Source organism: Bos taurus, chromosome 11 (genome assembly GCF_002263795.3).
Source record: "Bos taurus isolate L1 Dominette 01449 registration number 42190680 breed Hereford chromosome 11, ARS-UCD2.0, whole genome shotgun sequence".
NCBI classification, from domain to species: domain Eukaryota; kingdom Metazoa; phylum Chordata; class Mammalia; order Artiodactyla; family Bovidae; genus Bos; species Bos taurus.
In genome coordinates this window covers 98815948-98943861 of record NC_037338.1, presented here as the reverse complement: position 1 = coordinate 98943861, position 127914 = coordinate 98815948, and the positions used below count along the sequence as shown (strand labels likewise).

The 127914-nt window shown below is 52.2% G+C and overlaps 5 protein-coding genes, 2 long non-coding RNA genes and 4 other non-coding genes across 47 annotated transcripts; 5 read left to right on the top strand and 6 right to left on the bottom strand.

Moving 5' to 3' along the window:
- Window positions 1–3377: 3377 nt before the first annotated feature.
- TRNAW-CCA (transfer RNA tryptophan (anticodon CCA)) lies at window positions 3378–3450 on the bottom strand. Its single transcript has one exon. It is a non-coding gene; the product is annotated as a tRNA-Trp (tRNA).
- Window positions 3451–10736: 7286 nt separating this feature from the next.
- COQ4 (coenzyme Q4) lies at window positions 10737–25059 on the bottom strand. Of its 8 annotated transcripts, XM_005213245.5 has the most exons (9): window positions 24990–25058; window positions 24646–24738; window positions 24429–24560; window positions 23017–23113; window positions 22389–22491; window positions 14289–14312; window positions 12523–12652; window positions 11830–11923; window positions 10737–11269 (listed from the first exon to the last, which is right to left on the bottom strand). In XM_005213245.5, the coding sequence occupies exons 2-9, from the start codon at window positions 24713–24715 to the stop codon at window positions 11098–11100; spliced, it is 822 nt and encodes a 273-aa protein (XP_005213302.1). In that variant the 5' UTR covers window positions 24716–24738; window positions 24990–25058; the 3' UTR covers window positions 10737–11097.
- A 97-nt stretch (window positions 25060–25156) lies between these two features.
- Window positions 25157–46832, top strand: TRUB2 (TruB pseudouridine synthase family member 2). 7 transcript variants are annotated; one of them, XM_059891172.1, is made up of 9 exons: window positions 25157–25325; window positions 26056–26187; window positions 29894–29968; window positions 31110–31171; window positions 32578–32659; window positions 34457–34529; window positions 35386–35522; window positions 44541–44665; window positions 46087–46832. In XM_059891172.1, the coding sequence occupies exons 1-9, from the start codon at window positions 25217–25219 to the stop codon at window positions 46420–46422; spliced, it is 1131 nt and encodes a 376-aa protein (XP_059747155.1). In that variant the 5' UTR covers window positions 25157–25216; the 3' UTR covers window positions 46423–46832. The 7 variants fall into 7 exon arrangements, 4 of the variants coding, with proteins under 4 accessions (XP_059747155.1, XP_059747156.1, NP_001421680.1 ...); NR_197959.1 differs by lacking the exons at window positions 44541–44665; window positions 46087–46832 and adding exons at window positions 33196–33393; window positions 36324–41308 and having other exon boundaries at window positions 25170–25325; NR_197960.1 differs by lacking the exons at window positions 44541–44665; window positions 46087–46832 and adding exons at window positions 31729–31882; window positions 36324–41308 and having other exon boundaries at window positions 25170–25325.
- Window positions 46833–54062: 7230 nt separating this feature from the next.
- Window positions 54063–60521, bottom strand: SWI5 (SWI5 homologous recombination repair protein). The gene is made up of 6 exons (XM_059891612.1): window positions 60516–60521; window positions 60176–60297; window positions 59797–59845; window positions 57557–57678; window positions 56415–56509; window positions 54063–54362 (listed from the first exon to the last, which is right to left on the bottom strand). The coding sequence occupies exons 1-6, from the start codon at window positions 60519–60521 to the stop codon at window positions 54298–54300; spliced, it is 459 nt and encodes a 152-aa protein (XP_059747595.1). The 3' UTR covers window positions 54063–54297.
- A 46-nt stretch (window positions 60522–60567) lies between these two features.
- GOLGA2 (golgin A2) lies at window positions 60568–77197 on the top strand. 9 transcript variants are annotated; one of them, NM_001192195.1, is given in 27 exon segments: window positions 60568–60711; window positions 62240–62362; window positions 63337–63417; window positions 66419–66535; window positions 66804–66847; window positions 66950–67013; window positions 67417–67476; window positions 67667–67747; window positions 68537–68575; window positions 69073–69135; window positions 69224–69317; window positions 69408–69514; window positions 70593–70651; window positions 70942–71083; window positions 71941–72027; window positions 72131–72238; window positions 72441–72528; window positions 72881–73218; window positions 73549–73662; window positions 74296–74541; window positions 74622–74697; window positions 74950–75038; window positions 75300–75518; window positions 75612–75714; window positions 75811–75917; window positions 75991–76144; window positions 76230–77197. In NM_001192195.1, coding segments are annotated over 27 exon segments (3099 nt in total). In that variant the 5' UTR covers window positions 60568–60630; the 3' UTR covers window positions 76445–77197.
- Window positions 70130–72886, bottom strand: LOC132346638 (uncharacterized). Its single transcript, XR_009496557.1, has 2 exons — window positions 72645–72886; window positions 70130–71543 (listed from the first exon to the last, which is right to left on the bottom strand). It is a non-coding gene; the product is annotated as an uncharacterized lncRNA (long non-coding RNA).
- A 596-nt stretch (window positions 77198–77793) lies between the features above and the next one.
- DNM1 (dynamin 1) lies at window positions 77794–121275 on the bottom strand. Of its 16 annotated transcripts, none has more exons than XM_059891135.1 (23): window positions 121022–121275; window positions 106963–107036; window positions 106582–106731; window positions 106041–106244; window positions 105651–105749; window positions 105385–105545; window positions 104280–104422; window positions 104010–104145; window positions 103746–103813; window positions 100754–100892; window positions 95279–95365; window positions 93248–93318; window positions 93015–93066; window positions 92798–92809; window positions 90410–90523; window positions 86342–86451; window positions 85324–85435; window positions 84852–84863; window positions 84302–84472; window positions 82767–83008; window positions 82179–82394; window positions 80006–80042; window positions 77794–78396 (listed from the first exon to the last, which is right to left on the bottom strand). In XM_059891135.1, exons 1-22 carry the CDS (start codon window positions 121180–121182, stop codon window positions 80021–80023), a joined length of 2556 nt encoding a protein of 851 aa, XP_059747118.1. In that variant the 5' UTR covers window positions 121183–121275; the 3' UTR covers window positions 77794–78396; window positions 80006–80020. The 16 variants fall into 16 exon arrangements, 14 of the variants coding, with proteins under 14 accessions (XP_059747118.1, XP_005213277.1, XP_010808706.1 ...); XM_015473616.3 differs by lacking the exon at window positions 77794–78396 and adding an exon at window positions 78969–79056; XM_010810406.4 differs by lacking the exons at window positions 77794–78396; window positions 100754–100892 and adding exons at window positions 78971–79059; window positions 102487–102625.
- On the top strand, window positions 87839–87923 carry MIR3154 (microRNA mir-3154). The gene has a single exon (NR_107745.1). It is a non-coding gene; the product is annotated as a microRNA mir-3154 (primary transcript).
- On the top strand, window positions 88026–88125 carry MIR199B (microRNA mir-199b). Its single transcript, NR_031342.1, has one exon. It is a non-coding gene; the product is annotated as a microRNA mir-199b (primary transcript).
- Window positions 88034–88106, bottom strand: MIR3604-2 (microRNA mir-3604-2). Its single transcript, NR_036383.1, has one exon. It is a non-coding gene; the product is annotated as a microRNA mir-3604-2 (primary transcript).
- On the top strand, window positions 120224–124954 carry LOC104973485 (uncharacterized). Its single transcript, XR_810009.4, has 2 exons — window positions 120224–120467; window positions 122507–124954. It is a non-coding gene; the product is annotated as an uncharacterized lncRNA (long non-coding RNA).
- The last annotated feature ends 2960 nt before the right edge of the window (window positions 124955–127914 follow it).

Genomic DNA, 127914 nt, shown 5'->3' with positions numbered 1-127914 from the left:
TGGAAGGAATGATGCTAAAGCTGAAACTCCAGTACTTTGGCCACCTCATGTGAAGAGTTGACTCATTGGAAAAGACTCTGATGCTGGGAGGGATTGTGGGCAGGAGGAGAAGGGGACGACAGAGGATGAGATGGCTGGATGCCATCACTGACTCGATGGACGTGAGTCTGCATGGACTCCGGGAGTTGGTGATGGACAGGGAGGCCTGGTGTGCTGAGATTCATGGGGTGGCAAAGAGTTGGACACGACTGAGTGACTGAACTGACTGAACTAACTACCTTGAAAGCAACCTGGCATACTTGGTAGTAAGTACAAAGGGCACGGACCTGGAGACCTCTATAAATCTTTGGCCCCTGAAGAGTATGACCACATTTGTCGTGGCACCTGCCCAGCCCTGGGCCCCCTGCCAAGTTCCCTGCCCTGTGTCACTCTGGACCTCTCAAAACTGGGCTCCTTGATAATGAAACATGTTGGGCATCCACAATTGCCACTTGTCGTTAAATAGATCCCTTAATCCAGAGCGAGGTTCCAGAGGAAGGGGACACATGTATACCTATGGCTGATTCATGGTGATGTTTGTCAGAAATCAACACAATACTGTAAAGCAATTATCCTTCAATTAAAAATAACTAAAGTTTTTTTTTTTTTTAACTTAAAAAAGATAGATCCCTCCTTAATCCCTTAATTCAGTCCAAGTCCTTAAAAGTGAGGAGGGACAATTTTCAGAGCCTGTTTATAGAAACTAGAAATGAAATTTGGAAATGCAGTACTTGGATGCAATCTCAAAAATAACAGAATGATCTCTGTTCGTTTCTAAGGCAAACCATTCAATATCACAGTAATCCAAGTCTATGCCCCAATCAGTAAAGCTGAAGAAGCTGAAGTTGAACGGTTCTATGAAGACCTACAAGACCTTTTAGAACTAACACCCAAAAAAGATGTCCTTTTCATTATAAGGAACTGGAATGCAAAAGTAGGAAGTCAAGAAACACTTGGAGTAACAGGCAAATTTGGCCTTGGAATATGGAATGAAGCAGGGCAAAGACTAATAGAGTTTTGCCAAGAAAATGCACTGGTCATAACAAACACCCTCTTCCAACAACACAAGAGAAGACTCTACACATGGACATCACCAGATGGTCAACACCGACATCAGATTGATTATATTCTTTGCAGCCAAAGATGGAGAAGCTCTTATACAGTCAGCAAAAATAAGACCAGGAGCTGACTGTGGCTCAGATCATGAACTCCTTATTGCCAAATTCAGGCTTAAATTGAGGCCTGGCGTGCTGCGATTCATGGGGTCGCAAAGAGTTGGACACGACTGAGCGACTGAACTGAACTGAACTTCCTGGTAGGTTAGTGGCTAAGACTCCAAGCGCCTGATGTAGAGGGCCTGAGTTCGATTACTTGTCAGGGAACTAAAACCTGCATGCTAAAAGATCTTGCATGTTGCAAGGAATATCCTGCATGCTGTAACTGAGACCCAGCATAGCCAAGGTTTTTTTTTTTTTTTTATGAAATTTTGGTCTGATAAGTACTTGGATCTATTTCTTTCAGAGTATAGGGTGCATCCTTTTGGGGGACCAAGGTATATAAAAGCACCACTTCCCCCTTGCGTATGACATTCGGGAGGCAGTGTGGTGCAGTGGTTATGGCCCTAGGCTTTGGCATCCAGCAGACCCGGGTCAGCTTCTCAGTTGAACGTTCAAAGTTTCCTTTTCTTATATGTAAAAATCAAGACATGCTAATAGTGTTCACTGCAGAGGGTTGGTTTGGAGCATCATGGGGGGCATCTGAATTAGCAGTTGACATTTTTATTATTGTAACTTACAGGCTTGTTGACCACAAAGCACATACAAAACCTATACCTGAAGATTACCTCTAATTGTATCCACAGGTCTTAGCGAATAACAGAAGCTCAAATAAATGCTTCTTGAATGAATGACACAGAGACTGAATTGGAGGCCCTGGCCCAGGGGCACTAGTGGTAAAGAACCAGCCTCCCAGCGCAGGTAGGCATGAGACAAGGCTGTCCCTCACCATGTGCTCACTGCACTTCAGTCAACACCCACCACACACACGTTACTGTGATGTAGCTTCTTTGCTTTCTGGTCAGACACACCTGAGTTGCCCTCCGGACCAGCTATTCCGCACGTGGTGAGGGACAACCTATTCAGAGAAGAAATAATCTCCACGTACCCACCTCGGTGTGTCCAGCTAGGCTATAAGCCACTTTAGGGCAGACTGTCTTGTTCCTCTAGGTCCCCTGGCATCACCCCGCTCAGGCCAGGTACGGCTCTGGCTTCACCAATGTGTCCAGGGTGGAGGAGAGCAGGGGTGTTGGTCACCACCACCACCTCTTCCTCCAAATTCTCACTCGCCCACTTTGCATAGGACCTCAGGGGTTGATGTGGCAGTGATCATTTTTACACCTGTGGATCTGGGTGTGGATAAGGTTGTGGATAAGTCGCCTCTCACCCTGGAGCCTCCCGTGTGTCCTTGTCAGTAGGATGGCACTAGAGTCCTCACGGTCTCTACCTATTTCCTGCCTTGGGCTGAGTGTGAATCCTGTGAGATGATGCATGCCAAACTCTCAGAACAGGCCTGGCATGTCCAAGGCCCTCAGCTGCCACCGCTGCTCAATTCCATGAGGCTGGGGTGTGGCTGTCTCAGTGACTAGGGAGCCCTGGTGTTAGGGGAGTGTAATTTCCTCGGTTCTGTCTTGTCACAACAAAAACTTGAAGCGACAGACGTTAAAGCCCTCGGCGCGTCACAGCTCTCGGACAGTGTTACAGCGCAGTTTTATTTAGAAAATGAAAATATATCCTTGAGGCATGAGGGCATGCTGACCCAAAAGACCCAAAGAGAAGAGAGAGAGAGCGTGTGCTGGAGAGAGACCCTCGGCCCTTTGGCTCCTCTTTTTATATGTTTTTTCCTCTCCCTGGTCCTGCCCTATGTAAATTGGCGAGCCAGAAGTGCTGTTTATTCTACTTGAGGTCCTCACCCTGGTCCTCAGACCTTCCTTAGTTCAATTTTCGCGGGCTCTTCCCTTTCTTGTCTTTTAGCCACCGCCATTCTGGACTCCTTTTTCCTAGTCTAACTACCTAATGCTGGCATTTGGCAAACACTTAGAAGGCCTTGATGACATGATTGAAGACTAGTGGGATTGTACACCAGGCTACATGAGGAGAAGAGGGCCACGTAGTGGGAGAAGTAACTGGAAAAACCCTGGTGTGCTAGGCTGAGGTGGTTATACTGGGGCAGTGAAGAGCCACTCATGGTTTTTATTTTTTTAATATTTATTTATCTATTTAGACTGTGCCAGGACTTAGTGGCGACACACAGGATCTTTAGTTGTGGCATGTGGGATCTCGTTCCCTGACTGGGAATCGAATCCAGGTCCCCTGCATTTGGAGCACAGAGTCTTAACCAATGGACCACCAGGGAAGTTCTGGGGGGTTCTTAAGAAGGGCAAGCTGGATGCTGTGGTTTGAAAGACCTGCTGAACTGAGGCTGATCTCACAGCGGGCTCCTTTTCACTGACATGGCCCCCCATCTGCCCTGCGCTGGGGAACTAACATCAGCACTTAAATCTCCAGACTTAACAGAGATGGACATCAGAACTCATGTGAAGGAATTAAACCTCCCATGGGGGCTGGAGTCCGAGGTCAGGAGCGGTGCCGAGAGGAGCAACCCCATGTCGAAGGAGCAGCGGGTGCACGGGCGCAGGAGGGCCAAGAGGAGCTACTCCATGTTGAAGGTCAGGAGGGATGGCCGTGAGGAGATACCCCTCGTCCAAGGTAAGGAGCAGCGGCTGCACATTGCTGGAGCAGCCGTGAAGAGATACCCCACGTCCAAGGTAAGAGAAACCCAGGTAAGATGGTAGGTGTTGCGAGAGGGCATCAGAGGGCAGACACACTGAAACCATAATCACAGAAAACTAGTTAATCTGATCACATGGACCACAGTCTTGTCTAACTCAATGAAACTAAGCCATGCCCTGTGGGGCCACCCAAGACGGGCGGGTCATGGTGGAGAGGTCTGACAGAATGTCATCCACTGGAGAAGGGAATGGCAAACCACTTCAGTATTCTTGCCTTGAGAACCCCATGAAGAGTATGAAAAGGCAAAATGATAGGACACTGGGAGAGGAACTCCTCGGGTCAGTAGGTGCCCAATATACTACAGATCAGTGGAGAAATAACTCCAGAAAGAATGAAGGGATGGAGCCAAAGCAAAAACAATACTGGCTTGTGGATGTGACTGGTGATAGAAGCAAGGTCCGATGCTGTGAAGAGCAATATTGCATAGGAACCTGGAATGTCAGGTCCATGAATCAAGGCAAATTGGAAGTGGTCAAACAGGAGATGGCAAGAGTGAATGTCGACATTCTAGGAATCAGCAAACTAAAATGGACTGGAATGGGTGAATTTAACTCAGATGACCATTATATTTACGACTGTGGGCAGGAATCCCTTAGAAGAAATGGAGTAGCCATCATGGTCAACAGAAGAGTCTGAAATGCAGTTCAGTTCAGTTCAGTCACTCAGTCGTGTCTGACTCTTTGTGACCCCATGAATCGCAGCACGCCAGGCCTCCCTGTCCATCACCAACTCCCGGATTTCACTCAAACTCATGTCCAACAAGTCGGTGATGCCATCCAGCCATCTCACCCTCTGTTGTCCCCTTCTCCTCCTGCCCCCAATCCCTCCCAGCATCAGAGTCTTTTCCAATGAGTCAACTCTTCACATGAGGTGGCCAAAGTACTGGAGTTTCAGCTTCAGCATCATTCCTTCCAAAGAACACCCAGGGCTGATCTCCTTTAGAATGAACTGGTTGGATCTCCTTTCAGTCCAAGGGACTCTCAAGAGTCTTCTCCAACACCACAGTTCAAAAGCATCAATTCTTTGGCACTCAGCTTTCTTCACAGTCCAACTCTCACATCCATACATGACTACTGGAAAAACCATAGCCTTGACTAGACGGACCTTTGCTGGCAAAGTAATGTCTCTGCTTTTCAATATGCTATCTAGGTTGGTCATAACTTTTCTTCCAAGGAGTAAGCGTCTTTTAATTTCATGGCTGCAGTCACCATCTGCAGTGATTTTGGAGCCCCAAAATATAAAGTGTGACACTGTTTCCACTGTTTCTCCATCTATTTCCTATGAAGTAATGGGACCAGATGCCATGATCTTAGTTTTCTGAATGTTGAGCGTTAAGCCAACTTTTTCACTCTCCTCTTTCACTTGGATGCAATCTCAAAAACGACAGAATGATCTCTGTTTGTTTCCAAGGCAAACCATTCAATATCACGGTAATCCAAGCTTATGCCCCAACCAGTAATGCTGAAGAAGCTGAAGTTGAATGGTTCTATGAAGACCTACAGGACCTTTTAGAACTAACACCCCCAAAAGATGTCCTTTTCATTATAGGGGACTGGTAGGCAAAAGTAGGAAGTCAAGAAACACCTGGGGTAACAGGCAAATTTGGCCTTGGAATACGGAATGAAGCAGGGCAAAGGCTAATAGATTTTTACCAAGAAAATGCACTGGTCATAGCAAACACCCTCTTCCAACAACACAAGAGAAGACTCTACACATGGATATCACCAGATGGTCAACACCGAAATCAGATTGATTATATTCTTTGCAGCCAAAGATGGAGAAGCTCTATACAGTCAGCAAAAACAAGACCGGAAGCTGATTGTGGCTCAAATCACGAACTCCTTATTGCCAAATTCAGACTTAAATTGTAGAAACAAATTTGGAAAACTCAGCAGTGGCCACAGGACTGGAAAAGGTCAGTTTTCATTCCAATCCCAAAGAAAGGCAATGCCAAAGAATGCTCAAACTACCGCACAATTGCACTCATCTCACACGCTAGTAAAGTAATGCTCAAAATTCTCCAAGCCACGCTTCAGCAATACGTGAACCGTGAACTTCCTGATGTTCAAGCTGGTTTTAGAAAAGCCAGAGGAACCAGAGATCAAATTGCCAACATCCGCTGGATCATGGAAAAAGCAAGAGAGTTCCAGAAAAGCATCTATTTCTGCTTTATTGACTATGCCAAAGCCTTTGACTGTGTGGATCACAATAAACTGTGGAAAATTCTGAAAGAGATGGGCATACCAGACCATCTGACCTGCCTCTTGAGAAATTTGTATGCAGGTCCAGAAGCAGCAGTTAGAACTGGACATGGAACACAGACTGGTTCCAAATAGGAAAAGGAGTTCGTCAAGGCTGCATATTGTCACCCTGCTTATTTAACTTATATGCAGAGTATATCATGAGAAACGCTGAGCTGGAAGAAGCACAAGCTGGAATCAAGATAGCCGGGAGAAATATCAATAACCTCAGATATGCAGATGACACCACCCTTATGGCAGAAAGTGAAGAGGAACTCAAAAGCCTCTTGATGAAAATGAAAGTGGAGAGTGAAAAAGTTGTCTTAAAGCTCAACATTCAGAAAATGAAGATCATGGCATCTGGTCCCATCACTTCATGGGAAATAGATGGGGAAATAGTGGAAACAGTGTCAGACTTTATTTTTTGGGGCTCCAAAATCACTGCAGATGGTGACTGCAGCCATGAAATTAAAAGACGCTTACTCCTTGGAAGAAAAGTTATGACCAACCTAGATAGCATATTCAAAAGCAGAGACATTACTTTGCCAACAAAGGTCCGTCTAGTCAAGGCTATGGTTTTTCCTGTGGTCATGTATGGATGTGAGAGTTGGACTGTGAAGAAGGCTGAGCGCCAAAGAATTGATGCTTTTGAACTGTGGTATTGGAGAAGACCCTTCAGAGTCCCTTGGACTGCAAGGAGATCCAACCAGTCCATTCTGAAGGAGATCAGCCCTGGGTGTTCTTTGGAAGGAATGATGCTAAAGCTGAAACTCCAATACTTTGGCCACCTCATGGGAAGAGTTCACTCGTTGGAAAAGACTCTGATGCTCAAGTGATTGGGGGCAGGAGGAGAAGGGGACAACAGAGGATGAGGTGGCTTCATGGTATCACCGACTTGATGGACATGAGTTTCAGTGAACTCTGGGAATTGGTGATGGCCATGGAGGCCTGGAGTGCTACGATTCATGGGGTCACAAAGAGTCGGACACGACTCAGCGACTGAACTGAACTGAACTGGGGACTGGAGTAGTTTGGCCTCTGCACAGCAGAGGTGCTTACCCCATAGATGTTCAGCTGTATTGGCATTAGGGCCTTGTAGCTGTGTTAAGTCCTTCTACTCGGAGTGTGTGCAAAATACCTGTGGCTGGACTGTGGACACAGTGACTTTAGAGGAGGCATCGAAGAGCCTTCATGGGAAATAACAGCTTCCACATGCTAAATTCTTACTCTGTGCTAAAGCATTACCCTTGCACGATGGTCCTGTTGTGGGATAAGTCTGTATTCTCCCCATTTTACAGATGAGATAAACAGAGGCTCGAAGGGTGATGTGATTACTACAAGGGTGCAGGGCTGGTTGGTGACAGGGCCAGATCTGTCTTAAGAGCCTGTGCCCCCCAAACACAGATGGAGGGAAAGGGAGCTTCCCCCTTGGCTATTGGGAGAGGACGCAGGGCCTGCCCATCCCAGGACAGGCTCCATCACACCCCAGCTGTGTGACCCTAGTGCTCAGTCGCGTCCAGCTCTGTAGCCTGCCAGGCTCCTATGTCCATGGGATTTTCCAGGCAAGAATAGTGGAGTGGGTTGCCATTTCTTCCTCTAGGAGATCTTCCCAAGCCAGGGAGCAAACCTGGGTTTCTTAAGTCTCCTGCATTGGCAAGTGGATTCTTTACCACTGAGCCACCTGGGAAGCTTCAAATTTGAGAACAGTAAAACGTATACTTCTGCTTCATTTACTAACAAGGCTGTATATTGTCCTCCTGTTTATTTAACTTATATGCAGAGTACATCATTCAAAATGCTGGGCTGGATGAATCAGAAGCTGGAATCAAGATTGCTGGAAGAAATATAAACAACTTCAGATATGCAGATAACACCATCCTTATGGCAGAAAACGAAGAGGAACTAGAGCCTGTTGATGAGGGTCAAAGAGAAGAGTGAAAAAAGCTGGCTTAAAACTCAACATTCAAAAAACTAGGATCATGGCATCTGGTCCCATCACTTCTTAGCAAACAGTTGGGGGAAAAGTGGAAGCAATGAGATTTTATTTTCTGGGACTCACAAACCACTGTGGACAGTGACTAGAGCCATGAAATTAAAAGACACTTGCTCCTTGGAAGGAAAGGTTTGTCTGTGACAAACCTAGACAGCATATTAAAAAGCAAAGATATCACTCTGCCAACAGAAGTCCTTATAGTCAAAACTATGGTTTTTCCAGTAGTCATGTATGGATGTGAGAGTTGGACCATAAAGAAGGCTGAGCGCCAAAGAGCAGATGCTTTTGAATTATGGTGCTGGCAAAGACTGTTGAGAGTCCCTTGGACAGAAAGGAGATCAAACCGGTCAATCCTAAGGGAAATCAACCCTGAATATTCATTGGAAGGACTGGTGCTAAAGCTGAAGCTCCAATACTTTGGCCACCTGATGCAAAGAGCCGACTCATTAGAAAAAGACCCTGATGCTGGGAAAGACTAATGGCAAAAGGAGAAGGGGGAAGTGGAGGATGAAACAGTTAGATAGCATCACTGACTCAATAGACATGAATTTGAGCAAACTCCTGGCCACAGTGAAGGACAGGGAAGCCTGGTGTGCTGCAGTCCATGGGGTCCCAAAGTGCTGGACACAACTTAGCAACTGAACAAGAGGTAAAATCCCATTGGCAAGTTATATCATTTCAAAAGCTTTACATACTCAAAATTTTGATAGTTACTGCCAAACTGCTGCTCAAAAAAGATAACACTGATTATACTTCTAAGAAATTTCCATTATTTTACATTATAGGCAACTGAGAACATTTTTCACATTGGTTACTAATAAAAACATACAAATGAACCACTTAGCAGAAAATCTTCAAATCTCTCAGAAAAATAAAACACTCATAATCATGGAAAGTCTGTTGTGTGTGACCTTAGGGTACTCCCCAGACCTGAGACCCTCACTGCAAAATGCGGTTGTTGTGGGGACTGAATGAGATCTTGCCGGCGGGGTGCTCAGCACCATTACTCCAACCACGAAGCAGCAAGCCCCAACTGCCAGCCAGGCAGTGGTTCCCAACAGTGAAGAGAAAGGTCACTGCTCTCTGGGAGCACCCAGCTCTAACAAACGAGGTTATCCCCGGGTGTGGTGAGCACCATAAAGAAAATCCTTGATGAGAGGGCATGAGGGCGAAGAGACGGTTTCAGACAGGGTGGTCTGGGAAGCCCCCTTGGAGGTGACGTTTGAGTACTGGTGTGAATGACAAGGAGCTGACCACGTTACGACCTAGGACGTGGTGTTCTCAAAGGTAGGAAGACCACCACCGTGGTTTATTCGGACGAAGGAGGGAAGATTCCGGGTCTCCAGGGCTGCGGGAAGAGCTTAGGATGTTGCAGCTATTCCACTGTCATTTTCTTCCCACCGTGAGCTGGAGACCAGGCCCCCTCGCCAGCTCACCCTGGTACCTGGGGGCCCAATCTCTTGAGGGTCGTGAAGGCCCGGGGTCACCAGGCACCAAGTGGCCAGAGCAGGTGAGCTCGCTAGCTGGGCAGAGACCATCTGAGGGTCTGCCCTTCCCTCACAACCATCAACTTTTCCAGACCTCAGGGTGGAGGTGCTCGGGGCCCGGGGAAGCAGCTGGCAGGTCTGGAAAGGTGGCCTGTACTGCGAAGATGGATGAGGTACAGGGAGCTCGCCCCGACCTGCTCCTCTGTGGATATTCAAAGCGCTCAGGACAAGGCTTCCCTCTTGAAAAGGCCATGGTTTCAATGTAGGCCTCCAGCCTCCCAAACCCTCCCTCCACCTCTGGGAGCGCTGGACTGGGTACATGATGGGTGTGAGGAAGGCTGAGGCACTGGGGTGGCTGTGCCAGCCAGGTCTCCGGACAGTCCCTGACTCCAGCCCTATCTCCACTCCTACTGCCTCGATGCAATACAGGTGATGGTACCACCTCTGTCCTTGCGTTGCTGGAGGTGTCGATGTGGTAACGCACTGAGGTACGGCCGTAAACCGCAGTCCTTCTTATCCACAGGGAGGCTGCGGCACGGAACCAGCCAGGCTGTGTGGCCTGTGTTCTGCCTTCTCCGGACACCTCCTTGCTTACATCTGGGCCTGCCATCGCCCTACCCACACAATGAGGAGCTGGCCTCCAAAACTTCTAAAGACTCTGGGAGTCCTTCTGGCTGTAAATCCCAAGACAGGGCCGCCTACCCTTTTGACAATGCTCTTCACCCTGCCTGTCCACACTTCTTGGCTCTGACTCGAGGAAAATGCCTGGCTGCTACTCCAAAGGGAGCCTGCAGTCTCACAGCTGCCTCCTCCCACTGCGAACACAGCAAGAACAGCTCCTGCTTGGGCCCCTTCTCTGGGCATCCCCTCATGAACCCCCAGAGCAGCCCTGGGAGGTGAGGGCCACTTCAATCTCTTCTACTGATGATGCAACAGGTCCACAGAGCGGAAGGGATTGGCCCTAAGTCCCTCTGCTAGAAGGTGGAGGAGGAGTGGGGAATTTGAATCCCAGAGGAGCGGGGAAAAGCAGCAGAAGCTCTGGCTGGAGGGAGTGTCTGCCCTCAGTGCTCAAAGTTCCAAGCCTGCCAGGGTCATGGGCAGCACCAGGAAGAGACGGTAGAAGCAGACATGGGACCTGATGGGAGCCTTTATTCAGACAGCAGAGACCCGCCTCCCCCTCTGCCTCCCTCTTCCTCAGGCCTTGGGAATAAAGGGTAGCCCTTCCCCCTGTGAAGACTCCCCCAGGCTGGCACCCAGAGAACGCTGGCAGGCAGGGAGGGGTCAGGCACATGGGTTGTGGACTTGAGCAATCCCTGAGCACTCGAGGTTCACTTCTGGCTCCCCAGGAGCTCCACTGGCTGCTCCCTCTGATAAATTATGATGAGTGACGTCCAAGGGTCAGAGTTCACAGAGGAACCTGGGTGCTGGCACAGATGTGCTCCACCCCCGGAGGAAGCGGGGGGTGGGGCGGGGCCTCAGGCGCTCAGGGTCTACACCAGGCCCTCCACACGCAGGGGTGGTTCCGTGATGCCCAGCTCCTGCCGCAGAGCCTGCAGAGGCTGTTCCCAGCGCCGCTCGTAGTACACGTTGAGGACACACGGGGCTCTGCGGCCATTCTCAACTGCCCATGGGATCAGCTCCGAGATCAGCAATTGTAGGCTCCTGTGGGGCCGCAGAGGAGAGAGAAGACAGAGCACCCGGGGTCCTGAGCGCGGGGCACGCCACCTGCCCTGAGCCGACGGGCGTGTCCTCAGTTAATCCGCACAGACAAGAGGAGGCAGTTCCCAGCCCCACTTTTCAGATGAGGAAGCAGAAGCTCAGTGAGGTAAAAGCCCTGTGCTCAAAGCCACACATTTTGAACACACCAAAGCCCAGCTTTAAATCGAGGGCTCCCCCACCTTCAGAAACTAATGCCAGACTGCATCCCCAGGAACCCACACCCCCCACGCACCGCCCCCCACCCCTGGCCCCAGGTTTCCTGACCCGGCTGTTCTCACTTGATAACTGGGGCCTGGCCCGAGAAACCCTCAAGTTCTATGAAGCGTCCAAGCTTCACGAAGCCTCATCCTGGAGCCCCTGCACCGGGCCACGTTCACACTCTGCCCCAGCCCTCCCATCCTGGCTTCCTGAGATCCACTGGGGCTGCTCAGAAAGGCTGTGGGCTCTTCCCATTTCCTGGAGCCCTGCACCTTCCCCCGACCCCTCAGCACTTGAGAACTTACTGGGCGCTGAGTCGGATCGGTCCAAAGAGTGCACTCAGGACGCACATGGGCAGGCCGGTCTGGACAGCCTCAAACCATTTCACCACGATCTCCCCTGGCAGGCAGGGTGGGGGAGTGAGTGAGAAGTGAGGACGGGCCGGGGGAGGAGAGGCCAGTGATGCTCAGGACATGGTGAGGCGTCTGCTCCACTCCGATCTCTACCGAGGGGGTCAGCAGTGCCCAGTCCCGGCCTGTGCTGGTCCTTGGGGCACTTGGCTTGGGGTAGGGGGAAGAGGGTACAAGAAAGAGCAGGAGGAGGCAAGGGCTAGAAAGGAAGCTTGGGGTCAGGGTGCGGGACTCCAAAAGCCAGGCTGAGGAGTCCAGGCCTCTGGGAATAGCTGAGGGTTTCAGAGCGTGGGGAGCCCAGGTGTCTGGACACTGCCACGTCAGTGTAGGAGCTGTCAGAGGCACTGGGGCAGAGGATGGGGATGTGTGGCCCAGATACACCATGATGTTTGGGTAAAGTGAAAAATGAGGCACCAGGTCAGCTAACTGGTGAGCAGCTGAAACAGGTGTGCCCTGACCTGGCCTTGTGGATAGACCGGGAGACAGGCTGAATGGAGGGCCCGGCCCCACCCAGGCCCCTCACTGGGTATGCTCCGCCCCACCCCCACTCTGGAAGCATCCAGGGGCTGCCGGTTGGCCAGCACTCACCCAGGATGTTGGTGGGCATGCCCAGCAGGGCGTGGAGCATGTCATGGATCTCCCGGTACCGCTGGATCACGTATGCTAGCTCCTCATCGTCCACGAAGCGGGTGGGTGCGCGGGTGTCTGGGGAGACCCTCTGATGATCATGAAAGTGAAATTGCTCAGTCGTGTCCGACTCTTTACGACCCCATGGCCTGTAGCCTGCCAGGCTTCTTCATCCATGGGATTTTCCAGGCCAAGAATACTGGAGTGGGTTGCCATTTCCTTCTCCAGGGGAATCTTTCAGACCTAGGGATCGAACCCGGGTCTCCTGCATTGCAGGCAGATTCTTTACATTCTGAGCCACTGGGGAAGCCCCCTGACAACCATGAGCCCTCCCTAGACCCCTTCCTCGTGGTTCCCGGGGTCCAATTTTCCAGCCTCTCCTCGACTCTCAACCACGCCACCAAATTCACACCCCACCAGAACTATCTCCAGAGTTGAGGTCTGTCTGCACCTGCTGACAGGGGAGTCTGCAGGCAGGGAATATAGGGGGCGCCCCCTTGGTCTACCTCAACTCACACAGGATGTACAGCCCCTGCTGGATCTCAGAAACCCCTGGTGGGGAGAGGGAAGCAGGAGGTGTTTACTGATATACAGAGTTTCAGTTTTTACAAGATGAAAAAGCTCCGGTGATTGGTTTCACAACAGTGTGACTATACTTAACACACTACTGAACTGCCCATTGAGAGATGATTAAGGTAGTAAATCTTATGGTGGTGGTGTTTTTTTTGAACCACAACTGGAAATAAAATGAAGGGGGGAAGCAAAGAAGCACCCAAGGCCCCCACTTCTTCAGATGAGCTGCTCCCAGCCTAGGGTGCTCTTTCACCTTGACAATTCCTACCTGTCCTTTACAACCTGGCTTAAGTGTCCCTTCTGCAGAAGGCTACCCCTGACCTTCAGACAGATCAGGTCCACGTTATGGTCTCTTAGAGCGCCCGGTCCTTTTTTGTGGCGTCTGACATGACTGTGTCGTGCTGTTCGGTGCACGTGATCGTTAATGTCTCTCGTTCACACCAGCACTGTCGGGTACAGCAGCCAATCATGGCAGCCACCAAGGCTTAAGGTGACAAGTGCCAACTGAGATGCGCTGCATGTGTGAAATACACACTGGAGCTCCAAGACTCGGCATGACAAGAATAATGTGAAATCTCATAATTTTATAGTATCGATTACATACAGAAATGGTATTTTAGCACACGAAAACAAGATATGTTATTAAAAGTAATTCTACCTGTTTCTATTTTGTTTATCTGATGGCAGCAGATTCTAAATTCCCTTTATAGTGTGCATGCTATCTCCGTAAACAGTGCTGCAGCAGCTGGTCATCAGCCCAGGACAGGGCTCTCTTGTTCTGTCTCCAAGGCCTGGGAATCAACCTCCTGTAAATGCAGGAGTAAAAGGCCAGCCCCAGGCACTTTCTGACCCCAGGCAGGGATACCAGCTGTCCTTCTGTTTCCGCCCACTGCCTCTCCGAGTTCTCAGCTGCACCATGCAGAGTAGGTCTTCCTAGTTTCAGAGCATGAGCTCAGCCTGTCCAGAGGTCAAGGGATTTGGTGTCTTTATTTTGGGGGCTACTAGCCCAATGCCACGGTCTGTGTTTGTGACTTCATTGGGTCCCTGGTTCTAATTTCTTCTATAGAGTTCTGTCTGCTGTGTGAAGCTGAAGCTGGTCAGTGACGGCTGACACCTACTATGTTTCAGCACTGTATGAAGTCCTCTGTACATACCGTCATGCCACGTCCTGAGGCCACCTGGGAGGAGATATTACTATCAGCCTCAGATACAGATAAGAAAAAAAGGAGAGATAAAGTAACTTTGTCAGAGATCACACAGCTAATCAAGTGGCTGAGTCAGGATTCCGAACACAGCCTGCTGGATTCTAAAGCCTTAACAGCCATTATTAATCAGCCATATAAGTGCCCTGGAAGTTAAACATGAGGTTTCCTCACCTCAGATAAAAGAGTCTGAGGCTCAGAGGTCAAGTGATTTGCCCAGAGCTTTAAAGATGGAAAGAAAGGCTAGCAGTCAGTCTCAGGGAAGGTGGCCTGACCTTGACCTTTGATCTAAACCTCCACTGAGACAAAGGTGTTCCCTTACATTTTGTGGGCTGCCAGGTGTCTATACTCTAGAAGTGTCACAATCTCCAGGGCTGCTACTTAAGGCTGTGGCTGAGCAAGCTGCCCAGGGAGGCCTTGGCAGTCCCATCCCCTCTACAACAGGACAAAAGGCTCTGGGGGACTTCAGAAGGAGAATATCCTTTTCTAGGTGGTACCTGGAGCAGGTCACCCTGGTGGAGTTCCCACTGATGAAATAAACTTGCATCTTGGTGAAATTTCTGGGCGATGGTATAATATGGGGCGTGGGCAACAGGGAGCAGTACAGCAGAGGATAGGAAGATGATTATTTTCTCAGGGACAAAATCTAAAGCAGACTTCTCAACCATCTACCCGGGGATAGCTGCAGTGTCTGGAGCCATTTAAGGTTGTCACAACTTAGTGGGGCCAGTGCTACTGGAATCTAGCACGTAGAGGCCAGGGATGTTTCCTACAATGCACAGCGCTGCCCTACAACAAACAATTCTCCAGCCCCAAAGTCAACAGTGGCAAGGTTGAGAAACCCAGCTCGAGAGCAATCTTTGCTCACTCTTTCACCTCCTCCAGCCTGGTTGGCTCCTGCAGCTGGACTGGATGGCGACCTGACAGAGGTACTGTGATGGGAAGTGGATGTGCTGGGGGCAGGGAAGGGTAGGAACGGGGACTCTGCCCTGCTGTATCCTAAGGTCCTTTTATAAAGCAGATCATGTTACTACCTGGCTCGAAACTTCAATGGCTTCCTATTGCTTCTATTACAAAATACAGACTTTGTCTCTAAGCAGATAGGGTAAGGGGCCCATGGAGAAAGAGAACCAGGCATGACATTCTTGACTTAAAGAGAACTAGGCATGACATACTTCTCACTAGAGAAGCCATTTTGGCCTAAGTCAACTTGGGATCTAAGCCTGGACACAATGCTTGCCCTTCAAAATGTCTCAGTAATTAATGATCTTAAAGGAATAAAGGGATGCAGGAACAGAGGAAAAGCAGTCAAGAAACAATGAAAGAGAAGTGAAAGTGTTAGTTGCTCAGTCATGTCTGACCCTTTTGACCCCACGGACTGTAGCTCCCTAGGCTGGGGAGGCCTTACAAATAGCTGTGAAAAGAAGAGAAGCGAAAAGCAAATAAGAAAAGGAAAGATATAAACATCTGAATGCAGAGTTCCAAAGAATAGCAAGAAGAGATAAGAAAGCCTTCTTCAGCAATTAATGCAAAGAAATAGAGGAAAACAACAGAATGGGAAACACTAGAGATCTCTTCAAGAAAATCAGAGATACCAAAGGAACATTTCATGCAAAGATGGGCTTGATAAAAGGACAGAAATGGTATGGACCTAACAGAAGCAGAAGATATTAAGAAGAGATGGCAAGAATACACAGAAGAACTGTACAAAAGAGATCTTCACGACCAAGACAATCACGATGGTGTGATCACTCACCTAGAGCCAGACATCCTGGAATGTGAAGTCAAGTGGGCCTTAGAAAGCATCACTACGAACAAAGCCAGTGGAGGTGATAGAATTCCAGTTGAGCTATTCCAAATCCTGAAAGATGATGCTGTGAAAGTGCTGCACTCAATATACCAGCAAATTTGGAAAACTCAGCAGTGGCCACAGGACTGGAAAAGGTGAGTTTTCATTCCAATCCCAAAGAAAGACAATGCCAAAGAATGCTCAAAGTACCGCACAGTTGCACTGATCTCACACGCTAGTAAAGTAATGCTCAAAATTCTGCAAGCCAGGCTTCAGCAATATGTGAACCGTGAACTTCCTGATGTTCAAGCTGGTTTTAGAAAAGGCAGAGGAACCAGAGATCAAATTGCCAACATCCGCTGGATCATGGAAAAAGCAAGAGAGTTCCAGAAAAACATCTATTTCTGCTTTATTGACTATGCCAAAGCTTTTGACTGTGGATCACAATAAACTGTGGAAAATTCTGAAAGAGATGGGAATACCAGACCACCTGATCTGCCTCTTGAGAAATTTGTATGCAGGTCAGGAAGCAACAGTTAGAACTGGACATGGAACAACAGACTGGTTCCAAATAGGAAAAGGAGTATGTCAAGGCTGTATATTGTCACCCTGCTTATTTAACTTCTATGCAGAGTACATCATGAGAAACGCTGGACTGGAAGAAACACAAGCTGGAGTCAAGATTGCCGGGAGAAATATCAATAACCTCAGATATACAGATGACACCACCCTTATGGTAGAAAGTGAAGAGGAACTAAAAAGCCTCTTGATGAAAGTGAAAGAGGAGAGTGAAAAAGTTGGCTTAAAGCTCAACATTCAGAAAATGAAGATCATGGCATCTGGTCCCATCACTTCATGGGAAATAGATGGGGAAATAGTGGAAACAGTGTCAGACTTTATTTTTTGGGGCTCCAAAATCACTGCAGATGGTGACTGCAGCCATGAAATTAAGACACTTACTCTTTGGAAGAAAAGTTATGACCAACCTAGACAGCATATTAAAAAGCAGAGACATTACTTTGCTAACAAAGGTTCGTCTAGTCAAGGCTATGGTTTTTCCTGTGGTCATGTATGGATGTGACAGTTGGACTGTGAAGAAAGCTGAGCGCCGAAGGATTGATGCTTTTAAACTGTGGTGTTGGAGAAGACTCTTGAGAGTCCCTTGGACTGCAAGGAGATCCAACCAGTCCATTCTGAAGGAGATCAGCCCTGGGATTTCTTTGGAAGGAATGATGCTAAAGCTGAAACTCCAGTACTTTGGCCACCTCATTCGAAGAGTTGACTCATTGGAAAAGACTCTGATGCTGGAAGGGATTGGGAGCAAGAGGAGAAGGGGACAACAGAGGATGAGAGGGGACAACAGAGTATGAGATGGCTGGATGGCATCCCTGACTCGATGGACGTGAGTCTCAGTGAACTCTGGGAGTTGGTGATGGACAGGGAGGCCTGGCGTGCTGCGATTCATGGGGTTGCAAAGAGTCGGACACGACTGAGAGACTGATCTGATCTGAGGCTCCTCTGTCCATGGGATTCTCCAGGCAAGAATACTGGAGTAGGTTGCCATTTCTTCTCCAGGGGATCTTCCCAACCCAGGGATTGAATCTGGCTTTCCTGCACTGTAGGCAGACTCCTTACTGTCTGAGCCATCAGGAGATAACAGTTCAATGAGAAAAGAGTCCCAGTTCCGCCTCAAAGAATATACATTAACAATCTGATATGTATCTTTACACGTTCTATAGGAACTAAGGCCTCCACCCAGGTGGAGGGTGGTATCTACACGCTAAGATCCCAGACTAGTTAAAACCTAAGATATGATGATGTTGACCTTCTCTGACTCTCCTGATATCAATCAACTAAGACTTGGACCCTGTTGACCTTTGCCCCAATTCTATGCTGAATTCTCTGCTCAAGATCTGATAGAGTGCCTGAAGAACTATGGACACAGGTTCGTGACACTGTACAGGGGACAGTGATCAAAACAATCCCCAAGGAAAAGAAATGCAAAAAGGCAAAATGATTGTCTGAGGAGGCCTTACAAATAACTGAGAAAAGAGAAGTGATAGTCAAAGGGGAAAAGGAGAGATATACACACTTGAATGCAGAGTTCCACCACTTGAATGCAGAGTTCCAAAAAATAACAAGGAGAGAGAATCACTTCCTCAGTGATCAATGCAAAGAAATAGAGGAAACAATAGAATGGGAAAGACTAAAGAGATCTCGTCAAGAAAATTAGAGATACCAAGGGAACATTTCATGCAAAGATGGGCTCGATAAAGGACAGAAACAGTATGGAACTAAAAGAAGTAGAAGATATCAAGAAGAGGTGGCAAGAATACACAGAATTATACAAAAAAATCTTAATGACCCAGATAACTACAATGGTGTGATCACTCACCTAGAGCCAGACTCCTAGAATGCGAAGTCAAGTGGGCCTTAGGAAGCATCACTATGAACAAAGCTAGTGGAGGTGATGGAATTCCAGCTGAGCTATTTCAAATCCTGAAAGATGATGCTGTGAAAGTGCTGCACTCAATATGCCAGCAAATTTGGAAAACTCAGCAGTGGCCACAGGACTAGAAAAGGTCAGTTTTCATTCCAACCCCAAAGAAAGGCAATGCCAAAGGATGTTCAAACTACTGCACAATTGCACTCATTTCACACGCTAGCAAAGTAATGCTCAAAATTCTCCAAGCTAGGCTTCAACAGTACGTGAACTGAAAACTTCCAGATGTTCAAGCTGGATTTAGAAAAAGCAGAGGAACCAGAGATCAAATTGGCAACATCGGTTGGATCACAGAAAAAGCAAAAGAATTCCAGAAAAATATCTACTTCTGCTTCATTGACTGTGCTAAAGCCTTTGACTGTGTAGATCACAACAAACGAAAATTCTTCAAGAGATAGGAATACCAGACCAGCTTACCTGCCTCTTGACCTCTATATGCAGATCAAGAAAGAACAGTTAGAACTAGACATGGAACAACAAAATTGGGAAAGGAGTATGTCAAGGCTGTATATTGTCACCCTGCTTATTTAACTGATATGCAGAGTTCAGTTCAGTTGCTCATTCATGTTCGACTCTGTGACCCCAAGGACTGCAGCATGCCAGTCTTCCCTGTCCATCACCAACTCCCAGAGTTTGCAAGAGTTTACACAGAGTACATCATGCGAAATGCCAGGCTGGATGAAGCAGAAGCTGGAATCAAGATTGCCAGGAGAAATATCAATAACCTCAGATATGCAGATGATATCACCATTATGGCAGAAAGTGAAGAGGAACTAAAGAGCCTCTTGGTGAAGGTGAAAGAGGAGAGTGAAAAAGCTGGCTTAAAATTCGACATTCAGAAAATGAAGATCATGGCATCTGGTCCCATCACCTCAAGGCAAATAGATGGGGAAACAATGGAAAAAGTGAGACTTTTATTTTCTTGGGCTCCAAAATCACTGCAGATGGTGACTGCAGCCATGAAATTAAAAGATGGTTACTCCTTGGAAGAAAAGCTATGACCAACCTAGACAGCATACTTAAAAGCAGAGACATTACTTTGCCAACAAAGGTCCATCTAGTCAAAGCTATGGTTCTTCCAGTGATTATGCATGTGAGAGTTGAACCATAAAGAAAGCTGAGCGCCGAAGAATTTATGATTTTGAACCGTGGTGTTGGAGAAGACTCTTGAGAGTCCCTTAGACTGCAAGGAGATCAAACCAGTCAATCCTCAAAGAAATCTGTCCTAAATATTCATTGGAAGGACTGATGCTGAAGCTGAAGCTCCAATCCTTTGGCCACCTGGTGCAAGGAGCTGACTCATTAGAAAAGACCCTGGTGCTGGGAATGATTGAAGGCAGGAGGAGAAAGGGATGACAGAGGAGGAGATGGTTGGATGGCATCACCAACTCAGTAAACATGAGTTTAAGCAAGCTCTAGGAGTTGGTGATGGACAGGGAAGCCTGGCGTGCTGCAGTCCATGGAGTCGCAAAGAGTCGGACACAACTGAGCGACTGAACTGAACTGGGCTGTAACCCACCAGGCTCCTCTGTCTATGGAATTCTGAACTACAACAAGCCCCTTCATGAATATGAATATACTGTTAGCTTAAAGTTTCCCCAGTTTTGCTGTTAACAGACAATGTTTTGGGAAAGATCCCTGGTCTTCTCCATGCATGCATGCATGCATGCATGCTGAGTCGCTTCAGTCGTGTCCGATTCTGTGTGACCCCATGGACAGCAGCCCACCAGCTCCTCTGTCCAAGGGATTCTTTTTTTTTTTAATCATTTATTTATTTTAATTTGGCTGCACTGGGTCTTAGTTGCTGCATGTGGGATCTAGCTCCTTGTCCAGGGATCGAACCCAGGCCCCCTGCGTTGGGAGCGCAGAGTCTTGGCCACTGGACCACCAGGGAAGTCCCTGTCCAAGGGATTCTCTAGGCAAGAATACTGGAGTGGGTTGCCATTGCCTTCTCCGATACACACTGCAAGTAACAAATCCTTCCTTCTCCTGATCTTTGGTTTGGTTGTATCTTCAGGCTCAACACCCACCAAGAAATGGCTTTGGGGGTAACCCAGTTTCAGGGTAATACTTCCTGTGGTGTGCAGGGCCTGGCTGAGCTAGGCCGACCTCCCAGCTCACTGGGGGCCTCCCCACAACTCATTCCTGTGAAGCTATACTGGCCACGTGGATCAGTTTTCCTTCTCCTAAACACACATAGCCTGGCACTCGCCAGCTCCTCCGCTCAGAATGCTCTTCCCCAGTTCTCCTCAGAACTGACTCCTCCTCAGCCTCCTGGAAATCTCCACCCCTTCTCCAAAATGGTTGCAATAATCCTCCCATTCATTAGCCTATGAAATTACCCAGTCCATGAAAGAACGAAGTCTGCCACATTTAGAGGCCACCACTCTCGCCTTCTGCGGTGGCTCACACTCTGTGAAGTGAGTTTCTCTCTGAATAAATCCACTTCTTACCACTTTGCCTCTCAATTGTCTGTGATGAGACATCAAGAACCTGAGCTTCACAACTGTGGGTTTTGGCTGGGTTCAAGTCCTAGCCTGAGTGCTTCCCTGGTGGCTCAGAGGTTAAAGTGTCCACTTGCAATGCGGGAGACCTGGGTTCGATCCCTGGGTCGGGGAGATCCCCTGGAGAAGGAAATGGCACCCCACTCCAGCATTCTTGCCCGGAGAATCCCATGGACAGAGGAGCCTGGTGGGCTACAGTCCATGGGGTCGTAAAGAGTCAGACACGGCTGAGCAACTTCACTTTCTTTCACTTCCTAGTCTGAGGTACACGGTGTTTCGGCAGGGACTCCTATGACCACCCTGTGGGAAGGGGCCACCAGCCACCCCGACCCCACCTTTGCCCTCTATCGGGTTGACTGGCGTCCTCACAGCAGCACCTACGAGAACAGAAGCCCCAAAGGACAGGTGCTTTCCTGGTTTGATTCACTGTGTCCCAGCTGCTGAGGACACTGGTGTGATTTTTCTTCTTTTGGCTGCACTGAGGCATGCAGGATCTTAGTTCCCTAACCGGGCACTGAACTAGAAGGCAGCCACTGGAAGGCAGCCACTGGACCACGGGAAAAGTCCCATCTGGTATGTTTTAAGTACTAAATAAATATTTTGCCTGAATTTTCATATTAAAGTTTTCTTCTTTTACTGCTTTATAGTCTACCCGTCCCCCACTAGAATATTAGTTCCATGAGGGCAAGACCTTGTCTAAGTTGCCACACTTGGATCAGTGGATGGCGCATGACTGATTCTGAAGAAATGAATGAGTTCCTCAGTAGTTGGGGGTCCTGACGCCCTAGTCCGTGTCCTCTCTGGCTGGGGTTGGAGAGTGTCACAACTTGTCACACCCAAGGGGCACACTGTCTCTACAACAGGGGACACGATGTGATAGTTAAAAGCATAATCCTGATTTGAATATTGCCTCCGTTAATACTGGCCTGTGAAATCAGCAAGTTGCTTAACCTCTCTGAGCCTTAGTTTCCTCATTTTGGCAGAGTTGTTCGGGTGGAATTCAGTGAGATCACATGTGAACCCGCCATGGGGCACTCAGTAGAGGTTAGTAAGTGCAGGGCAGTGTAATTGCTTGGAGCGATGTTCCTGGCCCACGTGCCTGTACCACAGAAAATGCCAATGCCTTGGCACGAGAGACTGCAAGGCAGTGCTGCCCATGGTGGAAGCACAGGCCCCTCGTTCCTCAGGACATTACTCATGTGCCATTCATCTGCCCTCCCTGGTGACTGCCAAACGCACAGAAGCTGGAGACTCACATTCACATCCAGGAAATGGAGATACGCGCGGCCAAAGGAGCCCTCGGGCAGACTCCGGAGCTTGCCCATGTCGAGGGTGGACAGCGAGATCCGGGGACGCTCCCTGTGAAGCAGAAGGCAGGACTCAGATACTGGGAAGGCAGCAGCAAAGGCAGGTGAAAGGTCCAGCTAGATTAAGGGTGTGAGAGGTGAAGGGGCAGAGGGCAGCAACGGGGTCAAGTCCTAATGCAGCCTCTACTACTGGCCAGGCCAGTGGCAGGGACTGAAGAGACTACCACAAGCTAAGGCTGTGGTTCCTGCCTTAGGTAAATAGGCCTCAGACGTGATCTGGGTATTCACACAGGGCACTGCAGGGGTGCGGGTTACAGGCAGCATATGCTACGGGACATTAGTGAACGCACAAGAGCCCTGTTGTTGGAACAGGGCTGAGGCCACCATACTGCACTGTCCAGAGGTCATCAGAGTTGTCTATGTGAATGACATCCATGGAGTTGGGCAGTGCCCAGCCTGTGCAACCATCCATGGCCATGGTATCAAGAAGAGTTCCCTAGAGGAACACCATGTGATTCCAGAGAAATCAGAATCCCCAAAGAATGCCCTCAATCCCCCAGGCAGAGCTGGGACCTACTGCAGGATCTGGGCACCCTCTGGATCCCTCTTCATCTGGTCCCTGAGGACCTTCAGGGTACGGCGTCCTGTGGTCTCTCCCAGAACTGCAACCATGTCTGAAAGGAAAAAAAATGGGGACAAATGGAGGCTATGATCTTAGGTAAATTATCTGACCTGGTCTAAACCTTAATTTCATATATGATAAGAGTATCTAGCTCTTAGTTATGAAGATTCAAGTTAAACAGTGAATCACCTGACACCCAGTAAAGCTCAGTACGGCTACAATTATTACTGTTATCAGTCTAATGGGGTGAGGTGGCTCTGGCTAGCACCATGTTCCAAAGAGTTAATAAATCACTTTCACATCCATCATCAGGACAGAATGTCACGTCTCTGTGGATGGATAGACTCTGGTATCAGACAGTGCTCGGTTCAAGCCCCATTTTGATCACAATGTAGGTGACTGTGTGAAAACTGCTTCACGTTTCCAATCTTCAGGGTCCTAATATGTGAAGTGCACGTAATACCTTTCTCTTACGGTTAATGTTAAAAGTCAAGAAGGTTGCACATATAGAACACTTAACACAGTGAGCAAGTAAAATAAGGACTCAGTGAGCAGTCAGCACTATCATTTTTACTGGAAAGAATAACAGTGCTTTCAGGTCTAAGAATCCTAGAGGGCATGAGAAAACCACTGTAGGATCCCAAAGTGTCCCATTAAAACATCCAGCAAACATTTATCGAGCATTTATTATGTGCCATGCATGATCCCAAATGCTAACAGGATGTTATCATTTGATGGGTGCTCATAAATTATCTAGTCCAGAGGTTCTGTGTGTCTGGGTAACAAAATCTCCCAGGAAGCAGTTTAAAAAGGCAGAAGCTCAGATCCCACTTTCCTTCTATCCTCCCCTACCCACTCCTGGCAGATTCCAATTGTGTAAATTTAGGGTGGGACCCTGGCATCTACATTTTTATGAATGTTTCGGATGATTATAACTTGCAGCCAGGTTTGGGTACCCTGGCCTAGTCTAATCTACAGTTAACCAAGCAAACGCGGAGGCTTTGACAATGGCTGACAATGGCCTGGCTTTCAAGGCAAGGGCACACCGGGCCCCGGACCCCCGCTGTTGTTCAGTCACTCAGTCCTGTCCGACTCTTAGCGACCTCATGGACTGCAACAGGCCAGCCTTCCCTGTCCTTCACTATCTCCTGCAGTTTGCTCAAACTCATGTCCATTGAGTCGGTGATGCCATCCAACGATCTCATCCTCTGTGCCCCGCTTCTCCTCCTGTCTTCAATCTTTCCCAGCATCGGGGTCTTTTCCAATGAGTTGGCTCTTCGCATCAGGTGGCCAAAGCATTGGAGCTTCAGCATCACTCCGGATCCCTAGTTGCCCCAGTAAAGCGCCTGCAGCGCAGGCTGCCTCACCGTGGCGATAGGGATCGTACAGCGCCATCCCGGCAGAGCCGGCGGCCAGCAGCACCTTCTGCAGCACGGAGGTGGGGATGTGTTCGGGGTAGAGCAGGCCGGTGCCATGGCTCACGGCTCTGAAGGGAACACCTGCGGGGCAAGAAAACAGCCGCGCGGTCAAAAGAGCGGAGCGGGGCAAGTCCCCGGCCCTCCTTCCCGCGCCCCTGCCGCTTGCCTGCAGGAGGGCCGGGACCGCCCCGGAAGGCGTAAAGCGGGCGCAGGACCCCGCGCAGCAGTGTCGCCATGGCAGCGGGGACCGTCAGACGTCCTGGGGGTGCGGGTGGGGGAATGAGCGGGGCAAGGCCGACTCCACCCCCACACCCCGCTCTCAAACTTCTCTGGCGACGGCGCGCCGGAGAAGTCAAAAGGACTCGAGCCCTACTGCGCTGAGTGGGGAGGGCCTTTTGGGCGGGAAAAATAGCACGGACAGGAAAAGTCTCTCGCTGAGCATGAGAAAACCTAGGCAACCCCTTTGTCACCTACACCCATGGATATAAAATCCTCCTCATTTCACCTCACCTCCAAGAGAGGTCTCCAAGTAAGCCTCGCCACGTTTGTGGTTCAGCACCGGACCCTACGTCCTTCTCCGTCGCACGTTTTCCCCCCGAGGATAATAAGAATCGAACCTCTTCCGGCCGTGAAACATGGCGGCGCCCATTGGTAATAGTACATTTGGGGGCGGGACCATACAGCACTTCCGTCCGCTTTCAGCTGTTCTGCGAGCTCGAGTCCCGCGGGCTTCAGGTATGGGGTCCGCCGGCCTGGCTCGGCTGCAGGGGCTCTTCGCAGTCTACAAGCCCCCCGGGCTAAAATGGAAGCATCTACGGGATACCGTGGAGCTGCAGCTTCTGAAAGGTGAGTGCCTCGAGCCAGACCCAGGATCCCGCTCCCGTTCCCCAGGAGTCCATCTCAGTTTCTGATCCTTGTTGCAAAGTAAGATCGTGTGACCCAGTCGTCTGGGCAGAGCCATTTCCTAATTGTCTCTTCGGTTCACAGTACCTCGCTTTCTCCCGTGTTCAGATGGGTAAACAGATTCAGTACTGTCCGTGGTCATAAGTAATTAATAAGTGGTAAAGTCGAGAAAGCTGAGCGCCAAAGAATGGATGCTTTTGAACTGTGGTGTTGGAGAAGACTCTTGAGAGTCCCTTGGACTGCAAGGAGATCCAACCAGTCCATTCTGAAGGAGATCAGCCCTGGGATTTCTTTGGAAGGAATGATGCTAAAGCTGAAACTCCAGTACTTTGGCCACCTCATGCAAAGAGTTGACTCATTGGAAAAGACTGATGCTGGGAGGGATTGAGGGCAGGAGGAGAAGGGGACGACAGAGGATGAGATGGCTGGATGGCATCACCGACTCGATGGACGTGAGTTTGAATGAAACCCGGGAGTTGGTGATGGACAGGGAGGCCTGGCGTGCTGCAGTTCATGGGGTCACAAAGAGTCAGACACGACTGAGTGACTGAACTGAACTGAAAGTCAAGATTTGAACCCAAGTCTGTTTCTTAACTTCTGCTCTTCTCTGCACCGTGGGCTTTCAGCTGTCTTCTACAACAGAGTCGATGAGATGTTCTTTATGTGTATTCAGGTCTCAATGCTGGGAAGCCTCCTGCCCCTAAACAGCGTGTTCGCTTCCTGTTGGGACCCGTGGAAGGCAGCGAAGAGAAGGAGCTGACCCTCACAGCCACCTGTGTGCCCACACTCATCGACCATCCGCTGGGTAATGCACATTCGGGAAAGGGGCTGGGTGTCGCTTCCCCGGGAAATCCCTGCCCAAAGTCAGTGTGTCCCAGCCAGACTCCTCCTGTCCCAGACCAATGTAGGACCACAGTGGCAATGAAGTATTTGACCAGAGATTGGCAGAATTTCCTGGAAAGGGCTAGATAGTCAATATTTTAGGCTTTGCAGGTTTCTGTCGTTGTAGTGCAGAAGCAGCTATCGACAGTGTGTAATGAGCCTGGCTGTGTTCCAGTAACACTTTACCTGTGGATTTGTTGTTGTTTAGTCACTAAGTTGTGTTCTCTAAGTTTGATTCATTTGGGACCTTGTGGATTGTAGCCTGCCAGGCTCCTCTGTTCATAGGATTTCCCAGGCAAGAATCCTGGAATGCGTTGCCATATCCTTCTCAAGGGGATTGAACCCGCATCTCCTGCATTGGCCGGATTCTTTACCACTGAGCCACCAGGGAAACCAGGCATCACTGACTGAATGGATATGAGTTAGAGTAAACTCCGGGAGTTGGCGATGGACAGGGAGGCCTGGCGTGCTGGAGTCCATGGGGTCGCAAAGAGTTGGACACGACTGAGCGACTGAACTGAACTGACCGTGGAAGCCCCTTACTTGTGGATACTGACATTTGAATTTCATGTATTTTTCATATATCATGAAATAGTATTCTTTTCATTTTTTTAAAACCACTTATCATTTTAATTTGTGGGCTGTAAAAAAGCAAAACTTGAGGATTTGACCTGTGGACTGTAGTTTGCTGACCCCTTTATTATTCTGGGATTCCAGGTAAAAGTTGAGACCCTAAGGTAGAAGTCTTAAGGACAGAATTTGGAGCTCCTGTGAAAGAGTGACTTAAAAAAAATTTTTTTATTTTATTGAAGTATATTTGATTTACAATATTGTGTCAATTTGTGCTGTACAGCAAAGTGAACCAGTCCATTCTAAAGGAGATCAGCCCTGGGTGTTCTTTGGAAGGAATGATGCTAAAGCTGAAACTCCAGTACTTTGGCCACCTCATGTGAAGAGTTGACTCATTGGAAAAGACTCTGATGCTGGGAGGGATTGGGAGCAAGAGGAGAAGGGGATGACAGAGGATGAGATGGCTGGATGGCATCACTGACTCGATGGACGTGAGTCTCAGTGAACTCCGGGAGTTGGTGATGGACAGGGAGGCCTGGCATGCTGCTATTCATGGGGTTGCAAAGAGTTGGACATGACTGAGCGACTGATCTCATCTGATCTGATGTATACATTCTATTTCACATTCTTTTCCATTATGGTTTATCACAGTATATTTATCCTTTCTACGTGTATGTGTGTGTGCGTGTGTGTGTGTGTGTGTGCACGCGTGCTCAGTCGCTCAGTTGTGTCCCACTCTTTGCAACCCCGTGGACTGTAGCCAGGCTTCTCTGTCCATGGAATTTTCCAGGCAAGAATACTGGACTGGGCTGCCATTTCCTTCTCCAGGGGGTCTTCCGGACGCTGGGATCAAGTGTGAATCTCTTGTGTCTCCTGCATTGGCAGGTGGATTCTTTCCCACTGTGCCACCTGGGAAGCCCATTTTATATAAAATAGTTTGCATCTGCTAATCCCAAACTCGCAATTCATCATTCCCCTACTTCCCTTCCCCTTTGACAACCACAAATCTGTTCTCTATGTCTGTGAAGAGTGACATTTTATAGTCAATGAAGCTAACCAATGGTGAAACTAGTTCCGATAATGAGCCCCCATTATTAGATATAATTAAAGTATATGTTTGGGAGGCTATAGGAAGGCTAAGGAGCTTAGAGGCCAGGAAGCTCTAAAACTGCTTGGACAGAAATATTCAGTGAGTCAACAGTATTCAGTTCAGTTGCTCAGTCGTGCCCAACTCATTGCGACCCCACAGACTGTAGCAGGTCAGGCTTCCCTGTCCATCACCAACTCCCAGAGCTTTTTCAAACTCAGGTCCATCCAGTCGGTGATGCCACCCAACCATCTCATCCTCTGTCATCCCCTTCTCCTCCTGCCTTCAATCTTACCCAGCATCAGGGTCTTTTCTAGTGAGTCAGTCCTTCGCATCAGGTAGCCAAAGTATTGGAGTTTCAGCTTCATCATCAGTCCATCTAATGAATATTCAGGACTGATTTCCTTTAGGACTCATTGGTTTGATCTCCTTGCAGTCCAAAGGACTTTCAAGAGTCTTTTCAAACACCATAGTTCAAAAGCATCAATCTTTGGCACTCAGCTTTCTTTAAAGTCCAACTCTCCCATCCATACATAACTACTGGAAAAACCATAGCTTTGACTAAAGGGACCTTTGTTGGCAAAGTAATGTCTCTGCTTTTTAATATGCTGTCTAGGTTGGTCATAGCTTTTCTTCCAACGAGCAAGCATCTTTTAATTTCATGGCTGCAGTCACCATCTGCAGTGATTTTGGAGCTCAAGAAAATAAAGTCTCTCACCATTTCCGTTGTTTCCCCATCTATTTGCCATGAAATGGTGGGACTAGATGCCATGATCTTAGTGTTCTGAATGTTGAGTTTTAAGCCAACTTTTTCACTCACCTCTTTCACTTTCATCAAGAAGCTCTTTAATTCTTCTCTGCTTTCTGCCATGGGGATGGTGTCATCTGCATATCTGAGGTTGTTGATATTTCTCTTGGCAGTCTTGATTCCAGCTTGTGATTCATCCAGCCCGGCATTTCACATGATGTACTCTGCATATAAATTAAATAAGCAGGGTTACAATATACAGCCTTAATGTACTCCTTTCCCAATTTGGAACCAGTCTGTTTTTCCATGTCAAGTTCTAACTGTTGCTTCTTGACCTACGTACAGGTTCCTCAGGAGGTAGGTAAGGTGGTCTGGTATTCTCATCTCTAAGAATTTCCCACCATTTCCAAAACCCCTTGGACAGAAATATTCAATGAGTCCACAGTATAACAACAGCAATAGGAAGTATGATGTGTTGAGGGCCTACTCTGTACTAAGTACTATGTTAGGCTTTTCCCAAGTACCATCTCACTGAAACCTGTGAAGTGGGTCCTAGTCCCATTTCACAAATGATAAGATGGAAGTTCAGTGTTGGCTAATGTTAAATCATGTAGCCTGGATTCATTAGGCTCTTAACTACCCCGTACTGTTACCCTAGGTTCCTCTTGATCTTCAGAAATGTAAAAGCTTCTAGCTCATTCCTGCATTCTTCATTTTTTTTTTTTGGACATCTTTCCTGAAGTATAATTTATGTACAAAAACCTGTACATAATTATATCAGTTTGATGAGTCATTCATTCTTTTGGGAAATGGGTTATTTCCTGAGCAGTCAGTGAGTTCTGGGCTCTGTGAACACACAGACTCAGGAATTCGCAGCCTCCATTTTCTCACTGGGAGACTGTCCAGAACCCGCCTTCCACAGGAGCTGGATGGGGAACCCCCCAGTCTTAATTCCAGTGTTCTGCCCAGTGCACTCAAAGCCCTTCATTGAGGGAATGGTGACAGGCAGACTTAACAGGCCTTTTGGGTTGCCTTTTCTCTGGGCCCCGGAAACTGATGAATGGTTTGGGACCCCAGGTTCCTTGGTGGGGAAGCCTGAAAGTCCAGCTTGATGCTGGTTTGGGCTCCATGAGGCAACATTCTAGGAATGAGATTGCCATGTGGGCCTAAAGCCATCCTGGAGGCTGGGTTCATTGGATAAAGACCTCATTTGTTTCTTTCCAGTTCGTGGACTCGCATTCACCAGCCTGAAGGTTGGCGTGGGACACCGGCTGGATTCCCAGGCGTCTGGGGTGCTTGGTAGGTGGTATGGTGAGCCTGGGGTGCAGTGATAGAGGCCTGGGGAGTTCTGAGGAGCCCAGTCCACTTCTCAACTGACTGCCACTTCCCACTCCTGCCTTCCTCCCCTGATCCCTCCCAAGTCTGATGTCTAGGAAGAAACTGGTGGGAAGAGGGATGTCCTGATCGTCCACCCTTATCAAGTGACCCTTGCCTGTGACATGTGGTTTGAAACCCTTTGTACACATGAATCACCATAACAGTGTTGTTTGGTAGATACCGTATGGTTTTAGGAAGAAAAGTTAGCCTCGAGGAGCACAGATGATTTGTCTTGGGTCATGTAGCGAGTGAGTCCCTGGACCAGAGAGGGAAAGCCTCTTGCTTGTGTGGGGTAGCCAAGTGCCTGACCCTGGCCCCGCTGGCAGAGCTCTAGATGTCGCTGGGCACACAAAGCCCTGAGTCATGAGCCATCTGTGTCCCCAGGGTCAGGCGGTGGCCACGTTCTCCATGCACAATAGTCACAGCAACTTGTCCTGCTTCCTGGGACACAGGCGGGTGGACGTGATCTCATGTACCCCTCCCGGGGTAGCCTCTCCAGGAGTGAATGGAGGGTCATTCTTTCCTTCAGCCAGAGGGAGAAACAGACCCGAGGAAAGGCAGGGAGTGGCCACAATGCCCCTGCTTATTGGGCCTGTCCTTTGTGCTCACCGCTTCCTTCCTGCTCATTGCCTCGGTCATCACAACACCCACAGGGATCAGACAGTAATTTTATCCCCATTTTGCTGATGCGGAGCCTGAGACCCCAGGACGTTAAAGGACATGCTGAGAACCATCCCCAGATGGGAGTATAGGTCTGTGTGACTGGGCTGGTGGTCTCTTACTTTTGAGTGTCAGGATCCCCAGGGAGCTTGCTAAGGATCCTAGCCCTCCACCCCCACTCCCACTTTGAGTCAGTCAGTATATGTGGCTGGGACCCAGAAATCTGCCTTTTCACACACGTGTCCAGAGGCTACCTTGCTTCCAGTAGAAGATGCTCTCCTTGCCCCCTGGCTGCCACACCCATCAGCAGTGGGAGTGTTCCGCTAGACGGGGTGGGGGTTGGAGAGCCCAGGGGAACCGGAAGGGGGAGCCCAGTGTAAGATCAGGCTGGGGTACCTTTCAGTGCTCGGCGTGGGACATGGACGCAGGCTCCTCACTGACATGTACAACGCTCACCTCACCAAGGTACGGGGGCTGGGGACCACCTGCTTATCCCTCCGCCCTTTCCCTGGGGGTCACTGGTAGGATTCTGAAGCAGAGAGGATTCCACAAGGGATACCCCGGACATCAGACGGCATTTTGGGGCAGGGCAAGTCTTGTGCTAGGGGAAGCTGTAACAACAGCATCATCGTGACAGCTGGCGTTGTCCCATGCTGACTGTTCTGTGCCTAGCCGTGTATGGACCCCGTCATGGATGCCTTACAGCATCCCTGTGAGATGGGATCTACTGTTAACCCATTTTACAGATGAAAGAATGAGGCCCCAAAGAGGAGATGACACTTGTTCTGGTTCACACAGCCTTTATTTCTTAAATTTTTTTGGCCACACCACTGGGCTTGCAGGATCTTAGTTCCTCAACCAGGGATTGAACCCTTGGCCCCAGCGGTGAAAGTGCAGAGTCCTACCCATTGGACTGCCAGGGAATTTCCTCACACGGCCTCTAAGGAGGCAGAGCTGGGATTTGAACCTGGGTCTGTCTGACCCCAGAGCCTGATCTTGATACCACTGCATTCTCTCCGCAGTGCTGAGAAGTGGATACCACCGTCTTGGCGTCAGGGAGCTTGCATCCCTGCTGAGCCGTGGGGTCTGGCTTCACGAGTGTGTGCAGAGATACCACATTAGGAGACCCAGGGTGTGCGTGGTTAAGAGCAGAGACTGGAGTCAAGTGGCTTCACTGTAAGACTCCAGCTTGTAGCACTGTTGGAGCCAGCTCCGTGTCCCGGGCTGGATTACTTAACATCTATGTGCGTCCATTTCCTCATCTTTGAAATGGGAGTGAAAACAGTACCTCCTCCACGGGCTTACTGTGAAGATTAAATCAGTGGCAGTGTGGAACGGGCTCAGACAGCCACTCGCACGTGGTGGGTGCTCAGTCGATGTCCCCGCTGTCACCCTCACTGTCGTTGTCGTTACTCTTACCTGAGGCAGAGGCAGGGAGCTACACAGATCGTATTTGGAGGGAAGAGAGAAGCCGACAGTTGCCCGGGAGGGGCCTGGGAGGCTCCAGCGTCAGGTTGGATGGAAGTGGAGAGGCATGGAGGCTGGGGGTGGTCACAGGGTGGCTCTGGGCGCCCTGTGCAGGCTGCCGATGCTGCTTGCTGTCACAGGAGAGTCTGGTGGAGAGGCATGGAGGCTGGGGGTGCTCACAGGGTGGCTCTGGGCGCCCTGTGCAGGCTGCCGATGCTGCTTGCTGTCACAGGAGAGTCTGGTGCCCTTGCCCAGGAGGCAGCTGGGCAGGGGCTGAGCGCCCGAGCTCCCCGAGTGCCCCCCACCCCCAGCCTCAGTCTAGTACCCTGGGGGCCTGAGCTGCTGGACCACACCTCCTTCCTCTGTGCAGGGCTTAGAACATGCCTTGCCTCCCCATCCTCCAGGACTACACCGTGCGTGGCCTCCTGGGCAAAGCCACAGATGACTTCTGTGAGGACGGGCGGCTGGTGGAGAAGACGACGTACGGTAAGAGCCCAAGGGAGTCCTGGGCGGGGGGCAGGAAGAGTGGGTGCTCCCGCCCTTTCACTTGCTTTCTTTATGCTTTACCCCGATGTGGGCCGTGAGGGTCCCTGTCAAACACTCGCAGACACACCAAGCCAGGGCTGGCTCCTGGGGGTGTGGACACATGATTCTGTTTTCCGAGAATGCCCTGTCCTCCCCACGCTTTCTCACCTGGCTTAAATGTCACCTCCCCAGGGAAGCTTCTCCAGCCCCCAGGCTCGGACCAGGTATACTGTCAGAAGTCATCGGCTAAAAAAAAAAAAAAAAAAAAGAAGTCATCAGCTGACGATCAGTGGTTTTAATGTCTGTCTCCCACCAGGATGTCACCCATGAGAGCAGGATAGTATAGTTCCACTCCCGTGGTCCCCCATGGCACTGGGCCTGGGATGTGGGAAGCGCTGGATGGATCAGTGGATGGGTGATGGATGGATGGATGGGTAGATGGATAGGTGGCTTGTTTTTCATTTCTTGCTCTCCCCATGTTCTAAACTGTCCTGTAGGATCTGTTGCATTTGCTTGTTTGACACGTTTCTGAGCATCAACATGTGCCAGTCATTGTGGGGCGCACATATGGTGAATCAGATGGGGTCCCCAGTATCAGTGATCTCACAGTCTAGCAAGGAGAGCAGACACACCGCTACGTCTTCTGGAGAAGATTAAAAACACGGCAAAGCAATGCTACGTGTTTGTACTTGTAGGTGTGTGTCAACTACCAACAAAATGTTCTGAAGACAGCTACCAGGTTGACGCTTTTGGGAGAGCGGAAGCTGGAATTTGGAGGAGGGGAGGTGTTTGTTGGTATTGGTCTGAATTTCTGGAAGAAGATTCTTAAGTCATTAAAAACTATTGTAAAAACCCAGGAAAACTAAGTGCCAGGAAAGAGAAGCAGGTAGAGAGTGTCAGGAGCCAGGAGGAGGAAGCTGTTAGCTTCCAGATAAGACAACAGCACGAATGAAACCAGACAGGAGGGATGCGAGGCCCATGCCCTCCCCAGCTGGCCAGCCTTTAGTCCCTACACCTGCTCCCAGAGCTCTGGCCAGTGGAGGCAGAAGTTGGCGCCTGTCCCAGCTGGCCCACAGGCTCGGCCCCACGCGGGTTTGAGCATCCCCAGGCTTTGGTGCTGCCTTCCCCAGAATCCCTCGGTGGGACCAGTATGCAGAGCCTCTCCCACTTGTTGCCAACCCACTTCTGTGTTTGGACAGGTGGCACCCTCCCTCCAGGGATGCCTGGCATGAAAAACCCTGGACTGGGGCTCAGGGGGCCTGGCTTAGAAGAGCAGGCAAGTCATATCATACTATGAGCCTCATTTCCAGAAGAAAGTGGGATTTTTTTTTTTTTGGTTGGTTGGTTTTTTTGGGTTGAGAGGAGGGTGTGGTTTTTTTTTCCCCCAAGCCACATGGCATGCTGGATCTTAGCTCCCTGACCAGGGATCAAACCCATGCCCCCTGCATTGGGAGAGCAGAGTCTTAATGACTAGACCAATCAGGGAAGTCCCAAGAACAAAACATTCTTAACCTGGAGCCTGTGAATCCCTTGAATTTGTCTTCCAGACGTTGAGTTCATGTGTATATTTCTAAGAAGAATGTCCAGAGCTTTCATAAGATTCTCAAAGGACTCTTCAACCCCCCTACATGGGAACCCTGGGACCTAAGGATGTGTGGGACCCCCTCTCAGTTCCAAGGACGGGGCTGATTTGTGGGAAGGAAATTTCTAGCTGTCTCAGTGGGCACCTGTGTGCTTACCACTGCCTGGCTTTTCCAGACCACGTGACCAGAGAGAAGTTGGACCGTATCCTGGCTGTGATCCAAGGTTCCCATCAGAAGGCTCTGGTGACGTAAGAGAGGCCTGGCCCACACCTCCCTGCAAGCGGGACCTCAAGGAATAGCTGGGTGGTTGTTCAGTGGCTAAGCCGTGTCCAACTCTTTATGACTCCATGGACTGCAGCACGCCAGGCTTCCCTGTCCTTCACCATCTCCCAGAGTTTGCTCAAACTCATGTCCATTGAGTCAGTGATGCCATCCAAACATCTCATCCTCTGTTGCCCCCCTCTCCTCCTGCCTTCAGTCTTTCCCAGCATCAGGGTCTTTTCCAGTGAGTTGGCTCTTGGCATCAGGTGGCCAAAGCATTGGAGCTTCGGCTTCAGCATCAGTCCTCCCAACAAATATTCAGGGTTGATTTCCTTTAGGAAGTGCTGTGGGGGGTGGGCGGGGATGGGGGTAGGGCAGTGCTCGAAGGGTAAGAAGTTAACCCGCAGGACTCTTGTAGGCTCTGCCTCCCTGGGGCAGATTCCATGGATCTTCCTTTCTGAGCCCCAAACGAGGCACAAGCGCCCACTCCTTTCAGGGCGAGCAGAAATGTTTCCTTGTGCCAGGGCATGGGCCAGCCCCTGGAGAGATCAAAGGGAACAAGAGACCCTGGTTGGGCTCGTAGGGAATATATGAGCTAACAGAGAAGAAAGCCAGGCGACCACAGCATCTCAGCAGAGTCAGGTGGAAGTAGTCAGTGCAGGTACAACTGAACGGGGGTAGAGCCTGCGGGTCAGGATTGGAGGGCACCGGAAGAGGCTGCTGTGAAGGTGGCTAGAGGAACTGAGAAGGTGGGAAGCGAATGAAGAGCTTCAGGAAAGGCATGAGTGGGGCAGGGCTGGGGTAGGTGGTCAGCTGCCTGATCTGGCCCCTCCTGATCCCCAGGTACTCCAACCTTGACCTACAGACCCAGGAGGCCTATGAGATGGCCGTTAGCGGCGTGATCCGGCCCATGAACAAGTCCCCGATGCTGATCACCGGCATCCGATGCCTCCAGTTTGCGCCTCCGGAATTTCTCTTAGGTAAGTTGCTCCAGGAAGTTGGGGCAGCACCACGGGGCTCCCGAGTTCATGTAGTCACTGTGGGAGACCCTTGCGGAGGCCAGCGTGTGTGAGCGCTGATCTCAGCTGGTCAAGGCAGCAGGGGCCCGCTTCCTTCCCAGCCTGAAGCTGGACTTGGCTAATCGCACAGCTCACAGAGCAGATAGATGTCTCCTGCCAAGTCCCCCTTTGAAGCCAGACCTTAACAAGCAGAGGTTATATGTAGTGGCTCCTCTCCAGAGCCGCCCAGTGTCTCAGGTCACTGTGGGGCATCAGACACCACTTTCCCCTCCGCCCTGATCCCACCCAGCTCAGCACCTGCTCCATCACCACTTCTTTCTTTCTTGTGTTAACAAGGGCTCCTTTCTTGAGTGCTGACCAAGACTCTCCTGATGCTTAATGTGTTATAGAAATGATTCCTAACAATCACCTTTTTTTTTTTTTGGCTTCACCATGTGGCTTACCAGATCTTAGTTCACTGACCAGGGATTGAACCCATGCTCCTTGCAGTGGAAGCATGGTGTCCTAACTACTGGACCACAGGGAAAGTCCCAACCTGGGGGTTCCTCTGAAAAGGCAGATTCTGATTGAACAGGTCTGGATGGGGCCTGAGACTCTGCCTGTCTTAACAGACTTTCAGGGCCTGCCCTGAGCTACACTTGGAGGAGGAAGGGGTCTGGCTAAGGTTATCACACAGCCAGGAGGGCTCCCGGGGTGTGGACCTAGATCCGTGTCATCAGAGGCTGTGCTCCTGACCGCCACCTTGCTGTGTGTCCCTGGCAGAGGTGCAGTGCATGCATGAGACACAGAAGCAGCTGCGAAGGCTGGTGCACGAAATCGGCCTGGAGCTGAAGAGCACCGCTGTCTGTGCCCAGGTGCGGCGGACACGGGACGGCTTTTTCACCCTGGATGATGCCCTCCTGAGGACCCAGTGGGACCTACCGAACATCCAGGATGCCATCCAGGCTGCAGCACCCCGGGTGGCAGCAGAGCTGGAGAAGAGCTTGAGGCCTTGGCTGGGCACCCAGGAGCCCCCTGGTCCAGGCCAGCCCTGGGACTCCAAGAGGCCATGCTCTGCCTTGGGACCAGAGAGCCACGTGGGGCATTGACAGGCCAGCAGCTGGCGGAACAGTGGATGTCTAAAAATAAGAGCTGGTGGAACAGTGGGTGTCTAAAAATAAGAATTGTTCATGGCTGGAACTGCTAACTGCAGAACATGAGAGCAGGAGGGGCTTTTTTGCACATGACAGAAAGCCTGAAGCTGTAAGAGAAACCATTAACAGGAAGTTCCCTAGTTAGGGAACTAAGATCCTGCAAGCCGTGTAGTGTTGCCAAAGGAAAAAAAAAGATCAACAGACTTAGCCCAGTTAAAAACTCTGTACAGAGGAAAAGACGCTAAATGAATGACAGATAAAAAATAGTTGTTATAAGTTTAAGCAATAATATTTATAATATATAAAGAGTTCTTACAAAACAATAAGAAAAGCATGACAAGAAAGTTGATCAAATGACGTGAATTGTGTGTTTATATTGAAAAAGCAATCCAGATGGCTAGTAAACCTGAAATGATGTTCAGACTCTAATGATGAAAGACATTCAGATGAAAATGAGATGACTTTTCCTTGCCTTTCAAATAAACTAAGAAAAAGATAACATCCATTATCGGGGAGGATGTGAGAAGATGGGCGATTTATACACTTGGTGCCAAGTTGCTTCAGTCATATCTGACTCTTTGTGACCCACAGACTGTAGCCCCCCAGGCTAGCTCTGTCCATTGGATTCTTCAGGCAAGAAAATGAGTGGGTTGCCATTTCCTTCTCCAGGGGATCTTCCCAAGCCAGGGATCAAACTAGCGTCTCCTGTGTTGGCAGGCAGATTCTTACCACCAGAGCCATCTGGGAATATGCTTGCTAGGAATACACAACTGTGTAACCTTTCAGGAGTAATTCGATGGTATGTATCAGCATTTAAAATACTCCTGCCCTGGGACTTCCTTGGTGGTCTGGTGGTTAAGAATCTGCCTACCAGTGTGTGGGACGTGGATTTGATCCCTGCTCTGTGAACTAAGATACCACATGCCCCTGGGTAGCTAAGCCCCACAGTGACTGATTCCTTGAGCTTGTGCTTCGTAACAAGAGAGGGATCAAAATTGGACCCCCTCTGTTGGAAGTATAGAGTCTTAACCACTGGACTGCCAGGGAAGTCCTGGAAAGAAATCATTCTTAACCGAATGAAAACAAGTCGTATTCTGTGGTCCCAGGGATTAGGACTTTGACATGTAAATTTTTGGGGGACATGACTTGACTCATAACAGGTGGTTAGATACTCACCTGGGCTGGCCCAGTGCTTCTCAGAGCCCTGCTGTCCTGTAACCAGAAAACTCCCCCTGAGGTCAGGGGAGGCCCCTTCTTCCCCTCCACTACCCCTGTTATCACCACAGCAGTGGCTGACTGGGGCACGTGTTATGCTGTGGTTAATAAACATTACCCAAGAATTTCTCCATGGGAGCGCTGGGGACCAGGGCTGTTCAAAACTTTCCTCGCTGCCAGCCCAGGGAAGCGGTGAGGGCGCAGGGCGCAGAGTGGCTCCCTGGGGCATGGACTGTAGCTGACCCCTCCAGGGCCTCTTCCATGGGACCCTGGACCATGGAAGAGGAGCTGGGATGTGGATTTGATCCATGCTCTGTGAACTAAGATACCACGTGCCCCAGGGTAACTAACCAAGCAGCTCCTCTTCCATGGTCCAAATAAGAATTTAAGTTTTGACTAAACTGTATATAAGAAGTGTATCTGGGGACTTCCCTGGTGGTCCAGTGACTAAGATTCCACACTCCCAATGCAGGGACCCCAGGTTCTATCCCTAGTCAGGGAACTAGATCCCACATTCCACAACTAAAAGTTGGCACACTGTAGCTAGAAGTTTCCCTGTGCTGTAACTAAGACTGGTGCAGCCAGGTAAAAAATTATTACTTAAAGGAATGGAGACAGTGACAGACTTTTTATTCTTGGGCTCCAAAATCACTGCAGATAGTGACTGCAGCCATGAAATTAAAAGATACTTTCTCCTTGAAAGAAAAACTATGACCAACCCAGACAGCATATTAAAAAGCAGAGACATTACTTTGCCAACAAAGGTCCATCTAGTCAAACCTATGGTTTTTCCAGTAGTCATGTATGGATGTGAGAGTTGGACTATAAATAAAGCTGAGCCCTGAAGCATTGATGCTTTCGAACTGTGGCATTAAAGAAGACTCTTGAGAGTCCCTTGGACTGCAAGGAGATCCAACCAGTCCATCCTAAAGGAAATCAGTCCTGAATGTTCATTGGAAGGACTGATACTGAAGCTGAAAGTCCCAATACTTTGGCCACCTGATGCAAAGAACTGACTCATTTGAAAAGACCCTGATGCTGGGAAAGATTGAAGGCAGGAGGAGAAGGGGAACCACAGAGGATGAGATGGTTGTGTGGCATCACCGACTTGATGGACATGAGTTTGAGTAAGCTCTGGGAGTTGGTCATGGACAGGGAAGCCTGGTGTGCTACAGTTCATGGGGTTGTAAAGAGACACGACTGAGCGACTGAACTGAAGTGATTGTTTTCTGGTGTGCTGAGTCTTCATTGCTACGCACAGGCTTTCTTTAGTTGCGCTGCGCCGGGGCTGCTCTTCATTGCGGTGCACCACTTCTCATGCGGCAGCTTCTGTTGCGGAACGCAGGCTCTAAGTGCATGGACTTTAGTAGTTGTGGCTGTCAGGACTTACGGCTTGGGGGCTTCAGCAGTTGCGGTGCAGAGGCTTAGTGCCCCATGGCGTGTGGAATCTTCCTGGACCAGGGATCAAACCTGTGTCCCCTGAAGTGGCAGGCAGATTCTTCACCACTGGACCACCAGGGAAGTCCAGAGACTATAGTAATCCCTGTTTTACAGATGAGGAAACTGAGGCATGAAGGGGACAAATAACAAGCCAAAGGATACCTGACAAGGGAGTCCCGAGCCCAAGACCACATCTGTGCTGTTCGGAGTCAGCGTTACTGACCGCCACACCATCCTGCCTCTTCTTGAGCTATTGCTGCTTTTGTGGGGTTGTTTACTAACCAAGTCCCAGGCCTGGCACATGGTAGGTGCTTAGGCACTTTTTGTTTAAGGAACTGAGTGCCTGGGCTTCCCTGGTGGCTCAGTGGTAAGGACTCTGCCTGCCAATGCAGGTGTCGTGGGTTCGATCCCTGGCCTGGGAGGATCCCATATGCTTCAGAGCAACTAAGCCCATGTACCACAATTCCTGAGCCCACACGCTGCAGCTACTGAAGCCCGGGTGCCCTAGGGCCTGTCCTCTACAGTAAGAGAAGCCACCGCAACAAGAAGCCTAGACTCACCACAACTGGAGACTAGCAGCCCTCGCTGTAACTAGAGAGAAATCTGTGCAGCCACGAAGACCCAGCATAGCCACAGGGAAAAAACAAATGGAGTATCTATTGTGATACTGTGATGTAAAAAGAAGTATGTTTTTGGGTCTTCCTCCCTAGCTCCCAGCCAGAGCTCCTAAAACCCTTGTAATTTCCTAAGCGATAAAGGTGAAAAGAACATCTTGAATATCTTCTGTTGTATGTTTTATGCCCAGTTCCTGAAGGAGCTCCAGAAGGTGAAAGTGGCAAGCACCTTTTCTTATGATAAGCCCCTTTCAGGACGTCCCTAGTGCATCGGCCACTACAGAATCTGCCTGCAGTGCAGGAGACCTGAGTTCGATCCCTGGGTTGGGAAGATCCCCTGGAAAAGGGAAAGGCTACCCACTCCGGTGTTCTTGCCTGGAGAATCCCAGGGATGGGGGAGCGTGGTGGGCTGCCGTCTATGGGGTCGCACAGAGTCGGACATGACTGAAACGACTTAGTAACAGCAGCCGCAGCACCCACTCCAGAATTCTGTCCTGGAGAATTCCATGGACTGTATAGTCCATGGGGTCCCAAAGAGTCAGACACGACTGACTTTCACTTTCCAGTGGGTTAAGACTCTGCTTCCAGTGCAAGGGACTCTGGTTCGATCCCTGGTCCAAGAACTAAGAATCCCGCTTGCCTTGGGACAACTAAGTCTGTGCGCCACAACTAGAGAGAAGCCCTCAGGCCGCAACAAAGAGCCAGAGAACTAAGACCCAACACAGCCAAATAAATAAAAACAAGCCCCTTTCAGCCACACCCACCTACTTAATAGAAGCGCCATAAAAAACCCAAAGGATGGGGTTTTGAGAGCTGAGTTAGCCAACACATCTGGGTGCTGGGGAAGGGGAGCAGCCGGAGAGGGCTTGGAAACCCAGCACGCCTCCCACATGGCTTGCTTGCCCTGCGGACCTCCACCGTTTGGTCCTTCCTGAGTTGTATTCTCTGTAATAAACTAGTGAACATAAGTGTTTCTCTGAGATGTGTGAGCTGTTTGAGCGAACTTTCAAACTTAAGGAGGGGGTCATGAGAATTCCCAGCTTCAGTCAGCAGTGTGTGTAGGTGACAACCTAGGACATTGTCATCAGTGTCCGGAGTGGGGGCAGTCTGCTGGGACTGCGCCCTTGACCTGCATGGTGTGAGTGAACTCCAGGCAGGCCGTGTCAAAACTGAGTTCTATTGTAAGTCACCCAGTCCTGTCCATCAGGAATTACGGAATTGCTTGGTATGGAAAAGCCTCCACATTTGGTGTCAGAAGTACTGTGTACAGAAAGGAAACAGGAGTTTTCACTTGTATATGTGCTCAGTGTATACGTATTACCTGAATAAAAAACTGAAGTGGTTACTTTTGTGTTTTCTTTGGCAACATGAGAGACCTTAGTTCCCCAACCAGGAATAGAACCCATGCCCCCTGCCTTGGGAGCACAAAGTCTCAACCGCTAGACTGCCAGGGAAGTCCCTCAAGTGATTAATTTTGTAACAAAGTGGGATTACAGTATACACAGTTATCACAATTGGCTTCTTTTATCCAGCAGTAGAGTGTGGCCCTTTCTGGGCCCTCCCTGTTGGCTCTGGGTAAAGAACCCGCCTGCCAGTGCAGGAGACACGGGTTCAATCCCTGGGTTGGGAAGATCCCCTAGAGAAGGAAATGGCAGCCCACTCCAGCATTCTTGCCTGGAGAATCCCGTGGACAGAGGAGCCTGGTGGGCTGCCGTCTATGGGGTTGTTTAGTTGCTCAGTCCAGACACGAATGAGTGACTAAGCAATGACAACATGGGCCTCTCCCTATCTGTCCATCAGGTACAAATGTTCCTTCCTCCAGACTCCGTGGGGGTGCCCAGAGACACAGGGAGGAAAGCCCTGTCCCCTCCCCTCCTCTTGGGCTGTTCCTTCCCATTGTACAAACTGTGACTCCAGGATGTGGCAACTTTCCCAAAGGCCTGGGTTCATCCAGTTTGGTAACAGTGCTCAGCTGCTCAGTCGTATCTGACTCTGTGACCCCATGGACTGTAACCCGCCAGGCTCCTCTGTCCATGGGATTCTCCAGGCAAGAATACTGCAAAGGGTTACCATCTCCTCCAGGGGATCTTCCTAACTCCAGGATTGAACCCTTGTCTCCTGCTTGGCACGCAGATTCTTTACCACTGCACCAGCTGGTCTGTGGTTTATTCAACATTTACTCAATAAATGTTCATTAGATGCCTACATATTATTGGCCACATGCTGGTATGGGCACCAGGAGTATATCAGTAAACAAGACAGCCTAAATGCTAAGTGGGGAAAGGGAAGTTGGTGATGTTAACTAGGGCTGCCTGAGCAGTCTTTTGAATAAAATGCTGAACAGGGTGAGCCACTGACTCAGGAAATAACCTGGAAGTTGTTCAGTCATTAAGTCGTGTCTGACTCTTCGTGACTCTATGGACTGCAGCATGCCAGGCTTCCCTGTCCTTCACTATCTCCTGGAGCTTGCTCAAACTTGTGTTCAGTGAGTTGGTGATGCCATCCTACCGTCTCATCCTCTGTTGCCCCCTTCTCTTGCCCTCAATCTTTCCCAGCATCAGGGTCTTTCCCAGTGAGTTGGCTTATCACATCAGATGGCCAAAGTATTGGAGCTTCAGCTTCAGCATCAGTCCTTCCAATCAATATTCAGGGTTGATTTCCTTTAGGCTTGACTGGTTGGGTCTCTTTGCAGTCCAAGGGACTCTCAAGAGTCTTCTCCAACACCACAGTTCAAAAGCATCAATTCTTCAGCGCTCAGCCTTCTTCACAGTCCAACTCTCACATCCATACATGACTACTGGAAAAACCATAGTTTTGACTATATGGACCTTTGTCTGCAAAGTGATGTTTCTGCTTTTTAATATACTGTCTAGGTTTTTCATAATTTTTCTTCCAAGGAGCAAGCATCTTTTATTTCCAAGGCTGCATTTACCATCCTCAGTGATTTTGAAGCCCAAGAAGAGAAAATCTGCCACTGTTTTCACTTTTTCCCCATCTATTTGCCATGAAGTGATGAGACTGGATGCCGTGATATTAGTTTTTTGAATGTTGAGTTTTAAACCAGCTTTTTCAATCTTGTCTTTCACCCTCATCAGCCAAGAAAACTGCCAGTGCAGTTCAAATGGTGTGTGATACATTTGGGGCCCACAGTGGCCCAGGTGGAAACGCAGTGCCCACTGATAGCTTGCTATTGCTGCTAAGTCACTTCAGTCGTGTCTGACTCTGTGCGACCCCATAGACGGCAGCCCACCAGGCTCCCCCGTCCCTGGGATTCTCCAGGCAAGAACACTGGAGTGGGTTGCCATTTCCTTCTCCAACGCATGAAAGTGAAAAGTGAAAGTGAAGTCGCTCAGTCGTATCCGACTCTTAGCGACCCCATGGACTGCAGCCTACCAGGCTCCTTCCTCCATCCATGGGATTTTCTACTGGAGTGGGGTGCCATTGCCTTCTCTGACTAATTCTTATTGACAGCTTGACAGCCTGTCAATAAGAATCACCTTGGGTCCTTTACACTCAAGGTGAATGTTCCAACGTTCCACATTCTCAGCAACTGGGGCCTTGGATCCTTTGTATCAGAATTGCCTCTGAGTCAGAAACTGCTGTGGGGCCAGGATGGAAGATCTGAACCTGGGTTCCATGTGACTTATTTAACCTCACAGGGATAAGAGTCAGCACAACCAGTGTTTGTTCCTTCAAAGAGGCCCCAGTGCGGGGGGCATTTCCTCTGGCATTTACACCAATGACTTCTACAGATGGGAAGAACTAGCTGGCCGCTCTATTATATTCTTAATGGCTGGACTGATACCATCACTATAATTTGTTTCCAGGGCGCAGTGCCCAGCCCAGGGCCTGGGCAGGTTTGGCATCAGCAGACCAGTGAACCTGAAGGGACAATGATGGCATCACTTCCTAGGGGCTTCTGGTGTGCTGGGCTCTATGCTAAGACACTTACAGGGACTGTCTCACATGGTATGGAAGTTACTGTGATTACCTCCACTTCGCAGGTGAGGAAAGCTGCCAGGGAGGGAGTGACCTCCTGCCTAGCAGAGCATCTGTCTCTCAGTAGGACCCTGCCGCTCCCCACCCCCATTTCTGAGCAGATAGTTACTCAAGACATCAGTTTAGCCTGCATGCCTCCTGCATCTCTGTGTTGTATTCCATGCAGATGGAAATTAAAAGAAAGCCAAAGTACCAATACTTACATCAGACAAAATAGACTTTAAAATAAAGACTGTTACAAGAGACAAAGAACACCACATAATGATCCAGGGATCCATCCCAGAAGAAGATATGACGACTGTAAATAAATAGGCACCCAACAGAGGAGCACCTCAGTACATAAGGCAATAGAAGGATTTGGTGGGCAGAGAGAACCTGGAGTCACGGCAAATATTCAGGCAATGTGTAGCCCCAGTCTGCCAGGAAAACCACCCCAAGTCCCTTATTTTCCTCAGTCGCTGTCTCTAACCTTCGAGTGCTTAACAACGTTGCTAAATTGTACCAACAATGTAAGCAACGGGAGATCTGGGAATTGGGCTTTAAATTTTAAGTTACGTGATTGAGTTTCTTATTTCAAGACATAGACTGTTTTGAAGACAAAGAAAGTGCCAGATCGTCCTTACCATGCTCAGAGTGGGCTCTCCAGAACATCAGTGTCACTGACAAACCCGCTGGCCTCCATGCTGGCCAGTCGCCAGTTGAGGTAATGGCCACTAGGGTGCAATGGGGAGGAGGGGGTGCAGCCTTAGACCTTGGTGGTGGAGGGGCCTCGGTGCGAACCCCAACTTGCCCTGTTTACTGACTGGGTGATTTGATCTCTGTGACACCTGCTACAGCACAGATGAACCCTAAAGACATAATGCTAATGATGGATATCGTTATATTATAAGTGAAATAAACCCATCACAAGAAGACAAATACTGTTGGATTCCATTTATATGAGTTACTTAAAGCAGACATTCAAAGGGCCAGAAGATAGAATGGTGGTTGCCAGGGGCTGGGAAGTGGGGAGTTCATGTTTCATGTGTATAGAATTTCAGTTTTGCAAGATAGAAAGAGCTATAGAGAGGGACTTCCCGGGTGGTCCAGTGGCTAAGCCTCTATGCTCCCAGTGCAGGGGGTCTGGGTTCAATCCCTGGTCAGGGAACTAGATCCCATATGTCGAAACGAAAAATCAATCCTGTGTGCTGCAATTAAAATCCGGTGCAGTCACATAAAAAATTTTTTTAAAAAGTTATAGAGATAGTTCCTGGTTTGATCCTGGGTTTTGGCACCAACACACACACACACACACACACACACACACACACAGCAACAGCAACAAAAACAAACAAACTATAGAACTAGAAAGTAGTGGCATTTGCATAACAGTGTGAATGTGTTGGGTTGCATTGGATTTCCAGAATGGAAAAACCTGAACAAACTTTTTGGCCAGCCCAATACTTAATGCCACTAGATTGTACACTTAATGATGGTTAAAATGGTTAATTTTATAAGTACCTTATGTATATTTTACCCCCCAGTTTTCATTCCAATCCCAAAAGAAGGGCAATGCCAAAGAATGTTCAAACTACTGCGCAATTGCACTCATTTCACACGCTAGCAAGGCAATGCTCAAAATCCTTCAAGCTAGGCTTCAACAGTATATTAACAGAGAATTTCCAGGTGTACAAGCTGGATTTAGAAAAGGCAGAGGAACCAGAGATCAAACTGCCACCATCGGCTGGATCATAGTAAAGGCAAGAGACTTTTGCTTATCCAGAAAAACATCTACTTCTGCTTCACTGAGTATGCTAAACCCTTTGACTGTGTATTAGTAGTGAAAGTTGCTCAGTCATGTCCGACACTTTGCGACCCCATGGACTATACAGCACATGGAATTCTCCAGGCTAGAATACTGGAGTGGGTAGCCTTTCCCTTCTCCAGGGGAAGCTCACAGCAAACTGTGGAGAATTCTTAAAGAGATGGGAATACCAGACCACCTTACCAGCCTCCTGAGAAACCTGTATGCAGGGCAAAAAGCAACAGTTAGAACCAGACATGGAACAACAGACTGGTTCAAAATTGGGAAAGGAGTACATCAAGTTTATATATTGTGACACTGGTTATTTAATTTATATGTAGAGTACATCATGCGAAATGCTGGGCTGGATGAATCGCAAGCTGGAATCAAGATTGCTGGGAGAAATATCAAAAACCAGATATGCATATGATTCTACCCTAATGGCAGAAAGTGAAGAGGAACTAAAGAACTGCTTGATGAAGGTGAAAGAAGAGAGTGAAAAACCTGGCTTAAAACTCCACATTCAAAAAACTAAGATCATGGCATGCAGTCCCATCACTTCATGGCCAATAGATGGGGGGAAAATGAAAACAGTGGCAGATTTTATTTTCTTGGGTTCCAAAATCACTGTGGACAGTGAATGCATATTCATTCAATGTTACTTGTTGAATGAATAAACATCAATATCCAGATAACTTCAGTTTTCAAGATATGAGTTTTTTTACATTTCCCAGCTCACTCTCCCTGCCCCCCACTATTGTACCAAGAATGTTAGCTCATTAAGGCCCCACTTTGAACTATAAGGACCTTACTTTCCCAGAGGAGCCAGGAACATGCCTAGCACACACAAATGTATCATTGTAAGAAGGAGCTGACATTTGCCTATTTCATTATGGTCATTAAACCAGCTTTTGTATCTGTGATCACTTGTGAAGTGGCCACAGCAGGTATTATTTTACCTACTTTATAGATGTAGAAACTGAGGCCTGGGGTGTTCAGCCACTGGCCCAGCCTCCCACATCTGTCTATACGTGCCATGGCCTGCTGAGCATTAACTCTGTTTGACCACAGAATAAAAACAAATAAAACCCGGTTTCCACCACTGTATCATCACCTGATTTCTCTGCAATATCCTGTCCGACCCTGACTGATCCCTCTGCTTTGAACACTTCAGCAGGAGGCATGGGACTCATCTGGAGGTGGGCTGGTTAGGCAGAGGGACCGATATTAGTCACTCCAAGAAGTTCCCCTCTGGGTGAAACTTGGCTCACCATGCAGTGAGGGCGGTGGAGGTTGACTAAGAGAGGCAAGCATCAGGTGGGTGGTCAGGTGTGATGGTTGGGTGATGGGCTATCCCAGGGCCTTCTAGCTTCCTCAGGGGTCTGCAAAGCAGCCCATGATCAAATTGACCCCTGTTGCCCAGCTTTCTTCTCGCTGACCCCAACCCTATCAGTACTTCCTGATCCCCTAGCAAATCAGAAGCCAGAAGAGCCCTAAGATGGCAAAACAGGCTGCCGAGTTCCTCCCAGGTAAACCAGCTGGGCAGGTCTGCTGGTGCCAGGGTGAAGGGTGGAGCTGCAGGTCAGCTCCAGCCCAGGAGCAGAGCTAACTAATGTTGGGCCTCTGGGGAGAAGCCAGATACAGTCTCACCTGGTTTTGATCCAGGGCTGGCTCTTAAGGTCCAGTGGCTCTCTAGATGAGTTGGAAGATGGCCAGTTTGGAGGTAGCATTTGATGGACATCATTGCTGGTGGTTAGAAGCAACTTGTCAACTATCCAAGAACACTAACCGGGGAGCTCAGATATCAGAAACACTTTGGGAGCTTGTTAAAAAAAATACAGCCCTGTTCCAGGCCTGCCAAAGTGCAATCCCTGAGGAGGGGTTAGAGACCCAAATCTTTTTCTTTAAAATCCCTCTCAGGTAATTGTGACACTCAGAGGTTTGGAAATTATTGTTGTTCAGTTGCTAAGTTGTGTCCCATTACTTGCGACCCCATGGACTGCAGCATGACAGGCCTCGCTGTCCCTCACCATCTCCCAGAGTTAGCCCAAGTTCACGTCCACTGAATTGGTGATGCTATCCAACCATCTCACCCTGTGTTGCCGTCTTCTGCCTTCAATCTTTCCTAGCATCAAGGTCTTTTCCAATGTGTTGGCAGTTTACATCAGGTGGCCAAACTACTGGAGCGTCAGCTTTAGTATCAGTCCTCCCAGTGAGCATTCAGGGTTGATTTCCTTTAGGATTGACTGGTTTGGGGCTTCCCTGGTGGCTTAGCAGTAAAGAATCTGCCTGCCAACTCAGGAGACAAGAGTTCAATCCCTGAGACAGAAAGATCTCACATGCCACGGAGCAACTAAGCCTGTGTGCCACAACTGTTTAGCCTGTGCCCTAGAGCCCAAGAAGTGCAACTATCAAGCCCGTGGGCTGCAACTGCTGAAGCCTGCGTGCTGTAGAACCTGTGCCCTGCAAAAAGAGAAGCAACTGCAATAAGAAGCCTGTGCACCGCAACGAGAGAGTAGCTCACTGCAACCAAAGAAGAGCTGGCGTAGTAACAATGACCCAGCACGGCCAAGAATAACAAAGAAATAATTAAAAAAAAAAAAAAGATTGGATCTCCTTGTAGTCCAAGGGACTCTCAGGAGTCTTCTCCAGCACCAGAGTTTGAGGGCATCAATTCTTCCGCGCTCAGCTTTCTTTATAGTTCAGCTCTCACATCCATACGTGACCACTGGAAAAACCACAGCTTTGACGAGATGGACCGTTGTTGGCAAAGTGATGTCTTTGCTTTTTAACACCCTGTCTAGGTTTGTCATAGCTTTTCTGCCAAGAAACAATCGTCTTCTAATTTCATGACTGTGGTCACCATCCGCAGTGCAGTGATTTTCGAGCCCAAGAAGAGGAAATCTGTCACTGCTTCCACCTCTTCCCCTTCTCTGGGAAAGGAGCAAAACCTCCTACTCAGAGGAATCAGGACAGAGGGGCCAACACCAAACTCAAGGCTGAGTGAGGCTGTTCATTTTTGGTCACTGGCCTGGCCTCTAGGTCAGATCTTTGGTCAGATACGTGCGTGTGTGCTGAGTTGCTTCAGTTGTGTCCGACTTTTTACAACCCTGTGGACTGTAGCCCACTAGGCTCCTCTGTCCATGGGATTCTCTAGGCAAGAAGAATGGAGTGGGTTGCCATGCCCTCCTCCAGGGGATCTTCCTGACCCAGGGATTGAACTCATGTCTCTTAAGTCTCCTGCATTGGCAGGGAGGTTCTTTTCCACAAGCGCGACCTGGGAAGCACTTGGGCAGGTATAACCTTTTCTTTTTCTTTTTTTTAATATTTATTTATTTATGGCCATGCTGGGTCTATGTCGCTTTGCACAGTCTTTAGTTTTGGCACGAGGGCTTCTCATTGCGGTGGCTTCTTTTGCTGCAGAGCACAGGCTCTAGGCACACAGGTTTCAGTGTGTGACTCGCAGGCCCTAGAGCTCAGGCTTAGTAGTTGTGGCTCAGGGATCAAACCCGTGTGTCCTCCTTTGGCAGGTGGATTCTTATTCACTGCGCCAGCAGGGAAGTCCCAGGTACAACTTTTAAGAAGCGCAGCAGAGATCTGTGGCTAAGACCTTGGGCTTAAAGGCTCAGAGTTCTGGATTCAAGTTCTGACTCCTTCTGTTAATGCGTGACCTTTGGTGAGACTCAGCTGGGAGGCAGGACAGCCCACCATCGGCTAGGCTTTGGAGCCAGACAGTTTGGTTGCTTCTTGGGTCTGTGACCTTGAGCAAGTTGCTCCACCCCTTGGAGCCTCAGTTTGGAAATGGGGACACTTGCCTCCTGGCAGTCTGGTGGGGAGGTGCTGGAGACAAGTTCTTATCTCCCAGCTGATCCAAAGGGTTTCAGAAGTGTTAGGTTGTTACTGCTATCAACCCTGCTCTGGGGAAACCTTCAGCTTCTGACTGGTTTGGGTGGTGGTTGTCACCTTTCCCCTGATTGGCTACCCACATGCCTGACGGTAACCAGCGCTTTCATCACACTGGGTCCAAGCATCAAGCCTGGGGCCCCACAGGCTCCATTCTCCCATAGAGGAGGGCCCCAATCTGGCCTTCCTCCCCTCCCCAAAGTGTCCTACTGTTTGGTGACACTGCATTGGTGAGGTCAGGCTGCCTGGAAATGACCCCTTTCAGCCCTCAGGGATGAAAATACAGATTGCCCTTTGTTAGTGTTTTGAATTCCAGTGGACATGTCAAATGACAAATGTTTTGGGGTAAGGTTTACACTGGAGATGATCAAACAACATTTCCACACTCACAGCGTCAATTGTCCTTTGCAGCCTATTCCCTAGCACCATCTGGGCACATTCTGAACAATGGCACCCGTCACTGTCTGCATTCCACCACCAGTTGGCTCCCTACTGCCTGGGATGACAGTTGGGATCACTTCAGACTCGGGGCGGGGGAGTGCTGCCACAGAGAACCCCCTCTTCTCTGTGGGGCACTCTGAGGATCTGCGGCCAGTGGCTTGGTAGGACCTTCCCAGCCAGGGCCCTTCTAGAGGCAGCATCCCTGGCAGTTGGGCATATCTCTGAGTAGACACTGCCCCCTTGAGGCCTCTTCCCACCATGACACCTGGGAGTGCTGACCTCACACAAAGGGACCTGGGTTATACTTTCCAAGCCAAGGGTGCCTTTAAAATTGGCCCCAAATGCAGAAGTCTCTGGAGGACTGGCGGTGTAGTCCTTCTCAACTGGAGAACTTGGAACCTACCTTAGTGCCTTATATTGCCTTCTGGAAGAAATACAACTCAGGGCAATCATCAGAAAACAGGCACACAGGACTTCCCTGGTGATCCGGTGGTTGAGAATCCTCCTGCTAACTCAGGGGACACGGGTTCGATCCTTCACCCAGGAAGATCCCACAAGCCCTGGGGAAACAGCCCGTGTACTGCAACTACTGAGCCCATGTGCCTAGAGCCCGTGCTCTGCAACAAGAGAAGCCACCGCGACACGAAGCCCAGCCACTGCAACTGGAGAAAGCCCATGGGCAGCAACGAAGACCCAGTGCAGCCAAAGACAAACGAACAAAATACAGTCTTAAAAAAAAAAAAAGAAAACAAACACATAATTGTTAGAGATCTATAATTTGCAAAGAGACAGGGGGAATTCCCTGGTTGTCCAGTGGTTAGGGCTTTGCGTGCTCACTGCCCAGGGGCCCAGGGTTCATCCCTGGCTGGGAAATTAGGATCCCACAAGCTAGTTGACGAAGACATAAACAAAAGAAAATACGACAAAATGTGAAAAGGCAGGCGTTTTAGTAGACTAGGGAGAAGTGTCCTTACTTTCTAGTAAGTTTTGAAATTGAAGATAAGGTTCAGTTCAGTTCAGTTCAGTCACTCAATCGTGTCCGACTCTTTGCAACCCCATGAATTGCAGCATGCCAGGCCTCCCTGTCCATCACCAACTCCCGGAGTTCACCCAGACTCACGTCCATCGAGTCAGTGATGCCATCCAGCCATCTCATCCTCTGTCGTCCCCTTCTCCTCCTGACCCCAATCCCTCCCAGCATCAGAGTCTTTCTTCCAATGAGTCAACTCTTCGCATGAGGTGGCCAATGTACTGGAGTTTCAGCTTTAGCATCATTCCTTCCAAAGAAATCCCAGGGCTGATCTCCTTCAGAATGGACTGGTTGGATCTCCTTGCAGTCCAAGGGACTCTCAAGAGTCTTCTCCAACACCACAGTTCAAAAGCATCAATCCTTCGGCGCTCAGCTTTCTTCACAGTCCAACTCTCACATCCATACATGACCACAGGAAAAACCATAGCAGTGACTAGACGGACCTTTGTTGGCAAAGTAATGTCTCTGCTTTTGAATATGCTGTGTAGGTTGGTCATAACTTTTCTTCCAAGGAGTAAGCATCTTTTAATTTCATGGCTGCAGCCACCATCTGCAGTGATTTTGGAGCCCCAAAAAATAAAGTCTGACACTGTTTCCACTGTTTCCCCATCTATTTGCCATGAAGTGATGGGACCAGATGCCATGATCTTTGTTTTCTGAATGTTGAGCTTTAAGCCAACTTTTTCACTCTCCACTTTCACTTTCATCAAGAGGCTTTTTAGTTCCTCTTCACTTTCTGCCATAAGGGTGGTGTCATCTGCATATCTGAGGTTATTGATATTTCTCCCGGCAATCTTGATTCCAGCTTGTGCTTCTTCCAGCCCAGCGTTTCTCATGATGTACTCTGCATAGAAGTTAAATAAGCAGGGTGACAATATACAGCCTTGACGTACTCCTTAGAGTTAAGCAAAATGACTAGTATAAAGGAAAGAGGTAAAGAGATCTTGTTATAAGATTTGAAATTAGATACCAAAATGAGGTGAGAGAAATAAAAGGATCAATTAACTACAGAAAGGTCAACATGAGCTAGACTAAGAACTTAGCAAGGGAGAAGTGGTGAAGGTGTGGAGACATGGTCCTGCAACTGCTGTACTGGTGACAGTGTAACAACTTTGCATGCTGTATGTGGCACTTGGGATCTTTAGCTGAGGCAAGCGAACTCTTAGTTGCCACATGTGGGATCTAGTTCTCCAAGCAGGGATCAAAGCCGGGTCCCCTGCATTGGGACCACAGAGTCTTAGCCACTGGACCAGCAGGGAAGTCCCTGTCAGTGCTTCTTCCTTCCTGCTGGCAGATAAGCGCTGTGTGGCAGAGACCCAGGTCCTTTGTGTTCAGACAGAGGCAAGACAAGCCAACTGTCTGCAGTCTGCAACAGGACCAGAGTGTGGGCCTGGGTCATGCCGTCCTCTGAGCAGGACAAGTTGCTGTCCAGCATTAAAGGGGAGCTGGACTCACGTTCCCAGGCTCTGGGTCCTAGGCAGTTGCTCATTAAATCCCTGAAGCACTCTTTGGAGGTAGTACTTGTGGCTCCAACAGCAGCAGCTGCTGCTAAGTCGCTTCAGTCGTGTCCGACTCTGTGCAACGCCATAGACTGCAGCCCACCAGGCTCCCCCTTCCCTGGGATTCTCCAGGCAAAAACACTGGAGTGGGCTAGTCCCCATCAAATATCCGGGTGCTCAGCTTCATTTCCCAGGTGCCTTCAGTCAGTTTAGACCACATAGCTAGCTCTGGAACATTTGTCTGTGAGCAAAAGTGACGTCTGCCCATTTGGGAGTGAGTCAGTTCAGAGCTGATGTGTCTTCTCCATCTCTTTTACCCCCACTGTGGATTCCAGCAGTGAAGCTCTGAAATGTAGGAGGGCTATCAGACACTCATCAGACTTTGTGAGACAAAGGAACCTTGATCACATTCAGCCAAGGAGTCTGGTGGCTCAGATAGTGAAGAATCTGCCTGCAATGCAGGAGACCCAGGTTCAATCCCTGGGTCAGGAAGATCCCCTTGGAGAAGGGAATGGCTATCCTCTCCAGTATTCTTGTCTGGAGAATCTCACTGACAGAGGAGCCTGGCAGGCTAGCCCATGGGGTCGCAGAGTCAGACACGACTGAATGACTAAAAGGAGGTCTGACTGTTAAGGCAGCTGAGGCAAATTGCCTTGATGCGTACAATACTATTATCATTTCTACTTATGGAGGCCAAGCTAGCTGCCTGTGGTCACACCGCTTGTAAGTGGGCAGAGCTGGAATTCAAACCCAGACCTGACTTGCATGGCTGGTTTTTATTGATAGAGACTATACTTACCTCATGACAGCCTGTCCCTAAGCACTGCTATTGCATCTGAAATCTTGAGAATGTTCAGCATGGACCGGGCAGAGGGGCAGTGGGAATAGCCAGGGTAACTAGTTAATAGTGAGATCCTGCTATTCTTGTTTGCACTGAGCAGTCACAACACTCAGGCTGCACTTCTGCCAGTTGATGGCTGTTCATGGTGAGCATCGCGCAATGAAGAAACGACCACGGCTCACCCACGCTTGGCAGAGGGTTTCAACTGGGGACTGGAACCCCAATTCTGTGGATTAGGGACGAAGTCCTCCAAATGTTGCTATTTCACTCTCAGCTCTTACCTGCTCATTTCCCAGCTCACAAAGGCAGAGTTGCACACTAGAAACTTCAGAGTTAAGACTTGGGCTCAAATCCCTGTGGCCACTTACTGGGTGTCTAACTTTAGGCAAGTCACTGTGCCTTTCTGAGTCTCAATTTCCTCATCTGTGAAATGGGGATAGTAATACTAATTCCTCTTAGGATGGATTGAAGCATTGGAGGTAATGGATATAAAGCACTTAGCACAGTCCCTGGCATGTGGAAATCTGTTACCACATAGGGCAGGCTCTCTTTTTCCAGGTTAGGATCAGGGGGCTATCAGAAGAGAGGGAATCAGCATAGAGATTTCAACCAAAATCACTCATGTTTATTTATAAACAGGATACACATACACAGGTATCATTAGAATGTTTCAGGAAACTTGGAGCTGGTTCGGCTCCTCCTGACTCGGCTTGGGCTCTCTAGAAAAAGGGCTGTTGATGTTTTCTTGCTGGAAAGCCTGTGGGTTCGCTGGTTGGGCTTTCACTGCTTATGTCCACATCTGCCTGTCCCAGTGGGCCGTGGACAAAGGGCTGTGAGCTCAGTCATTCATGTCTAGGCCAAATTCTGGATACAACTCCTTGGTGGTGACACCTCGGATCACAGCTGGAAGGAAGGAAGGATGTCCAGTGAGCGAAGTGGGAGGGAGAATGGCCAAAGCCCTGGCCCACCCAGGACCTCCTCCTGGACTTTCTTCCTGCTCCCCTTGTTGGCCACATAATCTTCCTGCCATTCCTTCCAGGCTCCTCCACTGTGGGCCCTGTCCACTCACTCCAAACTGGACTCACTGAACCCTCACCCACTTGGCAGAGGAGGCAAAGCTCCCCAAGAACCCTTTCTCCACACAGAGCAACAAGAGTCACCAGCTGCAAATGTAAATCTACACTGACACTGTGCCTGTGACTAGCTGCAAACCCTGCCCATGTGCATGTCTGACCACTGTGTTTTTTTTTAATGTGGACCAGGTGCCACTAGTGGTAAAGTGCACTTGCCAACGCAGGAGATGTAAGAGATATGGGTTCGATCTCCAGTATTCTTGCTTGGAGAATCCCATGGACAGAGGAACCCAGAGGGCTTACAGTTACGAAGAGTCTGACGTGATTGAAGCAACTTAGCAGAGCACACAGCACATTTTAGAAGTCTTTATTGAATTTGTTACAATATCGCTTCTGTTTTATGACCTGGAGGCATGTGGGATCTTAATTCCCCGGCCAGGGATCGAACCCGCACCCCCTGCATGGGAAGGTGAAGTCCTAACTGCTGGACCGCCAGGGAAGTCTCTGCCCTTGCCATTTGGTGATACCATTCCTCCCGCTTCCTCAAAGACTCGTCTCTCCTCCCATGGAAAGGGGTCTGTCTCCTGAGAGGCCTGCCCTGACCACTTTCTTTCATCCCCACCTACCACCCTGTGAACACTTGAGTATTTTCCATCTCTGACCTTTGTTTCCTTCATGGCACTTCACGCATTTTATAATTCATTGATTTGTGTTTGTTTAGTTCGTGACTATTCCCCTTCCCAACTCCAACATCAAAACATAGTCACGTGAGAACAGAGACATTCAGATGTCTGGTTCACCAAAGTGTCCCCATATCCAGTGGAGTAGCACAGAGCAGGTCCTCAGGAAATACTCACTGAATGAATGAAAGACGGTAGGCTGCCTGCTTCAGGTCCTATGACCCAGAGGGACAGGTCTCAAGTTGGGTTCTGTCTACCGAGAGCTTACTCCCCTCGGCCTCTAGGCTACAGTCCCCTCGCATTCCTTTCTTCTTTTTTTTATATTTGGCTGCGCCAGGTCTTACTTGCAGCACATGGGATCTTTAGTTGCAAACTCTTAGTTGCGGCATGTGGGATCTGGTTCTCTGACCAGGGATCGAACCTGGTCTCCCTGCATTGGGAGTGTGGACTCTTAGCCACTGGACCACCAGGAAGTCCCCACATTCCATTCTTCTTGGGCCCAGGTCATCCTCCTCTCTTCACTTCTTTTTCCCTCTTTCCGTTTTCTCCCTCCCCTCCTGTGGGACCCATTCCCCAGTGAAATACGGAGAAGCCCTTCCTGCTGTGGAATCTCAGATGTTGACGGGGAATTCTGCGACAAGTGCTACCAATGAGGCAGCCGGTGGGCAGACAGCCCAGCTCTGAGCACTGTCCCAGATGGTCACTGGCAGTCAAACATCAGCGTGTCCAACAATGGAAGCCAGGTGATGGGACCGAGGCCACGTACACATTTCCTTACCTCCAGGTGCCTGTGCCCTGGCTCAGATCTCCGGATAGTGGGTACTGTGCTCAAAGAAGGACAAAATACCCCTTTGAGCCAAGAGTCACCCTTGTACTTTCGCCTCTGTACCATGCCAGCCACTTGAGGCAAGGCTGGGGTCTCCATTGGTCTGAGTAGACTCTGGGGCACTAGGAACCCTAGTCCTCAGGCAGGCGGGCGAGTCCCAGATTCCAACCTGCCTGCAGCTCCAAAGCAGCCTCTACATGAGGGGAAGAACCCCAGGGACTCAATGAGAGCCGTACAGCTGCTCTGCTAGGAAGGGCAGGGGCGTTCGGGGAGCACAGCAGCTGAGAACACTGCGGGTGGGGGTGGGGTGAGGGATGGTAAGTCAGAAGACCCAGGGGCAAAATCCCACCAGCCTGGCCCGTGGGGACTCTCTCACCTAGTCTTCCCAGCAGCATCTGGGCCGCATCCTTGATGTCATTATACTCGTGGAGCTGGGAGATGTGGTCCTCCAGTTCATCTACACTGTAGCCTCTGGGGTGGGAAACGGGGAGAGAGAGAGAGAATCGTTAAGAAAGCTGATAAAGCCCCCAGCTTCAGAGGTAATAAGGCCCTTACTCACTAAGGGCCTACTGGGTGCTCAGCACTGGGAACACAGCAATGCCAAGACAGACCCCACCCTCGTGAAGCTTAAGGTACGGCAGGGGATCTGCCCACTGTCTCACTCCTGGCAAATTCTCCCTGTATCCTTAGGGAGGGGTCTCCAGGCACTACTGGTACTATGTAACCCTGGTTAGAGCTGAGGGATTCACAGATGGGCACATGAGTGGTTAGTCAAATCCCCTCAAGCGTAACACGGCTATTCAAAGGTTCCTTGGTCTGTGCTCTGTGGCTGGAGCAAGAAGCATGGGAAAACCCAGGAGGTATGGAAGAGCCAGTGTCCCCTTGGCACTGAAAACCCACTTTCAGAGGGAGGGCAGGGCTCACGTGTGGACAGAAGCAGAGGCAGAGACCGTGGGTTCCAGACAGAGAGTGGGAGACCCATAGCTTTTCAGCTCCCAGTTCCCCTGGTCCTCCCAAGCCTGACCACGCCTTACCTGAGGCAGCTGCTGAGGCTGCTGGATGCCAATGGCACAGTCCTGTTTTTATGTTAAGGTAGGTTTCAGTTACTATTGCTGTTGTTCAGTCGCTAAGTCCTGTTGGACTCTTTGAGACCCCATGGACTGCAGCAAGCCAGGCTTCCCTGTCCTTCACCATCTCCCTGAGTTTGCTCAGACTTATGTCCATATCGAGTCAGTGATACTATCTAATCATCTCATCCTCTGCCACCCACTTACCATCAGGAAGCTTGCACAAGCCTCTTATCCTCATCCATGAGTTACTGGGCACTAGTTAAAAGTTTTCTAGAGCTTCCCGGGTGGTCCAGTGATTAGGACTCAGTGCTTTCACTGCTACGGCCTGGGTTTAAACCCTGGTAAGATCCCACAAGCCACATGGTATGATCCCCGCCCACACACACACACACACACACACACACACACACGTTATTCTAAGCACACTGAGGAACCCAACCAGACTTACTCTGATAATAGTTGGGAGATCTCCTTGTCCAACATGTCCTTCTTCTCCTTGAGTTTCTGAATGTCAAGCTGTAGAGAATCCTCGCTGGTCCTGTCAGCCTGGCCAGGTTTGGGAGATGGCCGCTGAGTGGCACAAAAAGTCAGAAGCTAGACTAACCAATTATCTACAATTCAGAACCCCCACATTGTCCCCTCAAAAGCCACTCCCTGTTTCAGTGTGGTAACAGACAACCTCTACCCAGAATAAGACTACATTTTCCAGCTTCCCTTGGAATTAGATGTGGTCCTATAACTAAGTTCTGGCAAGTGGAACTTAATCAGAAATAGTGGATTCTATGTCTGGGAACTGTCCTTCCGGGGAGGGGATACACCTTTCTGTGGCCCTCTTCCTTCCTGCTAGTGGAGGGACGATGGAGTTGAACAGTGTCTTGGATGATAGAGGCATGGGTCCCCGATGACTGTTTTAGCCACCACTATTCAGGGTTTCCTTTCACTTTCAGCCAAACCCAACTTTAACTAAAGGGCTCATCCTGGTTCCCAATCTGACCCTAGCGCATCCACTTCAGGTCTACCTCTTGGATTCTCCTCTCCAGTCTACGATTATAACCTCACTGGGGGATTTCCCTGGTGGGCCAGTGGCTAAGACTCCATGCTCGCAACACAAGGAACCCAGGTTTGATCCCTGGTCATGGAATTAGAACCCACATGCTGTAACTAAGACCTGGTGCAGCCAAATAAATAAATAAATATTCAAAAAAAATCTACTTGGGTAACAAAATGCTTCCTTGGGGCTACAGTTCATCTTTGTCCTTTCTGCATCTAAAAGCTGCGAAGGCAGTGCCTGACATGCTGCCAATCTTCAGGAAATGTTGGTTGGGGCCACATTGGGGTTTTTAACCAGTCAACAAATCATAAGTAAGTACTAGCTGCCAGGCACTGCCTAAGGCTGCAGGGGTTTAGCAATGGAGAAGACATCAAGCCCGGCCCCCTGCCTTCATGGAACATAGAGCCTAGTCCCAGGCATACAACACCCAAAATGATGCTCTTCCTCCAGATAGTTCCATGGAAAGCTGGACTCACCAGTCACACTTCATCAAAAAGACCTTCCCTGACCACCCCATCTAACCACCTCACACACTACCCCTTGTCCTGATGTTTTCTAACATCTATCACCACCCGGCACGTTGTACATTTCATTAATAATATTATTTTCACTGATGGCCTTATACCACCGGAGGGTGAACACCATGAGGGCAGGGACTCTGTTTTTTCACAGCTGATGGCCTTGTGTCTACAATAGGACCCAGCACATAAGTAAGTCGCTTCAGTAGTGTCAGACTCTGTGACCTCATGGGCTGTAGCCTGCCAGGCTCCTCTGTCCATGGAATTCTCCAGGCAAGAATACTGGAGTGGAAGAAAAAAAAAAAAAGAATACTGGAGTGGAAGAAAAAAAAAAAAAGAATACTGGAGTGGGTAGCCATTCCTTTCTCCAGGGGATCTTCCCAACCCAGGAATCGAACCTGGGTCTCCTGCATTGCAAGTGGATTCCTTACCGTCTAAGCCACCAGGGAAGCCCAGACCTGGCATATAGAAAGCACTATTTCAAATGAATTCATCAAATGAATGAAGGAAGGAAAAACAACCAATCAACTAACCAGCCGTCTGGAAAGTGTTTTGAAGTTGAAGTACCGTGTGCTAAGGGGGCACCTAACAGAGCAAGTGGCCTGAGCCTGAAGTGGAGCTGTGACTCCTCCAAGGAAGCTCAACTTTAAAGGCTGAGGAGGCATCAGTTTGGCAAAAAGCTGGAAAAAAGTATTCCACACAAGGGACAGCATATGCAAGTGCTGTAGGGCAGGAGAGAGCACCTGTGTTTGAGGGAATGAGAGTGGTTTCCATGTAGGTGGAATGGGTGAGGGAAGGAGGGTGGTGTGAAAAGCACAAAACCAACCAACCACTTGTGGCGATGTCAGGGAGGAGGAGAGACAGAGCCCCTTTGTAGGGTCTGGGGTAACACTGACAAAGGACAGGAACGCTGTTTCTTCTCTGAAGCCTGGCGGGCAGGAGGAAAAGATGATGCGGAAGGACAGAGAAATGACCTGGAGTTTCTCTGTGGAATAAGGTCAGCTGGGGGGAAGACCCTGAAGAGGGCTGGTGGGTGGGTCAGCCGCTGTTAGGGAAGGAGGGAAGGGCTGGGAGCAGCATACAGGGTGGAGGGCAGGGAGGGGGCACAGGTATACTCACAGGGGATCGGAAGGCCCCGCCGCAACTTTTGGAAAGTCCTGGTTGAATCCTGGAGAGGAAGCCGAGGGAAAAAGTCTGATTGGACCTAGAGGCCGCCTGGGGAGGAAAGGGGTACTGTCGGGGTGTGGAGAGGAGGAACAGCTATGAACCGGGACTGGATCCGGTTGGGAAGGGGACAGAGAATGGTTCTGGGATCAGGGTAGGGATTCTCGGAAAAGGGGGGGTTTCTGACAGGGAGGAGTGTTGGAGGAGTGGATGGCGGGGCGGGGGGCGCGTCTCTGGAGGTATCTGAGGAAAGTCTGAGGCAGAGCTACAGGGGCGTCACGAAAAGGGACTGGGAAAAGATGTGCTTTCCCCCTGCTATCAGCTCCTCGCCCACCTCCTCAGCCCTGGCGTCCGGGGCCCCCGACTCGGGGGGCGCTGCAGAGAAGGAGGGTCCAGGGCGAGGACGGAAAAGAGCCTCCTCAGGTCTGCCAGGTACTTGGAATCCTGTGACGGAGACTAAGAACGTCACAAAGCGTAGCTACGCACGCACTTGGCGAGAGCCGGCTCAGTCCTCTCCGCCGCGGTGGGCAGGACAGAGGCCGCTTACTCTGCGGCTGCGCCTTTAGCGTTTTTTGTGACTCCACCCTCTCTTTCGGGCTAGGCGGCGGCTTTAGCCGTGCGTCTCCGCCCCGTATCTTTTCCACTATCCAATGGGGCTAGAGAATTGAGGCCACCCCCATACACCGCGGCCTCCTAGTACCGCCCCGGTACCGCCTTCTCTTGGCTGAGTGGCACCGCGGCGCGGTGGCTGCCGGAAGCGATTCCGCAGAGGTTGACGGGATCGTGCTGATGTGGCCCCCCCTTCCCCCGCCCCGTCCCGGGATGTCGGAAGAAACCCGACAGAGCAAATTGGCTGCGGCCAAGAAAAAGGTAAAAATGTGCGGGCTCGCGGCTCCCTGACCCCTCCGAAGGCCGGGCCATGGCCAGAGTTTCTGTGCTGCCTCCAAGGCACACGGGGTGAGCCCCTCGGCGCCCCTTGGCGCCCCCCCCCCAACCAACAAAGTCTTCGCAGCCAGTCCCGCCCCCCCCACCCCTCCACCCCCCGGCTGCCCAGTCTCCGCCGCCTTCACTCGTCACCCCCAGGTGACTTTGGATCGGTGACCCCCGTGGCTTCCCACACCAGGCTTGGCCTTCGTCTCCTGTCGCCCAGAACCGGACCTCCGCAGCTCCCTGGTCTCCCTAACTCCCTGACTCCGAAAACCTTGGTCCTGGCCTTTGCATTTTCCCCCCACCAACCGCCCCCTCCCCTCAACGCGGAGCGGCTACTCGGGCGTTGCTAGGGATGAGTGCCATGTGGCTACGTCATAATGCCCCTCGGAACTGTCATTAATGCCTAGAAAACTCGGTGTTAAATTTTACCACCCAGTTCCCACTGTTTTCACATCCTTTCCAGTGTCTCTGGGTCGTGGCAGCAGCTTGAAAAAGGGGACTCGGGGGGCTATGGGACCTAGGTTTCAGAGGGACCTGGGTTTCAGGCTCCCTCACCTCTAGACTTGTTCCCCCATCGTTTGATGCTGATAGTGTAAAAAGCCTACATTTCCCCCAGTGATCTCCAAACATTGACAGTATCTCTGGGTGGCCATGGGAGGTGTTTGGTTTAGTTTGGTTTTCTCCCAGGTCTCTCTATCCAGAGAGACTTTCACATTTTTAATCGGAAGTTTCTACTTCACATTGTAATTTTCTGTGATTCTGAGACCAGAGGGCCGGTCACTCAGCATTTAGTGCTCCTCTGAGGAGCACATCCAGGGAAACTGAACTTCACAACTGGGAATCTTTCACAAGTCATCACCTCAACGTGGGGCAGCCCAAGTGCCACAGGATAAATATGGGACTGATGGGTCAGTTTTGCTTGATTTTCTTGGGAGAGAAAAAGCCTTTTATACTCAATATACTTAGGGATGACATTTGCATAGATCGGGATGATTATAATGGACTTCTCTCTGAAATGTGTTTGGGTTGTCCTCTTTCTGTTACGTTCCCAGATTCACTAGGGGTGTGTGTCTTCTCTACCTTCTGCCATTAGGATACATTGATGTAAAATTTTGAGACGTACTGGTGTGAAGCTCTAATAGAGATGGAGGAAGGGACCCTGATGCCTGATTAAATGTTTACTTTTCCTCTTCTGCTGCTGATTTTGCCCCCTAGCAGCTGCGGATTGATGTTGTAATCCAGAACTCAGTCAGAAGGCTGAATTTAAATTCCGTTGTTGCCTTTTATTGCCACCTTTTGCTCCTAGCCACGATATCAGTCCATTTCAAGTCATTGAGGATGACAGCCCTTGGAGGGTTGTTGTGGCGTTAAATCAGAAGGCGAAGAGTATTTTGTAAACTTTGAAAGTAGGATGTGGATCCAAGGGGCGTATAGTTCTCATGAGCCTCACTGCTTTTCCTTTTTACAGTTAAGGGAGTATCAGCAGAAGAACAGCCCTGGTGTTCCTGCAGGAGCTAAGAAAAAAAGAAAGATCAAGAATGGCAGTAGCCCTGAGACAACCACTTCTGGTGATTGTCCGTCACCTGAGGATGTGAGTCTTGCCTGACCGCCTTCCGGGGATGAGGCACTCACGGGGCAACAGTAGAGGGTAGTGGTTAAGATTGTGGAAGAAATGTCAGATATTGGCTAAGAAGTTTGGGTTTGAATTCTCCCTCTCCCTCTGCAAGGGATATGGTTTTGGGCAAATTGTTTAAGCTCGTTGGATCTGTGTCTCCACATTAGTAAAATTGGGGTAATACTGTCTTACACCAAGGAAGTTGAAATGAGATTGTCGTCGTTTTTATAATAATCCCCTAAAATAGAGCCTGGTGCAGAGTAAACTTTCAATAAAGCGTAGTTGCTAGTTGTCTTAACTGCTCTGGTGATCTTCCCCAGCCTCATGGGGAAAGCCAGGCAGTGAAAACAGCTGCTTGCCCTCAGACTTTCCATTTAGAGGCCCCAGTAGAGCCCCAGAGTGTGTTGAGGAGAGGGCCTCAGGCACTTGGATTAGGAGACCATCTGAGTTTTAAGACCATCTTTGCCACCAGCTTGCTGGGTGGCCCTGGGAAAATCACTTCCTCCCCTGGGCCTCAGTTTCCTCATCTGTAAAATGATACTGGTGGATCAGATTATTGTCTTTCAAGCTTATTTTTCAGCTGTAGCCCCTCTCCCCCAACTTTGTTCAAATGAACCCTTTTTCTGAAGTCTGGTTTTTAAGAGTCTAGGCCTGATGGTCTAAGAAGCTTTTAAGAGCTGCATTGTTCATCTGAGGAGCTATGTGACTGCATGGTTCAGGGGACTTTTCCATCTGTTTGTTTCCCTTGATTTCTGCCTTTGGCAAGGCAGCAAGTGGCTACTTGGAAAAATGACCCAGGCCGGTATTGATCCCTTTTGACCCCTTTCTCTCTTCTCCGGCATTCCATTGCCCCAACCCAGTGTCTTCCTTCCTTCCTTGACTCTCTTGCCTCTCTAAGCCACTTTTCTCTTTCTCCCCTGCCCTTGTTTTTCCCCTTTCGCCTCCTGTAGATTCAGGACATTCTGGAGGTGCTGGTGTCCGACCTTAACCGCTCCAATGGGGTAGCGATCCCCCCATTGGACAAGTGGAAGGTGAGGCAGTGCCAAGACCCCCTCTCTGGCTTGCTCCCTCCCAGCTCTGCATGCCCTGAGGCGTCTTTGTTGTGGGGGAGACTTTGTCTCTGGCTTATTTTATGTTGCTGTCATTAACCCTCGGCCTGTTCATGTCTGCTTTTTCACCTGCTTGGTTGATTGGGTTCTTCCCCTTGCCTCCCCCCCACCCTGCCCCCACCATCTTTTATCATCTTGGAGAAGGTGAGATGCTCCTTGGAGGTTAAAGGTAACTTGGGAATAGTTTCTGGAGCAGGTGTGTGGGATTAGGGCTCTTTGAGCCTTCAGTTTGAACGCCCGGTGGTGGTCTCAGACTAGGAGAGGTTAAATAAAACCATACCTTCAAGTCTTGCCCCCTGGGCATCTGTCCCCAAAAGACCAGTAGACCACAAAGCAGTTTGTGATTTTTTTAGTTCCTCAGTTCCTTTTGGTTTGGCAGTAGGGAATGTAGGGTTAAGAGAAAAGGAGCTTACTTTATAATAGTTACACAGATTGAGGTTATGTTTTCAGTGGGACTCACTGTAAGGGGTATGAGCTTCATCAAACACATGAGTGATCAAGACATTCTGCCCCTGTTCTCTTTTAAGAATCCACTGGACACAACTGTATGCAGTGGGCCATTGAAAGCAGACAGCTAGTGCTAGGTGCTGGAGAAGACAGGTGAAAGAAGCAAGCCAGGACGTGGCGGCATTCCAAATGCTCAGCGGGGGCAGAGGTTCATTCTAAATGGATTCCAGGCTGGAGAGGGTGGCAGCTGGTTTGAGGATTAGAAGTGGGGAGCATTCATCCATATTGCAAGTAGGGGACCCAGGCAGAGGGTGTGGTCACAGGTAACCGCCAGGACTATGAGCTCACAGAGTACTTTCGGGAAAGAAGGGGAGCCTGGGATGCACGTGGACTAGGAGATGACCTCCTCCAGACATGATGTTGGCACTTCCTCCTTAATTAACTTCCTCAGGGAACATCTCCCAGGCCAGAGGAGTAGGACTGGAAGGGGGCCAGGTCCTGCTGGAGGTGGGCAGGGGGAGCGGGGTGGGGCCAGGGCCCTGGTGGCTGGGGTGAGAGAGTCTTCAGTCATCAGGCCTGCTCACACCCAGTCACTCAGGTCTGTCCAGGTGCTGTGACTCACCCTGTTGGCTCTCAGAGGAGACGCTGGGCGGCCTGGGGAGGGAACATGGGCCTCCAGGAGTCCCGAAGCCCTGGCCCGCATCTGTCTGTCCTGGAAATGAAGACCCATAACCCCATGTTCCCTTCGTGTTTTATTTGTCTTTTTTTTTTTTTTTTGCTGCACTGCACAGCTTGTGGGATCTTAGTTCCCAACCAGGGATTATTAAACCCATGTCCTTTGCATTGGAGGCATGGAGTCTTAACCACTGGACCACCAGGGAAGTTCCCTTTCTTGTTGTTTTAAAATCCTCTCTTATATCAGTAACTGTTTCCCACTTAAGTTTTCTACTCTAGTAAAAAAAAAACAAAAAACACTAGGCCTGTGATTACAGTATCCTAGGCAGAGTTGATGACATTTCCAGAAATGAGGAATAATGGATAGAAAAAAGTGTTTTTTTTTTTCTTTTTTAATGGAATAGGACATTTGAGGGGAGTGGACAATGTGTTTTGAAATTCCATACTTAGTTTTATGATTCAAAATTATGAAATAACTTGGTTGTTCACTGAATTGTCATATTTTGTATATTTCAGTCTTCAGACAAGTCCTTTTTTCCCCTTCTGAGCTCTCTTGTTTCTAATGCTAGGGATCCCTGGGTGCCAAGATGCCAGGAGGGACCCAGGGCTCCCCAGGGCCCATGGCTAAGTGTGCTCCCCCCACCCCCGAAGTCTCACACCTCGCCAGCTGCCGAACCCCTACTCTTACCCATTAGATTCAGGAGTACAGGTTGGCAAGGCAACACCAGGTTCTGGGGTCAGAGGTTGCAGTGTGGACAGTTACCATGCCGACAGTTTGATTCTTCTTCAACTCCCCAGGCTCTGTGGTGCTTGCTCTAAGGCGGACAGTAGATTTGAGTTTTCAGAGGCCAGGGCTGCGGCGTCCAGAGAGTAGGCTGCCTTTTCCCTCAGGAGAGGTGCAGCCTCTCCCTTCCAGATCCACCTTGGCTGCCTGGCGCTCTTCCCTGGTCAAGCTTCAGCTGGTCAGTCTTCTTCAGTCTCACCTGTTGAACGTTAGCTCTCAGGAGCCAGCAGCTTGGACTCAGTGTCAGTCAGGCCTGAGCCTGGAGAGAGGCCGAGTGGGGCTCTGGTCAAGCAGGTGGATCCACCTGGGTGGGGGAAGAGGGGACTTCTCTGTGGCCCCTGGTCCTCAAACCCACAATTCTTCTCTAGGAGGCCAAGAGTAGATGTCTTCTCTCTGGTTTTCAGCTGTTCTCGGTTGGGTAGGTGTTTAGGAGCTAGGAGCTTGGGGTGGGGTAGTGGCCAGTTTTCTTTCCGCCTCCAGGAGCAGGAGGAGCCTTCTTGTTTGGCGGCTTCTTTCCCAAAAAAGGCATGACTCGAGGACACGCCCAGTGGTTGGGAGGAGGGATGGAAGGGAGAGCAAGAAGGAGGAGGCAGATGCTCTCTTCCTTTATCACTGCCACGTTCTGCCCAGCAGGGTCCCTGGGGAGGGTCACTCTGGCACAGACTGACCCTCTGGAAAAGCAGTGTCTGCCTCTCCCTGACCCGGCACACGTTCCTCTTACCTGCTGCGGCTGCCACAGGGCAGCCTGGCACTGCCTCTGACTGAGCTCCACAGAGGATGACACCCCATGTTCAGGAAGCAGGCCTCACGGCCCTCGCCCTGAGCCTTGGTCCAGGAGGCGGCAGAATGGCCCGAGTTCTAGGCGAGCCGTAGCCACACCCCTGCGTGGCTCCCAGCACGTGTGACTGTCACGACTGCACAACACCGGTCCTGCCCGCTCTGCACCCCTGCACTCATGACAGCGAGGCGCTCTTTGCCCTGCATGGCCCCCTAACCCCCTGCTCTGTTCTGTGACAGGCGCCCAAAGACCGCGCCGCTCCTGTTACACCGTCTGCTGATGACACCGTGTCACCTGGCGGTGTCCCTTCCCCCAGTGCTAGTCCCCCCCGTGTCACTAGCATGGCATCAACTCAGGTTTGTGCCTCTTCCCCCTTGGCCAGCTCTGTGTTTGCCCCCCTCCTATCTCCCGGAGGACCAGACCTCCTGCGGACCCTCGTCCTTTTTTTCCAGGTATCTTGGCTCTGTGAGCCAGGTGCCCTTCCTGAGGACTGGGATGGGGGAGCCCAAAACCAGACTCCCCTTAAGCTTCAGGGAGATGGAAGGTGGTTGGAATGAGCTTGGTGCCTGTGGGTGGTTCTTACTAAAAATTGAATGACCAGTTCCTGTGTTTCTTCCCAAACAGAACCATGATGCCGACAACGGTTCTGGTCCCATTGACGAAAGCACGTGAGTGTCTCCCACGAGGGCAGCAGTCCCTAGGCCACTGCCCCATGACCCCCTCTTTCCCATCGAGCCTCCTGCACCCCTGACTGCTGTGTTCATCCCCAGATCCTTTTCATCCACCGAGGGCCTGCGACAGCTGTCTCAGCAGCTCAACGGTCTTGTGTCCGAGGTACCCCGAAAACTGGAGCTCGGCATGGGTTAGAGTAGGAGGGAAAATATGCTAGAAAGAAACTGAGGCAGAGACTCCCCAAAGGAAGGGAAGATCCTGGGACCAGGCAGCTTGGCTGGATAATGTTTAGCTGATCATTACTTCTCTGAGTCTCCTCTTTGAAGCCATGCAAATGAAGGGGTTGGATGATGAGATTGGTTACATTGTTTGATCCTGCAGATAAGAGCTCTTTGGGAGGGGAGGAACAAGGGGGAACTGAGAACCAGGAGAAACTGGCACAGGGAGGGATTAAAGGGCAGGAGGCAAGTTAGGTGGAAGAGGAAATGTTGCCAGTTGATGGGGAAGGCAAGGTGCTGGAGGAGGTCAGAGAACATCTCCATGTGAGCCCTTTCGTCTCTCCTAGTCTTCATCTTACATCAATGGGGAGGGCCTAGCATCTCCTGCTAATATAAAGAATCTGGAGGTAAGTGGGCCTACACTGTGGCCCAGTGACCCTGCAGGCCAGCCCTGCCCCCTACCTCCTCCCATGGCGGGGGCTGGGTGCCCCACCCAGCTGAGACAGCCCAGACACCCCCCAACCCTAATGATTGCTCTCTCTACCTCTCCCCCACCCCTCCTCCACCTCCTCCTCCTCCTCTCTGCATGCGCCTCAGAGCCGGTACCAAGAACTATCAGTAGCCCTGGACTCCAGCAATCTAACAAACAAACAACTCAGTAGCAAGATAGAGGAATTGGTAAGAGTCCGGTGTTGTCCCCTGATCCATGCTGCCAATATGGGGCTCCGGTCTCACCCTGGGGCTCTTGAAGAAAGGGGCTGGGGATCCCTGGTGCCAAGGGAGAAGGGGGTGCTGGGGGGCCTAGGTCTCAGCTGGAGGGACCCCGGAGCATGGCATGCAGCATGGCTCTCTCTGTGGCTGCCCTCTTTGCCTACTCTGTTCTCCAGACACCTCTGCTCGAGTCCTCCCCACCTTGCCATGGGTCTGTTGCCTGTAGGGGAGGCACTAGCTTGACTGATGTGTTCCAGCCCTGACGCAGCCCCTGATTTGTTCCCACTTCGACCTTGGACAAGTCACCTCTCCTCCTTGGCCTTTAGTTTCCTGAGGAGGTAGAATCAGAGGGTGTCCAAGGTCCCTTTTAAGCTCAAAAAAAGATTTCAGGGTCCTATTCATTCATGTCGTATCGGTGTTAAGAACAGAACCTGGCCAGTGGTGTGTTTGCTCAGCAAACATTCCTTGAATGCGAGCTGGCAGAGGGTGGTCTTCACCTTCTCAGACTCCATCTCTAGAGGTTTATGTCATTGTCCCTTCAAGGGAATCAGATCCAGACTCTTGCTGCTGTAGCCATGAGCAAAACCTGCCAAGGCTCAAAGACTCTTAGCTTGAGAAGCATTCGTTCATTCATGTCCCCGTGAACCCTCCCTTTCTAATCCCTTCCTGGCCCCTGCCTGTGGCCCCTCCTCCTTGGTCTGAGGATCATGGGGGAGGAGGACAACCTCAGTCACTTTCCTTTGCCTCTCCCCGCAGAAACAAGAGAACCAGGAAACTTTGGATCAGCTGGAAAAAGTAATGCGATTTCTTTGTTTCTTCCATGGCTAATGGGGCTTCCCTGGTGGCTCAGTGGTAAAGAATCCATCTGCCAATGCAGGAGATGAGGATTCAATCCCTGGGTCAGGAAGATCCCCTGGAGAAGGAGATGGCAACCCACTCCAGTGTTCTTGTCTGGGAAATCCCATGGACAGAGGAAGCCTTTTGGGCTGTAGTCCATGGGGTCGCAAAAGAGTCAGACATGACTTAGCGACTAAACAATCCATGGCTGATGGGTTTGGGGGAGGATTCAGATGTAGAGGACCATTCTCCTCTTGGCTGCTTACAGCCTGGAGGAATAGGTGGCTTCCCTCTTTCCCTACTCGCCCGTCTTCCACTCCCTGGGTGCCGATTATCTGTTCTCATTGGTGGGCCTGTCCTGGGCCTGTGGTGGCATCCCCGGGCGGGGCACATGTCCTTTTCTCGTTCACTTTTGCCTCCTCCCAGTAAGAGTTGTTTCTTCTCTCTTTCTGCAGGAAAAGAAGGAATTTGAGCAGAAGCTTGCAAAGGAGCAAGGGGCTCTGAGAGAACAGCTCCAGGTGAGTGGACTCTTCCAGGGTCCCTTGCGGCCCCCAGGAAACATTGCTTTTGCACATTCTCAGCACTCGTTTGGCCTTTCTCCCAAAGGTCCACATTCAGACTATCGGAATTTTGGTGTCAGAGAAGACGGAGTTACAGACAGCTCTGGCTCACACCCAGCAGGCAGCCAGGCAGAAAGCAGGTGGGAATCTAGGCACCCTTTTACCCCTGGGCTGGCTAGGCCTTTGGTGGGATTCCTTCTCTGGACTTCCCCTCTCTGCTGTCATTTTAGGGGAGTCAGAGGATCTTGCTAACCGCCTGCAGTCTTCCAGGCAGCGCGTAGGAGAGCTGGAGCGGACGCTGTCTGCAGTCTCCACGCAGCAGAAGCAGGCCGACAGGGTGAGCCCGGCAGCCTGCGCATCCCCTGGAGGTCATGTGGAAGGGTTGTGAGCCTAACGGTCTCTGCGGCAGCATGGAATGACTGGCTGCCCACACGGCAGCACTGTCCGTTTCTTGCTGCCTTAGAGTTGTGTGGTTGTGAAATGCGATCTGGACACGAGTTGGTTGCCGTGGGCGAGTTGTGGCGAGGGGTGGGGGAGTGCCACCTAGAGCGAGCACTAGATGAGCCCAGAGCCTGAGTGCCAGCCAGCCCTGCCTTTAACTGCATGGGCTCTGGCTCAGGTGCTGGGTGTTCAGGCTGTGAAGGTTCAGATCAGTATTTTTAGTCCATGACCACACTAAAAAGGGAGAAGTACATGTGTGTAATATATATGACATGTTGGAAAGGACTCATATAAAACCCAAGGAAGGAACTTCCCTGGTGGTCCAGAGGCTACGACTGTGCTCCCAGTGCAGGGGGGGAGCTAGATCCACATGCTGCAACTAAGGCCCAGCGCAGCCAAAGAAAGAAATATTTTTAGAAAGCCCAAGGGAGAGGAACAGGGTGCTTAGAGACCCGTCACTTTTGTACCTTCTGAGTTTGGGGTTATGTGAGCGTCCCATCCATTCAAAAAATGAACAAAAGATTACAGTGCAATTTAATCCATCCCTCGTAGTCATTCCCCAACCCCAGGGCAGAAAACAAGGTTGAAGAATCCCAGGTCTAAGTGATTTTAGGCGAGCTCCTTAACCTCTAATATTCTGCATTCACCGATAAAATGGAGATAGTAGCTGCCTTCCACGGTGATTGTGAGTTGGAAATGGGAATGTTGGCTAAGAAAGGGTTCAGAAAAGGTTCAGATGTGATGCTGCTAACAGTGAGAACGGTGGCCAGCCCAGAGTCAGACTGCCCCACCTGTCTCTTCCAACCTTCCCGAGTTCTTACTAAAACCACAGGAGAGCATGAGCTTGGATGTGCTTTGAAAAAACGTAAAGCCTCACACCAGGTGAGGACGTGTTGCTGGGAGTCGTTCTGTTGCTGTTGTTGGTCTGCATTTTCCGCCTGCCTTCTCCTGACCTCGCCTTTCTGTGTTCGCAGTACAACAAAGAATTGACCAGAGAGCGAGATGCCCTCAAGCTGGAATTATACAAGAACAAGTAGGATGGGGAGTGATGGGGGGGACTGGGAAGTAGGGGAGATCCAAGGGAGTGGGGTGAGAAAGAGGGTACATGTTTGGACGTGTGCAGAGCCAGGCTGTCAGTCAGCCATGCCCCTAACCCCTGCTGTGGCCTCAGGCAGCTTGTGTCTTCTCTCTGGGCTGCCACTTGAGACTTCTGGTGCTGGGGTCCCTTCCAAAGTGACTTTTATGGCAGGAGTAGTGGGTGGATCACGGGAGCATTCCTCTCTGTTCAGTACTCACACCTCCCTCCGTCGCCTCTGGCCACAGTAAGAACAACGAGGACCTGAAGCAGCATAACTCAGAGCTGGAGGAGAAGCTGCGGCTACTGGTGATAGAGAAGTCAGCCATGAAGCTGGGCATTGAGGAGCTACAGAAGAAGCTGGAGATGTCGGAGCTGCTGCTGCAGCAGGTAGGGCTGAAGCCCTGGGGTGTGCGAGACCCACCTGGCAGGGCCAGGGCCTCTCGGGGTCATTGTGGTGCCCTCCGACCAGGAACCAGAAAGTGTGGATCCTTGTTCTGGTTCTGCCATAGACTTCTCTAGAGACAAGAGAAAGAGTGGGACCTTGCCCAGATCTCAGGAATCTGATATGGCTTATTTGTTTATATATATATATTTTTAAAGCATCCTAATTGAAAACTGTTGTTTTATGGATGATATTGGGTTGGCCAAAAAGGTCCTTCGAGTTTTTCCATAACATTGCATGGAAAAACCTGAACAAACTTTTTGACCAAACCAATAGTTGTAAGGCCAGCCCGTGAGTTTCCGCTTCCTTCCTCTTGAATGCCAAGCCTCCAGGTAGACAGAGTGCCCAGGTCAGTTTCTTCTTCATTGTTTTGGCATGCCCAGCAAATTTCTGCCTTCCTGCCACCTGTAAGGGTATGACACGTTCCTATATTGGAGTACTATGTAACCATTATAAAAACTTAAAGTTATCTTGTTTTCAGCAAAGTGAAATTAAGTTGCAGAACCATATATGATACTATCCCTGGCACTGTGCATCAATGAAGCATGTTTGCATACCTGTGGAAAAGGGTCAAGAAGGATACACACTGGATTGGGGAGGCTGGGAGAACTTTGAACACTTACTATCAGAATTGTTTACATTGAGTATTTAGTGAAAATAAAGCTATTTTTTAGTGAAAATAAAGTAGACATGGTACTAACAATATTAAGGATAACCCTGAGTTGTATGCTGACCTTTTGGGGGTGGGCGTTGTGTGGATCAGCCTGGGCCCCCCAATCTAACTTTGTTTTTCACCATCCAGTTTTCTAGTCAACCTGCCCCTGATAGCAGCCAGCAGTTACAGCAGGCCCTGGAGGAGAGGGCACAGCTGGAGACCCACATGGAGCAGGTGAGGCTTTACACACAGAGGGGTACAGGAGTCCCCAGATGACCATGAGTAGGTGAGGCCCCCCCTGTGACAGCCCCTGCTAACTTCTGCACTCCTTTTGCAGCTGAAGGATTCGCTGAGGCAGCTGCAGGCAGAGAGAGATCAGTATGCGACAAATCTGAAGGAGGAGAATGCCATATGGCAGCAGAAGATGCAGCAGGTGTTGGAACAGGTGAGGTGTGACCTTCAATCCCCCCCGCCCCCCACCTTGGATAGGTCACTTGGTCTTCCTGGGCATCGTGTCATTTGCTGTGCATAGCTGGAGGTGGACGTGTGTATCTGGAGGCGGGGGTGGACAGGCCTACGGTCAGCCAGCCCTTACTTGACCTCTCCTTCCATGTGCGCCCCCACCCCCATCTTGGTGCTTTGAGCAGATGAGCAAGTTGAAGGAAGAAAAGGAGCGCAGCGTGTGTCAGGCTCAGGAGCTGGAGACCAGCTTGGCCGAACTGAGGAACCAGATTGGTGAGCTGGGCCCCAGGGACCTGGGGATGGAGGCCGGCGTTGGGGCTGGTGAGGGTGGCCGAGATTGGATGTGGGTGGATGGAAGGGCATCATGGCCCAGGGAAAGAGATCCATACCAGCAGTTGGCAAGGCTTGCAACTTCTCTGAGCCTCAGTGTCCCCATCTGCAAAAAAAGGGGTGAAGTGTGCCCACTGTGGTCTGAAGCATAAAGAGCTCTGAACGTGTCTTGAAAGATTGAGCCAGGAAGCCAAGACTGGGGGCAAGGAGGCCGAGTTAGGAGCTGTGGACCCCGAAGAGGGTGCTTTGGACGCGGCCCAGCCAAGAGACCCTGATGGTGTGCTCCCTTCCTCAGCTGCGCCCCCACCCCAGGAGCCCCCGGCAGGGCCCTCGGAGGCAGAACAGCGGCTTCAGGCGGAGACTGAGCGGCTCCAGAAGGAACTAGAGAGCCTGGCTGGGCAGCTGCAGGCACAGGTGAAGGATAACGAAAGTCTGAGTCACCTGAATCAGGAGCAGGAGCAGCGGCTGCTGGAGCTGGAGCGGGAGGCCGAGTGCTGGGGGGAGCAGGCGGAGGAGCGCAAGCAGATTCTGGAGACCATGCAGAGCGACCGCACCACCATCAGCCGTGCGCTGTCCCAGAACCGCGAGCTCAAGGAGCAGCTGGCCGAGCTGCAGAACGGATTCGTCAGGCTGGTGCGCAGCCCCGCCTGCCCAGCCCTCTCTCCTCCCTGGCCAAGCCCTTTGGGGGTGGGGTGAGACACTTAACCCCTGTGGTGGCCTTGGTTTTCCCACCTGTAAAATGGGTGATATGGACCTTTCATGACTGGTGCCCACAAAGGCACCCTGGGAGCCAGAAAGCCCCGCTTGGAGGGACGTGGGAGGGTATGAAGGTGGGTGATCTTTCCTACCTGGCTCCACACTTACCTGAGCTCTGTGAGCTCCACACTTCCACTTCCCCCGTGGACAGATTCTGGAGTCTCCAGCTGCGTAGGGTGGCCACTCACTGCCCTTCTCTCTGTGCAGTCCAATGAGAACATGGAGGTTACCAGTGCACTACAGTCCGAGCAGCACATCAAGAAGGAGTTGGCCAAGAAGCTGGGCCAGCTGCAGGAGAAGCTGGGGGAGCTGAAGGAGACGGTAACCCCTGCCCCCAAAGGAAGGGCTAGGAGACAGGCACCCCTCCAGACAGGTGGGTGGGGGGCAGCCAGAACAGGTGACCCTGGGGTCCTTCAGAGCCTGTGACTGATTACCCCCTGGCCTCTGACTTTCAGAGTTGGGTAGCCCTATGCCGTAGGTCCTTGTCCCTGCTAGAGGCATCAAGCCCCTAATTAGAGAAAAGAGACATACGGTGGCTAGCTCCTTGGGTTCAGCCCTGGATTCCAACCTCGCATCTCTAAGGCTCAGTTTCCTTATATTAAAAGGAAGTTAGTATTTTTCTCCTAGAAGCATTGGGGGATTAAAGGAGAATCCTGCAGGGAAAGCCGCAGGCATTCAAGTGTGCACCTCACAGCTGTTGGCTGGAAAAGCTGTTCTGCTTTTCCACTCATCCACAGCCTCGAGTTAAGATAGAAAGAAGCTTGCTATGAGGGGTGAGGCTCGGTGAAGGCGGCACGGGGCTCTGGGCAAGGAAGCCGGGGCACAGGCAGCCGGCAAAGCCCTGCACAGTGTCTGTCTCCGACCGAGGGGTCTGTGCCCGGCCTCCCCGGCCCAGGGGCTCAGACTGTGGAAGCAAGCCACCCCCCGCCCTCACCCCCCGGGGTCTGCCCGCAGGTGGAGGTGAAGGGCCAGGAGGTTCAAGATCTGCAGCAGCAGCGGGACGAGTACCTGAACCACCTGCAGTATTACGTGGCCGCCTACCAGCTGCACATGGCCGCCTGCCAGCAGCTGGCCTCGGATAAGGAGGCGCTGCACAAGCAGGTGCTGCTGCAGACCCAGCTCATGGACCGGCTGCAGCACGAGGAGGTCCAGGGCAAGGTGGCGATGGAGGCGGCCCGCCAGGAGTTACAGGAGACCCAGGTGAGAGCGTCGGAGCACTGGGCCCCTGAGGGAAGGCCTGTGGCCTGTGTCCCTCCTCACTCTCTTCCCTGGCCCCTTAGGAGCGCCTGGAAGCTGCCAACCAGCAGAACCAGCAGCTTCAGGCCCAGCTGACCCTCATGGCTGTGCCTGGGGAAGGTCAGTGGGGAGGCCTGGAGGGAGGACACCGGCCCGAGGAGCAGGGGGACGTCTGGCAGCATGGCACCGAGTGGTTGTTCATTCCTGAGTTACATGAGGCCACGGGGACTGCGGGTCCCCTTCCCCCCGGCCACTGGCTGGCCCAGGGCTGCAGAGTGAGGTTGGGGGCAGATCTGGGCTCCGAGCTTTCTTCCAGGCCTGCTCCGCCTCCGTGATTGGGGGGCCTGAAGACCCCCTATCTGTCCCCAACAGGAGATGGACTGGAGAGTGAGGAGCAGGATGAGGAGGCTCCGAGGCCTAAGCTGAGCGTGCCGGAGGAGCTGGAGAGCCGAGAGGCCCTGGTGAGGGCCTGTCTCACTCCCCCCACCGCCACCCCACCCCACGCCCAACGGTTCCTCTCAGACACCCTTTGCGGTTTCCTCCCTCCATCTCTGGTCATCCCCCAACCTCCCCTGGGAGCCATGGTCAGCCAGCGTGTCATTCTCCAACCACAGGCGTGCACCCCGAGACCCTGAGAAGGGGCGTGTCTCTTTGCCTGCCCGCCCACCCCTCTCTGGTCCTGCGTGTCTGCCAAAAAAGCATGTGTGCCCTCTCCCCCGCAGGTGGAATTTTTCCACTCGGCCTTGGCCAGTGCTGAGGATGAGCAGGCCCGGCTACGCAGGCAGCTGAAGGAGCAGAAGCTACACTGCCAGCGCCTCTGTCACCTGGCGGCCACAGCCCAGGATGGGGTGGAAAAAGAAGCCCCCGCCCCCAGGACTGGGGGAGACAGTGTGCCCGCGGAGGCCCACCAGGCCCTCCAGGTGGCCATGGACAAGCTGCAGGTGCGTGAGTTGCCCCCCAGTGGGGTCCAGGAAGGGTGGGGGGCCCTGTGGGCAGGTCGCTGCTGAGCCCTGACCCTGCCCTTCTGGCCTCAGGGCCGCTTTACAGAGCTCATGCAGGAGAAGGTGGATCTGAAGGAGCGGGTGGAGGAGCTGGAGCATCGCTGTATACAGCTGTCTGGAGAGACGGACACTATTGGTGAGTGGGGAGGCCGGGCCCGGGATGGGGGCGGGGGGCTGGATGCGGGCAGTGCCACATCGCATCTGACCCGTCTGCCCTCCTCGCCTCCCGCAGGAGAGTATATCGCCCTCTATCAGAGTCAGAGGGCGGTGCTGAAGGCCCGGCATCAGGAGAAGGAGGAATACATTAGCCGGCTGGCTCAGGACAAGGAGGAGATGAAGGTAGGGGTCCTTCTGCCTGTCTCTGCAGGCCAGGGTGGGGTGCGGCAGGGCTGCTGAGTATCTCTCCCTCCAGGTGAAGCTGTTGGAGCTCCAGGAACTGGTTTTATGCCTGGTGGGTGAACGAAATGAATGGTATGGCAAATTCCTGGCTGCCCAGAACCCTGCTGGTGAGCCCACTACAGCGCCCCACACCTGCCAGGAGCCCAGCACTGCTGACAGTGAGGGTGGTGAGTAGCACCCTTGGGGGAGTGGTGGGCAGGCAGGGGCGAGCTGGTACACCACTCTAAGCTCTGCCGCCCTCTCTCCCCAAAGGTCTCCAAGAGGTGAGCCTCGCCGACACTGTGGAGCCCCAGCAGGGGACCCTGCCGGGCCAGACCACCCCTGAGAACCCCACCGCGCAACAGATCATGCAGCTGCTGCGTGAGATCCAAAACCCCCAGGAGCACCCAGGCTTGGGCAGCAACCCTTGCATCCCCTTCTTCTACCGAGCTGATGACAATGACGAAGTGAAGATCATGGTGATCTAGTGGCCTGACACTGGCAGGCAGAGACCACAGCCGTGGGGCCCGGGGGCTTTGCCCCCACCTGTCCCTGCCTCCCCGTCCCTCCTTCCTGGCCCCCCCTCATCCCTAGACTAGCACGCGGAAACCCTTGAAGAAAGGGGTATAAGCCCCCCATCCAATGAGGGGAGACAAACAGGTGCAGACCCCTTGCCATCTTGGCCAGGGCTGTGTCTTGATATCTGGACTGTTACTAGTTCCAGAGAAACAAAGAGCCAGAGGCTCAGTTAAAGGCAGTTTATTTAAGAGGCGGGCCTTCTTGGGGAGCAGGGGCTCCCTGGTGGCCTCCTCACCCCTACCAAGCAGTCCTTTCAGAGGGGCTCATCCATCCTCTATTCAGAGGCACTTTGGGGCCAAGTGCCCCCTCCTTGCCCAGCTTGACAACTGGGCAGCACTCTCACAGGCCTTGGGACAGTTGGGCAAATTGAGGCTAGGCAAGGACATAAGCTGGTGGCGGAGTGGGCTCCCTCCCCAGTGTTTATACTGTAACTGTGTAACATTTTGTATATTCTGGAGGTAGGGCAGCACCCCCGTATCTCAGCAGAGGTTGGAGCTGGTGAATGGGGAGGAACTTCTATTAAATATTTGGGGCTGGGGAAACTTATTTATTAATAGTATAGGGTAGAGAGAGAAGGTGGAGGCGGGGACGGGTTTGTGCCCGGGTGATTCGACTCCTGTTTCGTTTCACTTTTTATTTCTGAATAAATGAATTTAGCCATACTGCTTGTCCTGGTGTGTGCCTTTTTTATGTCACTGGGCCCTGAGGTCTGTGCCATGAGCACTGAACAGGGAGCAGGTCCTGCCAACAGAGGGCAGGCTTCTGGTTGTGCCCACCTCCAGGGTGTCTGGGCACGTCCAGCGGGGCTGAGATCTTTTGAGGCCTGTCACCCACTGCCGCCTGGTGAAGCCTGGGGGACCCCAGGGGGACTCCCAAGGGGCTCTCAGGGGCCGTCCTGCCTTAATAGCGGAGTGACTCAGAAGCTGGATCTGATCTCAGGGAGGGGAAGCAGAGTGCCACAGCACCAGGTGCTGACTTCTGGCTCAAGTGTTGTCCATTCCATCACCCTGTCCCTCCACAGTGCCTGGCTGGCTCGTGCCTCTCCTCCCGGGCCCCCTGGTGGCCAGAGCAGGGTTCGCAGGATCAGCTGACTCCAGGTGCTTTCCCAGTAGGCCTCGGAAAGGATGGGGCTTTCCCTGCCCCCAACATCTTAAAGCATCGTATCAATAGCTGGGCCCCTCAATCCCTCACCCCAATGTTGAAACCTTTACCTCCCCCCAAGCACCACAGCGAACACAAGGCTGCAGAGGACACGCTGTTCCCCATCGTCCAGAAATGGGTTTTATTCTCAGCTGAGAGACAGCAAGACTGGTAGCAGTCAGAGAACCATACAGCTGCCAGCACGGTACCCCCACGCTCGAGGAGGGGGTTGGGATGGGAGGATGGCAGAGGGGGGCTGGCTGCCCACAGGCTGGGCATGACACTGGGGCTCATTGGAGGTGGCACGCTTTGGAGGGGGATTCAGGGTGACAGGTGTTCCCTTGTAGTTGGGCTGCAAGACTCCTCAAGGACAGCACGGTGATTGATTCCCAACACCAGAGGCGAGGCTTGGCCATAGATATGTTTGTATATATATATATATGAGTATTTATAGATATTTATAGAACAGGGCAGGAGCAAGACCACAGAGGGGCACAAAATTTCACCAACGTCACGCCTGGATGTGTCAGCTCACCACTACAACAGACTAAGTCACAGGTGGAGGGGAGGCTCTGGGGTTGGGTAGCCACTGTCAAGTCACAGAACAGCCGTCCGGGCAGGCTTGGAAAGGGAAGTCTCCGAGGAATATGAGGGATCTGGTTAGAGGTCGAAGGGGGGCCTGGGGCTCTCAGGACGGGATGGACTTGCCTGACCCGATCGGCTGGCAGTTGGAGAGAAAGCAAAGAGAGAACGGGAGAGAGAAAAGCAGGAGAGAGCTGGTAAGGCAAAGGCAGCCAAGCCCGGAGGTGGCGGGGGGAGATGAGGGCATGGGCAAGGGTTCTGGAAGAGAGGAGAGAGACGAGAGAGGGAAGGTGGAAGGGAAGAAACGAGATGGGCAGGGGCCAGAGCTTCATGGGGGCCTGGGGTAAGGCTGGGGGCAGCCCCCACCCCACCACTCACGCTATTCTCTCACACACCACCAGGCAGTGCACCCATAGCTCCAGACACGTGCTTGGCCCCCTCTGACATCCCTCTTCTCTGGTCTCCTCCCCCATGTCTTTCAACTCACTGGCCTGGGGCCATCCCTAGCCTCAGAGCGTGTGGGACCCTGAGCCCCACGCAACAGCCCCCAGGCCTGATGGAGAAAGACAGGAAAAAAAAGAACACTGTTTGAACCAGGAGGCTAAAGCTAACAGCATGGCTGGAGGGAGCACTAGAGGCCCCTCTGGGTGGGCAGAAAGCCCGCGAGTCCCCCGAAGGGGCCCTGGGGAGGCAGGGAGGGCAGGCGGCCGGATGCCAGTGGCCACAGGCTTATAAGTCTAAGAGGGGAGCCTCGGCTGGTCGGGGGACCGCAGGTCGTGTAGGTGAGGCTGGGCCCTTCCTGCTGGGGAAAAGCAGAAGAGCGAGAGTCAGCGCAGGTGCAGAGTGGCAGGTGGTTCGCTGGGCGAGTTTGGGGGGGGGGCCCAGCCGGGGCAGGACTTGGAGAAGCCGACTCGCCCAAGTCCGCAGACACTGTCACCCCTGTGGCCGAAATGGGTAGGTCACCTCTAGGAGCAACAGGTCCAGGTTGGGGGGAGCCTGCAGGCTACCTAGCATGCTCCACCTGGGGCCGAGGAGGATGCTGGAGTGATGAGACCACGGAGGCCAGGGAAGGGGCTGTGAGACCTGCCTGGCCTGTGAGGTGTGCTCTGGGCTGACAGTGTGGATGGGACACCTGGGCCCTCCAAAAGCATTCGACCGTCAGAGCCTTCACCCCCAACTGCTGCTCAGCTGCTGGCATGCTTGAGGAGGTGGGACTTGGACCGCCCCTGCCCTGAAGCTCTTCGGGTCTGAAGAGCTCCCAGGCTGGGATCCGGCTGCCCGTCTTGGCAGCAGGGCTCACTCAGGTCGGGGAAGGAGTGTGGCACCCCAGGGTGAGGTTCCAAGGCCTCTCTGCCGCCTGAGTCCAGCCCTACACACCACCCTCGCCAAGCTCCCTGCTCCTGACACCGTGAACTATGAGCTCTGAGCTCTTTGTGACGGCTCCAGAGGGCACCCCGGGGGGCTGCCAGCTTGGGTGTGGAGCCTGACCCGGGACCTCCCCAGGCTCTTGCCAAGGAGCTCGTGGGCGGCGGCACTGAGTCCCGAGGCTCGCTGAGAAGGGAGGTGAGAGAGCCAGCTGGCAGCGAGGACAGGAAGAGGAAAGAGTAAGTCTGGAGCTGCGGAAGGGAGACGGAGGAGGGTGGAGGGGGTCCTGCCTCTGAGGTCCCAGGTGCGCCCTGCAGTGCGGAGCTGGTGCGGCAGGGGGCAGACACACCGTTCATGCAGCAGGCGGAGAGGCCTGTACCTACCGTGGCTGACGCTCCTCAGGGGTCACTGATAGTGATTCTGAAAGACAGCACGAAATCAACATGGCAGTTCACACGCACAGACGGGGCGGGGCCTGGGGCTGGGGGACACGCATACGCACACGCCCGGGCGTGCACACACATGCGGTGAGGCCCCACGGCCCCGCATGCACACGCTGACACACATGCCCACAAACAACACGCATACACCGCCCTCCCCCCACCAAGGCCCAGCAACCTTGCTGGCTGGCGGCACGTGCAGCGTGGATCTGGGGCATGCAGCCACTGGGCACACTGAAGCACACGCGGGGCTGCGGTCACAACACAGAAGCTTGCTCGCCTGCCCGCACACAGGAGGCAATTTGCACCAGCTCCCTGCATACTCGTGCCTGGCGTGCTCAGAGGGCCACCTGCATTGCTCCAGAGGGGACAGGCCTTGCTTTCTTAGGGTCCAGCTCTCACATCTCCACCCAAGAGCCTTATGTGGCTCCCTACTGCCCACGGCATTGAGTCCCAACAAGACAACCTCTTCAGCGGACTTTGAAGTTTCTCCAACCTGCTCCACCCCACCCAGAGCAATCTTTTTCGATTCTTCCTCATTTTATCTGCACTCTGCTCTGGCCAGCAGCTCTTAATGCATTCCACACTAAATCTTTGCCCACCTGCTGCTCCTTATCCCAAAGCCCTCCCGGCTCCTCACCTCCTGAACCTTATCTCAATCAGCCCTGGGATCTCACTGAAGTCAAGCTGCCTTGAAGCTCCCCAGATTGCTCTCTCCCTGAGGCCATGACTTCCCATGTGTCAGTCAGATCAGAGTTGTAGCAGGTACCAAATATTACAGCTCTCATGTCACACCTCAGCACAGGCCTGGGCATCTCAAATACCCTTAGGGATCTGAACTCAGGTTGGAAGTTGGCAGAGAGTTTCTATGGCCACTTTTCCAGTTAATGTGGTATCTCTATCTATAGTCACTGTCTCCCCTGATCCCGACTCCAACCCTGGGAAGGAAGAATGTTAAATATCATTTCGTAGAAGGGAAACTGAGGCCCTGGAAGGGAAAGCGACTTGCCTAAAGGCCTACTCCAGTCCAGTGTCCCTGAACACCACCATGCTGCCTGCTTTAACCCCTCCACCTTGGCCCTCAGGTCATCACAGAGCAAGCCCCATCTCTGCTCCATTTTAGATCCATGGATGTTAGACCCATGGCCCTCCTCTCCAGCCATCTGGAAACATAAATGGATGCTATTGGTCTGATGAGTTCTTCCTCAGAGAACATGGCCAGTGGAGACAGGGCAGACTGAGTTAGACACCAGAGTGACCTTCCTTGAAAGAAGGTCATGGGTCAAGAAGGCAAAGGCAAGGGATGACACAGAATCCTTTTCCCTGGAAATTTCTGGGAATTGGCAGCCTTTACCCACTCCTGCTCTGACACCCACCACCTTGGTACAGGCTGGGTGGGGCCAGAGGCAAGGGGAAGGAAGAAAACCATCAGGCTCCCATGGTTCCCAGACCCCTTTCCCAGCTGCTCCATGCCCTACCACATGCCTGGGTGCCATTCTCACACTCTCACACCCGTGTGCACGCCCACACATACATATCCCACACCTTGCTGGTCACACAGTCACAACCTGGCCTCTTTTCCTGTGGGACAGAGGCCGGACAACCTCGAGGACAGGTCCAAAGGTTCAGGACTGGGGAAGTGGGGGCACCAGGATAGCCCTGAGTATAAGTGAACAAAATCTACCCATCCAGATAGGATTTGGGTTCAGATCCTCAGACCTGAGGTAGGCTCCCTAGGGGCGGGGAGACAGCAGTAAAGGATGGAATGGAGATCGAAGGACAGCGGCTAGAAAGGAAAGAAGGGATGCAGTGTGGGGGAGAGAGAGAGTGAAAAAGGAGGGAAGCGCCATGCAAGTGCTGGAAAGAAGAGGGCAGGTGGGATGAGCCCCACGGCCCCCTTCCCAGAAATGACCACCTGCGGGACTCAGCGCTCCCTGGGGGCAGGCTCCGCCAGCCCTTGGCCACACCCCCGGTGGCTCTGGCACCCACGGTCCGAGTGACTTGGACGGAGAGGCCCGGCTCTGGCGACCAGGCCGATGCTCCAGGATTCGGCCCCACCTCCCTCCCGGCCTCGCCCGCCCGGCGATCTCTGCCACCGCTTTCAGCCCCTACTCACCTGGGGACCCCGGGCGGGGCGCGGTTGGGGCGCGAGGGCACCTGGGGGGGAGGACCGAAGGGGTCAGGGGAAGCCCCCGGCCTGGAGGGCACGGGGGGCGCTCCCCCCAGGGCGGACCCAGCAGGCGGAGGCCCAGGAGCAGGGCCCCGCGACCCGGGCCGGGCTGGGGGCACGGCAGGGGCTCGGCGCTGCGGCGTGGGGCTGGACGTGGGTGACCTGCGGGCGACAGAAACAGAAGGACAAGCAGGGGAGAGATGAGCTGCTCTGCCCCACACCGAGGCCCCGCCCCCAGGCTGGTGCCGGCCACGCCCATGCGCGCAAGCCCCCGCCCCTCTCTTCCCTGGGTTCACTCGGGTGTTTAAGCCCGCCCCCGCTCGGAGGCTCCAACTTCCCTGCTCCACCCCGCCCGGCAGCCAGCGTTCCACGGCAAGCCCCGCCCCGCGACAAGCCCCGCCCTCTCTAAGCTCCGCCCCTCGCTCCAGGTGGGAGCCGCCCCGGTGACGCGGGCGCGCCACTGCCCGGTCCCGGCCCTCCTCCCGCGGGCCCCGGGCTGGGGGGCTTTGGGGCCGTGGGAGCCGGCCCTGATACCTGCGTCCGGTCGGTACGCTCTGCACCTGCAGCCAGGAGTCGTCCACAGGCGGGGGCATGGGCGTGCTGACGGTGGTCGTGTTGATGTCGCCGATGATGCTGAGCGCCTCTTTCAGTGCGTGGTACATGCGCAGCATCTCGTCACGCCGCTGTGCCTGTTCGGCCGACTCCTCCATCAGTGTGTTCTGGTCCCCGCACGAATACAGGTTGGCCAGCAGCTCCGAGAAGATGAATTCCTTGGTCTGCGAGTGGGCAAAGAGAGGAGAGGGTTGGACCCGGAGGCCTGTACCAACCAATTTGCCCTCCCCTCCCCGGCCCTTCTAGGAATCGGAGCTCGGGTATGGGGCTCTGCCACTGCCTAAACTTAGAGATCTCCCGTGCTTCCCCCACTCCCCCACTTGCCCTTTATCTCAGATGATCCAGAGAAGAAAAGTGAACTGTTCAGGTCATAGATCTAGGAGGGACACCCAAGGGCTATTAATATCACGCATCAGGAATGATTACTCCGCTTTATTCAGCCTCAGTTTCCACATCTGTACAATGAGGTGAATGAGTACTAAGTTGCTTCAGTCGTGTCTGACTTTTGGCGACCCCATGGACTGTAGCCCACCAGGTTCTTTTGTCCATGGGATTCTCCCGGCAAGAATACTGGAGTGGATTGCCATGTCCTCCTCCAGGGGGATCAAACCTGCGTCTCTTATGTCTCCTACATTGGCAGGCAGGTTCTTTACCACTAATGCCACCCGGGAAGCCCCAAATGGGTAGTTACACCCTTTCCAAAGACTTGTATGTTCCACTGGACCAAAATAAGGAAGATGACAGTTTAAACTGTTCTGAGCCCTTGAGTACCAGGTGTGAATGTGGGCCAGGACTGGGTGAAATGCCAGTCTCTGTGTTTAGGAGGTGGGTTAACGTTCTTAAAAATCCCTCATTGTTACCTGGTCCAGGCTCTGGAATATTTGTGGAGAGAATATTTGTGGAGGTTTTTTATGCCATTGGCTTGTGTCTCATTTATTCGTTATTTAAATATGCGTTGAGCACCTAGCACATGCTGGGCACCGTGTTGTTAGGCACTCTATACTCATTTAATTCTCAATTCTATTATTATCCATATTTTACAAATAAGGAAACATAGGCTCAGAGAGGGTAGTTGTTTGCTTAGAATCACACAGGGAATTTGTGGCAAACCCAAGATTTCAACTCAGTTCTAATTCCCCTAGGGCCATGCTTTTTCATTAAGCTACAGGTGGAAGTGGTTCTGGGGGGTATGTATTTCAAAACATGGTCTGGGAGTTCTCAAAAGATGCAGATTCTGAGCCCTTTCTGGAAAAATTTAAGCATGTCTGGAACAATTTGGTTGTGTGAATCTACAGAGTAATATGTGAAGCTCACAGGACGTTTCTATCTGACAGCTCTGGCATGGACCCCTGCCTCCCTCCCGATTCAGTCCCACGTGGCTGGCCTGTGTCTACCTGAGGCCAAGCCAGCCACCCACTTCCCGGGTCCTACTGCCCCCCACATGGTGGTGAACCCACATTGTTGATCATGAGATGCATGATCGTCTTGGGCATGAGGTCCCGGACAGTCTTGTTGACGATGGCCATGTATGAATCCACCAAGTTCCGGATGGTCTCCACCTGCCGCTCCAGCTGTGGGTCCATGGAGTGCATGAAGCTGTCCGAGCCGTTCTCCTCCGTCTCACTGGCCTGCAATTAAGAACAGAGGGCATCAGGGTGGCTGGGCCCTCAAAGCCAGGTTCGAGGCATCCCCAGGGTCCCAGCCCCTTCAAGGATGGCTAGAATGCTGGAGCACAGAGAGATGCAGCTGGCCTATATACAAAGACACCAGCTCCCCCATAGCTCTGGGTCTCTGGGCACGAGTGCCCACCCTAGTGCCTCTCAGGACCCCAGGCCCTCATTCAGTCTTGTCTTGGCTCTGACTCTAGTACCTAGAATTTGCCTTACTTTTCCAGTCCGTAAATTAGGAAAAGGACATCTCCAAGGTCCCTTTGGATTCTAAAGACCTGACCAGATCTGGCCCTAGGCTAGAGATGCCTGGCAGAGGATGAGGGAGGGGCACACTCACTTTCTCTTTGTCCTGGGAGGCCCACACCAAAGCCACAGAGGTCACCACATCAGCATTGCCACCACCGCCACCGCCACCAGTGAGCATAGCCGAAGCAGACACACATGGAGAGGAAAGAGGAGGGACTGAGTAAGCAATCTGGGCACTGCACCCCAATTCGAAGGCAACTCTCGACTTTGTCACAGTGAAAGAGGGGAGAAAAGTGAGGGCAGTCACAAGAAACCACCATTATATGAAAGGCATACAGGAAATGCCATCTGCAGCAGAAAAAGGGTCATGTAAAATGGCATTGGAGAAGGATGGGAGGAAGGCTTAACTGATCCCACCCTGGGGCAGGTAGAGGGAGGATTCCTGCTATTTCTGAGCCCAATATCTTGAAAATATGGCACGACCTGGCATCACTGAGGGTGGCTCCACCACAGGACCCCTTATTTAAGCAGCTTGCCCCTCCTTTACTTCCCCTGCCACTCACCCCAACACGCTCAGGGTACACGCCAGCCCTTAGAAAGGAGGCCTTCCAGCTATCCACCTCCTCCTGTGTCTCGCAGGCCAGCTCCAGCTGCCGATAATCCTTGTAGACATTCCTGCAAGGTGGGGCCGGTGGTGAGGGGAGACAGGGCAAAGCCCTTTCACCTTGGTAGTTAAGGGCACGCGTGGACAGGGGTCATCATGCCTGCAGGGCCAGTCCTGGCTTTCTTATTTCCCAGCTGTGGCAAGTCCCTTCCTCTCTCCCAGCCTCAGTTTTCTCATCTGGAAGATGGGTTAATAATAACAATTCCTGGGACTTCCTTGGTGGTCCAGTGGTTAAGACTCCATGCTCCCAATACAAGGGGCCCAAGTTCAATCCCTGGTCAGGAAACTACATCCCACATGCTGCAACTAGAGAACTTGTGTGCCACAAGATCAAAGATCTTGTGTGTTGCAACTAAGACCCAGCACAGCCAAATAAATTAATAAAAAGTTAAAAATAGTAACAAGTCCTGCCTTTTAGGGTCATTGTGAGAATTCAGTGAAATAAGCAGTAAAATACTCTATTAGAAAGGGACTGAGCCCTCATCAAAGGGGCACCCATGACAGTGCAGTCCTTGGTTTAGATAGCAAGCCCCATTGCCCCCTCCCTGGCTTTCTCCTCTTGGCAGCTGTATTGAACCCACATCTCTGAGTGGGAGAAAGGCCCCTAGAGTCAGCCCTGGGTTGGGAGGTGAGAGGCCTGGTACTGCCAGTATCTTACCCAGGGCAGTTACTAACCAAGTGCTTGCAGAAGGGGAGGAAGGAGGGAAGGAGAGACAGAGGCGGAGAGGGAGGGAGGTCAGGTGGGAAGGAGAAAGGAAATGGGGGTGGGGAGCACAGACCAGGAATGAGATCTTGACATGAGTCTAGCACAGAGGAGAAACTCAACAAATGTTTGTCAAATGAATGACTTGTTGGGGGGCTCGGGGCAGGTCCCTCTCCCTTCTGGATCTGTGGGCCCCATGGGGGAAGGTGGGCACCTCTGCTCCGTGTTGAAGAGGGCAAAGATGTGCTTGCTGGACATGAAGCCCTTCTCCACGTCCCGCAACTTCAGGTTATCCACGGACAGCATGTACTTCTTCTCTTTCTCCTGAGGGAGAGCAAGGAAGGAGTGATGGTGAGGTTGGCGCTGTTCTCTGCCCCCCCTCACTCCGTAAGGATGCTCTGCGTTGGGGCGAGGGGTTGGGGTGGGCACCTGGGACTAGGGACCACCAGCCCCCTAGAACTGTGCAGGCTCTATCTGGTAAGAGCCTGGCCCCAGAGCTCTGGGCCTGCCAGACACCTTGGCTCAAGCCCTTCCCACCACCTCCGCATCTGTGCCAGAGCTCAAGAGCCCGGGGTAGTGAGGCTGAGCTTGGCTCCCACATCCAGCCCCAAGCAAGCCCTGGATACAAGCCAGGCCAGCCCCAGCCAGGGACCGCCACACTCAGCCTCTCTCGCCCCCGGCCTGGCCAGTGGGGCCTGCGTTGGATAAGCCTCTGACTTCATTTCCTGACTAGAGAGACAGGGAAAGGGGGGGGCCACCAGGGCCTGGTGTCTTCAAAGGGCTGGCTCAGCAGCCCCCCCGACAGCCGCCCATGTGTTAGCAATCAGACAGACACACAGCACAAGCCTAGAAGTGGTGAGTGTGTGCAATGTGTGGGGTTGTGTTTGTGCAAATCCATGCCCGCCAGAGCACGTGCCCTCTCACCATTGTCCCTGTGCCTGTGTGTCCTTGTGTGTGCATGAGGGTGCCTGAGGAGGTGCCAGTCCGACCATGTGGGTGAGTATGTTTGTATGTGTGCACAGTTTTTTTGGTGTGCACGGCAGTTATAAATATCTGTGTGTTTGCACAAATGTGCCTCTGGGACATGTACATATCGTTTACATAATGGGCTGAACCTGGTTTATCTGTATCGTCTAGGAGGAGATATGCTTATCTGTGGGTGGCATGCGGGTGGCAGGCCTATGTGCACATGTGTCTGTAGGCTGCTCTGTCCTACAGACAGAAGGGAGGAGCTCTGGAGTCTGCAGAGGAGGTACCCGGGGATGGGGCTCTGGGAGGAGGGGAAGGGTGTCTGCTGCCTGTACCCCATTAGCCCACCCGACTCCTCTGGGCCCATGCCCCCGGGTGGGGCGAGGTGTCTGTGTGGGTTTGGAGGACTCCGGGCCTCGCCCAGGATCTTGGGCGGCGGGGTGGGGTAGGGGAGCTGGGTTTAAGAGGACCCTGCTCCCGGTCCTGGTGTCATCCTACCCACCTCCCTCTGCCTGCCCCCACCCACCACCCACCCGCCTGGACCGACCAGCCACATAAAGCCCTCTTTATGCCAGGCGGGTGGCCGGGAGCACCGGAGGGCGGCTGGGGGAGGAGAGGAGGAAGTCACACACACGGCCAGGGAACATCTGGAAGCATTCGAGGGAGGCCCCGCCGCCACCCGCCCTGGGGTTGGATCCAGTGAGGAGCAGCCTCCTCCTTCCCGCAGGCCGGCCCCCTCCCCAGGCCCCTCCTTCCCAGCCACAGCTCCTGCTCGCCCCTGCCACGTCAAAAGAGGCAGAAGGGGAGTCGGAGCAGAAAGGGGACCCCGGACCGGTTGGGCTGGGCTGGGGAGCCTTGCATCTCCGGGACACGGGGCCGAACTCACACCCGACGGACAGACATTGCTGCCTGGATGGATCGTGGGACCCCCTCCACTCCGTCTACCCAGTGTTTAGACTATCTGTTCAGGACTCCCAAATTGTACAGTAGTCTGCACATTGGTTAGGCTGGGCTGGGTTAGACCCTCGGCGCCGCCGCTGGAGACCTGGACCGACCCCCGGCCGCCATCCCACAACCGGAGCCTGGAGCCGGGGCAGGGGGCTTGGGGGGCACAGGGTGGAGGCTGGGAGGAGGCACCGAGGGAGGCGGGGCGGGGGGGGTGCCACGCTGCTGTGGGATGGGGTGGGGGTGGTGATGGGTGGCAGAGGGAGACTGAGAAGATGGGGGGTCAGTGAGGGCTGGGCTGTGGGCGACCGCCTGTCTGCCCAGAGGGTCATCCAAGTCCTGAAGAGCAGACGGCTGGTGGCTGGGTGGAGAAGGGGGACAGATCAGCCTCCCCCCAGTCCGGACCACCTCCGTGACCCCAGCAGTTTTAGTGCAAAAAAAAAAAATCCACTCACATCCAACACACACAGGCACCCTCACCTCAGCACCAACACCCCACCCCCAACTCAGAAACATACATTCCTGCATTCAAGTTTTAAATTGCACGTCCAATGTCCCACACACATACAAGTGCACACACACACAAGCTCCCACAGACACACACTCATATCCACTCACAACGGAACTCTGGTCCTCTCCCATCCTTACATCCCCAGTACATACGATACATATTCTCAAACGTGCCACACGCACGTCCTTGCTCCTGGAGCCCACTCGCTGCACATACACACCGGCATTTACACACTGAGCACGGGCACACGTGGTCTGCCCCCAAACGCACACGCAGACCCTCACATACCAAACACGCCCTGATGCTTATAACCCAGACGCTCTCCTGTCAAACACCCACACGCCGCGTCCACCAGGCTCCCACCTCCCGGCATTCTCTGCCCACCCCCTCCCACCCCCACAGACAGGCCAGCATCACATGTGACTCAACTCAGATGTACACACAAAGCTCCCAAAAGACACCCCGCCACGTACACATGTACAAGGACGGGGTGGGGGGGCCCTCTCAGATACACTTCTTTCTCCCCCACAGTGTAGACAGTCGCTGGCCCTCAGCCCCAGCTCACAATGTCCCCCGGCCCTGTGTAAGGAACTGCAGCATAGGGGCACCAGTTGTGGGGGCCAGCAGTCGGCACCCCCCCATCCACGGCACACATCTAGGGAGCCTCCCTGGGAGGCAGAGCAGGAAGCGACCCCCACCCCACCCCCCGCATGCCCCGCCACCTCACGCTCCATCCCTTCAAGGGGCCCCGGGCTCTGGGAGAGGCCAGGGTTGGGGTAATGAGGTCCAGATGGCTTGGCGCCCCTGCCAGTGACGACAGAGGGGGCCCGCCCAAGGTGGGGAGGGGGGCCCTACCTCGGGCAACTCAGAGGGGGCCAGGGATCACCGAGAGGGGCTTGGAGACCAAAATCGCAGGCCACCACCCCAAGCTCTGCTCCCCGCTGTCCTTCAACGGCCCCCTCAGGAAGAAGAGGGTCCCCTCCCCCACTCCTTGGCCAGCTGGAGTTCATTACCACAAGCCATCCCCCCACCCCCCTCCCCACTCCATCCCAGCCTTCCCTGCTCTCTTTGGTCACCTCTGGAATCCAGATGTGGAAGCCAAATAGACTGGTTCTTAAAGGAGACCAACAGCAGGGGAGGGAAGTGGCAGGGGGGTCTATGCCTGGTGGGCAGGGAGAGGTTCGGTGTGGCGCCTCTGTGGGCCCCATTGGTCTTGGACCCTCCGGCTGGAGGCACCCTGGGCATCTTGCTTGGACTGCGGGGCCTGGGGGACTGGGGTGCAGGGGTTAACACTGTGTCTGGCAGCTGGACTGTGTGTGTCATGGGCCTGTGGGGGCCACAGAGGAGCAGGCACGCCCTGGAGCAAGAAAACAGGAAGGCTGCGGGCCTGGTGGGGTCAGAGAGGGACGCTCAGCACCCCTGCCTACCCTCTCCAGGGCGCTCAGCCCCCAAGCTCCCCCATCCGGCCAAGCCATCTTCCCCATCCTGCCTGGATGAGCCCCCAGAACTGCCTGCTTATGGTCCTTACTTCCCAGCTTCACTCAAAGCTCTTTGATGGGATTTTTAAATACCCCTGTTGGGAGACTTCCCTGGTGGTCCAGTGGTTAAGAATCCGCCTTCCAAGGCAGGGAACATGGGTTTGATCTCTGGTCAGGGAACTAAGATTCCACATGCCCTGGGGCAACTAAGTCCTTGCACTGCAACTAAGTACTGGACCCAGCCAAAAATAAGTCAATCAGTCAGTGAAATAGATACCAAATACTCCTATTTGGTGGTCCAGTCCACTCCACTGTGGTAGGATCTAAACCTGACTGGCCATCAGACAAATCCCTTGATGACAAGTGTCCCTTTACTTACCTCGTCATCCTTGTACCAGGACAGATTCTCGGCAGTCAGCACAAACCAATACTCCTTGGAGCCTCCCTTCATGATGCCGATGTTGTTGATGGTCAGCCAGCCCTTCCGGATGACCTGAAAGGTGGTGTGGTGGGGGGACAGGAAGTCACTGGACAGAGGCCAGGATTCCCCATGGAAGATAGGTAGGCAAAGAGAGACACTCAAAAGGCCACCCCTCTCTCAGGTCTTGGAGGCCTGGCTGGTCAGGGACGGTAGGGGCCAGATCTACCCTGGTTTGAACCACAAGTGAACAGAGTGGAAGACAGAGGTCAGTTCAGGATAAAGAGCCTCTGTCAGTTGGAGCCATCTGAGTAGGCAACTGGTGGCCTTGGGAGGGGATGAGCTCCCCAGCACTAAAAAGTGTGCAAGCTGAGTTTAGGTGGCTGACTGGGCAACATGAGCCAAAGTATATCTTCTCAGCTTAAGAGTCAGCTTATTCAAAGACTTGTCTCAGGGACTTTGCACATGCTGATGTTGACTCTGCCTAGAAAGCACTTCCCCGTTTGCCTGACAAATCTGACTCCATCCTCAGGGTATAGGCTCAGAAGTCACATTCTCAGACAGGCTCTCCCTGGCTCCCAGGATAATCAGAACCCATATTATAATCTTTCATCATTCCCTGAAGTTTTCTTCTATGATGATGACTGGGATTTTGAATCTGTGTGTGTGTGTGATTATTAGTTCATGTCGCCTGCCTTGCTAAACTGTGAACTCTCTCCTCTACTGGTGTATCCTAGTACTTGTCAGTGTGCTCCGCAGACAGTAAGTGATCAATAAATATTTGTGGCATGAATACACAAAGGCTGCCACAGTGGGATTCTAAGAGTTTTTGTCTCCAGGTCCCAGACGGGGGGTGGTGGTGGTAGAGTGGGAGGCGGGAGTGGGGGGTTGCTGAGCACAAATTGTCTAGACTCCTCTTCCCCGGGGAAACCCAGAGTAATGGGCAAACGTCTCTTTTCACAGCAGGAAACAGCTGGCCCTGGGACCGTCCTGAGCCATCAACACAGATCTGGGCCTGTGGATTCTGGTTCAAGGGCAGGGCCATCGACTAGACCCTGGTGGCGGGCCAGACTGAGGGGATGAGGGAGCTGCTTCCACTCCCTCCCCCAAGCCCTGGCCTCCCTGGCTTCTCCCCTGAGAAGACAGAGGAGACTTAGGCTAGCAGGAAAGACCTCTGGGGTCAAGCCTGCTTGACCCTCTGGCTTCCCTGAGAAGCCTGAGAACCTAAGTCACACAGCAGATCACAGCTAATAGCTGCCTTAGCGGTTAACAGGGACAAAGAGCCAGATGCCTCCATGAGCCCTCTCTCACCCTGTCCCATCTGGAGAGGACCCCCTTGGCATCTTGTCACTGTCTTTGGAATTGAGTCCAAATGCTGTACCCTGGCTCTCCATCTCCAGCATCTGACCAGCAGACCTCTCTGCCCTGCTCCCGCCTTGACTCCCAGCCTTTGTGCTCCCTCGGCCACCGCAACTCTGCCCTCCTCCCTGCTCATTCAAAACCCCTTTCCAGAGCCTGGGCACCGGGAACCTCCTGTTCCCCCTGGGGCCTGACTGCAAGCCCAGCCTACAAGGGGCAGGACTAGAGTCTGACTCCTGTCTAGGGGCCAGCACAGTGTAGGTCCCAGTGAGTGTGTGCTGAATCAAATTGCCCTGGGATATTGCATTCATGAACTCCTTCCTTCTAATGAGCACCTATTGGGTGCCAGGCACTGCGCTGGGGGCCAAGGATTTACTGGTAAACAAGACAGACCCAGCCCTTCCCCTTAGAGGGCTCAAGAGGGAAGTGATATGATGTCAGTGAGCACACAAGCATCTAGATTATCACAAAGACACTGTGGCCTCTGGAAAAGCTCGGACTCTATGGCTTGGGGTACAACTGGGGCTGAGAAGTGATGTTTCAGCAGAGATCTGAAGAACAGAGCAGGTGAGGAGGCCCCGGTTTCTTGACATTTCATTCATCTCTTTCCTCGACTCTCTGGTAGGGATGCCAGCTTAAAAACATTCTCTCTCATCCATCCATCCATCCATCCATCCATCTGACAGATATTAAAGAGCTCCTACTCAATGCCAGGTCTCTGCCAAACATTTTGGCCCACTCCAGCCCATGTGGTCTCCCTCTGGATGAAGGAGATGCTTAGCTCATGCACACCAAAGGACAGATTGGTAGGACTCTGTGTGTGGCTAAGCCTTGCCTCTGGCCTGAGTGCTTGTGTGGACACCCATGTGTTGCTGTGTGCAAGCAGCTCAAACCAAAAGGTGTCCTCTTGACCCCTGAGCATCCCCGCTACAAATGGGTCCCCTCCTCCCCCTCACTATACAAACCAAGAGCCCCAGTCCTGGTACTCACCAGAATCTCATCCTGCAAAGAGGTAACCATAGCAACCACGAGAAGCATCGGGAGAGAGGAGAGAGGGTTACTGAGGCAGAGTGGGAGGCTTGTGGCTGGCATCTGATAGGCTCCCTGGCCCCTGTGGGACCCTTCCCCTCGGGGGAGGGGGCTCTCAGAGCTTGGCGTCCATCCGGCACCCTCCATCCCTCCGGCTAGGGCACTGGAGTTCACTCACCTGGTTCCCTGAAGCCTTCTTCTTGTTCATCTGGTTGCTTCTCTGCTGAGCACTAATGAGGAGAGAAGGAAGAGTCCCAGAACCTCTCTCCAGAGGTCCAGCTTCATTGCTACTGTTCAGTGGGCACCAGACCCAGAGGCTTGCCCCAGCAGGCCTGGGCCCTACACACACACACACACACACACACACATAGTCACACAAACTGTCACCTTCTCTGACCAAGGAGCACTCACTTGGCAAAGCCTATGAAGTCCTCATGGTTGGTATTCATGTAAGCCAGCTCAATATCGATGAGGAGCATGACCTTCAAGGATACACAGGTCAGCAGGCAAATGGAAAAGATACCATAGAGTTTTAAAATGCATGAACATCTGGGAGAAGCACACTTGCAGCATATATAGAATCCATAAGAAATAAATCTATAAACCATAATAAACAAAGAGATCCATAATAGTATCCATAATAAATAAAGAGTTCCTAGAAATCAATAAATGGAAGACAAGAAACACAAACCAAAATAGTCAAAGAACCTGAATGGGTAATCCATAGAAGAAATGCAGATAACCAATAAGGATATGTAAAAAATGCTCCCTCTTGTTCACAAAGAAATGTAAATTAAAATGGGACCCTTTTTGACCTTTCAAATTAATAATAAATATTGGGACTAATGTGGGCACAGTTGTAGGAAGACATACCATAGATGGAAGTATAAACATGTATCATCTTCTTGGAGGGCAGTTTGGCAATATATGACAACATTAAAATGCATATACTTGGGACTTCCCCAGTGGTCTAGTGGTTAAGAATCTACCTTCCAATGCAGGGGATGTGGGTTTGATCCCTGGTCAGGGAACTAAGATCCCACATGCTGTGGGGCAACTAAAGCCTGTGTGTCTTAACTACTGTGCCCATGCGCCGTAGAGCTCATGCTCAACAAGGGAAGCCCGTGCATGCCACGACGAAGATCCAGCACAGCCAAAACTGAAACTGAAAAAAGTGGGTGGCCGAGGACAGCACCATTGTGGAGAAGGAGTGTATAAGGATGAGGCTGGGGACTGGGAGCCAGAAGTGGGTACAGATGGAAGGATGACAGGGAGATGGACAAGGAAAAAGGACTCACCTGTGAGCTCTGTGAGAGCTGTAAGGGGGCCTGCTTACTTCTGTTCCTCTCAACCCAGAGGAGCACTCAGGAGCACTCAGACATGCCTCTTATTGAATGAATGAATGAGTATTTGATAGATGACTACATAAAAGGAAGGGAGGGTGCCTAGGAGGGGGTGTATGGTGACCCAGAGAAACAGGAAATAGAGAGAGAGGCCCAAATAGGGGTGACCAGAGTATAGAAAGTTGAGAAGCAGATGGTAGGATTGTAAAATGGAACAGCTTCTGTAGAAAACTCTATGGCAGATCCTCAAAAAATTAAACATAGAAGTACCATATGATCCAGTGATTCCATTTCTGGGAATACACTCCAAAGAACTGAAAGCAAGGTCTCAAAGAGATATTTGTGCACCCATGTTCATAGCAGCATTATTCACAATAGCCCAAAGGTGGGGGGAAAAACCCAACTCAAATGGATACGCAAAATGTGGTCTACCCAAACAATGGAATATGATTCAGCCTTAAAAAGGAGAGTTATCCTGACACGTGCTACAACATGGATGAACCTTGAGAACATTACGCTGAGTGAAGCAAGCCAGACACACAATGACAGTTGTTGTTTGCTTCCATTTATACGAGGTACCGAGACTTGTCAAATTCATAGAAACAGAAAGGAGAATGGTGGTTGCCAGGGGCTGGGAAGAGGATGGGATGGGAGTCATTGTGTTTTGTGGTTTTTTTTTTGCTGTGCCATGCAGCATGCAGGATCTTGGTTTCCCAACTGGGAATCAAACCTGAGCCCCCTGCATTGGGAGCGCAGAGTCTACACCACTGGACTGCCAGGGACTGTTTAAGGTGGAGGCGGGCAGAGTTTCATTTTAGGAAGATGAAAAAGTTCTGGACATGGATGGTGGTGATGGTTGCAATCTGAATGTCCTTAAGACCACTGAACTGCACGATTTGAAGTGGGTAAAACAGTGAAATGTATGTTATGTGTATTTTTTTCTCACAATAAAACAGAGTAAGAGAGACACATAAAGTTAATATGGGGAGAGAACGTATACGAGAGACTGAGACAGAAGAGACTAACGGGGAAGAAGGAGGTGAGCCCAGGGGCAGGAGTTCAAGGCCAGGGAACAGTGGGCAGTGCCAAGTGGGCTCACCTGCTCCTTGGTGCGACCCTCGCGCTCTCGGATGTGGGTGGTCACAATGCGCTCCATCTCCTCCCGCAGCCGGGGGTACTGCTGGAGCTGAGAAAGGGTGGCAGGGGAGAGAGCCAGGTACACAGCGGGCACAGGCAGGGGGCACCCAAAGCCCACCAGAATCCAGGGTGGGGTGGGAGGGACACACCAAATGCCCAAGACTTGGGGGCCCAGGAAGCTGACGGCACCAAGCCACGGCCACCCCTTTCCCTCAGTCGTGGGAGCCAAATGGCAATTCAAGGGTCTTCCCGGGTCTGGGCCCTCTTTACTAGCCTACCTGGGCAACTTCATGGGGGCTGGTAGTTCCCATGCGCACAAGTGCCTTGGGAATCAGCCTGCTCCTCGGCAGCCATCTTGCTGGCAGCCATCTTGGAAACAGACCTATTCGATTGAGGCCTTTGTTTGGGGGCACAGTTAGCTCCCCAAACGTTCACTCATCCTCAGGGCTACGCTTTGCCTTTTCAAAGGCTTGCAGACACACTCAAGTGGGGAACCAGGCAGGTAACAGCCTGCAGATTACTGTCCGGGGAGAATCTGGGGAGGGCAGGGCCCAAGGTGCCAGCTGGCCTCCTGAGTCAGGCTGGGGACAGGCAATGCTCCTTGTAAGAGCTGGGGGAGGGGAGGTAGGGGAAAACCAACAGTCACACAAGGGCCATGCAGGAGGCACAGGCATGCTTGGGGGGTGGGGCGGCATGCGGAGTTGGGGGGGAAGGCAGCAGCATGAGCAGTACCCTGCGGGGGGCCTGGTTGGGCCCCAGGCCTTCATGGTAGAATCCACCCAACTCTTCTTCCCTTTGCATGCCTTGGCCTGGCACTACCACCCCCCAGACACATTTGCCTGGCTCCAAGCTGGCTGGCCAGCTTGCCTGTGTCTGCCCCACTCCTTTGGGGTAGAAGTTCAGCAGCACCCCTCTTCCGCTCCTAGTTTTTAATCAACTGAGGCTAAAGGGGAAGTTGTTCCAAATCCTTGGCCTATGAACTCTGTCCCCAGCTCAGCCAGGCTCTGGACAAAACCCAGATGGACTCCCCCTTCAAGATTCTGTTGAATGTCACCTCTTCCAGAAAGTCCACCATGATAACCTCTATGTCCCCTCCCCCACCCCCTGCAACACACACCCTCTTCCCTCACCAAACTGGACTGTAATTGCCCTGAAGGCAGAGGCAGGGTTGGGCACACCACGGTGCTCAAAGAGGGCAATGTTGAAGGAATGAGTGAATGAATGAAGGATGGATGTCTCTGCCCTCCTTGCCAAGGTGAGCAGACATGGGCTCCTTTGCCCTGTGGCTCATGAACCAGCAACTCCTCAGAAAGGGGGACTCGCTGCACTGCTGAGGACAGGAGTCTACTCCCAGGGACCTGCTCCTCTGCTGGGCGGGGCTCAGGCCGGGCAAAACTAGACCCACACCTTGTCCCTCTTCCTATGCCTGGCTCAGGTCTCTCAGGCGGATCCCCCTCTGTGGGAAGAGAGTTGAAGGTTAGTGTGCCTGGGTCACAAGTAGGGATTCTGAGGGCAAGAAGGAGGCCAAGGAGATGGGGTGAGGTCTTCCGGAGAGGCAGGAGGGTGGGGAAGAAAGCAGCGTCCTGGGTGTCAGCCCAGGAGAAGCAGCCTTGAGAGGTGCCACATCCTCCCAACCATCCCATGACTGTGCCAAGGGTGTGGCTCATGTGGCCAAGCTCAGGGGACCTGGGAGAGAGGCAGCCTGAGACCAGGGGCTTAAAAACAAATGCTGGCTGGAGGGGTCCGGTGGACCCTGCTGCCCCACAAAGCTCGAGGATGTGCTGTCACTCCTTTTCGAGACTGAGTCACGGCCACCAGAAAAGCCTCCTCTGAGATGGTCCCAAGTGCTTCCTCCCAGGGTGGGGTTGGGGTAGGGGCAGGGAGGGAGGAGGAGGAGCAGTTTGCCAAAGAGCATGACCAGTTCTCCCACTAACCTCCTGGACGCTACAGTGGTCAAGTTTTCCACGTGTCACAAGTGACAGGGCAGCCTCAGCCCCTTTGAGCAGTTCTGTTCCCTTTGAGCATCTTTTTCCATTCTGGCTGCCTCTGCGCATTTCCAGGACTTTCAGCCAGTTTTTAAAATGGATCTTTTCTCTCTCAGTTCCTGGCTAAGTGGGGCAGTCAGCCTGGAGCCCACTGTTTAGGAGTCAGGAACGCAGGCCGTGGAGCCACATGGCTCTGGGTTCAAAGCCAGCCCCCTGCCCTGCTGACTGTCCTTGGGGAAGTGATTGGACCCTTCTGAGCCTCAGTTTTTCCATGTGTGAAATGGGGTAATAATAGCACCTTCCCTCTTGGCATTGTTGAGAGGACTGAGCAGCACATCCTGTGCTGGACAGTAAACTCCAGATTTCATCCAGAGATGAAAACGCTTAGCCCAGCAGGGCTAGGAATAATTAGCAGAAGGGTGTTGCTAAATTTGGAAGACTTAGGGAGGAAAAAAAAAGATGAAGATGGGTGAATTTCACTATGTAAACCAAAAAACTACTATGCATTAAATCAATCAAAGGGCATTTTTAAAAATAAATAATTTACAAGCTTTCCTCTCTAAAGTCTTTGTTGATCAGTTGTCTACTTACAAAAACTTACCAACTCACTATAAGAAATCTGAATATGACTGAAGTTTGTGAAGTAGAAACAGAAAAATTCCTATGTTCTTTGCCTTCTCAAAATAATGGTTAATAACTATGCCTTTAGAACTTGATAATTTATGTAGGTTATTATATTGTATTTTACTTTTTGTATATTTATCATTTAAATATATTTCTTTCCCCCTAAATTCTATATATTATTTTCTGAAACCTGCTTTTCCCCCCATAGTACATTGTGGAAGGACATATGAATGGAAATAAATATCCCTTGCCCGTTTAACAACTAGTCTTTCATTGTATAATACTATAATCAATACCCTCTTGATGGACATCTGGGTTGTTTCCAACATATTACAATTTACCCTAATTACTACTTTTTTGGAATGCAATTCAGCAGTGTTTCACAATTTCTATATCTAGTAATCAGTCTTCAAGGAATCTGTCCTAAGGAAATAATCCTAGAGAAAGAAAATTAAAACTACTTATACACAAAGATATTCATTGCCAGGGTATTTATAATATTGAAAGACAGGAAACAATTTCAGCATTCATCAATAGGAAAATGGTTCAATAAACCATGACAGTAATAAATCAATTCAATAGAATATTATGCAATCATTAGAAATGCTCACATTGACTTTGTAATAACACCCACCAAAATGTTGGGAGAAAAAGCAGGATACTGATATATTCACAGTGTGAGTACCTAATAATGTACATAAGTCTATGTATAGAAAAAATAGTTTGGAAGAATAAATTGGTTAAAACTTTTTGGAGGGCAAATCTTGCAGAAGTTACCAAAAGTGTGAATGCTTACATCCATTGCTAGCTACTTCTATACTAGAAATTTGCTATAAAGAAACAACAGGATAAATGTGCAAATACATTTATAAAGCTATTCACTGCAGAACTGTTTGTAAAACGAAAAACAAAAAATTGAGACAACCTAAGTGTCTGTCAATAGGATATTGAATATGTAAATCATGTCATATTTCTACAGTGGAATACAGTACAGTTGTTCAAGGGCATAGTCTTTATGTAGCTACTGCAAGGATTTCAGTTCATACTATTCAGTAAAAACGAAGAGCCCATGGATCAGTGTGGTCAGTGTGATCTCTGGTTAAAACTGGTGAATATGTGTAATTAGTTAAGGAAGGAGTGCTGCCAGCAGCTATCTCCAGAGCTGTGGGGTTATAGGGACTTTTGCATTCTCTGTGCAGTTTGAGTATTTTGGTAACAGTCATGTATGATCAGAATGAAATCAGTACTGCTAATTTCATTCTTTTTAAAGGACCATGTGTGTGGCAGCCTGGATGCGAGGGGAGTTTATATATGTAGTTTATATGTGTACGGCTGAGTTGCTGTGCTGCACACCTGAAGCTTTTGCAACACTGTGAATTGGCTATACTCCAATATAAAAGTAAAAAGTTGAAAGAATAAATAAACTAGTTAAGTATAAATAAATAAAAGAGGAGTGTATTTACAGAAAGTGTATGAAAGTCTCAGTGTGGTTCTCTTGAAAGGGAGGGTTGTTGCCTCCTTTTTATTCTTAGGGGTTTTCCATATTTTATCTATTTGAGAATGTATCACTTTCACTAGGAAAAACCAAAATGAAAAAAAAAATTAGATATTGTCTTGTTTTGTAAAGAGATTTGAGGCAGCTTGAAATAAATGCATGGGACTTCCCTGGTGGTGTAATGGTTAAGACTCCATGCCTCCACGGCAGGGGGCTTCGGTTGGATCCCTGTTTGGGGAACTAAGATCTCACATGCATGGTGCAGCCAAAAATTAAAAAAAAAAAAAACTCAGTATTTTTTAGTTTAACAAAAGTTAAGATCATATCGCTTAGTAGTCATGATGTTGTGGGACCATGATTTAGATATCATGATATATACTCTACAATAGAGAATCCAGCTCAGATTTGATTCCACCTGGATCAGGCACTGAGTGGACGCTAATTTGCTTAATCCATTCCCATCTGGCACAAAAGTGAGCAAAAGTGAGACAGGACTGTGAAAGGGGCGCACAGGACTAATTGTGTACGAGCCACAAAAACTGTGATACCTTACTTGAGACATGAAGTTAAGGCAAAAATTCCCCCACCTCCCAGCATAGGAGCTTTCTCAAACACAAGCAAGGCTGGACTCATGCAGGCCTCTGGGAAGGACTGCTTTAGATGATCTGGTGAAAAATCCCCCAAATGCCCTGAAGTAGACAAACAGGAAAAAGGCATCTGAAAGGTCAGAGACTACTCAAAAGAGGCTGACCCTGGCAAACGTGTATGGATTGCAATCAAGGGAGTAATCCAATATGCTTTTAGGCAAATTAGTGTTGGGACTGGGATGGCTCCCCTGGCCCAGGAGGCCCTGATCCAAGACCTCTTCCCCTGGTCTCCGTAAACCTGAATCCCATTCTGCTGTTCTTTTCTGCGATTCGGTTTTGTCATCTGTAAAATGGGGATAAGACTATCCACTGCTTGGGGTTGTTCGAAGGATGAGGTCAGATAACAAGGGCAGGCACTTAGCCTAGTGCTTAGCACACAGTAGGTGCTCAATAAACAGCATCCAGCTCCTTATTATCATTGTTGTCAAAGGCACCACCGAGGGTGCTTGGGTGAGAGCAGTCTGCTAGGCGGAGGTGGGGACCTGAAGGGATTATGAGGACTGTAGACCCAGGGTTAGAAGCTGGCACCAGATCTCAGAGCCAGGAGCCACCCGGGCTGGCCTGGGTCCACCTGAGTGCTGAGAGGTCGCCAGGCTTGCTCAGCAGCTGGTTGCGGCCCACCACAGGAGGCCCTGGCCGTGAGGAAGCCATGGCCAGGCCCAGCCCCTCCCAGGCGGCCATCATACCTTTTCACTACACTTTCTGATGGTGGCCGTGAGCTCACTGACTACCATATCCACACACTTGATACTGGGCTCTTTAAGCTTCTGCACCTGCTTTTTCACTGTGGCTTCAAAAGCGAGGTCAGGTGTGAAGAGGCCCGTCCTGCACCCGGGAGGAGGAGGGGGGCAGGACGGGGTGCAGCCAGGGGTGGGAGGGCGAGGAGGTGGAGGGGAGTGAAGGCCAAGCGGAGCCAGGGTGCAGGGTGGAGGATGGCAGGGGCACGAGGGAAGAGAGACACCAACACAGAGAAAGAGAGAGAGGAGAGAAGACAATGTGAGCGCTGGGCCTGGCCCTCCTGTTACCACCCAGACTGGCACCTCCCGGGTGTTGCCAAGTGCTGCACCCCCCCTCCAGGGCTCTGAGGGCATGGGAGGGGTGCGAGGGACCAAGCCCCGGCACCATCCAAGGGCCCTTACTGAGTTCATATTCTTTCCCAGGGCTTGGCTCCGCGACTCTTCAGCTACCCTGAAGCCTGCCCCCTCTCTCTTTTCCAGCGCTGTCTTTGTCACAGCCCGGGGTCCTGCTGAGGAGCTGACCCAGGCCCGGACTCCACTCACCTCCATTCTGGTCAATGCTAGGTTTCCCAGAACCTCCTGTGTTTGCTTCGTCCCGCCTCCAAAGCCCAGCACCATTCCCTATTTGCCAAGGTCGTGGCAGCCCGCTGCCCAGGCGGTGCACTGCACAACTCCAGGGGGCGCCATTTACTAGACTGTGGGGTAGAGGACGCCTCCCAGAGTTGTGTGTAGCTGCCTGGTCTCCATTCTCTATTTCCTGCTCTACTCCGGCCCTTCCCTTTCTCCTCAAGGGGCATCCTGTGCCTCTCCTCCAGTGGAGTCTGGAGGAGCTCAGTTTGGAAAGACAGAGAGAAGAGGAAAGACAGAAAAGAGTGAAGATGGTGATAGAGAGGGGCCAGGACAGCTGTGGGGAGGGGAGAGGAAGGGAGGCTAGGGGGTGGAGTCCAAAGCCTTGGCTCGGAGTTATAGCTCTGCCACCTCTGAGCTCACATGACCTTGGGCAAGTCACTTGATCTCCCGAGCCTCAGTCTTCCTGCTGTGAAATGGGTACCATCTTCCCTGCCCTGCCCTGCCCTCCTTGAGTGGTTCTGTGAGGCAGATGGAGGAGGATTCTGTCCCTGGAAGTCTGGATGTGGATGGAAGGGACAGGGAAGGTCCTGAGTGAGGGTCCTGAGTGAGGGTGGGGGTGAGATGGGGAAGATGAAGGACGGTAGGGAGTTGGGGTACCTGCTTGACCTGGGTCCTCTGGATCCCTCTGGCTGTCCAGGCCCCTTGGGCGGCACCCAAGAAGGTCCTGTACCTCTTCTGTCTCCAGGGCCAAGACTTCCCTGAGACCCCTCCCTGGAGACCCCAAAGATGACTCCACCTCTGGGAGCAGGAAGGGGACTGAGTCCCTTCTTCTCCCTGAGCTGGGGGAGCTCTTGGTGGGCTCTCGGAGCAAATAACCACTGCCATATCTGTCTTTCCAATGTCTAATCCCTTGTTCCCCCCAGCCTGGGGGCCAGGGCTGGTTGAGGCCCCCTCAGAGAGTCCCGCTCTCCTGGACTGCGGTGGCCTGCCTCCCCCGCCCCGCTGAGGTCTGTACATGCTACTAGGGGGCAGTGGGGTGGGGTGGGGAAGGAGCGCCTGGCAGCAGAGCAGGGCGGGGCAGAGGTGGGAGGGGCTGGCCGGGCGCCAGTTACCTTCTTGGTGCACTGTCTAACGGTGCTGATTAGCTCCGAGATAACCATGTCCACACACTTGAGACAAGGTTCTCGGATCTTCTTCACCTGCTTTTTCACAATGGTCTCAAAGGCCATGTCTGGGGTAAAGAGCCCGGTTCTGAATGCCCGGAGCAGGAGAAGGGCACAGTGTCACAGGCCAGCTCCTGCCAGGAGTACCAGGCCAGGGCCCCATCCCGACCCCCTGAGCTCTGCCCTCGGGGTCCTCCCACTACCCCTCTCTGGGCTTCAGTGTTCCCATCTGTAAAATGGGCAGGAGGGACTCTAATGAAGGTCTTTCAATTGATGCTTTTCAGGGTAAGGTCTGCTTATAGTTGGTGCATATGTCCTGTTTTGTCTTCAGATTCTGTTCCTACAAAAGGTTCTGTGGCTAGAAATGGTTTGAAAACTGCTGAACTGGGTTGTCTCTGAGAGCCTTACTGGGAAGAAAGCATTTTATTTTAAGACTAGGAGAGAGATTTTTTTTTTCCTGTGCCTTAGCCAATGCAGTCTGTAAATTCATGCCAAACCTTGGAATGGAACCTGCATTAAAGCAGTGACATTTTGGTCTGGTTCACTGCCTAGGCACATAGCGGGTGTTTTAAATTTTCTTGTTGAAGGACCAGTGTAGCTCTGGATCCCTGGAGCAGAGGCTAAGATTTTAAGGACTGGTCTATTTCCCAGTCTTCCTTCCTGCTCTACTGGCCTTGGTGTTGACTGGAAGGAGGGAAGTGGGGCGGAATGGGGCCAACTTTGGGTTAACAGGATCATGGGAGGGTCTGGAGGGTTGAGAGGCCTCATTCCATCACAAAAGGTTCACAGACCAACACGTGGTAGCCTATCTCAGGCCCTACCCATTGGTTTGGGCAACTTTGTGCTGGAGACGACTGATGGGAGCTGTCTCACCTTGGGGATGGGCAGGGGACCCAAGCCCAGAGGGTGCTGCCCCTGCCACCTGTACCTTGGGCTGTACCCAACTAGTCTAGCCGCCAAGCCTTGTGCCCAGGAACAGGCAAAGGCAGGCAGCAGGCGGCAGGTATTGGGGTAGCCCGGGTCTCCTATCCAGTGCCCCTCGCCAGAGCCTGTCCAAGTTGGAAGCCGGAAAGTCGGGGTTGAGGAGACTGAGCACTAGGGCTCTTCATCCTTCCCGAGGGGAGCTCACTCCATCACTCCCTCTACCTCTGCGCTAGACCCTTTCTGCCTTCCAGGGTTCGGCTTCCCTCCCCAGTCCCCATACGTGCCTAATGCCATGGATATTCTTGATGGCATAGCTGATCTCCCTTCGGAGTTCCTTCTCGTCAAACTCCATCTGTGTAGGAGACCAAGAGATGGCTGGTCAGGGCCTCTGTTTGTACTTGGGAGGTCAGGACAGGCTCCATCCCACTCCCAGGACTGGCACCAGGGCCTCTAGTTAAGTCAACCAACATACGTGTGAGAGAGTTCTAGGTAGGTGAGTGGGTGGGAGGGAGGTGAACCCTCCTGCCCCAGGGTGGGGGGCTGCCTACCTTGACCAACTCGAAAGGGAAGCGCTCATGGAAGATCCGGTTGATGCGGGCGCCCCCTGACAGTTCATAGGTGTCAATCTGGTCCCCTGAGCCTTCAATGCGCTTCTCAAAGTCTACAGCGAACTGCTGGACCATCCTGGGGAGAGTGGTGTCACCTGAGGGGGCAGCAGCAACCCAGTGCAGGGAGCCCAGGGAGAGACCCGGTGGTGCTGAAAGGCTGCAGGAGGGGCAGCTCCTCAATGGGGAGTCAGGGGTTGGGGAGGGCCTCACTGCAGCAGAGCCTTGGTCTTGCGTGCTGGGTCATCAGGGCGGAAGTTTTTGTACTCCTCCACCTCCTTCTCGATGGACAGCAGCTGGCTCTGGAGTTTGTTTCGCAGCCCTGGCAGCGTGTCCCGGATGTGGTTTGTCAGTTGCTGGGGGTAGGGGTGAGGAAAGCATGAAGACCATGGTCACAGAGACCCAGAAAGCCCACAGGACCAGGCAGGGACCAGGATGTCTGGGGCCCGTGTGGACGTGGTGAGGTGCAGAGCCACAGCTCTACCCACCACTGCCCTGCCCACCGGAATGAAAGCTGCCTGGCACACAGTAGGTGCTCACAGAGGTGTTTTAATTGAACTAATGAGTCAGTAATGCCATTTTTAATAGAAGCCAGAAATTTAGATTTTTATTGGAAATCACCTGGTTTTGATTAATTCAATAGTGTTAGACACCACAAGAACCAGATGAAATAAATCAGGGGCAGTGATGACTGGAAGACTGCCCCCTTGTGCCCTCTAGGTTTAAGGCCTCCCTTAAGGTAATTCTCAAGTTCTGGGACTCTGGTTAGGTCACCCCACACAGTATCTCCCTGAAATGCACAATGACTGTAAGAAATGAGTCTTATCACAATTTTACAGATGTAGAAATAGAAGCTCAGAGAGCTGGAAAGTCTTGGTGGGTGAGGCGAAGCTGAGATTAGAAACAAGGTGTATGGCCTCCAGGGACCCCAACTTTGCCCCACGTCACACTGCCTCCCTACTGTCAACACACACACACACACACACACCTCAGTGATTCTGGAAGCCCCATTCCAGGCAGAGAAATATCCAAGGAGTCCCCTGGGATCACCTGTCCCCAGATCAGCCTCTCCCCATTTCAGAAGGTACAAAGGTCTTCAGCCAAGTACGCTCCAGTCCTAGCCCCTAAGCCCAAGCCCTCATCAATGACACCCTCCATCCTGGCAGGGTGCCAGGGCTCCCTTCCTGGCCCCAGGAAAGGGGCAACGAAGCTCAGGTGCTACCTCACTGTGGGACAGTGGGCAACCCTCCCAAAATACACTTCAATGACTCTGTTCTCAGGCTGGTTTCCCAGACTTCATCCTGGCCTGAGCCCCTACCTGGTTGAGGACCTTCTGCAGGTAGGGCGTGCCCATGCGGTCAGCCAAGTGGCGGTAGGAAGGGTGGGAGAGGAAGAACTTGCGTTCAGCAGCCAAGGCAGCTGTGATATCTTTCTTACCATCGATGTCCTTCTGGCTTCGGTTCACGACTCCAATGTAGCCTGTGGGTGGGGTGGAGGTCAAGGGGCATTCAGTCTTGCAGGGAGTGAGGGGCTGGAGGTGAAAGGGAAGGGCTATCACGTGGGTCAGGGGCATGGCCTACCTACCTCTGCGCAGCGGGAGCAGCTTGTTCTCCAAAACATCGCGGGCATCTGTGCCCTCGTCCATCAGATCCAGCTTAGTGATGACCCCGATGGTTCGCTGACCTGGTGGGGAGGATGTGGCAGGAGAGGGCTGTCTACATCTGCACTCGCCCTCATACAGAAGACCCCAGGCACTCCTGATCCCACCACACTCCCGCTATCTCCCAGCCCTCTCCCTCCTTCACTCACTGCCTGCCTGTGCTCCGCCCCCATTCATTCTCCACGGTGGCCCAAACGACTTTTAAGGGCATAAATATGATCCCACAGCTATTCGCTTAGACCCTCCAGTGGCTCCCCCTTACCCTGTGAATAGACCCCCGGGGCCCTGCGTGTCGGCCGCCTGTGGGAACCTACCCTGGGGGTCCACCTCCTTGGCGACCTTGAGGGCATCAGAGTTGGCCAGGTCAGAGTTGGCCGGGGACACGGCCAAGATGAGGCAGTTCTCCTTGGTGACGAACTGCATAAGCATGTCCCGGATCTGGAACTCGATGTCAGGAGGTTGGTCCCCCACCGGGACCTTGGTCATTCCAGGCAAGTCCACTAGGGTCAGGTTCAGCACTGGACAGGGCGGCGAGAGGGCGGGCTCAAGGCGAGGGGCGTGGCCGTAGGCGGGGGGATTAAGGAACAGGGCCGGGTTTAGAGAGGACGTGTTTGGGGGCGTGGCCGTAGGTGGGTGGGGTTAGGGAAACGCGGAGGGCTAAAACGGAGACCCGTTAGAGGCGTGGCCAGAGGTGGGCGGAGCCACGGCTCGGTTCGGGGGCCAGAATACGACCTGCCGAGGAGTGAAGCCCGTGAGGCATCGGCTAAGGGGCGGGGCCAAGGAGACGGTTTCCTAAGGGGCGGGACTCGGCGAGGGAGCTGAGAGGCCGGGGGCGGGGCCAGGGTCAGATCTCACCGTGCGGCGAGTAAACGCGGAGGTTGATGGGCACTGGAGAGATGCCCTTGTTAGTGCCGGTCACCCGGTCGGTCTCAGCCTCAATCTCCAGGCGCACCTCTTCGAAGTCAGTGAATTTCTTCCCCTTGCAGTGCAGAAACTCGGCATATTCTGCCCCAGAAGGAGCCGGGCGCGGGGGAGAAAGCATCATAACCAAAGCTTACCTGGGTCTCATCTCCCACTGGGAAAAGACCCCTCACGTACACACACACACACACACACACACACACACAAAACACTGCCTTATTCTTCCTCCCCCGACAACAAGGCCTCCTCTCCGTTAGGCATTTTTATCCCTGCTGTTCAGATGAGGAATGAGGTCCAAAGAGGGGAAGCCCATACCTGTAGTAGCATTGACCAGCTGCAGGACCAGGGGGCGTCGCGTGACAATGCCAGATCCTCGGGGCAAGAAGTCCCTGCAGTGAATTGAGGGTGAGAGGAGAGTCAAGGTCTGAGGAGGCTCCCTGTGTCCCAGGGACGCCTGTCCTGCCACCGGGGGCCTCAAAGCTCCCCGGAAGTGCCTCACCACACCTCAGCCCAAGGGATTCATGAAGGGGAGAGGGCAGCTGAGAAAGGTGGAAAAGACCACCCTCAAGTCCTCTGGGTCACAGAATTTGTGAGTCTGAACTGACCCTCAGACCTCTCTCAGTCTGCCCTGTGTTGGTTCTGAGCCAACAGGAAGTCCCTGCCCCAACTTAATCACTGCCATTCAACTCAGGAGAAACTGAGGCATGAGGTGCCCCACCCCAATGCCCAAATGTCCGGTGGCCACAGAGTGGGTGCCAAGGAAATGGAGCTGCACTTCGTCCCCTCCTTTCCGCTGTGGGGAAAGGCAGGATCTCACTTCCCCTTTTCTGGCCCCATCTGGCTGGGGTTGAGGATGAGAGGGATGAGGGAAAGGAGGAAACAAGGAAAAGGACTCATGCTTCTTAAGTGCCTACCACATGCCAGGCTCTTTGTGGGCAATATTTCATGGACTCTACACAATAGCCTCACTAGGAAGACAGTATTATTATCCCCATTTTACAGATGAGGAAACTGAGGCTCAGAGATATTCATGTTGCCCAGCCTGTATCTACTAGACCCTGCAGTAGATCTGTTTGACCCTCTGGTGAAGGCTTTCTGCCCATCATCTCCCAGCAGACCCAGATCCCTTTGAATAACTGGACTGAGCGGGTCTCAAAGTCACTTCCTGCCTGTAGACCTGATGTCTATTCCTCAGACATCTGCTATGTCAATTTCAGCCTCAGCAGTCCTTCTGGCTAACTCTTCAGGGTGCCACTTCTCTCTGTCCTGTCAGCTCTTTTCATCACTCCACCTGTTTACCCACAGCCCCACCCAAGCCAGCACAAGGGTGATGGTGGAGGCCTCTTCAGGGATCAGGCTACTGGGATTAGAAACAGGGGATTGCCAGGATTCAGGAAAGAGGGGAGCTAAGGGGCCACAGAGATCTCCTTCATGGTGAGGCACATGAAGGCCCAGGGAGGGGAAAGCATACACTCAAGATACTATAGGGCTGGGACAGAGCCAGAACAGAAACCTGGATGCCCTACCCGGAGCCCAGAGCCTGACATGGACTCACAAAGCTTTCTGTGCCTCAGGTTAAGGGCAGAGTGTCCCCGGAACAACAGAATCAGCCCAGGCTTCTGGGTTCAAGGCCTCATCTGGGGGCCCTGGGGAGGGCTCTTCCATTCTCTGTCCTCACCCTGCCCCACCTCTGGGGAGAGCAGAGACTAATGAGGAGGAGTCAGCCACTTTGTGGGGAAGGAGCATGATAAATCCTGCATTTATCCATCATTTCTAGGTGCCAGGCAAATGCTTTTCATTTGCGCAAGACTGTGAGGTTCAGAAGGGCAGGGCTCGCACTTTTCCATTACAAGAGGTGCTTAATAAATGGGCACTGAGGGAGCGCGGGTTCAGTTCCTTGTCAGGGAACAGAGAGCTCACATGCCGTGTGGCATGGCCAGAAAATTACATTAAAAAAATGGGCGCTGAGGACTTCCCTGGTGGTACAGTGGATAAGAAGCCGTCTATCAATGCAGGCAGGAGATACAGGTTTGATCTCTGGTCAGGGAAGATTCCACATGCCACAGAGCAACTAAGCCAGTGCGCCACAACTACTGAAGCCTGTGCGTCTAGAGCCCGTGCTCCGCAACAAGAGAAGCCACCGCAGTGAGAAGCCTGAGCGCTGCTACGAAGAGTAGGCCCTGATCACTGCAGCTAGAGAAAGCCCGCGGGCAGCAGTGAAAACCCAATGGAACCAAAAATAAATAATAAAAGCGAACTGAATCCCCAAGTCCTCAAAAAGTGCTCTCATATGGAGAAGATAACTTTACGGATGAGGTAACCAAGGCCTCAGAGAGGTGAAATGACTCATTCAAAGTCACCCAGTCAGGAATGGCAGAGCCGGGGAATCAAACCCGCTGCTGTCGGACCCCAGAGCCTGGGAACTTTCCCATCAAACTCTGCTGCCCTCTAAACCTGAGGAGCCAGACTTGGCTTTTTATGTAATTCAATTAAATTCAGTGTAGAACATATTTGGGAGCAGCTGCTCTGTGCCAGGCCCTGTGCTGGGCCCGGGGGATGGGAGGTGATGAGTCAGACGGTTCCCACCCCAAGGCACTCACAGCGTGGTGGGAGAGACAGACAAGTAAACAGATAATGTGATGCAGTGTGACATGTGCTGGAATGGAGGTGCACCAGGCAGCACAGAGGGGGCGGTGGTTAACTGGGGGGGAGGGACTTCCTGTCTCTGTCTTTACCCCTTACTCGTTGACTTCTTTGCAAGGGTGACCCTCTAGTACTTGGGACCCGCCCCCCAGGACTAGAGAGATAGGGCATCTCAGCTCACAGAGGCTGGGGAGGATATGGGGACCTGGGGTCTACCTTCTTCCCCACCTTCTCCTCACCCAGCAATACCATGGCAACAGTGGTTGCCATGGAAACTGCAGGCAGGGCTGGAAAGGATGGGACTCCCCACAGAGAGCCCCTCCCCAGGCAGAGACATGAACCTTCCCTGGAGCTCTAGCCTGAGAGCACCACCCCCCCTCACCCCTTTCCTGCACAGATGGACCCACTTGGCCCTGGCAGGCCTGAGGGGTGGAGGTCCCTGAGGTGCCACATAGAGGGTGTGGGGAACCCAGAGCCCAGCTGTAGGGGTGATCAGGGGTCTGGGCCAGCCTGCTCCGAGTTGCTGCCTCCCAGGGCTACTTAAAGGACAAGCAGCTTATGGGAAGCAGAGATTAGAGCACAGAGCATGTGTGGGAGCAGTGCCTACTCAGACCCAGATTTCCCAGGCTGGGGTGGGGATGGGTGCCCAGGTGGCGAGGGGCCCCATCTTGGCCCTGGCCCAGGCTCTCAGAATTCCCTGGGTGGCTTGTTCAAATGCACATTCCTCAGACAGGCTGGGTTAGAATCTTCAGGGTTGGGGGGCGCAGGGGAGGGGAGGAGGGCATCTGGATTCTAAACACAATCCCCATGTTCCCATCAAGTTTAAGGCTCCTGGCTCGGTGATGAGGAACCAGCGCCAGGCAGAGGCCCTGTGTTCGAGTCCTGACTTGGCCATTCCCCAGCCTGGTGCCCCTGGGCAAGTTGCTTCACCCTCAGGGCCTCAGGGTCCTCAGTTGTAAACCACATGATCTAAAGGAGGCATCATAAATGACCACACGTGGCTGCACAATGATTCCTAGAGCCTTAGCCCATGCCTGGAACACAGTGGGCACTCAGCAGCTGGAGGGGGCTGCCAAGGAGAGCCTCCTGTCCTCAGCCCCTCTCCTTCGGAGAATCCTCCCAAAATTCAGCAAGGAATCCAAGATCCTGAAGAACCGTCTGCCTCACCTCCTCCAGGCACTGAATTGGATCTCAGGATCCTGACCACATAATGTTGGCTGGAAACGATGGACCTCAAGGAAGAGGAGTTTTCAGAGAACATCTCATTCCCTGTCATTGTCCAGGGGGTAGGATGGAGGCCCAGAGACGGGCAGGGAGCTGTGAGGCCGCACAGCAATGGAAGGGATGGCTGAGATGGGCCCAGGACCCGGAAGCCTGCTTCTCAGCTAGGCTCATGCCTGGACAGGCAGTGATGAGCACAGCTGTTCCCACATCCAGACTCAGTGCCTCACTGGCCGCTGGATTCTCACGCTGGGCACAGGATTCTCATGCTGGGCATAGGATGGGCTATCGTAGGGGCTCAGGCAACCCTGGAAGGAGCAAGCATGGCTGAGCAACTCCACAGCTTCCTCCTTTCACCTGGACAGACTGCCCCATACCCTCAGTTAAAGTGCCCCCTGGGGACTTCCTGGTGGTCCAGTGGTAGGGGGCCTGGGTTCGATCCTTGATCAGGGAACTAGATCCCACATGCCACAACTAAACGATGACCCCCTTGGCTGCAACTAAGACCTGGTGCAGAAAAATAAATAAATATTAAAAAAATAATAAGGTGTCCCCTGGCACCTTCGCACTGGAGATTCGGGCCTGATCTGGTCTCCCGCCAGAGCCACCTCTGCACCTCCCACTAAGCTCCTGGTTTGCCCAAGAGAGGACAGAACAGGTGCTCAGAGAAAAGTGTGCCAGGCCCACCAGCCTCGACTGACGTGTGGGAGGGGTGGATGGGGACATGCCAGCTCCTCCCACTCATTTTGGACAGATGGTGGTTTCCTGGGGAGGCCTTGCCTTGCCATCTGCAGAGGTACCTTCAAACCTGAAGCACAGGGGGGATGAAATAAACACATCTCACCACCTCCAGGCACCACATACGGCCTATCTGAACTGGCACTGTCACCCCAGAGGGGCCTGGAGGAATTATACCCAGAGCTGCCACTCCTAGTCTGACAACTGCTCTGGGACCCTGGTTCCCAAGTCCTGCTGAGCTCAAATACCACCAGAAAGTAGCATGCTTGGGCTGGCGTGCGCCCAGCGGTGGTCATCCTTGTAAGTCTCTTGTTTCCTGGACTCTGATGTCAGACAGGCCCGGCATTGGATGTCTGAGCTGTGTGACTATGGATAAATCATCAGACGTCTCTGAATCTCAGTTTCCTTATCAGCAAAATGGGTTTCTGCGAGGCCTATATAACTTAATGTCTGTACTCAGGCATGGTAGCAATGACGAGAAATAAAAGTTGAGGGAGCTGAGCACACAGCCTGGGTTCCCAGGACCATGTCATCAATTGATGCTGCAGGGAGGGAGCTGGAAGATAGGTTTCCTGGGGGCTGGCCAGAAGAGTGGGTGGAGGCCAGAATATTTCCAGCCCAATCTTGCCTTGGAAGTGGAAGGGAAGGGGCCCAACAGACTGTGAGGTGCCTTCTGAAGCAGGGAGCCAGGGTGGAGGCGAGGGAGTGGGTGGGCCAAGAAATACAGTGGGGAGGAGGTGAGACTGCCCCCAGGCAACAAGTCCCTCTCTGTTCCTGCCGCCCCAGGAGGCCCTGGGCTGGCCCATGTCACACAGCCCATGAATTTCCAGCTGAGGTTTAAAGATTTCAGGGCAGCCCTGGCCTTAGCTTCCCCTGGTATTCTAATGTCCTGAGAGCAGGGCCTGGGTTGGCCCTCTTTACCACGGTATTCCCAGCACCCAGCTTGGAGCCTGGCACGGAGCAGGCGTTCGGGACACCCTTGTCGGCCAAAAGACTGATTGGAAGGAGTTTCTCCAATTTTCCCATCACCGCCCTCATTGTACAGATGTGGAAACTGAGGCATAAGAAAGAGGGTCGCCCAAGCTCACAATGCGAGTTGGTGACAGGGTAAGACTGGTGCCCTGGGCCCTGGATTCCAAGCCTGGCACTCTCCCCACAACAACCATTCTTCAATATTAAAGAAAACATGCCATCTTGCTTTTCACCTTATCCTTCCATCCCTCCTACCATTCTTCTTTGCCTCTTTCCTTCCTCCCTCCCTGTCTTCCTCCCCCCTCCCTCCCTTTCTTTCAAGTGTTGATGACTTTATACTTTCAAAACGGAAACGATTTCTTCTGCTCCTGCTTTAAAAAAATCATATGCTCTCTCATTAAATTTTTTTTCAGAAAATACATAAGATGTTGAAAAAATAAAAAGCCACCATCACCCCCAACACCTGGGCCTCAGCATTGTAAACATTTTTATCACTTATAAGAACAGTCATGGCAAACCCTGATGGATTGTTGATTGCTGGCCAAGGATGCTTCCGGGGGCTCTGAAATCTGCATCGTCACGAGGTTTCTTTCGGGGGTGATGGAAGTGGTCTAAAATTGGATTGTGATGATGGTTGTACAAATATGCTAAAAATCGTTGAAGTGTGCACTAAAGATGGGCGAATCTTACAGCATGTAAATTCTACCTTAATAAAGTTGTTTAAGAAACCTGCAGCCTCTTGATTGATGCTCAAACGGCTGTGTGAGGTTGGCATGGCCAGTTTTCCCAACTTGAAGGGGAATAAACAGGCTCAGAGAGACAAAGTCAGGTGCCCCTCATGGACCCGGGCTCTGAGCCACACTTGGGTAGCAGCTCTGTCTAACAGTTCAGCATGGACTTTTCCCAAGTCGCTCAATATGGAGTTACTTCCGGATCCTCATTTCTTTCATTTATTTCTCTGTGCTGGGTCTTTGTTGCAGCATGCAAACTCTTAGTTGTGGCATGTGGGATACAGTCCCCAGACCAGGGATCAAACCCGAGTCGCCTGCATTGGGAGCACAGAGTCTTAGCCACTGGACCACCAGGGAAGTCCCTGGCTTGTTATTTCTTACCACAAACAGCCTGAGGTGAAGGAATCTCAGCTCCACTAAATGATCTCCCTGCTCTGAACCTCAGTTTCCCCATCCATGAAATGGGACACAATACAGCAGCTCCCTCCTATGGCCAATGAGGGGATGTCTCGAGACCCTGACTGTAGAAGGATCTAACTAGCAGACTGCCCATTGGTGCTGTCGTGAGTCACCTGAGTGCCCATCCTGGGCTTGGTGCCTACATGTGCCAGGGAGCATTGCATTCACCTGCTGAGATGTTTCTCCTCTTCTGGGCTGGTGGCCTCATTTCCCTGTGCTAAGATTGGGGACAAAAGAGTGGCACAGTGATAAACAGGTAAAACGTTCATAATAACCTTGGTTGGATCTCCTCTGCCAGGAGCTCTCAGCCCAAGGTCAAGGGCCTCTTTCTTCCTCTGTGGTCCCTCATTCTGGGAGAAAACTGAGTCCTGCCCCACACGTCAAGGTCACGGGCTCGAGGGTGGTCAGGGAAGGCATCCTAGAGGAGGTGTTGGCTGATGTGAGATCTGGAGGTTGAGCCAGTGAAGGAAGAAGACAGAGGTGGGGTGAGGCACCTTCCTGGCAGAGAGAATAGGAGAGTGAGGGAGAGGGACAGCCCATTTCCACATGAGCTGTAAGATACTTAGGTGGCCCCCGGAGGGGAAGCCCAGCTGGGTACGGCCAGCCTCAGGGGCCCAGCTCAGGAGATAAGGCCCTGCTTGGAGGGCAGGGAGCTAAGAAGGGCTTCAAGCAGAGGCATCGGATTGGGAAGCCCTAGAAAGTTCTGAGTTGCCCGACGGAGAATAGCAAGAGAGGAGTCTGTCCTGGGTGTTGGGTAGGACAAAGGTGATGATGGCCCAGGCACAGAAGGGATGGACTCGGGCAACACCCGCAGGGTCTGTAGGCCGCACTGGATGGGGAGGATGCGAGAGGAGCTGGGACCCGACCCCGGGCCTCTGGCTGGGGCACTGGGAGGGCGACAGAGGATGAGCTGGTTGGATGGCATCACCGATTCAACGGACACGAGCTTGGGCAAACTCTGGGAGATGGTGAGGGACAGGGAGGCCTGATGTGCTGTGGTCTGTGGGCTTGCAAAGAGTCAGACACGACTTGGTGACTGAACAACAACATAGGAATTCCAAGTTGCTAGAGCTGACTGCTGCAAACGGTTGGTACTCCTTAGCCAGAGTTCAGTCCAGGAAGGGGGCAAGAGTGCCCGAGAGACAACCAGGAGAGCAGAGGAGGAGAAGCCAAGGTGTATGGAGAGGCACGCACGGGGGTTGGGGTGAAGAGGGTGGACATTCACATGGAGACAGAAGACCCATGCTGGTTCCTGTCCTGCCTCCGATGCACCGCTGTGTGACTTCAGGCAGGTCCCTTACCCTCTCTGTGCCATTTCACCACTTGAAAACGGGATGATGCTCCTCCTGCTAAGAGGTTGCTGGTTCCAAGAAGACGATAAGCAGCACTGCCCTTGGGCCTGGGGGCTCGGGGCCCTGACCTTGGGCCCCATCCTTGCTGGGATCTCTGGCCTCACCTTCCCATGAAGCAAGGGGTTCCTGGGGATGGAGGGAAGGTGCCCAGCTGGAGCCTGTGCACCCCTCCTTGTCACTGTTGTTTTGGTTGCTCAGTCAAGCCTGACTCTTTGCGACCCCATGGACTGTGGCCGCCAGGCTCTCTGTCTATGGGATTTCCCAGGCAAGAATGCTGGAGTGGGTTGCCATTTCCTCCTTCAGGGGATCTTCCTAACCCAGGGATCAAACCCAGATCTCCTGCACTGGCAGGTGGATTCTCTGCCACTGAGCCACCAGGGAGGCTCCTGTGCAGCCCTCCTAGGCCACACTTAAGTGCCCTGGAACTTTCTCTCAGTCTCAAGTGTACCTCTAGGTTCTTTCCCACCTGTGGGCTGCCCTCAGTGCGAGGAGGCAACCTCGAGGCTAAGGCTGATAGAGCTGGAAGATGAGGGCAGCCCGGGGAGTCCCTACCCCGTCTCAGAACTGAGGAGTCTGAAATTCTAAATTCCACACCATCCTGCCAGGTTGCTTTGAAGGTGTGTTTGTCAAGGTGGGAGGGCAGAACACACTGTAGTTAGCAATTCCTTAGCTTGATTTATAACGGGAATATTTAGACATACGGCACGTGGGCTCCACTTCTGCCTCCTGTTCCAGGCCTGGTAGCACCGCCTCAGTGACTGGCAGCCTCTGCTCCCACCTGACCCCTCTGCACTGGCCTGCCTGTGTCCCCTCCCTGTTTCTGACCCTCCGACCCCAGCCAAGGCAGGGAAACTCGATTCTCCTGACGCCGGGATCAGATGCTGTCTGCCAGAGTCACCTTTCATTCCCAGTTCCTTGGGGCCACTGGGTGGGGCAGGGGGTTGGAGAAGACGTCCTCTGGCAGGGATGGGCACACAGGTCTGGCTGAGGGCATGTGCCAGGAGCATGCTCTGGGCAGGGAGGGGCACAGCATCATGGTCTCTCTGGGTCGGGGTGTCTGAAGGGCCCAAAGCGCCTCCCAGACCAGCCTGATCTCATTGCGATCTCTGTTCCTCACTGCCCTTCTCTCCTCCGGGTTCCACCCCTGGCTTTCCTCAGGGGGGACCCTGCTCCTGGAGTGGTTCACTCTTTTGCCTGACCAAGTCCTATTTTCGCTCAGGTACAGACCTAACTGCTCAGATGCCTTCTCTGGCCCCCTGACGACTCCTGCTCCCTACAACATCAGGCTCCTGGTACCCTTCTTCAAACCCACAACATAAGAGCTGTTTGTGTAAGGCAGCCTCTGTCTGTCCCGCTCAGCTGTGAGTCCCCCGAGGACAGGGATGGGTCTGGCTTGTTCACAGCTCTATCCTCAGGGCCTGGCGCACTGCAAGTGCCAAGGAGATGTCAGTTCCCTCCGCCCCTCTACTTGCGATGTCTCAATTATGTCCTAATCCTCTTTGGCCTCAGTCTCCGAATCTGGGAAATGGGATGTAGCCTGAAGTGTTCAGAGGAAGAGACAGATTCTAGTAGTCTGTCTCCCATGGCAGGGGCTGGGGCTGACCAAGAGAAGGGCTCTCAGAGGCCAGAGACTGGCACAAGGTCTGTGCTGGGACCAGAATGCAGACACGGGGGATTGACAGGAGGCAGGGGGCCTGAGCAAAAGGCTTCCCAGCTGGCTCAGGGGTAAAGAATCTGCCTGCCAACACAGGAGCCATAGGAGATGCTGGTTCGATCCCCGGGTTGGGAAGATCCCCAGGCTGCAGTCAGTCCATGGGGTTGCAAAGAGTTAGACACGACTCAGTGACTGACCAACAACTCAGTAAGCCTGAGCTGGGGTAGGCAGAGTCAGCAGAGGAAACCAAAACCCTATCCCCCAGGCTGCCCTTTGGACTCTGGGCAGAGGCTCACTCACCAGGCTCCCTGCCCCACCTGCATCCTTGCCTCTCCTCCCAGCTGGTATCTATGCCCAGGCAGGAACAGAATGGGCACGTCCTCTGGGCCAGACCTGACCCTGAGTGCTTTACGGGCATGATGTCAACACTCGCCACAGTCCCGTGATGGAGGTGCTATTATTATCCCCATTTTACAGATGAGGAAGTAGCAGCTGGGCAGGGTTTAAAAAACATGCCCAAGTTTGCCCAGAGTGTAAGTACCAGAGCTAAACTGCAAACCCAGGTCTGATTCCAGAGCCTGAGCACTCAGCCCCTCTGTCACACTCCTGCTGGCCCTGGCCTGCCCGGGGGGCCAAACAGGAGGGAAGATGGGCAGTGCCCGATGGTCAGCATGCCTGGGCCTCAGAGTGAGTGAGGCTAGGGGTGCTGGAGCCTGGAAGCCTATCCCAGGACACCTGACTTGGTGCCGGATGGGTATAGTGGGGAGGGGTCACGCAGCTGGGGGCAGATGAAGGGAAACCTGGGGCCCCAGACATCTGCTCAGAAAGTGCTGGGGTGTCCGGGGGCCCACGCACACTCCACTGTCTGCGCTCACCACCGAGATGATCTCATCTATGCTCACGACTTGACATCCCATCTCTTCCAAATTTATATTTCCAGCCTGCCTTCCCTCTGAGCTTCCAACTTCCATCACCACACTGCCCACCTGACATCTCAGACTCAATGAGTTCAAAACCAAACTCCTGATCTTATCCCCCGACCCCCAGCCTGCTCCTCCCAGATTCCGTTAATGGTACCAATGCCCACCAGGGTCGAGGTGCTAAAGTCATCCTGGATTCTTCTTTCCTTACCTTCTACATCTCATCCCCCAGCAGGTTTTGTGGGACCATCCTCCAAAATACATCCTGAACTCCACCGTTCTCCCCTTCTTTCTGCTAACGCCCTGGTCCAGCCCCTCTTTGCCCAGCGCAGCAGCCTCTGCTCCTGTTTCCTGTCCCCCTTCCCAAGTCACACACATGCTGGAAGCAGCTCAAGTCATTCCACTACTTATGAGCTTCTGATAATAATGAAAACAAACGTAGTTCCTCAGCTTAATCTGAGGCCCCTGCCTACCTCTCCCATGCTGTGTTCACTTTGCTCACCAAACACCAGCCACAGCGCTTCCTTTCTGTTCTTCAGATACCAAATTCGTTACTGCCCCAGGGCTTTTGCATGTGCTGTTCCATCAGCCTAGAATGCTTCTCCCCAAATAGTCACATGACTTCTTGTCCCTCAGTTCTCATCTCAGATGCCACGGATTCCCAGACACCTTCTCTGACCTCCCTGTGGAAAGTGGCCCTTTTCACTCCTAGCGTTGACTATGGCCCCCAGTTTTCTTCTTCACGTACATCTGCTGGATGGCTGAACGAATCAACCTCAGTCTTCCTTTCTGTAAAAGGGAGACAAAGAAAAAGCATAGACCCAGAGCAGCCCTGCCAGGGTCCTGGGCAGCTGCCTGGGCCACCGCCACTGCAGAGATGACAACAGGGCCCTCTTGGGTGCCCGGAAGCCTGGAGCAGCCTCTGCTTCCTCTGATATATTTTCCACTTCCTCTCCATGGGGGGTTGACTCCCGGGAAACCCCAGGAGATAGGGCGGCTGTTACCATGCACACGGGTCTGGGGACCTGGTCCAGGGTGGAGAGGTGGGGATCCATGGCGAGGCAGACTGTGGGGACCCCAGTGGACCTGTGTCCCACTCCAGTCCTGGTCTCCTCACTAGCTTTCATGAGAATCAATTGATGCATTCCCATGCATGCCACTGCATGCCGGGCCCCTACTCTGCCCCAGACCTGCAGTATCCTCCCTGAGTATCCTCCCACGGGGCCGCAGTCAAAGGCTATTGGATTGTGGAGGGCAACGAGAGGGTCCAAGCCTCTGGGGGCAGAGTCTGAATCTCACTTGACCCCTCAACAAGCTAACAGTTGCAGAAGTCAGCTGTGGCTGGCCTGCTGTGCTGTCTACCCCAGGTACCTCTCTCGGTTGGATGGTGGACTCCGAGAGGGCAGTGGCTAGGTCTCCTGGCCCACACAGGCCCCAAACCTAACTGAACATCAATATCTCCCTTCCATGTGTCTATAAAAGGGGGCTTTTACACTCGTGAACTTGCTGGAGCCCCATACCCATGTCTCAGGAAGGCAGGGCAGCAGCTGGCAGTAGGCCCATTCCTCAGATGGGGAAAGTGGGGGCCCATGCAGCTGCACGTCCCTGTGTTCAGTGCTGAGTTGGGCTCTTAGAGGTGGTGCGGGCCCCAGATTGGAGCCTGACAGACACGGTCCTTCTTGGCCCTGTGACCTTGGACAGGGTCTCTAACCTCAGTGCCTCAGTTTCCTCCCCTGCAGGGTGGTCATCACAGTACCCACCTCACGGGGCTCTTGTGACCTGTCCCATATAGCCTGGCAGGAGGCACAGGGGAAGGGCCCGGCAGACGGTGGCTGAGGTCAGCTGCCCTCTGGTGCCCCCTGCCCAGAGCACGCAGCAGGCACGGAGCATGCGTGAGTAGAGGGGGGAAAGGCGGGCCTGTGGTTTGTACCCTGAAAAGTGCAGGATGTCCACGACTGTCATCTAAAGCATGATGGGCTCAGGGGCTGTATTACCTCCAGGGTCCTCCCACCCCCATCGCTCTGACTGTCAGGCCATAGGGACAGGGACCATCTCTGTGTCTCTTGTCTGCATCTCTGCAGCTCTGGGGGAAGGTGGGGTCACATGAGCAGGAAAGAGGTTCTCTGGAAGCCCTTCCCTGGGAGACAGACGGCGCCCCCCCTGCTGATCAGATGGGCCCAGCCGCCCCCACAGTGGCTCTCCCACGTCCCACAGATACATCGTTCAGTGCAGTATCCTTCTCTCTCACCCCTGAGGCTGACACTGGGCCTTCCCAGGTCATTTGAGGCGCGGGGACAACCATCCAGTCTAATCGCCCATATTAGAGATGGGGAAACTGAGGCTCAGAGAGGGCAGTGACTCGCTGGAGATTTCACAGCAGAAATGGCTTGGGACCCAGGATGTCTCAGCCCAGAACTGCCATCCCTGGGATGGGGGGAGGAGGAAGCCCTCTCTGCCTGCCTCCCTCTCTGGCACAGGTCATCCGCTTCTTTACCCATGAAGGTCATTGGAAGAAAGCTAGGGTTTCTGAAGGAGGTGAGGAAGGCAGATGACAGAGTGGGGAGGTCAGCGGCAATTCTCTTGCCTCCTCCCTCAGTCTGCCCAGCTCCCCCAACTCCGCCTCCAGCCCCCCCGGGAGAGCGCCGACCTCTCTCTCCTTCTCAGCCCCCAGAAAGCCCATCTCTGTCTCCCCTTCTTGGGGAGAGCCTGGGGGGTGGTCACGACCCTGCCTGCCTCCCTAAACCCAGGGCTCTTTGTCTTGGTGGTGGCCCCTGACTCCTTGCCACCTGGCCCTCCCGGCGCCTTGTGGGATCCGAGGCAGGAGGGGGATTAGGTCGTGCAAATGGCTCCCCCCACCCCTCCCAGCCAGCCCGCCTCCCTCCCTGTCTTAGTCATCTCTATACTCCACCGCTTTCTCCCTCCATTCCAATCCCTCTGCCAGGCCACGGGGAGGACGACACTGACAGGCGCCCCCCCTCTCCCCCCCAACTCAGGGGCGGCGGCAGGGCAAGGGGCCGGCGGCTCGGGGAAGGCTCAGAGGCGCTGGCTCCCCCAACCCCTCTTCCTCATCCTGCAGTCGCGCCTCCCCCCTCTTCCGCGCTGCGCACGGATGGCGGCCGGAGCCGCAGAGGTGTGTGTGACGGGGGAGACTGTATCTGGTCCCCGATGCTCAAGGGGCCATGTCCTCTCCCAGGGGCGACGGGAGGGGTGTCCCCCCACCGCAGTCCAGGAATCCCCACGAGAGGAGGGGGAGCTGTCCACAGAGCCTGGGGGCACAGGCCCAGGGGTGCTGCCCGCTTCAAGAGACCCCCCCAGAACCGAGGGGAGTCATGCAGGCCCCTCGGTACCCATGAGGGGTTCGGGGTGGGGAAGCAGCCCTTTGCCCGGGTCTGCTGTCTTCCTAAAGGATGGAGCAGAGGAGGGGGGCGTGAGCCCGCGGCCGCAGGCTTGACGTTTGCGGCCCAGCGTGGGTGAGGGGGGTGGAGGGCGCTGCGCCCCCGAAGGGCTCTCGTCGCGGGGGAGGGCCGCCTCCTCGTTCTGGCTGGAGGTGGGGGCGGAGGGGGCCGAGCTGTCCGCCGTGCAGCGCCAGGGGCTCCAAGGTCCCGGCGCCGTCGGGGCCGGGTCCCGAGACCCGGAGGACCCGGGCGCGAGGAGTCCGCGTTCCCGGGGCGCGCCGCTTCCTACCTGCCTACGAAATTCTCGAGCACCGAGCTCTTGCCGGCGCTCTGGCCGCCCACCACGGCGATCTGCGGCAGGTCAAGGTCCGCGTTCTGGCCGATGGCGGAGAAGGCATCCTGCAGCCGGTTGACCAGCGGGATGAGATCCTCCATGCCACGGTTGCCCATGGCTGCGGCTGGCCCAGCAGGCTGCGATCCGGCCGCCGCTTGGGCTCCCGGCTTCGGCTCCGCGGATGCAGCAGCGCGCTCCGACGCTTTTCTGCGCCGCGGGTCCCCCCGCCCCTCGGGGATCGGAGCGCCGCGCTGCTCCGGGGTGCCGCGAGGGGGCGCCCGCAGCGCAGCGGGTCAGCAGCCGTGCGCAGGCGCCGCCCGTGGCACTATGGGGACTGTAGTTTTCAACTTCTGCGGCTTTTGGGGGCGCTCGAGCCGTGTCCGGGGGAGGCACAGATGCTGCATCGCACGTTATCTTTCCTGGAAACGGGCAAGGTCTCCTAGGTGCCCTTAGTACCAGACCCCTTGGAGAGTAGTCGTGGCTGCCTCACTCCCTCTTACAGATGGGGAAACTGAGGCTTGAAGGCACGGCCTCCTCCAAGGTCAGTCTTCTGACCTTCAGTTTCACTCGGCTTCATTGCCTTCTACTTTAGGTTGTAACACTAATTTATCTCCTGCATTTCCCTTCCCGCCTTTGGGCCTCAATCTCCCTGTTTCTACAAGGAAAAGATATAGAGCATTAATTTAACAAATATTTACTGAACACGTACTGTAAGCCATATCCTGTTCTAGGCGTTAGAGATATAGCAGTAAACAAGACAGACCAGGTCTCTACCCTCATAGATCTTACAGTGGAGACAGACAGTAAATGAATAAACAGATAAAGGAAACAGTACAAGTGAAGATAGTGTATACTAATAATGACACGAGAAATAAACAGCATATGAAGAGTTCTCTTTAGCCTGGCAGGTTAGGAGGGTTCTCTGTGGAGGTGACAGTTGAGAAGAGACCTGAATGATGAGAAGTAGCTGCTGCTGCTGCTGCTAAGTCATTTCAGTCGTGTCCGACTCTGTGCGACCCCATAGACAGCAGCCCACCAGGAGAATCCACTGTCCCTGGGATTCTCCAGGCAAGAACACTGGAGTGGGTTGCCAGTTCCTTCTCCAATGCATGAAAGTTAAAAGTGAAAGTGAAGTTGCTCAGTCGTGTCCGACTCTTAGCGACCCCATGGACTGCAGCCTACCAGGCTCCTCCGTCCATGGGATTTTCCAGGCAAGAGTACTGGAGTGGGTTGCCATTGCCTTCTCCGAAAAGCAGCTAGCCAGGCCAAATGAACAGCAGGTACAAAGGCCCTGACACTTGGAAGGGCCTTCTTGGGACAGTTGGAACGTCTTGTCCTGGTAAGTGAAGTCTTCTCCCCAAACCATCAGGGTGGTGGTAAAACAGTAGGGCTCGAATCCAGGACTCTTGAAACCCTACCCTATTTATTTTTTTCACATAGAAAGACCATGGGACCCCAAGCCAAGCTGTCCACCTCTGCATTTAAGGAACCTAACTGGGACTTCCCACAAGGAGACTAGGGAAGAGAGAACAGAGAACAGAGAGAGAACCCTGGAGAACAGAGGAGCCTGAAGAGCTACAGTCCATGAGGTTGCAAAGAGTTGGACATGACTTCGAGACTGAGCAACAACAGCAGCCCTGTTCTACTGGGGGTCAGTAGGTCACCATCTGTGAACAGAGTCGGGGCCACTGCTGGGAGATCAGTAGTCTGTAAATTGGAGACTGTGGTTCATTCACTCATTTAAGACATATTTATTAAGCCAGGAGCTTTGCTAGACCTCAGAGATAAAGCAGGGAGCAAAATGGATGAAGCCTTTACCTTCATGTGGCTTATAGTCTAGTAGAAAAAGGACAAAGTACAAATGAGCCAATGAATATGACTGTCAGATAGTCATGAGTACTTTGGAAGACAAGAAAGCTGGAGAAGCTGGAGGTGGGGGCTGTGTTGCTGTTTTGCATATAGTGGTTGGAGGAGGATTCTGGGAAGGTAAAAATTTGAGCAGACCTGAAGGAAGTACGGGAGTAACCCATGTGGACATCTGGGGAACATCTGGGCAGAGAGGAAAAAGCGGATCCCATTCCAAGAGCATGACCTGGGTCTTAGATGAGCTGTGTGATCCAGGTTCCTCCGTATCTTTGAGCCTCAGTGATCTAATCTGGGTAATGGGGATAATGATAGACTGGAATGCCCGTGAAGGGCATGGCCCTGGCCTGAGGCTCAGGCGACCCTTATTAAACCACTGCTTTGAGAATGCTGATGATCACAACCTTCCAGAGAGCTGGATGTGGATGTGGAACTGCACATCCTGTGTGGCTGCTCCCAGCCAGCCCGTTGTTATGCTCTGAGAACCAGAGAGGGCAGAGATGAAGCCTGGATTGGTGCCATTCATTTATTTAGAGGGTGCCAGTTACACTCTGCCTAGAGGGGCGCCATTGTAGCTGGTTTGTTTTTCCTAATTACAGTAGAGAAACATATTGTATTAATCAGAATTTACACAGTATTTGAAAACTTCTGATCATCCTTCCACCCAGAGATAACCACTATTTAGAGTTTATTCTCTGGTTTATCCCATGTATATTCATTTTGTTTTTTACAGAAATGGGATCATACTATAAATCCTGTCTTGCTGAATCACCCATGCCAGACGAGCAGCCTGGGTATCACCCTGAGTTGGTCAGAAATACACAATCTCATGCTTCACTCATGACCTGCTAGATCACAACCTGCATTTAACAAGAATCAAGAGCCCCGGAGATTCCTGTGCACAGGAATCTCATCAGAGCTGGAGAAGCTCTAATATATATTATTATATGCAACTTGTTTTTTTTTTAGCAACAGTAAGTCTTTGAGGTCTCTCAGTGTAATAACAGATTGGTCAAGTTCCTTGTTCGCAGATGCATAATTTCCCACTGTTTAGTAGTGCTTTGGTTTTGTTCTCGGGTTCGGTGAAAATGATTGTGCCAGGCTTGAAGAATGGATGGATAAAATGCCACTTGGGGGTGTGTGTGTGGAGAAGGGTTGATGTTCTGGGCAGAGGAATCAGCATAAGCAAAGGCATGGAATCAGAAAGGAAATGAACCTGATATCTACACTGGCCTCATTCCCATGGGGCTTCCCAGGTGGCTCAGTGGTAAGGAAACCTCCTGCCAATGCAGAAGATGCAGGAGACAAAGGTTCAATCCCTGGGTCAGAAGATGCCCTGGAGGAGGAAATGGCAACCCACTCCAGGATTCTTGCCTGGGAAATCCCATGGACAGAGGAACCTGGCAGAGCTACAGTCCATGAGGTCAGAAAGAGTCGGACATGACAGCGACTGAGAGCACGCACACACACACACACACACACACACACACACATTCCCACAGGGCTTGGTGAGGACCAAAGGAGGGATGCTGCAGATGGTTCTCCCAGGTGCTGAGAAGCTGGGAGTCCCGAAGGCCAATGAGTTAAATGAGAGAAGTGGCTTTGACCCTCTATTTTGAGCCCTAACGAGGGAGAATTCTCTCTGGAGCCCTTGAAGCTGTAACCACCACTGTACTGGCAGATCAGCAACAGGAACACTCATTGGACATTTCTCCCTGGGCCAGATTACTGGGCTGAGAGAGTCAACCCTCAGGACGGGGGAGGAGTTCCTATTAGTTCTCCTTGACAGATGAAGCAACTGAGGCGCAAAGAAGAATGTGGCTGAGGGCACAAAGCCAGAAAATGATGGAGTGAAGATGTGAATGGAGCTTGGTGAGACTCTGGGCTTCCATGTTTATAGCCTATACTGCACCAGCTGTTGTAATCTGCATGCTTTTAATGCACATGAAATGAAATGCTAGTCCCTTCTGATGGGGTTTTTGTTGGGCATACAGCAGGTGCTCAATAAATGCTGACTGTATTGAATTTCTCAGTGGCTTTATTATGCAGCACTTGAGCCAAGCCATTATATTTAGTCATGACGTCTGCTCAGAGTCTGGCCCTTTGGATTCATTCATTCTTCAACAGGCTTTTAAAAAAAATGTTTACTTATGTATTTGGCTGTGCCAGGTCTCAGCTGTGGCACGTGGGGTCTTCAATCTTCGTTGCAGGTGTGATCTTTTTTTTCAGTTGCTGAATTCAGGATCTTTAGTTGTGGCATGTGGGATCTAGTTCCCTGACCAGGGATCAAGGCTGGGCCCCCTGCATTGGGAGCTTGGAGTCTTAGCCACTGGACCACCAGGAAAGTCCCTCTTCAACAGGTATTGATCAGGTACTTCATGCCAGGCCTCAAACAAGACATAAGGGGATGAAGAGGTTAGCAAGATGCAGAAGTTGAACCCTCCTAGAATGTGGATCACAGGGGAGAGAAAGACAAGAAAGTAGTCCAGGTGGATGAAGCCAAGACACCTGGCTGTGTCAGGCAAGGTCACTGTGGAAGCCAGCTGGGCCAGGCTGGGGCTCCACATAGTGCCTTTCTCCGTGTGGCTGGGGGCTGGGCACCAAGATTTCCCAGGGGCTTTGGGGCACCAGTGGTCCAGGCATCTGTGCTTGCACTGCCTCATCTTACAATGAGGAGCTCCCCATAAGTCTGGAACAAGGCACATACTCTTGTGTACTGAGGATCAAGGGTACAGTTCCGTTGCTAGACTGCCCGGTGTTCAAATCCCACCCCAACCACTATCTAACCCAGTGACCTTGGACAAGTCATTTCACCTACCTGGACCTCAGTTTCTGCATCTGCAAAAAGGGGATAAGACTATTAACTATCTCATAGGGTTATATGAGGAGGATTCAATGATGTAATAATTCAGAGAAAATATGAGAATAGTGCCTGAAACAGTGAATAATTAGAGCCACGATTACTGTGATTATAATCATCATTACCACTGTACTGTCTAAAGAAACTTCAACCTCATGAAGGTAGCAAAGGATGTCACCTCTTTTTTTTTTAAATTTATTTTATTCATTTAGCAGTGCCGGGCCTTAGTTGTGGTATGAGAGATCTTTAGTTTCGGCATATGAACTCTGAATTGCAGCATGTGGGGTCTAGTTCCCTGAGCAGGGATCGAACCTGGGCTCCCTGCATTGGGAATGTGGAGTCTTAACCACTTGGCCAACAGGGAAGTCCTGGGCTGTCACCTCTTGGTGGGAAGGTTAAAGGATTGTAGACACGCCAGGATTTGTCCAGGAGAGACAGAGCTAGGTCTGGAGGCGTGGACTGGGGGCCAACTCTATCCCTGGATGGCTCAGTTTGTGAGAATCTCAGGCCCCAGTGAGCCCTAGAGTCCAGTTATTCCCCATGTGGACAGAGAGCTTTGAGGATATATCTGACAATCAAGAAAGGCCTCTTGGGCTTCCTTGGTGGCTCAGTGGTAAAGAATCCACCTGCTAGGGCAGGAGACATGGGTTCGATCCCTGGTCTGGGAAGATCCCACATGCTGCAGAGCAACTAAGCCAGTGCACTCAACTGTTGAGCTTGTGCTGTAGAGCCGGGGGCCACAGCTACTGAAGCCCACGCCCCCTAGAATGTGTGCTCTACAAAAAGAGAAGTCACTGCAAGGAGAAGCCCGAGCAGCACAACGAGAGAGGAGCCCCAGCGTGCTGCAACTTCAGAAAAGCCTGCACAGAAACAAAGACTCAGAATAGCCAAAAGTAAATACATAAAAATTTTTAAAAGGAGTTAAAAAAAAGAAAGGCCTCCTGAGAAGGTGATGTTTGAATGGAGCAGTGAAGACTGGACAGGAATCAGCCTGGTGATGAGTGAGAGGAGAGGGGAGATTGTGAGGGAGATTTGGTTCCTCTGGGGACAGAAGGTTGCCACTGTGGCTGAAGCTGGTAAGTGGGGGGTGGGGGCTGGGCGAGCCTGTTACACACAAGTCAGTCCTGTCCAGCAGAGATGGCCACACTCAGATCCCAAGTAGGGAGGGGCCCTGCCCTAGGTCACTCTGAAGGGTAGGGTCAGCAACAAGGGGCTGCCCACCCTGCCGCTCCCCACCTTTGTTCTCTGCTCCCCTCAGCTCACTTAGTAGTAGGTAAAGGCACAAATGGATGAAAGCTTCTTGCCTGAAGAGTCCCATGGACAGAGGAGCCTGGCAGGCTAGAGTCCATGGGGTGACAGGAGTCAGACACGACTTAGCGACTACACCACCACCGTAATAATCATACTATATGATATCATCGTGAGAAGAGACAGATTCCTGGAGCAAATAGGTCTGGACATGGCGCCACCTGAGTACAAGCCTATTTCATGGTGAAGGTGCATCTCCACGTGGAGGCAAGAATGGGGCCTCCAGGTGATGCCACATCCTCAGGCCTCATTTGGGATGCAGAGATGAGGCCTCTCTTCTCCCTCTGAACATACCTCATTGGGGGGCTTTGCTTGCAAGGGGTTGATTTAAAGGAATTAACACGAGGGACTTCCCTGGCAGTACAGTGGTTAAGAATCGGTGCTTCCACTGGAGAGGGTCTGGGAACTTAGATCCCACATGCCCCGAGGTTCAGCAAAAAAAAAAAAAAAGCAATTAACATGAGTCTAGCCCCAAACAGTGTCCTCAGAGCATTCTCTGATCTCCAGGGATGCAGCGCAAGGTCACATACATTCCAAAAAATGTTCACATCCTCCTCATGAAAAAGTCATCCAAACGGATCATAGCAAATTATTTTTAAAAAGGAAAGTGAATCTCCGCCCCCATGAACCCACTACACACATTTATTCTTTCCAAAAACTGGGATCATAATGTGTATGCAGATTTGTAACCTGCTGAGTTCACTTCATACCATATCGTGTTTAAATATCCTTTGAAGACATAATTTCTAAAGTTCAGTTCAGTTCAGTCGCTCAGTCGTGTCCAACTCTTTGTGACCCCATGAATCGCAGCACGCCA

What these genes read in the sequence shown, in the direction of transcription:
- TRUB2 (XM_059891172.1), top strand. Translation starts at nt 25,217, where the DNA reads ATGGGGTCCGCCGGCCTGGCTCGGCTGCAGGGGCTCTTCGCAGTCTAC. An exon ending in ACTCATCGACCATCCGCTGG is followed by an intron (nt 26,188 to 29,893) that starts GTAATGCACATT and finishes GTTTCTTTCCAG; the next exon opens with TTCGTGGACTCGCATTCACC. An exon ending in ACAACGCTCACCTCACCAAG is followed by an intron (nt 31,172 to 32,577) that starts GTACGGGGGCTG and finishes CCCATCCTCCAG; the next exon opens with GACTACACCGTGCGTGGCCT.
- SWI5 (XM_059891612.1), bottom strand. An exon ending in CGGACGCCAGGGCTGAGGAG is followed by an intron (nt 59,846 to 60,175) that starts GTGGGCGAGGAG and finishes CTTCCTCTCCAG; the next exon opens with GATTCAACCAGGACTTTCCA. An exon ending in ATCTCCCAACTATTATCAGA is followed by an intron (nt 56,510 to 57,556) that starts GTAAGTCTGGTT and finishes TTCCCACCCCAG; the next exon opens with AGGCTACAGTGTAGATGAAC.
- DNM1 (XM_005213220.5), bottom strand. Translation starts at nt 121,182, where the DNA reads ATGGGCAACCGTGGCATGGAGGATCTCATCCCGCTGGTCAACCGGCTG. An exon ending in TTAGACAGTGCACCAAGAAG is followed by an intron (nt 95,366 to 102,486) that starts GTAACTGGCGCC and finishes ACCCTTTCTCAG; the next exon opens with CTCCAGCAGTACCCCCGGCT. An exon ending in GCCCCGCCCGGGGTCCCCAG is followed by an intron (nt 79,060 to 82,178) that starts GTGAGTAGGGGC and finishes GCTTTTCCCCAG; the next exon opens with CAGGAAGGGCCCAGCCTCAC.
- COQ4 (XM_005213245.5), bottom strand. Translation starts at nt 24,715, where the DNA reads ATGGCGACACTGCTGCGCGGGGTCCTGCGCCCGCTTTACGCCTTCCGG. An exon ending in GAGGGTGCCCAGATCCTGCA is followed by an intron (nt 22,492 to 23,016) that starts GTAGGTCCCAGC and finishes TCTGCTTCACAG; the next exon opens with GGAGCGTCCCCGGATCTCGC. An exon ending in TCCATTTCCTGGATGTGAAT is followed by an intron (nt 14,313 to 22,388) that starts GTGAGTCTCCAG and finishes ATCTCCTCCCAG; the next exon opens with GTGGCCTCAGGACGTGGCAT.
- GOLGA2 (XM_010810410.4), top strand. Translation starts at nt 60,664, where the DNA reads ATGTCGGAAGAAACCCGACAGAGCAAATTGGCTGCGGCCAAGAAAAAG. An exon ending in CTAATATAAAGAATCTGGAG is followed by an intron (nt 67,477 to 67,666) that starts GTAAGTGGGCCT and finishes CATGCGCCTCAG; the next exon opens with AGCCGGTACCAAGAACTATC. An exon ending in TGCAGCAGGTGTTGGAACAG is followed by an intron (nt 72,239 to 72,440) that starts GTGAGGTGTGAC and finishes TGCTTTGAGCAG; the next exon opens with ATGAGCAAGTTGAAGGAAGA.